General features: G+C 43.5%; 8 protein-coding genes and 1 non-coding gene across 10 annotated transcripts; 8 read left to right on the top strand and 1 right to left on the bottom strand.

Annotated features, from left to right (window-relative positions):
- Positions 1-6,054: 6,054 nt before the first annotated feature.
- LOC115777199 (nuclear factor 7, brain-like) lies at positions 6,055-8,206 on the top strand. The gene is made up of 2 exons (XM_030725032.1): positions 6,055-6,209; positions 6,303-8,206. The coding sequence occupies exon 2, from the start codon at positions 6,320-6,322 to the stop codon at positions 7,703-7,705; it is 1,386 nt and encodes a 461-aa protein (XP_030580892.1). The 5' UTR covers positions 6,055-6,209; positions 6,303-6,319; the 3' UTR covers positions 7,706-8,206.
- A 1,284-nt stretch (positions 8,207-9,490) lies between these two features.
- Positions 9,491-13,034, top strand: LOC115777200 (flocculation protein FLO11-like). The gene is made up of 5 exons (XM_030725034.1): positions 9,491-9,576; positions 10,823-11,003; positions 11,160-11,318; positions 11,555-11,679; positions 12,282-13,034. Exons 2-5 carry the CDS (start codon positions 10,847-10,849, stop codon positions 12,333-12,335), a joined length of 495 nt encoding a protein of 164 aa, XP_030580894.1. The 5' UTR covers positions 9,491-9,576; positions 10,823-10,846; the 3' UTR covers positions 12,336-13,034.
- Positions 13,035-13,858: 824 nt separating this feature from the next.
- plod3 (procollagen-lysine, 2-oxoglutarate 5-dioxygenase 3) lies at positions 13,859-28,378 on the bottom strand. The gene is made up of 19 exons (XM_030725031.1): positions 28,151-28,378; positions 25,117-25,208; positions 23,402-23,538; positions 21,160-21,323; positions 20,968-21,080; positions 20,486-20,549; positions 20,120-20,217; positions 19,805-19,900; positions 19,593-19,724; positions 19,177-19,298; positions 18,405-18,509; positions 17,907-18,032; positions 16,962-17,106; positions 16,762-16,875; positions 16,613-16,684; positions 16,392-16,496; positions 16,159-16,305; positions 15,065-15,190; positions 13,859-14,962 (listed from the first exon to the last, which is right to left on the bottom strand). The coding sequence occupies exons 1-19, from the start codon at positions 28,233-28,235 to the stop codon at positions 14,807-14,809; spliced, it is 2,199 nt and encodes a 732-aa protein (XP_030580891.1). The 5' UTR covers positions 28,236-28,378; the 3' UTR covers positions 13,859-14,806.
- Positions 28,379-29,671: 1,293 nt separating this feature from the next.
- Positions 29,672-32,576, top strand: cyb5d1 (cytochrome b5 domain containing 1). Its single transcript, XM_030725103.1, has 4 exons — positions 29,672-29,870; positions 31,154-31,230; positions 31,670-31,888; positions 31,996-32,576. The coding sequence occupies exons 1-4, from the start codon at positions 29,750-29,752 to the stop codon at positions 32,224-32,226; spliced, it is 648 nt and encodes a 215-aa protein (XP_030580963.1). The 5' UTR covers positions 29,672-29,749; the 3' UTR covers positions 32,227-32,576.
- Positions 32,577-33,766: 1,190 nt separating this feature from the next.
- Positions 33,767-39,722, top strand: LOC115777264 (C-type lectin domain family 10 member A-like). Its single transcript, XM_030725107.1, has 8 exons — positions 33,767-33,967; positions 34,203-34,304; positions 35,068-35,166; positions 36,656-36,721; positions 36,810-36,902; positions 36,979-37,133; positions 37,604-37,713; positions 38,991-39,722. The coding sequence occupies exons 1-8, from the start codon at positions 33,913-33,915 to the stop codon at positions 39,142-39,144; spliced, it is 834 nt and encodes a 277-aa protein (XP_030580967.1). The 5' UTR covers positions 33,767-33,912; the 3' UTR covers positions 39,145-39,722.
- Positions 39,723-41,061: 1,339 nt separating this feature from the next.
- On the top strand, positions 41,062-52,029 carry LOC115777256 (asialoglycoprotein receptor 1-like). Its single transcript, XM_030725098.1, has 9 exons — positions 41,062-41,160; positions 42,208-42,271; positions 42,380-42,484; positions 47,704-47,802; positions 49,363-49,428; positions 49,517-49,609; positions 49,686-49,840; positions 50,440-50,549; positions 50,785-52,029. The coding sequence occupies exons 2-9, from the start codon at positions 42,217-42,219 to the stop codon at positions 50,936-50,938; spliced, it is 837 nt and encodes a 278-aa protein (XP_030580958.1). The 5' UTR covers positions 41,062-41,160; positions 42,208-42,216; the 3' UTR covers positions 50,939-52,029.
- A 5,008-nt stretch (positions 52,030-57,037) lies between these two features.
- LOC115777259 (asialoglycoprotein receptor 1-like) lies at positions 57,038-77,088 on the top strand. Of its 2 annotated transcripts, none has more exons than XM_030725101.1 (12): positions 57,038-57,170; positions 57,467-57,546; positions 57,623-57,730; positions 58,320-58,415; positions 59,556-59,648; positions 65,946-66,038; positions 70,851-70,916; positions 71,865-71,927; positions 72,006-72,083; positions 72,172-72,326; positions 75,809-75,918; positions 76,113-77,088. In XM_030725101.1, the coding sequence occupies exons 1-12, from the start codon at positions 57,106-57,108 to the stop codon at positions 76,267-76,269; spliced, it is 1,164 nt and encodes a 387-aa protein (XP_030580961.1). In that variant the 5' UTR covers positions 57,038-57,105; the 3' UTR covers positions 76,270-77,088. The 2 variants fall into 2 exon arrangements, with proteins under 2 accessions (XP_030580961.1, XP_030580960.1); XM_030725100.1 differs by having other exon boundaries at positions 72,006-72,095.
- trnak-cuu (transfer RNA lysine (anticodon CUU)) lies at positions 65,063-65,135 on the top strand. Its single transcript has one exon. It is a non-coding gene; the product is annotated as a tRNA-Lys (tRNA).
- A 5,895-nt stretch (positions 77,089-82,983) lies between the features above and the next one.
- On the top strand, positions 82,984-110,114 carry LOC115777260 (asialoglycoprotein receptor 1-like). The gene is made up of 8 exons (XM_030725102.1): positions 82,984-83,106; positions 83,385-83,496; positions 83,573-83,680; positions 105,517-105,612; positions 105,906-106,046; positions 106,123-106,277; positions 108,864-108,973; positions 109,197-110,114. Exons 2-8 carry the CDS (start codon positions 83,433-83,435, stop codon positions 109,351-109,353), a joined length of 831 nt encoding a protein of 276 aa, XP_030580962.1. The 5' UTR covers positions 82,984-83,106; positions 83,385-83,432; the 3' UTR covers positions 109,354-110,114.
- Positions 110,115-112,841: the final 2,727 nt, after the last annotated feature.

Below are 112,841 nucleotides of genomic sequence, written 5' to 3'. Positions count from 1 at the left end.
TGATTGCATTTGTAGCAGCTGTGACTGCTGAGAAGCTGTGATTGGTTGTGTTCTTCTTAGATCTTTATGCAGATAAACATGCACATCATCTTCATTAGAAACAGTTTCATAAATGAACAGTTTAGGCTAGAAGCTAAATGTCTGCCCCCTACCCTGAACGTGGACCATCCTATTTCAAAATAAACAACCAGATCCCTTTACATAAAACTTATTATGTCCTATTGACCATGAAGCTGTATGAATGAGTAAAGACACTCAGTTCTAATAAAGATCAAACATATAAAAAGTGCTGGGAAATAATGGAGACATAAATGTGTGACCTAAGAAAACACCAAGAATCCCAAAGTGAAAACGAGGATCCAGTCTGAGCTCATCAGGATTCTATAATCTGTGCAGCATTAGGTAAATACAGTATTTAACAATCACATTTATTAACAGGGGACTGAGTGATGGAGCCAAAAGCTGTCATATATTCATGTATCCAGATCATATCCTGATCAAATGGGACATGTCCGTGGATGATAGTGAGATGCTTTTTACTGCAACAAATGAGGATGAAGTGTCTTTTTTATGCTGAGATGTGGACACACACACACACACACACACACACACACACACACACACACACACACACACACACACACACACACACACACACACACACACCTGTGTACTGAATATCAGATGAATCAGGTGATCTGGGACTAACTGGCCATCTTTAGTGTAAATTAATTGTGACTCAGGCTGGTAGTCTTGCTGTAATATTGGTAATCAGACCAAAAACAGTTCTCTGTGTGGGCTCCAGCAGGCGGGTCATCTGTACGTCCTCATCTTTAATATGAAGTGGTTAGAAAAGGATGCTGAGAGCCTGCAGCAGTGATGTTTGCACAGAGCTGACAGACGTTATTATGGTCAAAGAAAACAGCACATTTACTGTAACTGTGATCATTTCTGCTTCTAGCTGCTGCCATTGATTATCATCATTTACTCATCAATAAAAATCTGTTCAACATCATCTCAGAGTCAAGTTGATGTTGGACTGACAGGTGCAAAGCTGTGGGGGGATAATATGTATACTTATGTACATGTACATACATATCATGTGTGTATCCAGGTAAACAGGTTGTAGCTCAGCGCTCCAACATGAGCTTCAGGGAATAAAGAGGAAAAGCTCAAAGATGAAACTTAGACTGAACTTCCTGTTGGTCTGATGGAAACTTGCTGCTGTTACAGGAAGTGCTGCTTATTTATTTATTTTTTTTTATTTAAACATTTATTTTAAATTAGGACAATGCACATTAATCAACATGTCTGCAATAAGCATCAATGTAAATATGCCAGAGTTAGCACAAAAGCTAATTTTCATCCGTTGTCCTAAGGCAGGTAAGATCAAAAAACATCCAACGAGATAAAGAGCAGAAAATAATACAAACATCACCTATATAACACATAACACAAACAACATAAAATTACAGTAAAGATAGGACACCCTAACAAAATAATCTACATATGAATGCACCTCCAGTTAGTTTTAAGCCAATGTTTCAAAGAGTTCTTAAAACCAGAGTAGGTGCCGCAATTCCTGATATAAGCTGGCAGTGTGTTCCACAACTGTGTGCCTCTAATGGACACCACCATTTGGCCAAATTTTGTCCTGTGTCGCTGTACATTACAGTCGCCTCTGGTCAGTGCTCTTGTGTTTATTGTATTGCTTGTTTTTTTGCTCATAAAATACATTAAAGGAGGGGGAGCAAGTCCATTTAAAACTTTATAAATACAGCAAGCATCCATAAAAATCTGATAACTATCGAAATCCAGAATATTGTACTTGGTTATGATGTTACAACAATGATACTGTAAAGGCTTTTTATCAAGAATTTTTAGTGTTTTCTTAAAAAGAGACTTTAAGGGCTTCAAAATTGTCTCAGAAGTGTGCGACCATTTAGTATAACAGTACGCTATATGACTGAATATCATGGCATGCATATAAGCCTTTGCTGATTCTGTTGTCAGAGAAGGTCTTATATGTTTAAAGTTTGACAGATTAAGTTTAATTATGGCTGAAATTCTCTTTACGTGACGCTTAAAATTTAAATTGGAATCGAAAACTACTCCAAGGTATTTAAATTGATCAACCACTTCCAGTGTCTCTGCATTGACAAACACAGATGGCTGCTCGCTATCTGCTGGCAGCTGAGAAAAAAACATACAACCTGTTTTTCTAATGTTAAGATGTAAACCGGAGACCTTGAGCCAGTGAGATATTGGTGTCATGGTGTCGGAAAGTAGTGCAGCAGCTTCATTTTTTTGTTTTCGCATGAACATACATTACAGTATCATCTGCATATAATTGTATTTTTGCAGTTTTGCAGACATTTGGTAAATCATTCACATATAAGCTAAATAATATTGGTCCCAGTATTGAGCCCTGTGGGACTCCAGCTGAGCAGGTAAGAAAGGTAGATTGTGAATTTTCTATTTGTACTGCTTGTTTTGTGCCAGACAGATATGATTTCATCCAGCAGAGGGCACTATTAGAGAAATTAAAATGAGTCAATTTAACGGGGAAATTTGCGCATTACAGCAGCTCAGTACAGAGAAAAAAACAAATGAACTAAAAATAGAATAGAATAAAATAAAATAAAATAAAATAGAAAAACACTATACACATATACATAAGCACTATATACATAAAATATATAAATCAATGTCAATACACACATGTACATATACACACATATACACACACATCAAAACACTATATACAGATATCAAAATATTATATACATTTGTAGCCGGTAAGGTACACAGCATACACGGTATGCATTATATGGGTGAGTGTAATAAATAAAATGTATCTGACTGTATGGATAAAGTGATGGCAGAGGAGGTAAAGTGTCCAAGTGACTCAAGACATTATGATGTGTTATACAGTCTAACTGCTGTTGGGATGAATGACCTGCGAAAGCACTCCTTCCTGCAGCGAGGATGTTTCAGTCTCTGACTGAAGGAGCTGCTCAGCTCACCCACGGTCTCATGCAGAGGGTGATGGGGGGGTCCATGATGGATGTCAGCTTTGCTAACATCCTCCTCTCACCCATCACCATCACAGACTCTAGACGACATCCCAACACAGAGCTAGACCTCCGCACCAGTTTGTCGATCCTGCTCCTGTCCCTTTCGGTGCATCCACCCCCCAGCAGGCCACTGCGTAGAAAAGGGCAGATGCTACCACTGAGTCATAAAAGGTCTTTAACAGAGTCCTGCAGACACCAAAGGACCTCAGTCTCCTCAGCAGGTGGAGTCGACTCTGGCCCTTCTTATACAGGACGTCTGTGTTTGTAGTCCAGTCCAGCTTGTTATTGAGATGAACACCCAGGTACTTGTAAGAGACCACTGTCTCAATGTGCTTTCCCTGGATGTTCACCGGTGCTGTAGGGGGTGGCTTCCTCCTGAAGTCTATGACCATCTCCTTCGTCTTGCTGGCGTTGATTTGGAGTGCATTGTTCTCACACCAGCCGACAAAGTCACCGATGACCCCCCTGTATTCCTGGTCGTTCCCATCTGATACACATCCAATGATGGCCGTATCATCTGAGAACTTCTGTAGGTGGCAGTGGTCTGAGTTGTACCTGAAGTCTGAGGTGTACAGACTGAACAGAAAGGGTGAGAGGACCGTGCCCTGTGGCTCCCCCGTGCTGCAGACTACCACATCAGACATACAGTCATGGCACCTCACATACTGTGGTCTGTTGGTGAGGTAGTCGATGGTCCATGCCGTCAGCTGACTGTCTACTCCGGCTCCCTCCATCTTCCCTCTCAGTAGTGCAGGCTGGATGGTGTTGAAAGCACTGGAGAAGTCAAAGAACATGACCCTCACAGTGTTTCCTGCCTGCTCTAGGTGAGAGAGGGATCTGTGCAGCAGGTAGATGATGGCATCGTCCACCCCAATGCCGGGCTGGTAGGCGAACTGCAGGGGGTCCAGCGCTGAGCTCACCAGTGGGCGGAGGTGATGAAGGATGAGCCTCTCCATGGTCTTCATCAGGTGAGAAGTCAGGGCCACAGGTCTGTAGTGGTTGGACTCCCTGGGCTGTGCGATCTTTGGCACTGGAACTATGCAGGAAGTCTTCCACAGTTCAGGAACCCTCTCCAGATTCAGGCTCAGGTTGAATCTGGAGAGGGTTCCTGAACTGTGGTCTTCTTTCAGAGACGCTATCATTTTTATTACATCAGTGACAGAGATTTCTTGTATACTAAATACTGGTTTACTTACATCTAAAGAATTGTGAGAGATATCAGGATGTTTGACATGCATTGTTAATTTGTCAATTGAACTAATAAAAAATGTGTTAAACATATTAACAATTTTACTTAAATCATCTGTTATTATACCATTTACTTGAAGCCGTACATTTTTAAGATTATCTGCATTGTTGCATCCCAGTAGCTTATTTAAATTTTCCCATATCGTTTTCCCATTTCCATTTGCTCCTTTTATAATGTCAATGTAAAAGTTAGCTTTTGTTTTACGTATGTATTTTATCACTTTATTCCTTAGTGATGTAAAAATCTGGCGATCAATTGAAGTTCCTGTACTCAAAGATTTCTTAAAGGCTCGATCTCTTTCTTTAATCAGTTTTAAAATGTCACTGTTACGCCAGGGTAAATTATGCTTTTGTTTCCCAAACCTACATATTTTTGTAAACTGGCTTAAAATTTCATTTACATTTTTGATAAAGTTGATAGTACAAATCTCAGTATCATTATATTCCAATACACTAGACCAATTTATTTGTTCAAGTTCAGTCTTAAGATGCTGTTGCAAATGTTTAGGTATAAAAAGGTGGGATCTATTCTTAGTGATTATAGCTGGATGCTGCCCATTCATTTTTCTTGAGCAGAAAATAAAATTGTGATCAGAGAGACCTGATAGAAGGTTAAAAGTTTTCAAAATTCTATCAGGTTTATTAGTGAAAATCAAATCAATAGTTGTTTTGGACGTATTTGTTATTCTTGTTGGCCCATTTATAATCTTTGTTAAATTATATTTGTCAACAAGTTGTTTCAGTTTTTTCCTATCCGATTTATTGTCCCAGTTGATGTTAAAATCACCCATAAGAATAATTTCCCTTTGAAAGTTGCAGTGGTTTAAAAGTGTTCCAAGTTGTTCATAAAATATATCCTTGGTAGATGGAGGTCGGTATATACAAATAATAGTGAATGACATTGTATGAGATATAAATATAACATTTAAACCAATACTTTCAAGATTAACTTCCCCTGGCCAACTGATTAGTTCACATTTAATATGATTTTTAACATAGACCAATACACCTCCACCTTTCCCTATTCCTCTATCTCTTCTATATACATTATATTCTGGCATATTCACAGATGCTGTCGGAGATGTAGAAGTCAGCCAGCTTTCTGATATTCCAAGTATGTCAATATTTGAGTCACTTAACAGATGTTCTATTTGCTCCGTTTTATTAGCAATGCTACGAATGTTGATGTGACCCATTAAAATTCCTTTTGGTTTTGATCTTGGATCCCAAATTACCTTTGCATTGTTGAGAGTTTGGAAAAAGTGCATCTTATTTTGTTTTTTAATAGCAGGATTCAAGGAATTTAGTTTTGTAGATGATGGAAATTGTTTTGTTGCAGTTTTAGGATTAATTACCTTCCACTCAGCTACCTGTGGTTGTAAGCCAACGGTATGTGGGCTTCTTCACTGAGAGATACAAAAATACACACTTACAATCATTTCACTGGTGTGAGTCTGTAACAGAGTGAGTCACCTGATCAGGATGTGTTTGTGTTACTGCATTAACCTCTGACCTCTGGAGAACCTGCTGAACAGCTGCACCATGAAGGACCCTTTATTTACTCAGACTCAGAAACAGCTTCACACTGAGACGTGTTGGAGAGCTGATGGCAGGAAACGTCCAAGGTCTGTTATAAACACGCCCATATTTGGGTGAAGGAACTGCATTTAAAAGACAAAGTCCAATGAAGCTCCGCCCCTCAGCTGACTCACCTGATCCAAACCAGGAAACAGGCTGTGGTTGTTCTCGGTGCAGAGACACACAGACCATCAGACTGAGCTCAGACCAAAGCAGCAGCTTCCTCTGAGTGAGTCCAGCTACAGGAGAGAAAAGTGGAAACTCCAACACTGCTGCTTCAAGCTGCTGACGCTCCACACACTGAAGGTGAGTCTGAGCAACAACACGACTCACAGGAAGTTTCAGTGAAGGTAGCAGAGGAGGGAGGGGAGCAGGACTGACTGTACTTCCTGTTTGCAGCTTCACTCACAGACTCAATGGCTTCCAGATCAGAGGAGGATCTCTGCTGTCCGGTCTGTCAGGAGGTCTTCAGAGATCCTGTTCTTCTGTCATGTAGCCACAGCTTCTGTAAAGACTGTCTGAGGAGATGGTGGAGAGAGAGGACGACACACGAGTGTCCACTTTGTAAAGAAATATCAGTGTATGATCCACCTTTAAACCGGGCTTTGAAGAACCTGTGTGAGTCTTTCTTACAGCAGAGAGATCAGAGAGCTTCAGAGGATCTCTGCAGTCTGCACTCTGAGAAACTCAAACTCTTCTGTCTGGACCATCAGCAGCCAGTGTGTGTCGTCTGCAGAGACTCAGAAAAACACAGCGAGCACAGATTCAGACCCATCGATGAAGCTGCACGACAACACAAGAAGGAGCTTCAGGAAACTCTGGAGCCCTTAAAGAAGAAGTTAAAGGTTTGTGAAGAAGTTCAAGTGGAGTTTGATCAAACAGCAGAACACATTAAGGTCCAGGCCCGACACACAGAGAGGCAGATTAAGGAGCAGTTTAAGAAGCTTCACCAGTTTCTAGCAGAGGAAGAGGAGGCCAGGCTGGCTGCACTGAGGGAGGAAGAGGAGCAGAAGAGTGGGATGATGAAGGAGAAGATGGAGGCTCTGAGCAGAGAGATAGCAGCTCTTTCACACACAGTCAGAGCCACAGAGGAGGAGCTGAGAGCTGAAGACGTCTCATTCCTGCACAGCTACAAGGCTGCAGTGGAAAGAGTCCAGCGCTGCCCCCTGCTGGATGATCCACAGCTGCCCTCAGGAGCTCTGATAGACCAGGCCAAACACCTGGGCAACCTGACCTTCAACATCTGGAACACCATGAAGGACATGGTCTCCTACACTCCTCTGATCCTGGACCCAAACACTGCAAATCCACAACTCATCCTGTCTGAAGATCTGACCAGTGTGAGACGAGGAGGAGGAGAGAGGAAGAAGCTTCCTGATAATCCAGAGAGGTTTGATTATTCCTACTCTGTCCTGGGCTCTGAGCGCTTTAACTCGGGGACTCACAGCTGGGATGTTGAGGTTGGAGATAGTAGATGCTGGGCACTGGGTGTGTTAGCAAAGTCTGTGCAGAGGAAGGGAGTCATACTGTCTGGATTATGGAGAATATGCTTCTATAAAGGTAAATACTCAGCAGTCTCTCCATCATCTCCTCAAACTGATCTGTCAGTGCAGAAGAAGCTCCAGAGGATCCGAGTGAATCTGGACTGGAACAGAGGAAAGCTGTCGTTCTCTGATCCTGATACTAACACACACATACACACCTTCACACACACTTTCACTGACAGGATGTTTCCATTCATTAACACTGATGGTGAAGCTAAGGTGTTGCCATTGAAGGTGAGGGTGCAGCAGATGAGCTGAGGATGATGATGTTTCAGTGAATTGAAGCTGTTAAACTGCAGCTGTCCTCCTGCTGCCTCGTTCTTCCAAAGCTCTTTGTTTCTCTTTTAGTTTCACTCTTTCTTTCTTTTCCTGCTCTCCACCTTTTCACATGGAAATCATTTCACTGTTTCTCACTGAATGACTCCCCAAACTAGATCTGAGCTTCTACCAAGTTTACAATCATTCCAAGTGATTCCTGTTTGTGTTTGATGTGAATGGAGATGATTTAGTTTGCTGGGATCTGGACTGACAGCAGCAGTTTGTTGTTGTGCTTCTCAAACTAAAGTCAAACCAATCAAATAGAATCTAATATTTTTGATTGTGTTGGTGTGCAGAGAGAAAACCACAAACTAAATGTGTCATCATCCAGAAAGTTGTGGAGCTGTAACTGCTGATGTGGATGGATGTGATTGGTTATTGTAATGTTGTTTCCTGGTTACAGTGTGGTCTGTGATCTGTTGATGATGATGATGATGATGGTGTGACAGTGAAACAATAAAGTATGTGAAGTCTTGTTGGAGCTCTAACGTCTCTGAGCTCATCTGTCCTTCATGTTTGTTCAGAGCAAACATCAAAATACTTTGACAGGTAAAAAATGAGGCTGATGCACAAAGTTCTTCTGAATGATTCAAACCAAAGAGCAGAGTCACATTTGAAGCCTTCCTGCTTCCTGTTGTTCCAGCAGTGCTGATGCAGACACGGACAAACAGGAAGTTGCTGCTGCGACTCATCAACTTTAAGCTTGTGTGTTTGTGAGGCTGCAAAGACGGATCATCTTCTTTATTAGAAACAACACAAACAGCTGCAAGCAAGTCTGAAGATGCAGCTCATGATCCTCTGGAGGAGGGGCGGGGCTTCTACCTGTCTGCACCTGAGGCTCATTTTCAGAGTCGTACAGTAAAACCTTTGAGCTGTGTGTGTCTGTGTGTGTGTGTGTGTTACTGCTGCTGTAAGTACAACAAGCAAAGTGTCAGCATGGAAACTAAAGAGCGTCTAACAGTGAGAACACACCTGCATCACACTGTGTGCTCATGAGCAGCACTCACCTGGAGAGAGGACAGGTACACACACACCTCACTGCTGCTTTGAGTGATTAGATCTTAATGTAGCAGGAGCACACACACACACACACACACACACACACACACACACACACACACACACACACACACACACACACGTGTGTTTTTCTATCTTTGTGGGGAATTTCCATTGACTTCCATTCATTTCAACAGCCTAAACCTTACCTTTACCCTTTTCCTAACCCTAACCATCACATACCTAACCCTAACCCTAACCTAAACTCAATTCATACCTTAGCCCTAACTCTGACCCCTGACCCAAAAACAGGGTTTCCCCTTGTGGGGACAAGGCTCCTGTCCCCACAAGGAGCAATTGGTCCCCACAACGTAGTATATGTCAGGAAAATTGTCCCCACAAGGTATTATAAACATACGCACACACACACACACACACACACACACACACACACACACACACGATGTTACATTGAGTGTTTAATGTTCGGACTTTAATACTTAAATACCTGCAGTGGGTGTGTGTGTGTGTGTGTGTGTGTGTGTGTGTGTGTTGTAGAGAGGGGGGGTAAAGGTCTAGCTGACTCTTTTCCTACCTGGTATCCATGGTAACAGTCATAAAAGCATGTCAATAATTAATGTGGACTTTTGTGTGTGTGCTTTCAAAGTTTGCACTACACACACTGTGTGTGTGTGTGTGTGTGTGTGTGTGTGTGGTAGAGGGAGGGCAGCTGCTCAGACTTTGCCCCTCCTGCAGGAAACTGTCGCTCAGCCGCCGATGCTGCGACCAGCCGAGGAGCTTCACAGCAACCAGTGAGTACAAACTGGGAGAACTGGGAGGGAGGGTCACAGCTGGGGTGGGAGTGGGAGTGGGGGTGGGGGCACCACGTTTACAGCCTATTTGTCCTCACTGATCCCAGCTCTGTTCGCTCTGAGCTCTCGGTCCAGCTCCAAGCTCGGTCATGTGACCGAAGGCCTCGGCTGTGACATCATCAAAGGGCCAGTGTTTAAAGAGGAGCTGAAGAACGTCTGTTGGGACATTAAAGACTGATTTGTCTGTATGGGAGCATCACGCACACACAGATACCTGCTAATCAGTAACAGCCAATGAAAATCCTTGAATCACACTCACCAAAACTGGAGCTCCGCCTTCTTGGATGGACTGTTAACTGCACAGCACCTGTATTATTATTGATCAGGTGATCCATTAAAAAGGCTCCAACAGCAGGTGTTTGCTGAAGCCACTGTTAAAACTGATGGTGTCAGTCTCTACTTTCAGACCTGATCAAACACAATGTGGAGTTCATGTAGGAACTTATGGACCTGTTAGAGTCAGAAAGGAGAAAGAAGGGGAGGATTTACAGCCATACGAGCACGCAGCGGCTCTGGAAGCTGTGGGAAAAAGTTGTTAAGGCCGTCTCAATGTCTTTTTCTGTGGCCTCTCTGCCGGTGTCCATCATCTGGTTCATGGATTACCACCAGGACAGGCACCAACCATTTTGCAGCCACAGCTCTGAGCAGCAGCCTGAACAATGGAGGTGTGGAACACGGTCCATTCAGACTCAGTGTCCTCAGCCTCCCTCAGAATGCTGTCAAAGTTCTGCCAGAGGTGGGAGTTGGAGATTTCGTGGACTGGGGCCTCTGCCAGGCATTCCCAGCACACCCTCGCAATACGTCAGGTCTGCATCAGGTCTGTTCATTGTCCTCCCCCACCACCTGATCAACTCACCACCAGGCTCAGCTCCTCTCTTCACCCGAGTGTCCAGATCATGTTTTTCCAGATGATGTGGTCCTGTTGGCTTCATCAGGTGGTGACCTCCTTCAGAGCTTTTAACCTTTAAAGGGATCAAATATGTTTGGGGTAGTGGCTCCAAAACTGCTGAGTTTCCCTCATTCAGGGCTAACTTTAAACAAACAGTTGAACACATTCATATTCAGGCATTTGGGTGATTTGTGTGTCTGACCTTCATGTAACTGTGTTATTGTTTAGTTTACTTTTTCTTTTGATGTCAGCACTTTGAGACGTAAACAAAGTTTACTTACTAAAATCTTCCTGAAGCTCCTCTCACTGCAGGTGTTCATCATGAAATCTTCAGCACCACCTCCTCCATCAGCATCTTCAGCATCAGCATCTACCTCAGTCACAGCTGTGAAGCAGCTGGTCTCCTCTTCATCTCCTCCTCCTCCTCCTTCTAGTCTGTCTCTAAGAAGTCCAGAGCTGCAAGCAGAGTTTCTAAGAGGTGAAAGCCTGTCTCTCTCTCTCTCCCTCTCTCTCTCTCTCTCTCCCCCCCTCCCTCTCTCTCTCCCCCCCTCCCTCTCTCTCCCCCCCCCCCCCCCCCCCCCCCCTCTCCCCCCTCTCTCTGAGCATAAACATCTTCTCGTCTTTGTCTTTCCAGAGCGCCGGAACAAGTTTCAGTCTCCCAGCGACACCAGTGAATCCAGCGGGGTCTCCTCCACCACCTCCCCCCTATCCTCCCCCTTCAGCCTCACTCCTTCCTCGTCCCCCTCCAGCTCCTCATGCTCCTCACCGTCCCCTGGCTTTGACAACAGACAAGGTGAGCTTGAAGGAGATACTTCCATAACCCTTAGAAACCTGCGTGAAGCGAACAGCTCCCCCTGCTGGAGATGAAGGCATGTCCCTGGGGGAGGACTTGGCTGAGCTGCCACTGGTTTGTTGTGCTGACTGAAAGCTTTGGGAACAAACAGACTCACCTGAACGTGTCATGTTTTAGAGGGTTATTTTTCATGTAGCTGCAGGAAAATGAAAACTGGAATTGTTTTTGTTGTTCAGCTCGTCTGTCGCTGTCCAGCCCCGAGCTCCTCTCTGAGCTGAAGGAATCCAGGAACCGCTCCCTCCGACATGTCCCCGCCCACAAGGGGATGACCACTGTCTTCTCAGGGCGAGGACGAGGACAGGTGAGCACAGGTTCTCCATGTGGCTCCTCAGCTTTTTTCCCTCATGTAAAGACCACAAACCCCACTCCTAAAACTTCAGATCACAGTTTAAAATGTAAATAAAACCATGATGCAATGATTCAGATTCAAGTTAAAGCCTCCAAATATCTGCTCAGTTTGAAAATGATGGCTCATCCAGTGCTGTAGTTTGAAACCCAAGTCTTTCCTTTCTTGCCGGATGCCAGATTCCAGCTGCTCCTCTGTGGTAGGCCATTTTTGGTTTCCTGAAGCTCCAGGTGTTTTCAGGGGGGGGCAGGTCTGGACTGCAGACAGTTTAACAGCTGGACTCTTCCTGAAATACTTGGCATCAGGAGTAAGAAAGGTGGCATCTGGATGGCAGCAAATGTTGCTCCTAAACTTGCAGATATGGCTCAGCATTAATGGGGTCTTCACAGATGTTCCAGATGCTCATGTGGGGTCCACTAACCCCCCCTCAGATGGTTCTCTTGTTCTCTCTCCTCTTTATCCTGGAGGATGCAGCATCCCTGATTCGCAAACACAATCTCAGATGTTTTTACAAAGGTTTAAGGTTCTGAACTAAAATGCTTCTTTTGTCCTTTCAGACTTCTGGCTCCACCCCGCCCACCACCCCAGCCAATCAGAGAGTTTCTCGCTGACTTTACGAGTCAACCTGACCCAGACTGTGGACTCTAATTCTGCTTTAGTAATTATTTAATGCAGCGCCACAAGCTGAATGGTATCAATGCTGAAAGTGGACACACTCATCATCCTCGCCTGTCCTCAAACCAAGAACAGAGAGCCTGAGGAGATTTTTACATGCTCACAATTCAAATCAAAAGCATTTATTTAATGCGGCCTCTGCAGGCTGGACTGTAAATGTACGAGCTAGTTTCTGCTTATCTCACTGCTGAGGGTCCTGAAGACCAAAGCTTGAAGGTACAAGTTGGTGTTGACTGAGCTCGAGCTCAGATTGTCTAATGAGGCAGCTCCTGAACGGTTATTATTTTTCCATCCATGCAAACACTGATTCGCGTGTTTTCTTGCATATACACATGAAAAAAGTTGTTTTTTCATATTACAGTACACATTGTTGTCAGAGTTTCTAATTCTGAGGTAAATGGACTGTATGTAAACCTGTGAGCAATTAAAACTCCTGTTCCAATGATTTCTTCAGCCACTTTTGTGGTCCAGGATTCAGCCAATCAGAATTCTGTTTCAGAGCACCTTCCTACAGGACCGAGTGATGAAGCTTCAACCAAAACTCACTTCCTCTAATGTCCAAACACCAAAAGGAACTCCAACCCCATCAATGCCCGTGTCCAACATGTTTACAGCCTGATACAATAAAAATCAATACATTTAACCCTTCATAACAACTCACACAGGGGGAATATTTTTTTTATTTACCAGTTTAAATTGTTGTATAAGTACTTTTACTTTGGTAATCTTAATGTTTGACATGAATAAAATACTGGCGATGTTCTTCAGTTTCACACAGAGAAACAGAAGTTTAATAGCTGTAGTGTAACGAGTCAGTACCAGACCTTTAGATTGATAACACACTCAGGACAATAACAGAGTGCTGAACAAAGAGGGGTTTTTGTGTCAAACAACATGAATTCACATGGATGATAAAGGTCTGACCTGCACCACTTTAAACCCAAATTATTGAGCTCATTGTAACAAAAAACAGAATTTGGCATCAGTGTTTTCTTAGTTTATGTTCCACAGGGCTCTATTATTGATCCTCTACTTTTGATTCAGGTTTTAATCATATTCAGCTGTACAAGTGTTGATTTTTGAAAATAATTCACCAATTTAAATAAGGCTAAAATGGTTGTAATATTAGGGGCGTGGCCTCTTTGACTGATAGGTAGATGGTCACACAGGCTGGAGCCCCTGAACTGGACCTTTAGACCATGTTGGACCATTTTTAATGTAATTATATGGCCATAATACAGTATGTCTACTGGGCAGCTAATTGTACTAACTGCGCTTTTCTGTAATACCAATTTGTACCACAAGATGGTGCAGCAGGTCAATGCAGACTGTTCTCAGCGTCAGCACCAACTGCAGAAATAAAGCATCATGTTTTTAAAGAGAGATAAAAACAAAACAGTGGAGTAGTTTCTCACTGCTGAGACACTGAGGAGCCCCAACAACAGACCACTCAAACTGCTGTGACAGTTCTTTTTTTTATTAAAATCTCAAACTTTATTCAGTCAGTCATCAACAAATAATTTAATGCAGTTTGTACAAAGCCAGAGACTTTAGATAAACAGACATGTATAGAAAGCAAACCAGAGGCCGGGTGGAAACGCTGCTCCTCAGACTCGAAACATCACAGCATTTTTAAATAAGGACATAAATCCTGCAGGAGGAGGTGTTTCACACCACGACCACGACTACCCGATGAAAACGCTAACAGATGCAGATTTAAAAAAGGAAATTAAAAAACTAAACAACAAAGAATAAAACAGAGATACATAAAAGGCCTTTAGTGTTTCAAAGTAACAGTTTAAAGTGGAGCTTCACGTCCTTAAAACTCAGTTTTAACCAAACAGACTCAGTTTCTGTTAAATGTGGCACAGAGTATCTCTGTATCACATTCACTGATCATGGAGGAATTAAACTCTGGAATATCCATGTGACGTGTTTCTGAGATGGACTTGACCTCGTTGGTAATACTGGAACATCTACACGGTACCAGAGGGAATCTTTCTGGACTGTGATGTAACAGCTGATAGACGTGGAGTGTTTTGCTTGCATAGATTCAGGTAGCGTTTAAAGGTAAGGCAGCACGGTGATAACTGAGTTAACCTCTACACGAGGCTCTTATTTTGAAGTGTCTGGAGGAGTGTCTTCAAACTCTCCCGTTTTTATTTGTTTCTCTAAAATTATGAATGAAGATAAAGTAAAAATAGAAAACTCTGAAATGTCAACACCGATGTGTTCAGGGACAGTCAGATCTCTTATATACACCTGAAATAAGGACACAGTGAAATGATATCATGATGCATTCAAGGTCATCACATCTCCTCCTTTATGACTCTATGATGATGAGGTTGACTAATCTTCTCACACTCACACACACACAAACAGCCTTTTACGCACACGCTCGTCGTGTTTAGGGGTCGACGAAGGACACCATGATGTATCTGGTCCCTTTGGTGACACGCAGGCCTTCGTGGTAGTGCGTCAGGCGACCTGGGTGCATGAAGGACCAGCCCTTTCTGGGAGACTCCACCTTACAGTCGTACCGCAGGAATCTGCAGCCTCCACCCTGACACAGGTAAACACAGAAAGGCAGAACTTCACATACATTGTTCAGCAAAGGTTCCTTGACTTCCTGATTATTCATCTTCAGATTAGCAGGCTGTGCTACCTCGTAGTCGATGCCCTTCCTGTTCAGGGCGATGTTGATGGTGAAGGTGGAGGAATCGTGATGCGGCCGCAGAAATGGCTGCTCGTCAGGACGGTAACGCACCACAAAGTTCATGATGGCTTGGGCCTGCACATACACAATACCAGAGGACTTACAGCAGGATCAATGAAAGATGCACAAAAACACGAGGCAATGGTCCCAATATCGCACAAACATCTGACTCAGCAACTTTGTGAAGGAAAACATGAACCATGTACCACAAACTGCCTGCACTTCGTCACGAGTTTTTGTGGGCAGAACCATGGGGGCTTAATTTTCGGGTAAGTATAGAGTCTCGTCTGAATGTCTGAGATGTTTCAGGGCTGAACTTTGGGCAGGGTCTTGACAATACTTCTGAATATGGTAAGGAGATCTTTGGGGTAGAATCTGGACTGTACTCTGTGTTTAGGGTCTGGACTGAACCTTAGGTGAAGGTCTGATGGTACATTAAGAGTATAGTTTAGATCAGCCCCTGGGGTTAAGGTCTAAACTGAACCTTCCGGTAGAGTTTGGATCTTGGACTTTATTGTTATAGTCTACACACTACTTTTGGTTTGTGCTCTGGACAGAACCTCGAAGCACAGTCTGGACTCAACCTTCTGGTTAGGGTCTTTATAATACCTTGGTTAGTCTGAACTCAGCCCAGGGTTTGGTCTGCATATTGGGGTTGACTGTACTTTGCTGAAGACTACACTGAAAACTAGGATTTGGATCTAAACCATATTTTAGAGTAATGTCCGGACTGACCCTTGAGGCAGGAAGTGGACTAATCTTTGGGGTGGTTACAGGGCTGTATCATAGCTTTGTGTTTTGAACTGAAGGGTTTGGTTATAAACTGCCCTCTGGGGTAAGGTATGGACTCAGTGTTTTGGCAGGGTATAGACTGTAATATCTGGTAGGGTCTAGACCATACTGTGGGGTTAGGGTCTGATCGGTACATTGGCACAGAGTCATTAATTGAACCTTTGAGTGTAAACTGTACTTTGGTGTCTGGGCTGACACTTGGGGCAGGCTGTGGACTGAACTTGACCTGGGGGTTAGGTTTCAGACCGTACCCTGGGGTAATAGCCAGGATAGAGTTTCTCGGTGACAGGAGAAATGTAATCTTTGAGGAATTTGAGCCACTCCTTCTCAAAGCCGATCTGGTTCATGTGGATATCCACAGTCGGGACGTTTTCATAGCCGCCAGCCAGACGCTCATCCTGGAAACACAGAAAACACAAAACCGTCCAATCTTAGTACCTACGTAACTCTCTGCCTTTGTGTGACCGTCAGAATAAACGGTTACCGTATGCGATCCACCGGACCACTGGCCGTGGTCCTCCATGGTCTCTACCAGCTGGTCACACATCTTCTCTGAGAAAGCTGGAAACCAGTAAACATCTGGACAGGGCTGAAAGAAACCGATTATTAAACCACAGATGATTCTGCACCAATCATCAAAATAATGTGGTATTTGATGTTGTTGTGCCTCGGGCTGCTTCCCGAGCCCCTCTCTCATTTTGTTACCTGCTCCACATGGGCCTTCTCATCTTCAAAGATCTTGGAGTAGTTCTCGTGGACGTACTTCTCCCTCCAGTCCTGCAAACAGAGACATGCTCAGTTTTTTCTTCATCTTTACCAAATCACCTTCATTTGAGTGTTCACGTTTTTCTGACCACAGGGTTGTCGAAGATCTGCCACATGTCCGGGTGGAGCCTGGACGTGTTGTAGTTGGACGATGCCACCAAGCGGCCAAACTCGTCCCGGTTGGACACGTACATGAAGACTCCCTGTGGGCACATTAGGTTAAAGTTCAATGCTGACAATGAGCACAAACTGACTGCTGCCAGTAAAAAGATGAGGACGTTGGTGTTACCTGGTCTCGGATGCTCCTGCAGAACACCATGTCGGCGTCCATGCCCCCCTCGTCCATGTAGAGGCTCACCTGAGACAGTTTGGTCCGCAGCACGCTGCCTTTGATCATGTACGCCTGAGTGATGTACGGCACGTTCCACAGACCTCTGCACAAACACAGGCAGACGTCCCAGAGGTCGGTGCTGTTTGCCATCATCATGCTAGCCATGCTAAGCGTCAGCGCTGGTTCCTGCTCTGAGTTTTAGTTTCTGTGTTTAATTATTCTAGTCTCCCCATTGAGTCTTCATCTTTGTTTTATTAGGCCATTTCCTGTTTTACTTTGAAGGTTGGTTCTCGTTCTGGTTTTTACTTCCTTCTTTCCTTTTTGATCGTCTGCTCTGCCCTTGTTGTCGTCTCCTGTGTTAACTGTATGTACCGCCGTCCTTTGTGTTGTGTTTCTCCTTAACTATCGCAGCTCCTCGTCTTCTTTAGGATTCACGTTTAGTTGGACTTGTTGATGTTTTGGACTTTTTTTTAATCTGCCAAATGAAATGATGCATTCTGCTATTTTCTGCCTACGTTTGTTTTTTTTTCTACCCTACAAAGATGACACTGGAATAAAGAAAGTGAAACAGTGCAAAAAAAGGAAAATCTGAACAGCTAGAAGAATCAGATCTGTTCTCTTTAGGAAGCACATCAAGGGTCAAAGGTGAGTTCTGGTTCTGCCACATGTTGAACAGAAACTAGAAGCTGCTACCTTTAAAATGAGGTCATTCGTCATTATTCACTAAAATACAGGCACACACTGACGCACAATCTAAACTCAGTCAGGTTGTGAAAGTTTTGATGGCCTTTAACTTTAGAAGTGGATGAGCATCTCTAGACTTCATTTAAACCCCTGTCATTAGTTTTTGTGGTATCCTGGATCACGTCCGGCATTAACCAGTTTCTGTGTGTGTTCACTTACACCCTCTTGCCCTGGACGATCTCGATGTAATCTTCAGATCTGGAGTAGAATCCCTCAGGGCTCAGCGCGCCCCAGAAGTTACTCCACAGCTTCCCGTGTCTGGACAGCATGGGTGCTATGACGGACCTGCGAGGAGCAAAGAAATTCAGAGACCTTCATCACGCAGGAAAACAACCCAACGTCAAGCTGAGGAGTGTGAGATTGGTCCACCTGTGGGCAGGAGGACAACCAGCAGATGGTAATCTGAGGGCATTAAAACAGTTAGAGGGCTCGTTCAGTCTGACATCATTAACCAGTTCCTGAGGCACCACTGAGTTAACCTCTAGAGTTGGGTCAGGACTGTGGCTTTGGGTTAAATATAGCAGGAGGAAGACACCGGAAACGGACCAAACTTCACCCAGAAGAACATCTGGGATGATCCTGGATTAGTCACTATGAAAGAGTCCCGATCCTAAGCTGAAAGTCCACACACTGATGGTTAACGGAGCTTCTACGTACTTGTTTTCCTCTATCAGGATCCTCAGGGTGTCGGAGTTCGTCAGAGCCACGTCGGAGTCGATGCTGAAGTAGTAGTCACACTCTGGATCCTTCCTGCACGCCTCGCTGCACACAAACACACACAGAAAGGTTAAATATGTTCTTATTTCGGGGGTTTCCATGAAGGTGCCAGTCAGACTGGTTTAATCTCAGCACAGAGACCTTTGTAGATCAGATTGTTCTAACCACTCTGGAGTCATTGAGCAGGTTTAGAAACACACTTTGGAGAGCAGTATTTTGTTCTGCCTCATTTCCCTTTTTAAATGTCCCGCTTTGAGGTTCCTGCCAAATAATGCTCACTCATGCCTCAAAGCACAGAGAGCAAAGGGCAGAAAAGTGAGCGTTTCTCTGAACTCTATGAAGTTAATATGTCGTGTGTCGCCTGTGTGTGTCTTCCTCCTGAGTCTCTGGCTGTTTTCACCTGTAGGGTATAACTATCTGTCCCGTCCCCTTTGACCTCTCTGGTTCCCTGTTTGTTCCCAGGATTTATTCCCGGCCTTCCTCTCGTGCCTGTTTGGGATTTTGTTTAGTTTCGATTTTCCTGACTTCTGTATTAAATGATTTTAAACTCACTCTCGTGTCATTTCTGTGTTCTGTAACTCCTGCAGTTGGATGCACACACTGTTTGTGTAACATTACATTGTGTGTCTGCATCATAACTCAGTTCATCACTGCTGTCTGCACAGAAGCAGCATTTCTGTTTGTGTGAGGTCCTCAGAGGGGGTGCACTCACACAGCCATGGTTCTAGCTTCCTCCTCCTTCAGGTTCTCCTCAGGTCCGACCACCCGGGCGTCCGGGAACAGAGACCTGTGACGCTCCCAGAACTTCTGGATGTGGCGCTCGTGGTACACAACCTGCAGCAGGGGGACACGACAGCAGGTCAGAGGGCAGCGGGAGGGAAGGTTTCTGTGTTTGTGTGTCGGCCTTTAGAGGGTAACTGCTGCAGAAATGAACTTAGTGAGCAGACTGCACATTTCTACAGATGGCGGCTGCTGAGACATCTTCATGCTCCTGTTGGTCACTGTCAGGGGCGACAGGGCTGCAGGTCTGGGACCTCCATAGCTAATTCTGACCCTTTATTCCGATTCTTTTCCCTCCTCCCTGTCCCGTTCCAGGCTGATCAGCCTCTGTGTGAGTGTGCGTCGTACGTTGTTGTGGATGAAGAGGCGGATCCTCGTTGTCGGGTAGTTCAGGGTCGACAGGCGCTCCAGGAACTCCTCCATGAAGGGAGTGGCGTGCTCGATGAAAACAGCGACGTACACCAGCGGCATCTCCTCGTCCTAAACACAGAGAAACGAAAGAGTGACGCAGGGAAACGTTTTCTCCTCGTGGCGTTCTCGGATCAGAGCGGAGCGGGCACCTCGCTGAAGAAGATCAGGTCATCGTCACAGATGCTGCAGCCGCCCTCGTAGGTCCACGCCGTGGGGACGTAGTTACCGAGGTAGTTCAGCTGCAGCTGCAGAGACAAACGAGGAGATTCACACTCCTGATTGGCTGTCGCAGACATGTGACTGCTCAGTGATTTTCTCTGCCATATAACTAAATGAATTTGGACTACTGGATATCTGAAGGGGATCAAATATGTGTGATAACCAGCTCTGATGACAGATACAGTGTGAGGATTTAAGCAGTTTACTCCAATCACGAGTGCTCAGGTCTCACTGCCACCTCTTACCTTGGTGGGTCCGTTGCCATGGATGACAACAGGAAGCGTGTCGTAGGCGACATTCCTCGCTCTCACCTTTGCCCTCTCAAACTTCAGGACGACCTCATCTGTGAGAGGAGACAAGGTTCAGGTTTCTGCTCCCAGACTAACTGCAGTTCCTCTAACATCCACTCGAGGCTCCAGCAGTGACTCAGTCCCCATAGACGCCCATGTTAAAATGTGCAGCAGAAGTAAACATGTTTACAATCTGATTTAAAAAACTGTTTTAGTTTTAAGGCTTAAAGTTTGCATTATGAGGGGTGTGGCCTCTTTGACTGACAGGTGGATGGTGACACAGCGGCTGTAGCTGCGAGCTGTTTCACATCCATGTCTCACCTACAGCTCCGTTCAGGTTTTGGAAGATCCGGGATCGATGATCCAGGGTCATGTTGAACTTGGTCTGAGGAGACGAACCACACGATCATCAGTGCTTCAAGATTTAAAGGTTCATTTACAGAATATCTTATTCTCTTCAATCACAGTGGGGCTAATTTAGGCTAAAAACTCCTGTTTATTACCAGCAGATCAACTTATCCATTGACCTTTGACCTGAGCTCACCTCAGAGGAGCTAACCTCAGATAACCGCTGTTATTAATGATAACCACAGCTGCCAGGTGAACTGTTATTAGAGGGAAGGTCTACCTGTTGAACTTGCATTACAGAAATTGTCAATAAAAAGTCTTTAAATCAAAGGTTTGGCTAGCACAGGTTTAAAGAGTGTGTGACTCGTGTTGGTACTAAATGAGGGACTGCAGCTGTCAGCAGCTCTAACACTGTCTTTGTTTATGATTTAGCATGTTTGTGGAGCTGCTCTCACCCTCTGTGTCTTGTCCAGGTAGATCTTGGTGTAGAACAGCTGGTCGTCGTCACTGTCCTTGTACTTCCACTGCTGGACGATGGCGCTGAGCTCGGCAGCGTAGCCGATGAACCCTGAACAGAGTCGGCATGTCTTACCTGCTGTTTTATTGTTGCTGCTGCATTTGAAAGAAATGATGAGCGTGCTCCTCACCTCCTGAGTTCAGGTAGCGTTTCCCAGCGCGCACCTCGGGGTATTTGGAGGCCAGACGCTGGTCAGGCCAGCAGAAACCCTCAGCTGAGAAAACCACTTTGTGACCCAGACGGGAAAACTTGGAGAGCAGCTCCTCGGGGCCCGACGCAAAGATCACATCGTAACTGCACAGAGAGAGAGGGGGCGTGGCTTGTTACAGGTAACAAATACCACCTGTGTGCTACAGTCTGAGTATCTGGGTGTGCACAGCCACAGAGCCGTGTTTGTACAGAAATGGAGGAGGGGGACTGAACACTGAGCAGTGGGTGGAGTCAGAGCCTCACCAGGTTAGGATGGTGCACACAGCAGAGAGCATCCAGGCTGATGTTCATTTTAGCTTCAGGCCCAACAAGCAGCAGAGCTGCATGCACTGCAAACTGTGCAGAGAACAGATTCCTGCAACAACTGCTGGGTCTCCACGAGTGTGTGAGCTACCAGAGAGCTCTAAGGACACAGAAGCAAACAGACCAGCAAACGTTGTGCGCTCTCCTGTAAACTGTGGGAGCTTTGGATGGTCAGAGCAGAGAACAGCTGGGACAGCAGGCGCGTCTGAAACATAAATCCACTCTCACGATTCTCCAAAAGCCTCAGAGGTTTCTACATTAAAAATAAGAGACCCAACATGTGAGCAGGGGCATTATGGCTGCAAGCAGAAAGAGAAGCTCGCTGCTGCACAGAGGAGCATGATAACTGCTGGTGGTCAGTGTGAAAAACTTCATCTCTTTGAGGTCTGAAGGAGCAGAGTAATGACAGCCTGCAGCAGCCACAGAGGAGGGTAAGGTGTTCATTACAGCCTCAAACAGGAGGCTCCAGCTGTGGCCTCCTCTCCTCTCTGGGACCGTCCACAGCTGGGTCACAGTGGAGGAAAAGGGAGCCTCACACATTCATCATCATGGGCTTGAATGTCATTTAGAGCTTTTACTGGTTTCTTTGAACTGTTCTTCTTCCAGGGAATGACTGCCCAGCAAACATCTATAACGACCTTAACCCACACAGGGTCAGACATACACACTGCCCATAAACAGTATTAAAGGATCACTTAAAAAACACATCAGATCCCAGTGGGAAAATCCTGCTGGATATCCACACTGATACGGACTGGGTGACGTGTTAGGAATGAAAATGATCGACCTACAGAGGCTCAATACAAAGCTCTCAGTTCCTTCATCCTCCAGGAACTGCCTGCACACTCTCACCATGTGAGACCTCATGAAGGCTTCTGATTGGTCAGAGACATTCACACCAGTGGCTGCTGGAGGTCCTACAGTACCACTCTGTCTCCTGGAGTCTCCTCCATGCTCTGAGACTGTGCTAGGAGACACAGCAAACCTTCTGGCACGTATTGATGTGCCATCCTGGAGGAGTTGGACCACCTGTGTGACCTCTGTAGGGTCCAGGTATGACCTCATGCCCCCAGCAGTGACTCTGACCCTAGTTAAATGCAGAACTAGTGAAAAACAGTCAGAAAAGATGAGGGGAATGTCCCCCTCTGAAGCCTAACGAAACTGCAGCCTAACCAAACTTGTTTTCACCACTGTTACCTTCAGTTTTACTTAATAACAGAACAGAGTTCAAAGGTCAGAACACTGAGGCTCAGTGAAAGCACTGCAGCTTACAGGTGGAGTCTGATTTCAGAGATTCTCTGCTGATACGTTTATGAATATCCAGATTCATGTCCTCCAATTGTGTGAGCAAAGCTTTGTCCTCAGGTGTGTCTAAGTAGGACAGGTGAGCAAAGCCAAAGACAACAGCAGAGAAACCTGAGAGGGAGGAGAGCCGAGAAACCAGGACAGAGCTGATGGAGACGATGAGGACACACACACACACTCACACACACACACTCACACACACACACACACTCACACACACACACACACACACTCACACACACACACACACTCACACACACACACTCACGCACACGCACACACACACTCACACGCACACACTCACACACACACACACCACTCACACACACACTCACGCACACACGCACACACTCACACACACACACACTCACACACACACACTCACGCACACACAGCACACACTCACGCACACACACACCACACACTCACACGCACACACACACACACACACACACACACTCACACACACACACTCACACACGCACACACACACACTCTCTCTCTCTCTCTCTCTCACACACACTCACACACACACGCACACACACAGTGCTCACCTGTCCACAAACATGATGATGCGCTCTGTGTCCTCCGAGTGCTTCAGCAGCTCCTTCTTCAACCATCTCACCTTCTGACCTCCACCCACTGTCCGAGCCACGTCACCTCCCTTCCACTCCTCACCCAGACCCAGCACCTGCACACCACCATCATCATCATCATCAGTTTCACCTGTTCAGCAGGTTTATAAATAAATAATTAAAGTTATCAGCAGCCAGTGACCCCTGTGACCATCAAACAGCTTCTCAGTTACAGAAGAGAAGATGAAGAAGAAGACGAAGAAGAAGAAGAAGAGGAAGAGAAGAAGAAGAGAAGAAGAAGAAGAAGAAGAAGAAGAAGAAGAGAAGAAGAAGAGAAGAAGAGAAGCAGAAGAAGAGAAGAAGCAGAAGAAGAAGAAGAAGAAGAAGAGAACAAGAAGAAGAAGAGAAGAAGAAGAAGAAGAAGAGAAGAGAAGAGAAGAAGAGAAGAAAGAAGAAGCAGAAGAAGAGAAGAAGAAGAAGAAGCAGAAGAAGAAGAAAGAAGAAGCAGAAGAAAGAAGAAGAGAAAGAAGAAGAAGAGAAGAAGAAGCAGAAGAAGAGAAGAAGAAGAAGAGAAGAAGAAGAAGCAGAAGAAGAGAAGAAGAAGAGAAGAAGAAGCAGAAGAAGAGAAGAAGAAGCAGAAGAGAAGAAGAAGAAGAAGAAGCAGAAGAAGAAGAAGCAGAAGAAGAGAACAAGAAGAAGAAGAGAAGAAGAGAAGAGAAGAAGAAGAGAAGAAGAGAGAAGATAAGAAGCAGAAGAGAGAGAAGAAGAAAGAAGAAGAAAGAAGAAAAGAAGAACAGCGAGAGAATAAGCAGATACTCAGAAGATATACAGAAGAAATAGATATCCTAAGAAGATAAAAAAGCAAAAGATAAGATAAGCAGAAGAGAATACTAAAGAAGCAGAAAAGAAGCATAAGAAGAGAAAAGAAGATAGAAGAGAAGAAAAGAGAACGAAGAGGAAGAAAGAAGAAGAAGAAGCAGAAGAAGAGAAGAAGAGAAGAGAGAAATCAGAATAAAGAAGAAAGAAGAAGAAGAGAAGAGAGAGAAAAGAAGACAAGAAGAAGAAGAAAGAAGCAGCAGCAGCTTCAGTCTGACAGTCTGCTGCTGATTCCTTTCCTGACCCTTACTGTCGGGTTTCTCCGGCGTGGCTGCAAACAGAGCTGCACTGTGAGGCCCAGCAGCTCCTCCTCCTCTCAGTAACTGTGCTCAGGAACAATCAGCTCATTCATGAGGCTGCTCACTTCTTTAGGACTCAGTCAGGTCGCTGTGATCTGGCACGTTTTTGGGTATTTTTGCTTCTGCAGAGCGCAGCAGTGGGTTTTAAATCCAGCAGTCATGATGTGATGGACGTGCAGCATCGCAGCCACGGCTTCAGGAATTACAGACAGTTCATACGCAGTCCACACATTCAGGGTCTGTCCATGCATGAAAGGTTATTAATGGAAGCCTGCACAGGCTCCCGTCTGCTGCACCACTGCATTTAAAATACTGCACAGAGCCTCAGAGTCAGGTTACACCCAGAGCCTCACTGATGTTCCTCAGAGAGAAACCGGAGATGTCTGTGAACTCTGGAGCAGCCGACTGTGGATACTTTCAGGAAACTCTGAGACCCACACCTTTAATCCCAGAGCTGAGTCTGGTTACAGGTTACTGTTAGACACAGCAGCTGTGTGTGTGTGAGTGTGTGTGTGTTACCTTCACAGTGTAGTTGAACTCTCGCGCTGTCCTCGTGAAACGTTTGAAGCCGTCCGTATCCTCTGTTGCCACGGTGATGACCAGCAGATTGTCTGCAGACACAGAGCATCAGGTGATGACATCATCAGTATCCAATCACTTTTCTTTTTTCCATATTCACGTTTGCAGGTCTGAATATCTGCTGCAAACTGCTGAGCAGGTAACACTCAGACAGGAGCAGCTGCCGGCTTTCCCTGCAGGCTTCCCAGGAATCTGAGTAAAAATTCCTCTGAGAGGTCAGAGGAGCGGCGTGGGGGGAGGAGACTGGTGACACAAAGCCCCCCCTCATCCTCCTGCGGGGCTGCAGCCGGCGTGTTTTAACCTGTGTGAGTGATAACGCTGCACTGAAGAGGAGGCAGCCAGCTGCCACCACAGATCCCTGCTCTGCAAGCATGATCCCAGCAGCTTCAGGAGAGAGCAGCTGCTCCTCTTCCTCCTCCTGCTCCTCCTCCTCATCCTGCTCCTCCTCCTCCTCATCCTCCTCCTGCTCCTCCTCATCCTCCTCCTGCTCCTGCTCCTCCTACTCCTGCTCCTCCTCATCCTGCTCCTCCTCCTCCTCATCCTCCTCCTGCTCCTCCTCATCCTCCTCCTCATCCTGCTCCTCCTCCTCCTCATCCTCCTCCTGCTCCTCCTCATCCTCCTCCTGCTCCTCCTCCTGTGCTGGGTTTGTTTGTTTCACTGGTTTGAAAGTGTCCCAGCAGTTTACTGTGACATTTCCAGTCCAGTGTTAATGGTTTTTACAGCAGCAGTAAAAGACAGCAGGATTCCTCCAGCTGCACCGCATCAGCTGATCAGGGGGTCAAAGGGCACTGAAGATCCACAGGACAGCTGAGGGTCTCCAGGAGATTCCAGCTCACTGAGAAAGGGAACGTTTCCTCTGGAAGAGTCTCTGCAGATACTTCATCACATCTGTCCAGATGTCAGTGCCACTCAGGCCCGTCCAGCAGGGCACACCCGGACACGGGTGGGAATGCTGCTCAGGAATGTTGCAGCTCCGGGGTCAGACAGCACCCCCCCACAGCACACACACAGCTGGCCTCCTCTCACTGCTTTCCTAACGAGCAGCAAACACACAGTCACATCCTGACAAACACAAAGTGACCTCCACCAGGTGCTTCCTCTTCCCTGCACTGCATCGCTCCCACAGCCTCAGATCAGCTGGACTCATACTTGTTCTTACCTACAAAGATAACTAATATGATAAACACGGGGGAAATGTTTTTATTTGTGGCAGCAGGGGGGAGGTGAGGGCGTGAGGCGGAGCTCTGAGCAGCAGACCTGTGTGAGGACTACAGGTCCTCCTGGATCACCTCTCCAACGATCTGCTCATCATAAAACACTTCTGACTGATTCTCAGCTTTCCTCGGAGTGTCAGGGTGTGGAGGCCACTCTAACCAGGTGTGGGCATCAGAGTCCTGGGATATCTCAGCTGCTCCGTCACTGGTAACCTGGAAGCTCGTATCACCGTGTGGCACAGGTATCTGCTCGGAGCTGGGTCACACGAAAGCACCTGATTTGATACCAGGATCCTTGTAGCTCTGACTCTTTCTGATGCAGTCACGTGTAAAGGTGATAATGAGTGAATCTGCTGATGTTATGTGACCCCTATGAGAAAAATACCTGACCTTTCTGCCAGCTCAAACTTCCATGTTAGCATGAAGCCTCCCGGCCTGGTTAGCAGCACAGATCCCGGCTGATGGAGCTCAGAGCTCCACCTTCTTCCAAACATCCAGCAGCAGTGCTGACCTCTGTGCATCTTCCAGCATGAAGGAGCAGGAGGAGGCAGCGTGATAGCCAGGAGTGAATCGGACGAGGAGGACCGCAGAGCGCTGCAGCAGGGTCACCGCTGTAAACAGATCAGTTCAGCCAGCAGGAACTGCTCGAGCTCTGAGTCAGAGATGAGCCTGAGGAAAGCTCAGTGCAGCAGGAGGAACGCTCACACAAACATCTCTTCCTCCCAGAGGAAGAGGAAGGAGAGTCTGACTCGCCTGAGGAACTCTTTCTTCTGACGTCATCACTGAACTTCTGGGAGCGTCTGAGGGAGACCTGCTGCTGTGAGCTGTTTATGGGAAACACCCTCAGCTGAGCTCTGTGTGACAGTAAGACTGTGTGAGCCACAGCAGAGACCAGGCTGAGGCTGAAGCCCCACCTTATTATCTACACATGAATCTACACTTTAATGCATCCAGTGACCACAGAGCTCCTGACCTCCTGACCTCTGTTTGCTGAGGCAGCTCTGACTCACAGCCTGAAAGACCGTGAAACCATGGAAACGCCTTGGCTCTCCTCAGCCAATCAGAGGAGCTCTGTGATGTTTATGATAAAATCAGTAAAGCTCTGCTTCATTCCTGTGTTTACTCTCATGAGTAATAACGGGAATATAAGCATGATACAAACCACAGCAAAGCTTCACAGACAGGCCGTCTGTATCAGTCCTAACATCGCGTCTGTCCACGTACAGCACGGAGCTGCCTGCAGGAGGCCAGCCGTGGGCTCAGCAGTGAATCACCCACTCCTGATCAGAGAGGAGGACCCACAGGTTCACATGACGGGGAAGGTGCTGCAGGTCAATAACAAATATAAAGTTATTAGCATTAAACTGTCTCCTGTGGGAACCCCGGGTCCAAACCGCCTGTTAAAGAGTTCAGGAGATCCTGATGTGATGATCTGAGCTGATGAAGCAGATCCAGCCGGATCCCCTGACGGAGACCCCGGGCTGTAAAGTTTTCCGCCCTCACATGAACACCAGGCTCCGGTAAAGTTTTCCTGTCCTCCACAGTAACGCAGCGGGGCTTCAGGGCTGATTTTAACTGTTTTAATTATTAATGAAACCTCCATAAACGCTCCCGCCGGAGCTAAAAACGTGTAAAACTGTTAATACGCGGTAACAATAATGTAATGAGCGGCCTCTGGCTCAGAGAACCGGAGCCCCGCAGCTCCAGCGGGTCACGGTGGTCCGAACGGCCGGCCGGAGGACCCCGCAGAGCGGCCTTACCTGGAGACAGCTTCCGCTGTTCGGCTCCCACGGAGCTGTGGAAGAAGGCGAGCGCCAGCAGGCAGAGAAGGTAACGGGGGGACATGTTTGCTCGGCTCGGCCCGGTTTGTTCCTCTATCTGCTCTCACTCTATCTCTGGCTCTATCTCTGTCGCTCCTGTCTGCTCACGCTGACTCTCAGGAGGCCTTCAACTCTCGCGACACTCGATCCGGTTCCCGACTTTTGCCGAAGTCAACGGAAACCACGAAAAACTATCCAGCCAATGAGAAACGCGAGAGGAGGAGCCATCTTTGACTGGCAGATGTACTGACGAATCGGCGCGCAGGAGCGGCTCCACACCAGCCAATCAGAGGCAGACAAATGGGCCCTTTTTGTCCTCTCTGCTTTTTTAGGTGGGCTCGAACCGCAGAAAGTTCGTGAAAAGCGGACGGAGTGAATCTCTGCCACGTCAGAGGCTTTCAGGACAGGGAGGGGGAGAGTCCTCGGACCCGCAGGGGGAGAGGAAGAGAGGGACCTCAAAATAATAATCCTCGTAGTTTAAACAGCATTCATCTTTCTGCATTAAGCTCCTGCCACATCTATGGAGCTTTTTGATCATTACTTTAGACCCAGATTTACTCGAAATATCAATTTACATAATTATTAAACATTCCTGAGCCCTGAGAAGGCTGTGACCTCTGAATATAAATCTATAAAAGAAGGTGACTGTTTCTGCCTCTCACTCTGTGGAAGTGATTTACTCAGATAATGAGCTGGAGAGTCAGCCTGCAACAATAACTTATTTAGAACCAGAGATTTCATATGATGTTATGGCTGCATTTACCATTACACGTTCATCAGAGAGGTCAAAGGTTAAGTCCCTCTGACTCTGAGCTGTCCCTCTGTTGGCCTCATTTCTTGAACTCATCCTACCACACACCTCCCCGCTGTCTCTGTGCTCCTCCTTTATACACTGTGCTAAATATCACTTTCATATGTGTTTATATTGATGGGAAACAAACAGTCGTAGGTAAAATTAATTTATGCATTTTTGGATCAGACAAAGTCAGTCACATTAAAATGATAAAAATAATGAATGCAAATAAATGCATGAATGTGTGCAGACACTCCAAAATGTTTACAAACTTTTTAAATCAACAAAGATTAGATCATTTATCAACCCCAGAGAAATTATTACATTATTGGAGCCTAAATATCCAACATAACTCATAACAAACGAGCTTAAACGGAGAAAATAAAATACAATAAAAGCTGAAAAATGAAACAAACGGTCCATGATGGCAATGCAGAAAAATAAATGGAAAACAGGGGGAAAAAATCAGGAAATAAGAATAATATACATATTATTATTATATAATAAATCCATTACCTAATATACAATCTATAATAGAATGTCAAATGAAATAAAAACATCACTGCTTTGATTAATTGATTTATTAATTATATTTGTCATTTTTAGATCAGGTATTTTAATGAGCTGCGGCTGACGTCACAATCCCCCCGACCTTGTTGCCATGGCAGCGTGACAACAGGACTCCATGGAGACGGCGCAGCCTGAAGCGGGCCGGTTTTCTCCGTGTTTGGACGCAGCCGCAGGTGATGCTCCGGCCCAGGTACTTCACGCCCTCCGAGGTGGCGGCTCACAACACGGCGGAGGACCTGTGGGTGTCCTTCCTGGGCAAAGTGTGCGACCTGAGCCCCCTGATGAGCCGACACAAAGGTGAGCCGCTGCGTCACTGTGTGAGGTCAGGGCAGGTAAAGAGCACAGGCGGAGAAGTCCGAGGCAGTGAGTCTGTGTGAGAGCGCTTCCTCTTTCTAGTTACACAACAGGAGCAGAGCGTTTCCGGTTACTGCTGCCTCATCCACACAGAGAAAGTGTGTGTGCGTGTGTGTGTGTGTGTGTGTGTGTGTGTGTGTGTGTGTGTGTGTGTGTGTGTGTGAGAATCCTGAGCAGAGGTTTAGCTGCTCCTGTCCTAATCCACAGACTGTATACAAAAGATGGGTGAAGCATATTAGTATCACTATCATTATTTAGTACTGTATTTGAAATTAAGTGAAGGCTATAGATCAAAAGAGGAGGAGCAGAGTCGCCCCCTGGTGGCCGTTTTGCGGCCCTTGTGCCCTGCAGAAAGTCTGATAAACAAATATTGCTGCATTCAAAGACCTTAAAGCAGACTGAGTGCTGACCGTGGAACTACATTTATGGAGAAGCTGTGGTGGAGTTGTTGCAGCTGCTGAAACGTTGTACCTGAACAGGTGAGGTAAAGAGGCTGAGGGCAAGCAGGTGATTTAATAGTCTGATTGGGGGGAAATGAAATGGAAGCTTTTGTTTTGATAATCTTTAATGCACCTAGGAAAAATAACTTTGACTAACTGGAGGTTTTTATTTTGGAAAACTAACATCTGATCATTTCCTGTAACTTTTATTTTTAAAAAGAGGCAGGTCAAAGTATCCTGGTAAATTCCTCATTAAATGGGGGCTTTTGTTTTGAAAATATGATATTCTTCCATAACTGACTGACTGAGGAGGAGGAGGCTTTTAATTTGAAATATTGATACATTAAAGTATCCTGTTGAATTTAGATAACCAGCTGGGGCTTTTGTTTTGAAAATCTGCCACAGTTAAAGGCTCTTGATGACTTACAAAAAGAAACTGGTGGCTTTTATTTTTGGAAAAATGACACCTTAAAACATCTTAATGAATTCCTATAACTAATTGTGGGCTTTTATTTTGGAAATCAAAGCCTGTTGTCAAAGGATTCTGTTACCTTTTAATACCTAACTGGACACTTTTATTTTGAAAAAGTGACCATTTTAAGAACCTTAATGAATTCCTGTGACTGGGTGTTTATAAGAGTGAAGGTATCTGTGTTTGCTGTGGTGTTTCCTCCTCCACCCTCTGAAAACGTGGGTGTGTTAATGTCAGACACCACTGTGGGAGTCCTCAGGTGGAGAGCATTAATGAAGGTGGTGTTTATAAGGGTCACATGTCTCTGTCTGCAGGTGACATTCTGCTGCTGCCCATCATGGAGTTTGCAGGGAAGGACATCAGCAGCTGGTTCGACCCCAAGACTGAAGACGTGAGTGCCGATCATGCTCTGCTCTAACTCCGCTTTTACTACAAGCCACAGCTGTTAGATCTGACCTCTCACCTTTAAGACTAACTGCACATACGGATGCTTCGTGGGGGTTAGCATTTTACTGAAGGAGAATGCAGCATGTAGACTGGAGGAGCTGAACCATCCTCCTGAGCCCCAGTCAGCCCCCAGTCAGCTCCCAGGGGGTCCTGTGGGGCCCGTGGAGCTCTTCACTGCTCGGTGTGGAGAAACATGAACCTTTAAAGAAAGGTGAAGCAAACAGAGGTCACAGTCTCCATCCAGCGTTGCTGTGACTTCAGGAGGAGGTTTCAGTTCTGTGATCTGGACTCTGTTCCTCACACCTGAAACCACCTGTGGTTTTTCTTTACTCCTGCACTGTTACAGTAAACAGGTGTTACATTCATTTCCTGTCTGTGCTCAGATCCTGAAATACGTCGACCCTCTGACCAGCTGTGTGGCGTACTACACCCCCAGGGGGCGCTTCCTGCACATCCCCCCCACCGGCCCTCGCTCCGACTGGGACGGCGACATCGGACAGCCGTGGTGGAAGGACCGCCGTTACGAGGTGGGGCTGCTGTCTGCTAAAACCGGGTGGATACGAGTCGTCAACACGCTGACATCACAGGAGCAGCGGCTGGAGGTGAGCACATCACCCCAGGTGCACTGTGGGTAACTGCGCCCTCAGAATGTGGATACTGGTCCCAAAGGTGTTTAGTTATAAAGCGGTGTGCGTCCTGCTGCTCTCAGGTGTGCTCAGAGGAGAATCTGAATGAGATCCTCCAGCGTTACCTGCGCTACAACTCCCACGCCCGCAGCTACACCTGGAAATACAACGGCGCCGTCCTGGATATGAACAAGACGCTGAGCGAGAACAACGTCCCCGACGACGACCTCGAGCTCGAGCAGCTGCGCCTGGACCGAGACGCGTTCACCCCCGCCGTCCTCCTCCACTACAACGACGACCTCACTGAGGGCTGACCTCCGACCTCTGATCGCAGACTCCAGCGTGGCAGATATTTTATTAAAGCAAGTGCAGCTCACCGGAGTTTTAGAGCTTTGATCTGAGCTGCAGGTCAGTGTGGGCGGAGTCTCAGACACTGAGCCTGCCTCTTTCTTTGGCCTTTGTGCAGCTTTGACCTCCTAGTTGGGTTAACCTCCTGTCACCCAGAAGGTGACCAGTTGGGTCACCGTGACCTTTGTCATGGCCACGTTCTAATAAAGGAAACCCTGACTACAAGGTGTTACCACGACGATGGCTAATTTACTGCATGATTAGGTTTAATGTTGTGTTGTTGGTTGTGTTAGTAAAGTTCTTTTAACCCTTTCAACTCATTTTGTGTGTTGTTGCTTTTTCCAGTCTGTTTGTGGTTGTGTTTTAATTTTACACAGTCTTTATGGTCACTGAGCCCACGACCATATCAGAGTGACCCCTCACATCTGTCAACGAGCCTTTATCATAGTTAACATGTGACCCAGTCTGGTCAAATGAGCCGGGGGGGGGGCTAATTCTCAGGCTAAGTACTTAGGAATCACTCTGCTGTATTATGGTTCACAGGATGTTCTTAGCAACAAGTTGTGTTTAAATTAATAGCAGTCCAACATGGCTAACAGACCATCACTGATCATATTACTACATGACAGATAATTTATCAGAAAACCAACAGACCCAACGTCCATGATGAGCATGCTCCTGAGCCTGTGTAATGGAATAACTAATTACAGGGGTGTGTTCAGAATAATAGCAGTGTGGAGGCCAATCAGTGAGGTCATTCACTGTGAAAAAACAGCTGTCAATCAGGTGGTCCTTATTTAAGCATGAAGCTACACATGATGTATAAAACTGGGTCGATTCAGACACCGTTCAGAAGAGGAGCGTGCCTTGATTGGAAAGGGGAAAATGTATAACAAGCTGCTCGGCTAAAATCACCTCCACTGCTCAGAAAGCAAATCCAGCGAGACATGGGAGAAAACTAAGGACAGAGAGGAGCCAGAACGGCAAAGACTCGGCCAGTGATGAGCTGCAGGTGATCAGAGCCGGTCTGAAGTTACCTGTGAGTGCTGCGACCATTAGAACACACCTGTGTGCTGCTATCAGCAAGAAGCCTGTGTTCAGTTATTTTGTGTTACGGATTAAGCGTAGGTGTTTGTGTGGGTCTGTGTACGCTGTGGTTGATTTTAGGAAGTATCACCTGAGGAACGCTTCCCTCTGGGAGAAGATGTTTCTGAGTAAAGGGAAACTCTGCGGATTAATCCAGAGTCTCACACAACAAAACAGGAAGTGAGACAGCGAGCTAATCCTCATTATGGCCACTCGTTAAAATGATTGGTGAGTATTGTGATGCAGTTTGTTTCTGGGTGGGCGGATGGAGGAGGAGATGTAAACCTTTATATCTGACATTTCCCAGCTGAGTCTTCAGAGGCAGAGCAGAGGTGAGGAGCACTTCATCCAGTCATCACTGTGCATTAGATTTGATATTTGAGTCGGTTCACTTTAAAAGATGCAGTTTGTTTTTATCAGGAGGTTCTGATGTGACGCAGGTGTATTCGTGGACTGAATACAGGAGCTAAGTGTAGATTATCTATAAGTTTAAAGCAAATTTGAACCTGACAGCAGAGCTGGGAGGCATCACCTCTTTGCTTTAACCACACTAGAAGGTGAAAACAATGGAAGAGTCGTACTATGAGAACGACTGGGACAAGACCACCATCTGGACCAGAGGTACCTGCATTTAGTTTGAATTTCAGGGAACACATTAGTCCTAACATCTACCTGTGTTAACTCTGTGTGTGTGTGTGTGTCTGTGTGTGTGTGCGTGTGTGTGTGTGTGTGTGTGTGTGTGTGTGTGTGTGTGTGTGTGTGTGTGTGCGTGTGTGTGTGTGTGTCTGTGTGTGTGTGCGTGTGTGTGTGTGTGTGTGTGTGTGTGTGTGTGTGTGTGTGTGTGTTTGTCTGTCAGCCACTCCACCTCCCCCATCTGAATCCAGGTCCAGACGCTGGCTCCTTCCTGGACTGATGGTTGTGGTCGTGCTGATTCTGATCATAGTGCTGGGAGTTACCAGTGAGTACACACACACACGCACACACACGCACACACACACACACGCACACACACTTTAGTGTAGGTTAAATGTGGTGTCTGTACAAACAGAACTAAAAAAGCAGATGCAGTTTGTCACCCTGACTCCTGGTGAGAGTTCAGACTTTAACCCTTTAAGGGCAGTGTGATCGCCGATGGTGCACCTGTGACCTGCCCTCACCTGCCGTGAACAGCTGGTTAACAGCGAGCACGTCACCGCTGAAACGTCTGATCAAAGAACTTTGAGTTAGCGTGATTACACGACCGTTTGTCCTACCGGAAAAATTCAAACGGTTTCTGAGAAACTGAGTTTCACACCCAACATACAGTTATACAATAATTACTGCTTTAAGTGCGTGAAGTTAAATAAAGCCTTAAATCATTCTCGCATTATCATCTTCTTCCTCCGGCTGCTCTCTTCAGAAGTCGCCACAGCAGCTCATCTGCCTCCACCTCACCTGATCCAAAGAAAGATTAAAATCCTTCACCTTGCTGTGATTGTTGAATTTGACTGTATTTTGTTTTATTTATGGAGCTATATTAAGTACTTTATTTATATTATTTTAATGTTTTTTGTCAGATTTTACTGCACTGAACTATTTTGTTTTCTCTTATTTGATTGAGCCGATCTGCTCAGGTACCTTATTATTTTTATTTATTATAGGTTGTTTATTTGTCTGCGATATCATTTTCAGCATAATTAAAATAAATGTTGTCGTAAGTTGCTGTCCTTCTGTTTCTTCAGACAGGAAGATGTCCAATCGTCTGAGGACTGTGGAGCGGAGCGTTTCCAACCTCAGTGAGATCATCCAGGCCCTGAACGCCTCGCTGCATCACGCTCACGGTAACACACCTGTTAGCACATCGCTGTGCGCACCCCAACAAACTGCATGCCTTTATAAAGAGTCTCAAACTGTCTCGACCCACAGCAGAGCCCTAACAGGTGGACAGGGTAACCTCAGATTACATCATATATCTGCTATAATGGTGTTTATGAAGATGTATAAGAAAGTGCTGAACAGTGTTTCAGCGTGGAGGCAGCGTTTCCCACCCTTCTGTACCAATGAACTGAAAGTCACATGTAGTGAAACAAGGTGCCAGCAGCACAGTGTAGCAGCAGTAACACAACAGTGTTGTCCCAGCATAGGTTAAATAACAGTAGAACATCACTGCTGAACCCTTGTGTTATATTTTCTACGTTGTTGTTGTTGCACTGTGTAACCACATCACTAATTTGTATCCAGTTGCTCTTCCTGCCGAACACGTTCAGGTGAGACATTTGTTGAGTTTTGGGTCTCCTGTGTGCCTGCATGGCTGGTTGTACTCGACTGTGTGTTTGCTCTGAGTGTGTTGTTTCCACTCAGTGGGATGGGTTTCATGCATACAGTGCTGAGCATTGTGCTTTGTTGGAGGTCTGACCATTTCTGTGCCTTTTTAGGCACTAAACTATCACTGGTGGATCATGTCGTTGTTGTACCAGGGAACATAAATGCACTGATATTGTGAGATACTTTTTAATCACATAAATGTTATATTGGTGTTATTCTGAGCAGTATGATATGGCACAGACCTCTTCTATACTTCAGAATTGGATGGATTCCTGTCCCAAAATAAGTGTGTGATGCTGAGGGTTAGCATGTCCCATGAGCCATGTTGTTTCTGCCGAGCCAAACCTCATGAATCCAGCTCTGGCCACCAGGCCACAAGCTCCCATCCTCTGACTCCAGGAGGGAGATCTTTGACACTGAAACATTATCTATTTATGGATATGAAAGAAAACCGATACAAGCAGTGTGAAGTCTTTTTATGTGATAAATTAGGATATTTAGAGACTTTCTTGCTGCCTTTATTTCCTCAACAACACCTGATTTAAAGGGTTTGTGAGACCTTCTAAATGAATCAGTGAACTAAGGCAGGAGATTCTGCCAGCCAGACTATATAATACAGTTTGACTTTTATTTATTCTCTGTCGAGCCTCATATATTAAAATCTCGATCTCATAAGAGCTAGCTAGCTTCTAGCTAACTTCCATCTGCATTTCCAAACTGGAGTAATTAAGAGAACTAATTCCCTGAAGGATTAGGCGAACTGAAGAAGCCTTTCGGATGATAGGCGAGAAGTCTTCAAGAAACTTAAAGAAGTCCAGCTGCTTTTTTTTCAAGCTCCAGAGAGAACTATGACCTGGATGACCTACACAGACATACTAATTAAATGTTTTTATGAAATAAAAGATTAAATCAGAGCTATTTTATCAAACTGTCTGAACCATTTTAAGTGTCCTCCCAGCAGCCATGCTGCTAACGTGCTAACATGCTAAATCCTCTGGTTTCCAGAAACAGCCAAAGAAGTGAAGCAGCTGCAGTTTGCTGTTGAGAACAACAAGGACCAGCTGATCTCAGGTCAGCCTTCCTCCCTGTAGCTTCTCCTGCTGGTGCTAACTTCATACCTCATCATACCAACTGGTGTCTGTGCTGTTTGTGTGTTCAGTGTCGGAGGCGCTGAAGCAGCTGTCGGTCATCGACTCACTCCGCAAGAACGTCGATGCCATCAAATGTTCCCTCGATTGCATCATCAACAACAGTACGGTCACTCAGATTCGATCATATCATAGCTGCAGACTGATGCTCACACCTGTGTACCTGCTTCTGTCTGCCAGGTTCAGCTACAGGTGCTTGTTGTCCTCTGGGTTGGACTGTGTTTGAATCCAGCTGTTACTACTTCAGCAGGGAGTCTCTGTCCTGGAACCAGTCCAGAGACTGGTGTGAAAAACAGGAAGCTCACCTGGTCATCCTGCTCACCAACAAGGAGTGGGTAAGACCGTCCGTCCAGGTGTCACATGATCTGAGGTCACGCTTCACAGCGAACGTATGAGACCAACTAAAGAGCCTCGGGTCTCAGTGGACATTGTCAAGGTCATTCTGAAGGATAATATAAGACTTTAAAAAAGGCACTTTGTGCCATTTTCTGGGTTTAAGAAAAGTTTAAAAACCTTCCAAATTAACTAAAGATTTATAAACTTTATGGGTCAAATTCATCTTTATTTAAGCGTCTAAGTTATTGTTTAAAATGAAGAACTGTGAACAGGCAAAGTGTTTTGACCAAACTGGACTAAAAATATCAATATTCAAAGAGCAGCATTACACTTTAAAAAAACAACCCTTACAAATCCACTGGTGCTGCCCCCTGGAGGCGAGGCTGATTACAGAACGTGTTCATGAATGTGCTGCATGTTTATTTATTTACTCTTCACCATCAGACCAGTCATGTCTGTCTCTGTCCAGGACTTTGTGACCAGTAGGACCGTGCCCCAGTATTACTGGGTGGGCCTGTCTGACTGGAGGACTGGGAGCTGGGAGTGGGTGAACCGGACGCCGTACACAATGGAGCCCAGGTCTGTTTCACTAACAATAATCGATTTCTGCTTTGCTGTCAGGTTGCATTAATGATGTCACTCCAAATAACTGAAATTTTCCTGCCTTTATAATAACACAGTCACTAAACCATAGGACCTGTCCCCCTTTAAGACACGACCTCATAGGCAGGCACGACCTCATAGGCAGGCACGACCACTGGCTACATTTGACATGTAGCGACCTCTAGTGGTTGTACACAAAAGGGCGTGTCAGTAACATGTTTGGTTTTCCATGCATGAATATGGATTTTCTGTGGGGACCAAACGTCACTCGATGCCACAGGAAGCACTTAAACATTAAATAAATAAACTGATTCTTTTCTGCTGTCTATGAGCACTCGAAGCACTTCATACTTCCTCATTCACACCTGTTCAGACAAACACATCAGGATCTTGCCCAAGGACGCTTTGGCAGCAGCAGGGATTGAACCACCGACCTTCTGATTAGCAGGTGCCCTGCTCGACCTCGAGAGCCACACCCACATTACACACAAAGCTGCATGTAGGAGCGCTCATTATGGAACAAAGGACCGATGTGGTTCAGATTGGAGGACATGTTGTAGCTGCAGGTTTATTTCCTGTTTCCTGTTTATAATACCTTAAATTAAACTACAGCTGTTTTATAAAATCTAAATAAGTAATTATGTAATTTTAAAATCTAAAAATGTGAGATTTAAAAGCCTAATTAAAAGTTTTGAATTATATTTTACATACGATCGTGCAGCCCACCTCCACCGCATTCACAGCCCACCAGGGGGCGAGTGTTCCTCTGGGAGTCGCTGATCTTAACGATGAACTTTGGTTAATGTGGTCATTTTGTGTTGGTGGCTAAATGCAGTGTTTTTCCTGTGCAAACAAAAGCTTGGTGCTCCCCAAAGTTTTCATCATACTCAAAGAAAAAGCACAAACATTATTCTCAAATAAGCTGAGGATTCATTTACTGAGGAAACATCAAGCTTTATCAGAGGCCCACAGACTGCTCCTAAAGACTCAGAGTCAGAGGGAATTTTGTATCAGGTGTCCACTTTGAACAGAAGTGTACACCTGATACACCTTCAGACACTGTATTAGCAACATTAGCATGTTAGCAGAAGCAGCAGGGAATGTGACTGTGCAGAAATGAGCCGTGCCAGCTTTGACAAAAACTGCTTAAATTCACACCATGGGGATGAGATGCTCGGTGATGCATGAATTCAGTCACAGATATAATCATTAATCACGTGTGTGTGTGTGTGTGTGTGTGTGTGTGTTTCCAGGCGGTGGAAACCCGGGCAGCCTGACAGCTGGACTGGACACGGCCTTCAAGGGGACGAAGACTGCGCTAACCTTCACGATGATGGACGCCTGAACGACCAGCACTGCTCCACTAAGATGCTCTTCATCTGTCAGAAACACAGCCTGAATGCATGAACATACCTGCTGTCCCGGCCCCGCCCACAAACTGCTGTAAACTAAGAATTTGTAATGTAACGATGGCTTCCCACCCTCTGGATCTCCTGTTCCACAGCTGGTTCATGAATGGGGCTCTATGGAGCTGCAGAACACAAATGTAGATTTCATGAGGTCTTTACCTTACAGCTTGAGGTGGCTGTTGATGAGATTTGGAGCCATATGAATAAAATCGAATTGAGCTTAATAGGAATTGATTAGAATATGGACAGCTGACTCTCATGCCTGAAGCTACACCTGGAAATACGCCGCCACTGTTCTGGACATGGAGAAGATGCTGAGTGAGAGTAACATCTCCAACAGGAACCTCGAGCTAACGGTGCTGCACAGAGACGTGTTCACCCTGCAGTGTCGGGGGGCTGACCTCTGCTGTAGCTGTGCTACCTGTAGGCTGTGTTCACAGGAACTTTAGAACTTTTTCCCTGACAACTGTTCTCATGAGACCAAAAATGTCTCTCGAGTGTTACCTTCCTGTCTGTAAGGCTGCACTTGGGGTCAGTCTCTGCTTCATGCTAGGACACTTCATGGATTGTAAGAAAATGCGCCTGTGTGTGCTCTTTGGTCCTGTGATTGTTACGTCTGAAGAAGGGCAGTTGTGCCCTTCTTCAGACGTTTTTTTCTCGAGGTTTTTGGACCAAATCAAACAACAGCAAAACAACACAAGAGGCATCGCAATGCTGCACAATCTCATGTTGAGACTGAGCTGCTATGTAACATGATTCTGGTAAAATGTATTTCAGCAGTTTTCTACACCAAATAATTCACACCATTGAATAATAGCAGTAGTATTTTCATTGTGACCTTTAAGCATGTTTTGATTGATGTGTGGTGCTGTTCTGACTTTATCAAAGTCAGTATGAACCTCTGAAAACAAAACTTGAAACCTGCAGTTTCTCCAATGTCCACTTGAAGCTCCAGCAGTGAGTCAGTCCTCACAGACTCCTGTGTTAAAATGTCCAACTTTACAGCAGAAATAAACATGTTTACAGCCTGAGAAAAAAATAATTTTGTCTCTGTAGCTATGTCCCTTTTCACAACAACTGCTTGGGTGCAGTACACAACAGAGACATTGTAACATAAACCAGAATTACAATGTTTTCTTACAGGTCGCGGAGTTCCACAGGGCTCTATTACTGAGCCTCTACTTTTTATTCAGATTTAAATGATATTCTTGTGTGTAAAAGCACACATTGTTTGCCTCTTTGGGACAACTGAACAGGAGGTTAATTGTGTTGCAGCTCACCTGCTTAAATTGTACTAAGGCTTAGAGTTTGCATTATAAGGGGCGTGGCCTCTTTGGCTGACAGGTAGCAGCTGTAGCTGCTAGCTGTAGCTGCTACCTGTCTGCTAGGCTTCACCTCAGTTAACTGGAGTTCCTGAACTGGACCTCTGAACCACGTTTGTGCTGTTGGAGCCTTTCTGAACATCTTTAATAGAACTGTCTGATAAATAATGTGGTTACTGTGCAGTTAATTGTACTAACAGACTATCTGGGAAGTGTGAGCTCCAGTTTTTGTGGCTGAAATTTTTTGTTCACTCACTTACAGCAGCATCAAAATGCTAACATTCAAGCCCATTTTTAGGTTGAGCGCTATGCTTAAAGTTATTTTGTGTTAAAAGTTAAGCAATATGTTTGTGTCTGTGATCCTGTATTCACACAGAGTCTGAGTTTGTGTGCACTGTGGCTGATTTTAGGGAAGTGTTGACGGAAGAACGGCTCCCGCACTGGGAGAAGATGTTTCTGAATAAAAGGGAAGTTCTGAAAGCAACTTCTGTTAAACTGACGATGATTCATCAGAAACATAACGGATAGGATGTTCAACAGGGAGCAGTCCTCTAAAAAATATTGTGACACACTTGTAAAAATGATGAGCTGACATTTTTGCACAGCTCGTTGCGTGATGCACGGGAAAGAGGAGGAGATCTAAATCTTTCTGTCTTACACTTCCCAGCTGATGCTTCTGAGGCAGAGCAGAGGTGAGGGCACTTCGTTCTTTTTCATCTATTTGCTGTAAATGTTAATTAGGTTTGAGATTTGAGTCAGTTTGCAGTTAAAATGTGTGGCTTGATTTTTATTAAGAGATTCTGAATCATTCAAGCACAAAAAGGTACCGTACTCAAAGGATGAACCAGTGTTGTGTCTACACATGACAACTAATCAAAGGACCAATTTTAGTTTGGCAGCATACAATAATACTTCTGCACCAACACGGTGATTCCCAAAGAGCTATAAGCTGAACACTTGGCCTCTCCCAGCATGGTGTGCAGTATATCCTCGAAAAAAATGAGGAAACTGGACAACATGGAGGACGGAGGACCATGTGTCAGGACTAAAAAGCTCTGTATTAGATCATATCTGAAAGTCATGGATTTGAAGAAATGGGAAACAATCCAGATCTCTCAGGACCTGACACAGGACCTGAGAGATCATCTGGACCTTCAGTTGATCCATCTACTGTTCATGGAGCCTCATCAGAAATGGTCTGAGTGGGAGGGCAACGGTCAATAAGGCATTCATCAGGGCGGGAAGCAGGGAGGAAAGACTGAGGTCTGACACAGTACACTAGATCTGGACAGGAAATCAGTGTCAGCAGGTCTGATGGTTCCAAAGGAGGTCAGGAAAGCTACAGCAGCAAGTGTCTACAAGCCTCTGGAAAACATGGTGGAGGCGCTGTCATGGTTTGGGCTGCATTTCGGTCAGTGGTGTTGGAGGGCATGTCAGAATTGATGGAATTATGAATGCAGAGAAGCACCATCAGATTTTGATCCACCATGCAGTCCCATGTGGAACACATTTGAATGGGAGCAGCATGACAATGAAGCCAAACACTGCCAAACTCGACCACATGGGCAGACGGTGTACATCACAAAACCCCCAAAATAAAAGTGTAATCAGACCAGAGTGGAAGCAAGAAAAGGGCTGATACGGCAATGATGGCTAGAGTTTAAGAATGTTTTTGTGCACATTTATGAAGATATTTTAATTTTTAAAATGTTATTAATATCATTATTTAACCACACTAGGTGACTGCGATGGCTGACATCCATTATGACAATGAATGGGACACGACTGCCCTCTGGACCAAAGGTAGCTGCTTGAATGGGGATTTTGTTTCTACTTTAAAATCTGCCTGTGATGTACTAACTGTCTGTCTGTCTGCCTGTCTGTCTGTCTGCCTGTCTGTCTGTCTCTCAGATCGTCCACCGTTCTCCTCACCCATCATCAGGTTCAGACGCTGGTTATTTCCTGGTCTGACAGCTGTGATCCTGCTGATTCTGATCATAGTGCTGGGAGCTACCAGTGAGTACACACACACACACACACACACACACACACACACACACACACACACACACACACACACACACACACACACACACACACACACACACACTTTCTCTGTGTGATTTTGTTCCTGCTTGGTCATGTTGTAGGGTCTTTACCCACAATACAAAGCGCCTTGAGGCGACAGTTTGTTATGATTTGGTGCTATATAAATAAAATTGAATTGAATTGAATTGAATTGAATGTTTCCTCTACACAGTAAAAAAAAATTCCGTTAAAAAACAGGACAATGTCCTGGTAATTTTCTGCCAGGACACTGTCCTGTTTTTCTACGGTCATTTCCGTTAAATGAAATACAAATAATTCCGTAAATTTACAGTACCTTTTCTGTGACATTCACGGATATTTCTGTTAATTTAATACAGATAATTCTGTAAATTTACAGTACCTTTTCTGTATCATTCACGGATATTTCTGTTAATTCAATACGGATAATTCTGTAAATTTACAGTACATTTTCTGTACCATTTTATGGACACTTCTGTTAATTCCACCACAAATCATTCAGTAAATTTACATATATTCGCTAACCTTAACTGGCAATTTGCTAAGTGTTCTGAAAATGTCTTTACCACTGAAAATTCTGTTAACTAAACCTGCACCATTATGCTAAAATACAGATAGGCGTGATGATTTTAAAAAGTGCCAATAAAGCAACATAAACAAAAGACTAACAACCATTATGTAAACATAAATTGAACAAATTTATTTTTCCTTTTGTAACAACAATGTATTCATAAATGCCTTTAATTGGTATTCTTTCCTTTAACAAAGGTAACTGGATAAAACACTGTAAGCAAGAGTTTTGTTTAAAAGAACATTATACAAAGATGCATATCCATTAAACAACAGAGCTGTCAGAGCTGTATAATACTTCAGAAACAGAATTTGTTATACAAATTCTATACTACTAAAACTATACTACTTCAAAACCAGTCTAGCATTGTTATTTCTTTCTTCCCCAGTAACATGTATGAATAAATAACTGAAATGGGAAATTATTTCTGTAAACTGCATAAAACCTACTGTGATCAATGCCCTGCTACTGATAAAAGTCCAATCAGTGAGTTTAAACAGATTAACATAAACATTTGAAATGTTAATTCATTTGCAACAATGAACAAATCAACATTAAAGTGCTACTTTCTAAAACGTTAACCACCACACATACAAAATAGAAAATGGAAACAACCCTTTAAACTTCAAGCAAAAACTTTCAAAAAAAGGTGTTTTCTGGCAGCACTAAACCACAGCTGCAATACAAATGCTACAGTGTTTTTCATCATGAACATTTCTTGTTAAGGATAAAGATCTTGTTGTTTGACCTAAATGCAAACTGTGGCATTTTACAATATCAATTGGCATGCTTCTGCAAAATTACTGGATTCCATTTTGTACTCTATGTCAAAAAGTCCAAATAGTCATGATAAAACTGGAGTTTTAAAGGAAAAGCGCAGGGAAGCTGTCCATGTGTATGCAAGTGAACCTTTGTCCATTTGAAGAAGCTATTAAAAGCAGCCCAAAGAGTTCCATTTTGATTTCCAGTTTCATTTCAAATTTTCCTGGGATTTTCAACGTTGTAGATTTCAGTCAGGAACTTGAGCAGTCTTGGTGGAATGTGTGGCTGCTTTTTTCCTTTCATCTCAGCCTTTGACCCTCGTTCAGGATTTATTCCCAGGAACACTCTGTGGAATATATAATATTTTTGTTAAACAAGTCATTAAAAAAATGAATGACAACTACAGAGTAATGCGTAGAATGAGATGAGACTGAAGGAAAAAAAGTATATCAAAAGTATTCTAGAGACTTGGAGTATATTTGGGAATTATTTATCAAGATAAAAGGGAAACTCCCACCAAAGTGCTCCACATTGACATACATGCAATTGAAAGGTCTTCCACATTTGGTGCACTGTTATTTATTATTTATTTTTTAATTTAACCTTTATTTATACAGGTAGTCCTACTGAGACTCAGTGTCTCATTTGGAAGAGAGACCTATGTGTGTGTATGCATGGTTCTGTTTTTTAACTGCAATACTGGTAAATTGATATATTGTTAAAAATACAATAAAAAAAAAAAAGCTAAGCCAAATTGGAAATGCTAGAACTGAACTCATGCATCTCCTGCCCAATTTCAGGAAACAAGTTCAACAAACTGAGTTAAAAAATAACCTGAGTTTATTAACTGAATTTGCTATAAAGGCTGATGAGAGAAAGTTCAATCAACTCAGACTATATTCACCTTGAGATAAAGGCATATCAGTAGATAAAGAAAGCCACCAGCGATAGAGCTCCAATGCCATGTATTACCATGATGAATGAATAAGAGGCAGAGCCTCTATGTTAACCCAGAATACTGAAGAATTTAAAATAAAAAAAAAAGCAGTCAGCGTGTTCAATAATATTTATCTCACAAAACAGGAGGAAAGTAAAGAGAAATTCTAATCACCTTGATCCACTCTGTTATCACACAGCATAAAAGTTCAAGTTGTACGGTACCAGTCAAAAGTTTGAACACACATTCTCATTCAGTGTTTTTTTCTACATTGTGAATTAATATTGAACTCATCCAGACTATGAAGGAACACATAAGGAATCATGCAGTAAACTTTAAAGTGTTAAACAAACCAAAATATTTTTTACAGTTTCAGATTCTTTTAAGTGGGCACCTCTTGCTTTGATTACAGCTTTGCACACTCGTGGCATCCAATAATCTTGAAGAAGTTCCCAGAGGTGCTGAGCACTTATTGGCTGCTTTGCCTTCACTCTGCGGTCCAACTCATCCCAATCCATCACAGGTGGGTTTAGATCAGGTGATTGTGGAGGCAAATCAGATGGCATGTCGCTGTAAAATGCTATGGTAGCCAAGAAATTAACTCTTGAGGTGTGAGCTGTTAACTGAAAGCCATTCCAGGTGACTACCTCATAATGCTGACTGAGAAAAATGCAAAGATGTGCAAAGCTGTCATCTTAGCAAGAGGTGCCTACTTCAAAGAATCTGAAACTGTAAAACATATTCTGCTTTGCTTAACACTTTGTTTACAAAATAAGTCTATATTTATTAATAGCTTGGATGAATTTAGTATTAATTTACATTTAATTTTTTCCTTTCCCTACGTTGTAAATGTAGGGGAAAAAAAAATCTGCCACGATGTCTAGAGACTCTTTAATGTCTGTCAAATGGGCTCAGTGTGAGCCTGCTCTCATTAGTTAAGAGAACAAAGAGTCAGTAGTGGACCTGCCAGCCTTGCAGTGTCATATATGGTGCCACCAGTGAAATGTCTCAAAGGTATGAAAAAATTAATACATCACAATCCTACATTTGACATCAACATTTTAAGTGCCTACCTTTGGATGAATTCCAGAGTGAGTGACATTTCCTTCGGGTATTTTATGTTCAAGACATAAAATAAAGCAAAAGCGTAGGCCAGGGCCACGATGGAGGAACTGATGTGGTCATTTACAATTTCTTGGTCAACAGCTATCTTGAATCGTTGGTCTCCTTAAATCATAAAAACACCAGTATCACAAAAGATAATTGTCATGTCCAAATGCAGTATGCTGTTTATTTATTTAATAATTGTTAAGATTTTGACAAACACCCAGTGCCATTCAGGGCTGTGCTAAATGTTATGCAGCCATCTGCCACCAGATGGAGGTGCAACCCTGAGTTTGCTCTAAAAAAAAAAAAAGAAAAAAAAAATATATATAGACAAACCAAGTTAAACAGCATACATACTAAAGAAACTGTTTTATTAACAAAAGTAGTAAGTCAGTTAGGTCTGCAACAATTTGATTTGATTCATTTGATTAGTTTCAAAATAAAAGCGTAAAATGTGCAAACGCCATCTCCCAGCGGTCCTGTTTACACTAGATTTTGCGGAGCAAAATAGCGACCAGCTTTACTTTCAGAGGATCATAACCACAGACATATATAGTCTATGATCGTAACACAGACTAGAGGAAGCCACAATACGGCATCAAGTCACATGGTCCAATCAGATTCAGGTGCCTTCAATGACCCGTAGGACCAACCATTATCATAGAATATTACATACATATTATCTAACTGTTCAGCGTCCCTGAATTAGCAAACTGGCACTAATTAGCCCCCACTTCCCAACACACACATGTGGGCTGAAAGTTTTTTCTGACAGTACCCTAAAACAGTGACACGAAGAATGCGCATTTTCGTACATGTTTAAAACAAACCATTCCACACCAGGCAGGCAGTCCTTCACAGAATGACGGGCCAACAAAGCTAACGTTAGCATTTGTAATCCCTTAAATAAAATAAATAAGAATCACAAATGCAGTGGTCAGCTCTGTACTACAACATTAGCTAAAGTCAGTTATAAAACACAAAATATAGATATTATATTGGCATTACAAGATTTTACCGAGCTCTGTCAAACAACCGTGTATGCCTGATGATAAAAGTGGGATTAGCAATAAAGAGTCGAATCTAAATGCAATTGTTGAACGTAACTAGCAGACAGAAAAACTTAGTCTAAGTCACAGTCACAGGCTCCTTCTGGCTCTTCTGTGAATTCGTCATGAACTGGAATCCGCTACGGGCCAAATATCTTGATAATACTCATTAGTTCATTAGCTGGTGGACACGTATTTAGCAAAGGCGTAGACTATTAGATATGGGGAAACAGACATCTGCCGTTAGCATTTCTTTATACCAGTCCTTGTCAAAAAAAAAATAAAAGCTGACATTATTTGTACTTCATTTTTTAAAGTATGTTAGGTGTGGCTGTGTAATAGTTAGACTTAAGTCACCACATTACTCTGCAAATTATAACTGGCCATTCTTACAACAAAATAATGTTTTCAACATAGCACATTTGTAATTAAACATTTTAAGATAGTCATTTTTTAATTAAAAAGATATTTACCTGAAAAAGCGTGCAAAATCACATCCAACTCTGAATGTCGAAGAAGATGGCTGCTTTGTGTCTTAAAAATTCCCGTTTCTTGTCGATTGTCCCAGAATGCAATGCGTGATTTAAAAACTACAGAAAAGGGCCTGTGAAAAATTAAAACGGACAATTCCGTCATTTAAAAACAGTAAATTGTACTGTATTTTTACGGATTTTTTTTTACAGTGTAGTGTAGGTTGTGTTAAGTTAAATTTGCATCTGAAGTTGTATTTTTGTTTTTCCAGACACGAAGATGTCGAAACATCTGTGGTCAGCGGAGCAGAGAATTTCCAACCTGAGCAATATCGTCCAATCACTGAACACTTCACTGCATCACGCTCAAGGTAGCAAAACTGTTAGTTAGCATCTTTAGCACACATTTCTTTCTTTTTTTTTTTAAGAAAACTAGATGTGGTTAGCTAATGTATGAAGATAAAGTCAGCCTTAACAGATGTTTATAGACTCACAATAAAACTCTCAGTAACGCTCAGGATTTTATCGTTGTTCAGTTCTGGTATTGTTTAATCAAAAGTGTTCTTCATGGGTTTGATGTTCACTTCGAATCAGACTTGACTTCGATCTGCGGTCTGTAGCGGCGGTCTTTGGCAGCCTTTAAGTCCTCATGCACAGCAGTTTTATTGGTGGTATAATGTCTCAACTTGCATCAAACTGTTGGGTAATTCTAAATAAATATGACTCATTCAGCCAAACAACAAAGATGACTTTCTTCATGGCTGTGCTCACAAGTGGGTCCTTATTTTGCCACCACATGAGGCACAGCATGTGCCAGACACCCCGGAGGTCCTGAACATGGCTTATTCTGACTCTTTGTTTCCAACCGTTACGGCCAAGCCATACCTGAAACAGAAGTCCAATAAGAAAATACCAAACTGGTTCATATCAGGCAGGCCATTTATAGCAATCACCACTCTCCAGGTGTCACCATTGTGAGCTTTGAAGTTTCCTAGGAAGTCCCCACACACCCAGGCCCCCATCCATAATGCACCTGACCCCAGCACCTCTCCCTGTGGGTGGTGGGCTCACAGCACAGTGGATCCATGTCATTTCTTTGGGCTTTTCCCAGCAAAACCCCATGAATCCAGGCCTGGCCACCCAACTGTACAAGCCCCCCTCCTGGGTCTGTCTTCAGGAGGGGGCCCCTGTTTCTAACTTCCAGGTGAGGTTATCTAGTTCTGAGTTTTCTGGTCCACTGGAGCTTTTAGATATCAGATATTCTAACATTACAGGATTATATGTGACAGAGAACAACTATAACTTCCTTTATATGTCAAATAAGGACATTTGGGGGATTTTCTTGTTACCCTTGTTTTCCTTAGCAGCACCTGATTTAAAGGGTTTGTGAGATATTCTAATTTAAAAATATATTTAGTCTGTATTTGTCAAGCACCGTGCAGTAAAATATTGATATCATAAGAGAAAAGATGCCTTGTAAAGATCTAGCTATTAGCTAATTTACATCTACAGGTACAGAGTATATGTAATAAACTTTTTATGAAATTAACAAATACATATCTTTGAGTACCCCCCCCCCCCCCCCCCGTTTTTTGTTGTTGTTGTTTTGTTTGCTTTTTTCCCCCTCTTCTCTATCCCTTTCCTTATTGCCTGTCAGGCCTGGCATAAATAACTAAATAAAAAATAAAAATACAAACATTAACAAGAATAGCCTATAGAAAACTTACAGAGCTGTTCTTGTAAAAGCAAATATGTTTGGTACATCATTGCATTCGGATCATCGTTCCGATTGCAAAACAACAACAAACAAAACAAACAAAAAAACCCAAACATTTTGTTCTAATTAAGATCTACTTTAACAAACCATCTGATTCACATTTTATCATTTTAAGTAGCCATGCTGCTAACGTGCTAAATCCTCTGGTTTCCAGAAACAGCCAAAGAAGTGAAGCAGCTGCAGTTTGCTGTTGAGAACAACAAGGACCAGCTGATCTCAGGTCAGCCTTCCTCCCTGTAGCTTGTCCTGCTGGTGCTAACTTCATACCTCATCATACCAACTGGTGTCTGTGCTGTTTGTGTGTTCAGTGTCGGAGGCGCTGAAGCAGCTGTCGGTCATCGACTCACTCCGCAAGAACTTCGATGCCATCAAATGTTCCCTCGATCGCATCATCAACAACAGTACGGTCACTCAGATTCGATCATATCATAGCTGCAGACTGATGCTCACACCTGTGTACCTGCTTCTGTCTGCCAGGTTCAGCTACAGGTGCTTGTTGTCCTCTGGGTTGGACTGTGTTTGAATCCAGCTGTTACTACTTCAGCAGGGAGTCTCTGTCCTGGAACCAGTCCAGAGACTGGTGTGAAAAACAGGAAGCTCACCTGGTCATCCTGCTCACCAACAAGGAGTGGGTAAGACCGTTCGTCCAGGTGTCACATGATGTGAGGTCACGCTGCACAGAAAACTGTTAGTGAACGTTGAGCTTCATTTGAATGGAGATGAAAATGCACCTTGTGAAAGGTTAACGGCGCCTCTCAGATGCTGCTGGTAATTCTTGAAGACTTTTTAAAGCCCACATTAGCTTCAGTGTGTGTTTGTAACACACCTCTGATATCTTTAAAAGACAATATAAGACTATTAAAGGAACTTTGGAAATTTCAAAATATTGGTGTATTCATCGAGTTTAACCAGGGTATTCATCATGTAATGATGTTTTGTCTCACAAGATGATATAATGAGTCAGAGTAATATTCATGTAATCAGGTAAGTTATGAAACACGTCTGTTTACAACGGTGGAGCAGGAACAGGCAAACCCTCCTGATGAAATTACATCTAAAAAGCAGGGGTCAAACAGTGCCCCCTGGTGGTGAAGGTTTAAGTTTTTTTCAAAAGGAAAATGTCTAAATTATGAATGTTACTTTGTAGCTCACACAGCTTTTTGATGATTTGAGATATGTAGCATGATTTGGCCCCGTTCGATGCAATGAATGAGTGTCTGTCTCTGTCCAGGACTTTGTGACCAGTACGAGCAGGCCTCAGCATTACTGGATCGGTCTGTCTGACTGGAGGACTGGAAGGTGGGAGTGGGTGAACCGGACTCCCTACAGGATTGAGCGCAGGTCTGTTTCAGTAGAAAAAAATGAATTTCAATTCTGTGTTTTCTATCATGCTGCATGAATAATGCAACCATCTAACATCAAGTACCTCAAGCTCACAGGACAAATATCACTGTTTCTTGCATTAATGACAGATTCTCTAAACTTATCATTCAAAACTTAAGGCCCAGTTTGAAATCAGTAAGCCTTCTGTGGTTTCCTCCATCTCACCTGTTTTCCCGTTAATGCATTTTTCCAGGCGGTGGCGCCCAGGGCAGCCCGACAGCTGGACTGGACACGGTCTTCAGGGGGACGAAGACTGCGCTCACCTTCATGATGATGGACGCCTGAATGACCAGCACTGCTCCATTAAGCTGCGCTTCATCTGTCAGAAACACAGCATGAATATTTGAACACACCTGCTGTCCTGGCTCCGCCCACTAGCTGCTCTCTGAAACTTCCCCATTAAAGTAAAAGATCAGTAAAGGAATCACTGAGAAGTTCTAATATAACGTAGAGCTCTCCTTCTGTGGACTTCTTGTTCCATTGGGGGGCGCTGTTGAGCTTCTCCAGAAGGAATAAATAAAGTTAGATTAGATTAAACTTAATAAAGTTTAATCTAATGTAATGAATGGGACTGTATGGATTCTGTGGGTTCACAGCTTCTATTGTCCTGGAGTGAAACACCTTTGTGAGCATTAGGGAGTCCACAGCAGCAGCTTCAGTTTGTTCTTAAACTAACCCTGTGTGTGATTCAGAACATCACCATCTCCAGGTGACTAACAGAAGTCACTTCAATGATGTTCTTGGAGGATTCACCAGTCAGCTCCATGTTTTGGTTCTTTTTATAAAATGAAGTACAACCAAAGTGTGAAAGGAGGTGGAGGAGAGTCTGTACTCATAACTGTATCCATAAACCTTTTTAATGTGTCTGATCTCTAAATGTTAAAATATGACTTCCCTGTGGCTAAAATGTATCCACTCTGTTCATCTGGTGTGAAAGTTATCCAACCTCTCAGGTTAAGGCTATATATGCACTCAGTAGGAATCCACCAATCAGAGCACAGAGACAGACACTGACCAAACAATCAGCCAACAGATAATGAGACTCTGCCATGTTGGGTGTTTGGAGTGCTGAGTTATGAGTTACTGTTAGTGAGCTCAGTTAGATCCAAAGAGTGTACGGGTGCATCACACAGGCATGAATACCTGCTAATTAGTAACATCCAAATAAAATACTAGGATTCCACTGACCACTAGTGGAGCTTGTTTGTGTAATTAACTGCAATGTAAGCAGTATTCCACTCTCACCCCCACCACCCACCCGGTACACATCAGTATTGTAGTTTACTAATGTTTGCTAAGATCAGTCCATGTTCACATGTATAGTTTGAGAATCCTCATTCAAGCTGCTTTTAAACATGTTTGTACTTCATTTTTCTTCAGTCTCTTATAATCAAGAAGCAGAAAACGGTTTCTCAGCCTTTAAGAATAAATGAGTCATTCTGAAGACCCCAAGGTGGTGCTGACCCATTCTTTCTCATAATGTGAGTGGGTCATTGTGGTCACCTTCTACTGTGTTTAAATTAGAATCAGTAAAACTACAATTCCTTCATAACCCCTTCAGTCACGATGAAGAAGAATTAGTCTTCTGCCTACGTAATATTTAAAGGTAGAAGATGTCAGAAAATGAACACAGTAAAATATTTAACTATAGAAAGAGATATACACAATTGTGTATGTGGTGACCAAAGGGAATAAATGGGGACAAAGAGAATTAGCCAGTGATGGCCCCCTTCACTGTTAAACTTTGTTTTAAGCTTACAAAGTACAAATCCCACCAGTGCAGTTCAAATGTATAACTTCATGCAGATATTATTTATCAGTGAAGCTGTGTTCATCTCACCTCAGAACCTCCCGATAAAAACAAACTGCATCTTTTAAAGTGACTACACTGACTCACATGTGAAATCTAATTCACACTGATGACAAATGAAGTTCTGCCTCTGAAGATCCAGCTGGCAAAGTGTCAGATATAAAGATTTACATTTCCTCCTCCTTCCCACACATCCAGTAACAAGCTGCATGAAAACACCCACCAGTCATTTTAACAAGCTCCCTGTCTCACATCCTGTTTTTGTATTTTCAGTGAAATCAACCTGAGATTCTAAGTAAATCAGCAGAGGTCACTCTCAGAACTTCCCTTTTATTCAGAAACATTTTCTCCAAGCAGAGGAAGCGTTCCTCAGGCAACACATTCCTAAAACCAAACACAGCACACACAGACTCAAACCCTTTGTGAATACAAGGTCACAAACACAAGCACATACACTTATCCTTTGACACAAAATAACTATGAACACAGATCCTGACATAAAACTGACCTCCATGAGCAGTGGCGCAAAAAGGGGGTATGCACCATACGCAATGCATAGGGGCGCCGCACAAGAGGGGGGCACCAAAACGATGTGGGAAAATATTTCTGTAGTTGCATTTTCTGTATTTAACAGCTGTGCTTATGACACGATCAATAACAGAGGCCCAGCGCTGATTAGGCGCCCCTGCTCCCTCACCTCCCCTCCTCCTGTCCCGTTTAAGTGATGTCATAGAAGTCTTGTATTTTATGAGTCCATGAATAAGTGATCTGCACACATGAACACAGTAATGAGAGGCTGCGGATGGTGCGTTTTTTTTTGTGTGTGTGTGTGTGTGTGTGTGTGTAGTGTTCTAGCTAGCGGTTGATCACAAGGCGCCGCGCCGGTCTGAGACGCCCTCGTGTCGGGCTGAGGATTTCACCGCTTCACTTTCGGAGCTCTGCTGTCTCTGCATTTAGCAAACAGGAGCCCCGCGGACTCCTCACCGACTAGATCGCTGCTTTTATCGCTGCTTGCTCCTGTATTATTTCATTACAATTTACAATCTACCACAGCGCAGGGAAAGTTCACAATGTGCACGTTTGGTGTCCCTAAGGTCATGCGCGCACTTGATTTCGCAGCTACAGAAATCGAAATGACAACCAGCATGAATGAGGAGAAGTAAGAAGAAAAATGAAGACCAAATGAAAATTTCAGGCATGATTTAACACGAGTGGATCACCGCTGACACGTTTTTTCCACGTCTCCACTGTCTGTGCAGAGAATGTCAGCTGTTATTTTTTCCTTACATCAGCTGAAGCCACCAGAACAATCTGGTGATAATCACACTATTGTGGTTTGGTTTGTGCGATTGTTTGGTGCCGTTTCCTTCACTTTCTATGAACTGACAGATTTCCTCAGGCAGCTCATCGCAGCTGTGTAATAAGGCACGTCACCAGATTCAGAAACTATTTACTCCAGAAAAGACTGAAACTGCCTCTTATAAAGTTTCCTGTCTGTGTTTCGGTGTTTATGATGTGTTCTGTCTTCAGGACTTCACTGCAGCGTTTCCTGCTGTGTGACGCAGTGATGCACTGTCAGCTCACCTGTGCAGGTCTCCTCTTCATCTTCTCCGTATCTGTCCCACCAATCCGCTCTTTCCCCCACAGCGCAAGTGAGGAAAAGAGACAGATGGTTTACCTCTGATGTCAGCGTTCAGGTCCTCTGCCTCCCACCTGTTTGGAAAATCCCTGTTTTCCACTTTTCCTTTGGTCCTTTTTGGGGAGTCAGGCAGCTTAAATGTCACTGTAAAAAGTGCTGACCGATGTTTTATCCGCTGATCACTGATCAATCAGCAGCACGGAAAACGGGTTAGCGCACAGTTGTTGGCCTGCCGGCAGCTGCTGCAGTGCATTGTGGGATTTTTAGTATAAGTGGTGGGAGCACATTTACCCGTGGGCTATTAATAATAACTATATGAAATCATCTCGCTGGCCACATAAAATTAGATCGTGGGCTGGAAGTGGCCCGCAGGCCTTGAGTCTGACACACGTGATAGAGAAAAAGGGAAGCATGTATAATGTAAATAGAATTGGTCCTAGCACAGAACCCTGTGGAACTCCATAATTAACCTTAGTGTGTGAAGAAGACTCCCCATTTACATGAACATGGCGCGTCCCTCTGGAGTTGTGGGGAGGTCTCCTCCCTCGTGGGCCGGCTTTTGGAGCAGCAATCTCCACACCTGTTGCCGATCAGCTCATCCTCCTGCGATACTGGCAGTAAGCTGTCATTTGTTTCTGGATCGTTGACTGTGAAACAGTTAGTTTCGGCTCCTTGATGTGCACAGCTCCTTGCGTTAAACCCCGTAACTTACCTGTGTTTTTCTTGTATTCAGATTTTGCCCGTCGAGCAGAGCTCTCCTCGGAAGCTCACCACCGGATCCCTCTCCTCTGTGTCCACCTCTCTGCTTGTCCGCCACACCGCACCCGAAGCTCCTTTCTCCACCTTTGCCTCCGGAGTCCCGTTCTCCCCCCTGTGCCTGGCCTGCCTGCTCTGTGCTTTTGATTCACTGTAAATAAACCTTGCACTAAACCCGCCACCCTGCGTCTGCTTCAGTCCTCAGTACCAAACCGTGACATAAATATATCCAGCTGTATACAAAGTCATTAAAATGTGCTCTTGTTTTTTTACACCCAGGGGAGCAGTTTGATGAAAATATTTTGGGTGTCATCTTAAAGCTACTTAAAGGAGAAAGAAAACTCACTGCTGCTGTGTGAGCTCAAAGATATTTAGTTGGTTTATATGATGAAGAAATTATGTTCCCAGACTTTTATATTTCACTTAACATCTAAACAACAAAAATTACATCTAGTCCTGTACAGTCTCTTTAAAGTGTGACCTCTGACCTCTTCTCCTGAACTCTAACTAATGCTCTGTGCATGCCAACCTGTCAAATATTTAATTAAATCTCTTAAGATCACAGAACTTTGAGACCTTCTCTAAAAATGAAAAATTTGACTGAATTTTAACTGAAAAATGAGCCTCAGCGTTTACTCTGAGTTCACCCCTGCTGAGTAAGCTGAATGTTTCCTGCTAACATGGGTGGATTATCTACAGTCAGCACTTCCTGTTATGTTTTTGTGCCCTGTTTTGTACAGACCTCCGAGAGGAAAGTTTTGTCATTCTGAATGAGCTGAAAGCAGCTTTTACATGTGTTAGAGATGCTGATATGCTCTTTTATGATACACCATTTCATAGTATATGCTGTCACCTTCATTATGAACTTTTATGAAGGTTTTGTTGCTCCAAATATTTATTTAGGCAAAATTTTCTCAATTGTGTGTATGTACAGGAGCAGTTTATAATCAGAGTTCAACATCAGTCAGTAAACCTCTGTGATCCTGATGTGGTCAGCAACTATTGGGGGGTTGGGGGGGGGGGGTGTTCATCAGTTTCAGCTGCTTTGGTGTTCATCAAATTACCAACAGGTGCACTAGAGGGGCAACAATGAGACACCCCCAAACAGGAAGGGTTTACAGGTGGAGGACACTCACATTTTCCCCTCCTCATCTTTTCTGACTGGTTTTCACTAGTTGTGCATTTGGCTACGGTCAGAGTCACTGCTGGGAGCATGAGACCATACTTGGACCCTACAGAGGCTGCACAGGTAGTCCAGCTTCTCCAGGATGGCACATCAATATGTGCCATTGGCAGAAGACAGTGATGGCAGTGTGTCAGTGAATCTTTGTTTCGTGCTTCGAAGCCTGGGGTTACAAATCCTCAGAACCACTGCTTCAAAGCTCACTTTGGGGTCATGTGACATGATGTCCAAACCAGCAGCTGCTTCATTCCCAGAATGAGTCACCTGACTGGTTTATAACTGACACTTTGAGTAATGAACACAAATCATTTGGCTGGTTGAGTGCTTCACAAAAGCATCATTTACCCATCACTACCAGAAGGTTTGCTGTGTCTCCCAGCACAGACTCAGCAGCATGCTGTCATGATTGGCACTGGTCTGCTTGTGTCTTTGGACTCTGCTGTTTTCCACTCTCAGTTCTAGGTTAGGTGGGTCAGACAGGGCTCCACCTTTGAGTAGAGCCATCATTGTTTTCTGATCCTGATCTTCCTGCTCGTATTTAATTCAATTCAATTCAATTCAATTCAATTCAATTTTATTTACATAGCTCCAAATCACAACAAACAGTCGCCTCAAGGCGCCTCAAGGCGCTCACCCATCTCCACTAGTACCTACTCAGTTTAACTTGACTCGACTCGGCTCGGTTTGTAGGGTTTTCCATTAGGTGCTAGTACGTGGTACCAGGTGATTTCTTAGTACCCACTCAGCTGGGGTTCCAAGCGATCCAAAACAAAAAGCTTTGATTTGTCTTTGTCTGTACTGTATGTGAATGATCTGTTTATTGTTTCACTTATAAATGTCTGTTTTTGTTGTTTTAAGGAAAGTAAATTTAATTTGAAAAAGTAGCCAACCCCTGATTAGGACACAGAGCTCAGCCTTAGGTTGAGCTCTGTGTTTGAGGTGAGTAATGATGCTTATTTTGAGTTGAAGTTTGGGCTTTGGGTGATTTAGGGAAGTACCAGTTGAGCAAAAATATGTTTCTCACGTGAATTCACAGGAATCAGAATAAAAAGCATGCGCAGCAGAGAGCTGATAATCAGGGTGGGGTGGAGCTGACTGAACACTGGGACAGACAACATAAATATTAATGTTCAGACATAAAACAGAGGGCAGTTTCTTCTTCTTGGCTCATTCTCCAGACACAGAGAAGAGGTGAGGACCATTCAATGTAGACTTAATTTAACATATTTGTTTACTTTAACATATTTGTTTTTGTACAGCAGCTAACTTTATAAAATATTAAAGTCAAACCTTCATAGTATGAATATTAGTATGAGTATAGTATGAATTGTTACAGACCCTCAAAGAGTGGGGCCAAATGTGGTTTATTTTTCCAACATAATTTATTTGTTGATTATTTTATTTTTTCAGACCATATTTTGCTTTTATGATGATTATTAAGACCAAACATGTTGTTCATTCAGCATTACTCTGGTTTTATTGTCCAGTAAACAGAACCAGCAGATGATGATGGCCGACTACTGTTATGTGAAGGACGAGGAGGGTGAAAGTGCCCTCTGCATCAAAGGTATCTGTTTGTGACTGAGTTGGTGAGATCTTTGTTTTAGGAAAACCTTTCTGATTTATTAAATTCTATTTGTCAGAGACTCCACCCACACCCCGCTCACCTGCCTCTAGGTTCAGACGCTGGTTATTTCCTGCTCTGACAGCTGTGATCCTGCTGATTCTGATCATACTGCTGGGAGCAACCTGTAAGTATGCACATGCATTCTTGTTTATGTACAATGTGGGGACTACTGCTTTGGGGCCACCAGACCTGTTTTTCCGGACCTAATATTCCATATTGATGTTTGCATTTTTGTTTATAGAAAACAGGAAAAATAAAAAACAGACTGCACATAAAGCTAAATAAAGTGGAGTCAATAAAAATAAGTTAAAGCCAACTTACACTCAGCTTGTAGGGGTACCTGAAGATAGTTTTTGATGATGTATTAAATCTTATCATAGTGGATACAATGTTAACATTGGTATTGTTTGTGGCTATTATTATTATTATTATTCGTCTATTCAATATTCTAGCAAGAAAGAGTCAGGGTGCAGTTGGTGTTGTAATTATTAGTTTGTCATTTGGCATGTGATGTGCTTGTTTTCCACAACATTATTATGTTACTTTTATTCTGCTTTATTTTATGGTATTATATTAAGCTTCCTTATATTGAGTATATACCAAGTTTTTAAAATATAATAAGATTACTTAAGATATATCATTTAGGGTATATTACGTATAAGGTACTACACATTATTATATTTATCTGAGGGTGCTGCTGTCTCTTTTTTCAGGTATAAAAATGTCAAATCACCTGCAGTCTTTGGAGCAGAGATTATCCAACCAGAGTGACATCCAGTCACTGCAAACCTCAGTGCAGAAGGCTCAAGGTAATACACCTGTGGGAGAGAAAATCAAAAGCCTTGAGAGCTGTGCTTCTCCTGAGGATGATCACAGTGCTAACAAGGCTTAAATATTTTACACTGGTTTATGATTGTTTGTTTAACCATGAACATAATGGAAAATAAGCCAGTAGCTAAATCACTGTAACAGAGTAGCTATAAATTCATAATGAAGGTTTAAAGAATGACTGGTAATTAGGGTTAGCAGCATTATAGTTACAGCAAGATTTAGCTAAGGCTAATTTATACACTTTTCCTTGAAAATTAAAATTACTACTTGTGATGCTACTGGATGCTAATCCTAATGGAGAAAATAAAGTCCTACTACAAGATATTCAGTTTAGACAACAAAGGTTATGTTACTTTATTTGTAATTTGAGTAAATAGAGTAAAAAGTCCCAGTGTTAAGTTTTGATGCACGAACAATCATCCAGATAAGGAAATCACAGAAAGTTGATTTTGTCACTTAAATGAGTGAGACAATGTTTTTTTTCCACTGAAAATGCACATGAACTTTCTGGAATCACAAAATTAAGATTTCACAACTAACAGTCTTTGTTTATGTGTATGGATAAAACACACACACATTCTTTTTTATGGTAAATATGGGGACTACTGTTTCCAGGCAGTTGTGAGGCCCAACGTTTGGTGGCTTCACAGACAACAGTAATTACAAAAGACAGAATTTGATCAAACTTTAAGCTGTCTGTTTATTAAAACAGACAGCTTAAAGCTGACCCCACCATAACCCTGAGTGGGGTAATGGATGGATGAACAAAATTTTATCATTTCAAGTGTCATCACAGTAGCCAAAATGCTACTGCTAAAATACTAACATGCTAAATCCTTTTGTTTCCAGAAACAGCCAAAGAAGTGAAGCAGCTGCAGTTTGCTGTTGAGAGCAAAAGAAAAAGGACACTCACTGTAGGCTTCTGTAGCACGCAATGTAGACGTTCTTGCTCTTACACTTCCGTAGCAACCTATCACAATGATAGCGGAGATCTCTAGCTGTGTGAAATGTGTGAATGTTAGTGGACAAGCCTCCATGTCTGCTGCCCATCAGTGACTGCGGTGCTCCGTCACATTTGAACTGTCTGCTTATTAAAAGTTCAATTTCTATTTGTTTAGACATGTCAAATCAGCTGTTATCTGTGGAGCAGAAAATTTCTATCCTGAGTGACATCATCAAATCGATAGATACCTCACCGCAGCATGCCCAAGGTAACGCACCTATTAGTTAACATCAAAATGAATGAAGCCTGGACAGGTTTTGGTAGATAACTGCAAGCACACTAAAAATGGTTGTACAAATTTTAGTCAAACAGGGCAGTTGTTTAGAGTTAAAAGTAGAGGCAAAGGTTTATACTGTTTCTGTTCTGATAACATTTAATAAAAATTTTTTATTTTTTTTATTTTTTGGGGGGAATCTGTATCCCAACAGCATGGAACCTAGACGTTCTTACTCTTACACTTCCCTAGCAACCTACCACAATGATAACAGCGATCTCTAGCTGCCGGCATAAATGAACTCAACTCAACTCAACTTTATTTATAAAGCACTTGTGGGGCTCGGGGTCCCGTGGTGGCGGTGCTGGCCCCGTCCGGGTGGCCGGCTTCCTCTGTGGGGGCCGGGGTGCGGGGGTCGGGGCCCTGGTGCCCGGGGTTGCCCGTTTCCTGGCTGGGCCCCTCCCTGCGCTGGAGGGGTCTGTGCCCCCTTGGGCGCGCTGCCGTGTGGGGTGGGTTGGCTGTGTCGGGGTGTCTGGCTGGCATTCCGGGATTCTGGGTGCCCTCCCCCATGGGGTGGTGGGGCGCTCAGGTGAGGGAGCAGCAGTTGCCCCACACGGGGCCGGTTGGTTCTGACTCAGGACCACTGTGTGCGTGTGTGTGTATGTGTGAGTATGTATGTGGGGGTGTGTGTCTGTGTGTGTGTGCGCGTGTGTGCGTGCGTGTGTATGTGTGCGTACGTGCGTGTGTGTGTGTGTGCGATATTTGTTGTCCTTTGTATGCATGTGGGGTGTGTGTTGTGTCCTGTTTGCAGTGGGGGCAGTGGGTGCCGGCCTGGAGTACGGTGGCGTCCTGGGGGTGCGGTCACTTCAGGCCCTGGACCTGCCTTCCCTGGGCTGCGGGGGGGTGTAGGGAACTGGGGTGCCTAGTGAGCCAGTAGCTAGCTGGCTCTCTTCCTCCGGGGGGGTAGTCCTCAAGATCAAGATCAAGAATGCCTTTATTAGTCCCACAAATGGGGAAATTGCAGTTAACAGAACATCCATCCAAAACAAAAACATAACACAGACAGGGGGGGACAGATGTCTGAGGTCATGCAACCGTTTCTCAACGGCGCTACCTTTAGCAGAGAGACAGAAAGAGATACATTGGGATAGTTAGGTTCAAAAAAATCATCTCATACTGTGTTCATAAAGAACACCTTACGAGGTTACAAAAAACACCTCAGCAAAAAGCATATTGCACATATAAAGCCGGGATAGCAGTATGGTGGGTAGGGTCAGGGTCAGGAGGGGATGCAGACGGAGACGAGAGGGTGGGGGCATTGTGGAGCCCAGATGCCAGCTCCCAGGCAAACAGTTTGCTGATAGTGATGGAAGTTCATCAGCAGCCTTGGTACACCAGATCCAGCTTCACAAATCACAGAGAGGGCTGAGGGGGATAGCGGCCTTCACACATAGTTCTGGAGAGATATGATTGCCAGCCAAGGCCGGCTAGGGAGCCGAATTCTGATAATGCAGGTGTTGTTTTGGAACAGGCTGCTTGTTTTTTCAACAGCCTTCAGTCTCACTGGGAAACCATTCAATAAATCCAATAATCCAAATTCATTAGTTACCGTCCTCACTGAGCAGAACCGTACCTTATCTCCAGATCGAACCCCTCTCACCTGCTACTCCCCAAGTCTACGGCTCAGGTTCATCAGGCTTTGAGTCTGAGTCTGTACCATTCTGGTCAGCCCATCCACCTGGGTCGGCAGCCTCTGCAGATGTCGAACTGCCGTCCAGGTTTTCTTGATTTCACGGTAAATCAGGTATCCTCCAAGCCCAAACAGAAAAGATACCGCTACCAGATAGCCAAATATGTAAGCGTCTTCCACGTCTTCCACCTCGAGGGCCGAGAAGCACACAGGTCTCCACGAGCTCCAAGAGTCGATGACGTATCCAACCGGGTCTGTTCCACTCGGACACGCAGGCTCCCCTTTCCCAGATCTCATAGTGGAAAAAATTCGATCCATGGTCTTGAAGGCCCAGTTTGCCAAATCCATATTGCTCTCAATCTTATTCTTATTCGAACAGTGTGCAAGAGACGCTCTCACAGCAAGCAGCAAGCAGGAAAGATAGGGAGGGCAGGGAGAGAGATAGAATGCGACCGTCCCCGTCAGAGGCTGGAGCAAGACCTCTGCCTCCCGGTCATATTTATCCTGGCCCCTCCCCTCCTCCCACTCAGTTTAACATCACATCCTTCCCTATCTGCCTCTGGATCGCGGGGGGCATGGTTGCAGTTTTTCGCCCTCATTATCGAATACATTGCATGACAAAGGCGCATACACACACATTACCACAAACAATAAACTTGTGTGTGTGTGTGTGTGTGTGTGTGTATATGTAGGTGCATATGGGTGTGTGTATGGATGTGTGTGTGTGTGTGTGTGTGTGTGAGTATATCAACCCCTTTTATTTTTTTATTTTTTTTATTTTTTTTCTATCTCCTTTCTTCCTTTTCTCCCCCCCCTTTTCTCCCCCCCACCTCTTGTTCTTGCCCCTTCCTTGTTGCCTGTCAGACTTGGCATGAATAACTAAACAAAAAGATAAATAAATAAAAATAAAATTGCAAACATTAACAAGAAGAGCCTATAGAAAACATATAGAGCTGTTCTTGTCAAAGCAAATATGTTTGGTACATCAGTGCATTCGGATCATCATTCCGATTGTGAAAGATGCCAGACATGACAGGCTAAAAAAAAAAAAAAAAAAAAAAAAAAAAAAAAAATTTATAAAGCACTTTAAAATCAATGCCATTGGCCAAAGTGCTGTACACAAGTAAGAGCAAACAGATTTAAAATACATATATAAAAAAGTAAAACCACAATTAAAACAATAAACAATAAGGACCAACATCTCTGGCTGAGTTAAAAGCCAAAGAGAAGAAATGTGTTTTAATAGAGCATTCAAAAGCAGAGAGTGAGTCAGCCTGCCTGATGTGCAGAGGGAGATCATTCCACAGTTTTGGGGCAGCGACTGAAAAAGCACGGTCACCTCTTATCTTCCTCTTTGTCTTTGGGATTACCAACAGGGACAGATCAGCTCACCTGAGTGAGTGTGAAGGGGTGTATGTCAGACAGATATGGTGGGGCAAGGCCATGAAGACATTTAAAAACAAATAAAAGAATTTCAAAATCGGTCCTAAAATGAACTGGGAGCCAGTGAAGTGAGGCTAAAATCGGTGTAATGTGTTCACATTTTTTAACACCAACTAAAAGTCAAGCAGCAGCATTTTGCACCATCTGTAGTCAGGTGAGTAGTGTCTGGTTCAGCCGAACATAAAGTGCATTGCAATAGTGTAAGCAAGTAGTGATAAAAGCTTGGATTCAAATCTCAAATTGGTGTCGTGAAAGAAATCGCTTCACCTTGGCCAGTTGTCTTAATTGATAAAAGCTGGATTTGACTACTGACTTAATTTGAGCATCAAGTTTAAGGTCACTGTCCAGTTTTACACCCAGGTTTGTTGCGGTCACTGTCAGATGTTGACTCATAGGACCCAGATCAACATTAATTTTGGAGGTGTCACTAGGCCCAAACAACATGACCTCAGTCTTTTTTTCATTCAGGTGCAGAAAATTTGTGGACAGCCATGCCTTAATATCTCCAATGCACTCTAAAAGGTGGTTTGCAGAATATGCATTTTGCTGCTTCAGTGACATATAAATTTGACAATCATCAGCATAAAAAGTGGAATGCAATGTCATGTCTCCTAAAAATTAATCCCATTGGAAGTAGCTAAAGAGAGAAAAGAAGAGGGTCAAGTACAGAGCCTTGAGGCACCCCACATGTAAGGGACGCTGCACAGGATTCAGCAGCTCCAATATGGACACAAAAGCTTCTCTCTGAAAGGCAGGACCTGAACCAATCTAAAACAGCACTCTTAATGCCCACCCAGTTTTCCAGATGAGACAGGAGGAACTGATGGTCCACTGTGTCAAAGGCCGCTGTTAGATCCAACAGGACCAAAGCAACACAGTGACCAGAATCAGTGGATAAAAGAATGTCAGTAAAAACCAACAACAGTGCTGACTCAGTACTGTGACGGGATTTAAAACCAGACTGGAACACCTCCAGGGTGTCATGATTATTTAAAAATGAGCTCAGCTGGCAGTAGACAACTTTCTCTTAAATTTTATAAAGAAAAGGAAGTTTGGATATCAGCCTAAACTTGAAAAGTTTAGAGGAGTCTAAACCAGGTTTTTTAAGCAGTGGGGACACTACTGTCTTCTTAAAGTTGGCAGGCACTGTACCATTAGCTAAGCTCACATTAATAATATTAAGTACATATGGTGCTAAGGTGGGAAGGACCTCTTTAAAAAGACGAGGTGGAATGGGGTCATTTGGAGAACCAGCAGTCCTTATATGACCAATGATATCTCTCAGAGACGACAGAGTGACAGGCTCAAACTGGTCAAAAACAGCCGGGCATGTCACAGAGATAAAGGGGTCATAAGAAGGAGAACTAACTAAACTAACCTGTCCTCCTTCCACTTTCACTCAGCTCTCCTGCAATTGTGCCTGGCAGTGTGCGTAACATCATTCATCCAAGGCTCAGATCGAGGTTTGGAAAATCTAGTTTTCAGCGGAGCCACGGTATCTAAGACAGTCTGGCAGGTCGAGTTGAATCGAGAGGTAAATGCCTCAACATCTGAATTAAAGCCGAGAGACTCAGAAGGGCTGATCACAGCTTTAAAGGCTGCGGAGAACTGAGCGGCAGTGGAGGAAATAAAAACACAACAGCACTGTGTAGCAGTGCGAGATTTCACCATATGACAAAATAAAGGCATGTCAAAAACAACGGGCATATTGTCAGAAAAGGCAGCATCACAAACCTCTAAGTTAGAGACAGTAAAACCATATGTTAAAACAAGGTCGAGAGTGTGCCCACCTTATTCTGTTGTACCTGACACAGACTGTACAAAATTAAAAGAGTCAATAAGATGTAGGAAATCATTGGCCAATGGCTTCAAGGGACAGCATACATGAATATTAAAATCACCAACTATTAAAATCCGATCATAGTTTGGCATTATTTCTGCCAAGAAGTCAGCAAAGTCACCAATGAAATCTTTGTTACACTTGGGTAGTCTGTATACAACAGCGCACAACACTGGGGAGGCAGAGCAAAGTTCATTTCGAGGCTGGAATAAGATGTCGTCAGATTGACCTGTTTACACTTATATCATTCTTTGTAAACAGTCGCTGTGCCTCCACCGCATCCTGACGTCCTCGGAGAATTAAAATAAGTGCCGTCAGGTAGCAAAAGTTCACAGAAAGCACTGGACTCACCAACAGTCATCCATGTCTCAGTAACACAGAGAAAGTCCAGTCTGTGGGAAGTAAAGAAATCTCTCAAGATAAAGGTTAGCCCACGCCCGGCTAGCTCAGGCGGCAGAGCATGAGACTCTTAATCTCAGGGTCGTGGGTTCGAGCCCCACGTTGGGCGATAGAGCTTTAATACATTTCACTGTGCATTGTACTGTGTATAACTGTGCATGTGACAAATAAACACTATCTTATCTTGTTGGCTAGCAATCTAGCATTTACCAGCGCCATCGTGACAGGAGCCGGAGCATTAGCCGACTGTCGGGCCTGAGCGAGAGGCCGCAGATTGTGTAGGTTCACCCCATGGCCTCAGAGGTAGGGAAAGGAGAGACCTGTCGGTTGCTCCTCATCTGAGCCGACCACAGGAACCAGAGAGGAGGCAATCAGATCCAGGAAGCACCATGAAATAAAACGAAGAGAAGCGGACCCAGTATCTCCAGAGAAAGTGACAGGAGAGCACGCCAAACTGGTTTTAAGTTTGATCAACCTGCCGCTGCATTTCCCACGATGTCTGTGCCTTCTGTGTGCAGACAGAACCGGAAAATGGCAGAGGTAAGCCGGTATACCCAAAGGAGGTGGAAGGTAGAAGGTCCTCTGCCCATCTTGACTGAAATGTTCCCAACATACGCATGACTGATATATATTTAGGAGTGTTTGGCAATTATAAACCAGTAGAGCGCTGACGTTCAGTGTAATAAGCAACCAAAACAGCAGGAAAACGACCACAGTTCGTAGAGACAGAAGGCATTCCACAGACACTGGCGTCATCTTGAAAACCTGACTTGACACAAGTCTTCATCAGACAAAAGTTTTCTGTGAAATGTGTGAATGCTAGTGGACACCTCTCCATGTCTGCTGCTCATCAGTGACCGTGGCGCTCCATCACATTTGAACTCTCGTTTATTAAAAGTTTTAATTTCTGTTTGTTCAGACATGTCAAATCATCTGTTATCTGTGGAGCAGAGCGTTTCCAACCTGAGTGACATCATCAGATCACTAGATCCCTCACTGCAGCACACCCAAGGTAACACACCTATTAGTTACCATCAAAAAGTGAATGAAACAAGGACAGGTTTTGGTAGATAACTGCAAGCACACTAAAAAAAGTTTGTACAAATTTTAGTCAAACACAGCAGCTGTTTAGAGCTAAAAGTAGAGACAGGTTTATATTGTTTCTGTTCTGGTAACATTTAATCAAAGGGGAGGAGTTCTGTATCTATTTTATTGCTTTTAATTTTCAAAGATGAATAGAATAGAATAGAATAGAATAGAATGGAATAGAATAGAATGCCTAATTTGTCATTATACAGAATGTACAATGGGATTAGAAGGGATAGGAGATGCCAATCTTTCCGGATGCTTTGCTGGTTTTACAGGTATTATAAGTTTTTATCTATCAACAAATTATTGTATAACTGTTCGTAATACTGGGCAGCACGGTGGTGCAGTGGTTAGCACTGCTGCCTCACAGTTAAAATACCATCTGGAAGGCCTGGGTTCGATTCAACCTTGGCCCAGGCCTCTCCCTCTCTCTGTGTGGAGTTTGCATGTTCTCCCTGTGCTTGCGTGGGTTTCCTCTGGGTACTCCGGTTTCCTCCCACATTCCAAAGACATGCACTTACTGGGGTTAGGTTAATTGGCTAATCTAAATTGCCCATAGGTGTGACTGAGTGCGTGAATGTTAGTGTGAAAGGTTGTCTGTCACTCCGTGTTGGCCCTGCAACAGGCTGGCGACCTGTTCAGGGTGTACCCTGCCTGTCGCCCTATGACAGCTGGGATAGTCAAATGTCTTCCAGGGGCCAGAGCAGGCAACATTCATGGAAATTTGAAACTGCTGGCTAAGGCTAATCGTAGATTTGGTAAGATCGTTATTCACGTTGGCAGTAATGACACCCGGTTACGCCAATCGGAGGTCACTAAAATTAATATTGACTCGGTGTGTAACTTTGCAAAAACGATGTCGGACTCTGTAGTTTTCTCTGGGCCCCTCCCCAATCAGACCAGGAGCGACATGTTTAGCCGCATGTTCTCCTTGAATCGCTGGCTGTCTGAGTGGTGTCCAAAAAACGACGTGGGCTTCATAGATAATTGGCAAAGTTTCTGGGGAAAACCTGGTCTTGTTAGGAGAGACGGCATCCATCCCACTTTGGATGGAGCAGCTCTCATTTCTAGAAATCTGGCCAAATTTATTAACCCTCCTAAAAACTGACTACCCAGGGTTGAGACCAGGAAGCAGAGTTGCAGTCTTACACGCCTCTCTGCCGCTTCTCCCCTCCTGCCATGCCCCCAAAACCCCATCCCCATAGAGTCGGTGCCTGCTCCCAGACCACCAAAAACCAAAGCTAAAATCAGCAAAAAACTATTAAGCATAAAAATTCAAAAACAATAAATAATACAGCTTCATCAACTGCACCAAAGAATAAAACAATTAAATGTGGATTGTTAAACATTAGGTCTCTCTCTTCCAAGTCCCTATTAGTAAATGATTTAATAATTGATCAATGTATTGATTTATTCTGCCTTACAGAAACCTGGTTACAGCAGGATGAATATGTTAGTTTAAATGAATCAACACCCCCGAGTCACAGTAACTGTCAGAATGCTCGAAGCACAGGTCGAGGAGGAGGATTAGCTGCAATCTTCAAATCCAGCTTATTAATTAATCAAAGACCCAGACAAAGTTTTCATTCTTTTGAAAGCCTGACTCTTAGTCTTGTCCATCCTAATTGGGAAAATCAAAAACCTGTTTTATTTGTTATTATCTATCGTCCACCTGGTCCTTACTCAGAGTTTCTGTCTGATTTCTCAGACTTTTTATCTGATTTAGTGCTCAGTTCAGATAAAATAATTATAGTGGGTGATTTTAACATCCATGTAGATGCTGAGAATGACAGCCTCAACACTGCATTTAATCTATTGTTAGATTCAATTGGCTTCTCTGAAAATGTAAAGGAGCCCACCCACCACTTTAATCATACTCTGGATCTTGTCCTAACATATGGCATAGAAACTGAAGACTTAACAGTATTCCCTGAAAGCCCCCTCCTGTCTGATCATTTCTTAGTAACATTTACATTTACTTTAATGGATTACACAGCAGTGGGGAATAAGTTTTATTACAGTAGAAGTCTTTCTGAAAGTGCTGTAACTAAGTTTAAGGATCTAATTCCTTCATTGTTATGCTCTTCAGTGCCAACACAGTGCAGTGCAGCTACCTAAACTCTGCTCCCAGTGAGGTCGATTATCTCGTCAATAGTTTTACATCCTCACTGCGTATAACTTTGGATACTGTGGCTCCTCTGAAAAGGAAAGCTTCAAATCAGAAGTGCCTGACTCCGTGGTATAATTCACAAACGCACAGCTTAAAGCAGATAACCCGAAAGCTGGAGAGGGAATGGCGTCTCACTAAATTAGAAGATGCTCATTTAGCCTGGAAAAAGAGTTTGTTGCTCTATAAAAAAGCCCTACGTAAAGCTAGGAGATCTTACTATTCATCATTAATTGAAGAAAATAAGAACAACCCCAGGTTTCTTTTCAGCACTGTAGCCAGGCTGACAAAGAGTCAGAGCTCTGTAGAGCCGAGTATTCCTTTCACGTTAACTAGTAGTGACTTCATGGATTTCTTTACAAATAAAATTTTAGACATTAGAGAAAAAATTATTCATAACCATCTCAAAGATTATTCTTCATGTTCGGCTGCTTTCAGCACTGCTGGTATTTGTTTAGACTCTTTTGCTCCCGTTGATCTTTCAGAGTTAACTTCAATAGTTACTTCCTCCAAACCAGCAACATGTTTGTTAGATCCCATTCCTACTAGACTGTTCAAAGAAGTCTTTCCAATTATTGATGCTTCAATCTTAAAAATGATCAATCAGTCTTTATTAGTTGGCTATGTACCACAGACCTTCAAGGTGGCTGTAATTAAACCTCTACTTAAAAAGCCATCACTTGACCCAGCTGTCTTAGCTAATTATAGGCCAATCTCCAACCTTCCTTTTCTCTCAAAGATTCTTGAAAGAGTAGTTGTAAAACAGCTAACTGATCATCTGCAGAGGAACGGTTTATTTGAAGAGTTTCAGTCAGGTTTCAGAATTCATCACAGTACAGAAACAGCATTAGTGAAGGTTACCAATGATCTTTTTAGAGCCTCTGACAGTGGACTCATCTCTGTTCTTGTCCTGTTGGACCTCAGTGCAGCTTTTGATACTGTTGACCATAACATTTTATTACAGAGATTAGAGCTTGCTATAGGTATTAAAGGTACTGCACTGCAGTGGTTTGAATCATATTTATCTCATAGACTCCAATTTATTCATGTAAATGGGGAGTCTTCTTCACACACTAAGGTTAATTATGGAGTTCCACAGGGTTCTGTGCTAGGACCAATTTTATTTACATTATACATGCTTCCCTTAGGCAGTATTATTAGAAAGCACTGCATCAATTTTCATTGTTATGCAGATGATACTCAGCTTTACCTATCAATGAAGCCAGATGACACACATCAATTAGTTAAACTGCAGGAATGTCTTAAAGACATTAAGGCCTGGATGACCTCTAATTTCCTGCTTCTAAATTCAGATAAAACTGAAATTCTTGTTCTCGGCCCCACAAATCTTAGAAACATGGTGTCTAACCAGATACTTACTCTGGATGGCATTACTTTGGCCTCCAGTAACACTGTGAGAAATCTTGGAGTCATTTTTGACCAGGATATGTCCTTCAATGCACATATTAAACAAATATGTAGGACCGCTTTTTTGCATTTGCGCAATATTTCTAAAATTAGAAACATCCTTTCTCAGAGTGATGCTGAAAAGCTCATTCATGCATTTATTACTTCTAGGCTGGATTATTGTAATTCATTATTATCAGGCTGTCCTAAAAGCTCCCTGAAAAGCCTTCAGCTGATCCAAAATGCTGCAGCTAGAGTACTGACAGGGACTAGAAAGAGAGAGCATATTTCTCCCATATTGGCTTCTCTTCATTGGCTCCCTGTTAAATCTAGAATAGAATTTAAAATTCTTCTCCTCACATACAAGGTCTTGAATAATCAGGCACCATCTTATCTCAAAGACCTCATAGTACCATATCACCCCAATAGAGCACTTCTCTCTCAGACTGCTGGCTTACTTGTGGTTCCTAGGATACTTAAGAGTAGAATGGGAGGCAGAGCCTTCAGCTTTCAGGCGCCTCTTCTGTGGAACCAGCTTCCAGCTTGGATTCGGGAGACAGACACCCTCTCTATTTTTAAGATTAGGCTTAAAACTTTCCTTTATGATCAAGCTTATAGTTAGGGCTGGATCAGGTGACCCTGAACCATCCCTTAGTTATGCTGTTATAGGCCTAGTCTGCTGGGGGGGTTCACATAATGCACTGTTTCTCATTCACCTTATTTACTTTGTTTATACTCCACTCTGCATTTAATCATTAATTGATATTAATCTCTGGCTCTCTTCCACAGCATGTCTTTCTCTCCCCTCAGCCCAACCGGTCGCGGCAGATGACTGCCCCTCCCTGAGCCTGGTTCTGATGGAGGTTTCTTCCTGTTAAAGGGAGTTTTTCCTTCCCACTGTCGCCAAGTGCTTGCTCATAGGGGGTCGTTTTGACTGTTGGGTTTTCTCTGTATTATTGTAGGGTCTTTACCCACAATACAAAGCGCCTTGAGGCGACAGTTTGTTGTGATTTGGCGCTATATAAATAAAATTGAATTGAATTGAATTGAATTGAATAGGCTCCAGCCCCCCCGCGACCCTTAACAGGATGTGCGGAAGCGAATGGATGGATGTTCATAATACTGCTAAAATACTAACATGCTAAATCCTTTGGTTTCCAGAAACAGCCAAAGAAGTGAAGCAACTGCTGTTTGCTGTTGAGAGCAACAAGAACCAGCTGACCTCAGGTCTGTCTGCCTCCCTGTAGTTTCCAATGCTGGTGATAATTCATACCTCATCATAGGGCTGGGCGATATCGACCAAGAGTAATATCTCCATATTTTTTAGCTGAATGGCAATGTACGATATATATCTCGATATATTTTCTTCCCAAAGGTATAAACAGAAAGGCCCTTCAGAGTCAAAGCTACATGTCCTAAATGTCACACAGACATTTTTATTGACATTCAGCTGTAGATGTACATGGAAATTACTCAAAAATAAACTACTGGCATATTTAAATAATAATGCTCCTCAAATAAATTATTGCTGTGCTATTAAAATGTAAATAGAAAAGATCCAGAATAAAAATAGCCAAAGGTTGACTTATTCTTTACAAAGCTGTACATCTAGTTAGAGGCTCGAAAAAGACCCACTTCCTCTATTAAGGTCACGTGACTTACAGTACAGACCAACTTCTATTGCGTATGGTGGCACTCTCTTACCTGCAGACAGGGACTCTTGGGGGTCCGGGCGATGCCAAAGCGTACGACCGGATGCAGTACGAAGGCTGTATGTACACAAAACATGGTGACAGCGGAGGATTTCAGGTTTCCAGAACTCTCCGACCTCACTGGGAAAACTTGCTAAATTTATCACTAATCGCTTTGGGGGGAAAAAGTTGCCAGCGGGGTTTGAAAAACCACTAAATCTAGCAACAAAGTCACTAAGTTGGCAACACTGCCATGCAGTCACTTCCTGCATGATTAACGGGTGAAGCTGTGCAGAGGCAAACTGGGAGAAGAGAAAGGTGAACTGGTGGAGCTACAAGTATGATTTTAATGTGACCTACACTATATCAATATAAATGATATTGTCTCATTTGATACCATGTATGAAAATATATCAATATTTTTAAAAAATTGATATATTGCCCAGCCCTACCTCATCATACCAACTGGTGTTTGTGTGTTCAGTGTCGGAGGTGCTGAAGCAGCTGAAGTCTGCTGTTGAGAGCAACAAGAACCAGCTGACCTCAGGTCTGTCTGCCTCCCTGTAGTTTCCAATGCTGGTGATAATTCATACCTCATCATACCAACTGGTGTTTGTGTGTTCAGTGTCGGAGGTGCTGAAGCAGCTGGAGGTCATAGACTCTCTCAGCAGGAGTATCACTGCCATCAAATGTTCCCTCAAAAGTATCAACAACAGTATGTTCATTCACATTTTACCATACAGGGAACATACACATCTACAGGTCCACATTCACACCTCTGTATCCATCAGGTTCATCTACAGAAGGCTGCTGTCCTCCAGATTGGACTGCTTTTGAATCCAGCTGTTACTACTTCAGCCGTGGGTCTCTCTCCTGGAACGACTCCAGAGACCGGTGTGAAACACGGCAAGCTCACCTGGTCATTCTGCGTGCTGACAAGGAGTGGGTAAGACAGGTCTTACCTTATCTTAGGCTGAGGTTCCTGGGTTGAAGGTCACTGGACTTCTTTTTAGGTTGTTGAAGATGTTTCACCTCTCATCAGAAGTTTCTTCAGCTGGAAAAAGATGAGTTGACCACCTCACTAGAGGCTAGAGGGACTCCCCATCATTGTTTAGAGGTGAAGAGGTCAAACATCTTCAACAGCCTAAAGAGACGTCCAGGTGATCCACTCTGAGATGAAAGGCTGAACAGAAACTGTCACTGAATGAGATTTCATTTATTTTGTGATACTTCTGTAAGATGATGGCACCAACACAGTAACAGGTAACTTGAACCCAGCAGAGCTGCACAGTCATGATCACATTATAAGTTTTAACAAAATGCATCATGAAGCAAAAGAGATTAAATTGCTTGTTTCTCAGAGAATGTCAAAAAAGAGCAGCTGCACAATCGACAGATACATTTTAACCATTACAGCTGCTATTAAATTCAATTCAATTCAATTTTATTTATATAGCACCAAATCACAACAAACTGTCGCCTCAAGGCGCTTTGTATTGTGGGTAAAGACCCTACAATAATACAGAGAAAACCCAACAGTCAAAACGACCCCCTATGAGCAGCACTTGTTGACAGTGGGAAGGAAAAACTCCCTTTAACAGGAAGAAACCTCCAGCAGAACCAGGCTCAGGGAGGGGGGGGTCATCTGCCGTGACCGGTTGGGCTGAGGGGAGAGAAAGACATGCTGTGGAAGAGAGCCAGAGATTAATATCAATTAATGATTAAATGCAGAGTGGAGTATAAACAAAGTAAATAAGGTGAATGAGAAGAAACAGTGCATTATGTGAACCCCCCAGCAGACTAGGCCTATAGCAGCATAACTAAGGGATGGTTCAGGGTCACCTGATCCAGCCCTAACTATAAGCTTTATCATAAAGGAAAGTTTTAAGCCTAATCTTAAAAATAGAGAGGGTGTCTGTCTCCCGAATCCAAGCTGGGAGCTGGTTCCACAGAAGAGGCGCCTGAAAGCTGAAGGCTCTGCCTCCCATTCTACTCTTAAGTATCCTAGGAACCACAAGTAAGCCAGCAGTCTGAGAGTGAAGTGCTCTATTGGGGTGATATGGTACTATGAGGTCTTTGAGATAAGATGGTGCCTGATTATTCAAGACCTTGTATGTGAGGAGAAGGATTTTAAATTCTATTCTAGATTTAACAGGGAGCCAATGAAGAGAAGCCAATATGGGAGAAATCTGCTCTCTCTTTCTAGTCCCTGTCAGTACTGTAGCTGCAGCATTTTGGATCAGCTGAAGGCTTTTCAGGGAGCTTTGAGGACAGCCTGATAATAATGAATTACAATAGTCCAGCCTAGAAGTAATAAATGCATGAATTAGCATTTATAGCATCACTCTGAGACAGGATGTTTCTAATTTTAGAAATATTGCGCAAATGCAAAAAAGCGGTCCTGCATATTTGTTTAATATGTTCATTGAAGGACATATCCTGGTCAAAAATGACTCCAAGATTTCTCACAGTGTTACTGGAGGCCAAAGTAATGCCATCCAGAGTAAGTATCTGGTTAGACACCATGTTTCTAAGATTTGTGGGGCCGAGAACAAGAATTTCAGTTTTATATGAATTTAGAAGCAGGAAATTAGAGGTCATCCAGGCCTTAATATCTTTAAGACATTCCTGCAGTTTAACTAATTGATGTGTGTCATCTGGCTTCATTGATAGGTAAAGCTGAGTATCATCTGCATAACAATGTAAATTGTTGCAATGCTTTCTAATAATACTGCCTAAGGGAAGCATGTATAATGTAAATAAAATTGGTCCTAGCACAGAACCCTGTGGAACTCCATAATTAACCTTAGTGTGTGAAGAAGACTCCCCATTTACATGAATAAATTGGAGTCTATGAGATAAATATGATTCAAACCACTGCAGTGCAGTACCTTTAATACCTATAGCAAGCTCTAATCTCTGTAATAAAATGTTATGGTCAACAGTATCAAAAGCTGCACTGAGGTCCAACAGGACAAGAACAGAGATGAGTCCACTGTCAGAGGCTCTAAGAAGATCATTTGTAACCTTCACTAATGCTGTTTCTGTACTGTGATGAATTCTGAAACCTGACTGAAACTCTTCAAATAAACCGTTCCTCTGCAGATGATCAGTTAGCTGTTTTACAACTACTCTTTCAAGAATCTTTGAGAGAAAAGGAAGGTTGGAGATTGGCCTATAATTAGCTAAGACAGCTGGGTCAGTGATGGCTTTTTAAGTAGAGGTTTAATTACAGCCACCTTGAAGGTCTGTGGTACATAGCCAACTAATAAAGACTGATTGATCATTTTTAAGATTGAAGCATCAATAATTGGAAAGACTTCTTTGAACAGTCTAGTAGGAATGGGATCTAACAAACATGTTGCTGGTTTGGAGGAAGTAACTATTGAAGTTAACTCTGAAAGATCAATGGGAGCAAAAGAGTCTAAACAAATACCAGCAGTGCTGAAAGCAGCCGAACATGAAGAATAATCTTTGAGATGGTTATGAATAATTTTTTCTCTAATGTCTAAAATTTTATTTGTAAAGAAATCCATGAAGTCACTACTAGTTAAAGTGAAAGGAATACTCGGCTCTACAGAGCTCTGACTCTTTGTCAGCCTGGCTACAGTGCTGAAAACAAACCTGGGGTTGTTCTTATTTTCTTCAATTAATGATGAATAGTAAGATGTCCTAGGTTTACGGAGGGCTTTTTTATAGAGCAACAAACTCTTTTTCCAGGCTAAATGAGCATCTTCTAATTTAGTGAGACGCCATTCCCTCTCCAGCTTTCGGGTTATCTGCTTTAAGCTGTGCGTTTGTGAATTATACCACGGAGTCAGGCACTTCTGATTTGAAGCTTTCCTTTTCAGAGGAGCCACAGTATCCAAAGTTATACGCAGTGAGGATGTAAAACTATTGACGAGATAATCGACCTCACTGGGAGCAGAGTTTAGGTAGCTGCTCTGTACTGTGTTGGCACTGAAGAGCATAACAATGAAGGAATTAGATCCTTAAACTTAGTTACAGCACTTTCAGAAAGACTATAAACATAAGATAAACTATTTGAACTGAGAACCTACATATAAGAATACTTTATCATTAGAGACATTTATAACAAACCAAACTGCTTGAAAATATGGTTGGAGCTGAGAGGACAAATGACACCCTGTAGAAGAGCCTGAGATTAATAATAACTAATGATTAAATACAGAGTGGAGTAAAAAGAGGTGAATAAAAAGAAACAGTGCATTATGGGAACCCCCCCAGCAGTCTAGGCCTATGGCAGCATAACTAAGGGAGGGTTCAGGGTCACCAGTACACCCTTTACTTTACATACTTTCATGCTGCCCGCAGATGAAACCCTCTGACCAAGCTATCAAATATCCTAAGTGCTTCTCATCACCATCATCAAGCATCAGTGATGCATGTGTGACTCTGTCTGCCCAGGACTTTGTGACCAATCGAACCATCCCTGAGTATTTTTGGATCGGTTTGTCTGACTGGAGAACTGGAAGCTGGGAGTGGGTGGACCAGACACCATACACTGTGGAGTCCAGGTCAGTTCCTGTCCACTCTGTATCTCATATTACTGAAACCTATCCAAGCTGGTTTTATACTCAAAGCCTTAGTGTGTCCAGAAAAGATGAGAAGAATGAAGTCAGGAAACATCTTTGTGTGTGTGTGTGTGTGTGTGTGTGTGTGTGTGTGTGTGTGTGTGTGTGTGTGTGTGTGTGTGTGTGTGTGTTTCCAGGCGGTGGCGCCCAGGGCAGCCTGATAACTGGGCTGGTCATGGTCTAGGCCCTGGCACTGAAGACTGCGCTCACCTTCATGATGATGGAAGCCTGAATGACCAGCACTGCTCCATTAAGCTGCACTTCATCTGTCAGAAACACAGCATGAATATTTGAACACACCTGCTCTCCTGGCTCCGCCCACTAGCTGCTCTCTAAAACATCCCAATTAAAGTAAAAGATCAGTAAAAGAAAAGAAATCACTGAGAAGTTCTAATATAATGTAGAGCTCTCCTTCTGTGGACTTCTTGTTCCATTGGGGGGCGCTGTTGAGCTTCTCCAGAAGGAATAAATAAAGTTAGATTAGTATGGATTCTGTGGGTTCACAGCTTCTATTGTCCTGGAGTGAAACACCTTTGTGAGCATTATGGAGTCCACAGCAGCAGCTTCAGTTTGTTCTTAAACTAACCCTGTGTGTGATTTAGAACATCACCATGTTTTGGTTCTTTTTATGAATGAATTACAGTCAAAGTGTGAAAGGAGGTGGAGGAGAGTCTGTACTCATAACTGTATCCATAAACCTTTTGTTTATGTGTCTGGTGTGGAAATATGATTTCCCTGTGGCTAAAATGTATCCACTGTGCTCATCTGGTGTGAAAGTCATCCAGCCTTTCAGGTTAAGGCTATATATGCACTCAGTAGGAATCCACCAATCAGAGCACATAGACAGACACTGACCAAACAATCAGCCAACAGAGAATGAGACTCTGTTTTTGATTTGTTTCCCTCTTTTATGCCCCGCCCTCACTGTCTTCACCTTTGTAGGCTTTTACCTGTGCCCGTCTCTTTGCTACATAGACCTTATATATGGTCCTGCCTTCTTAGTAACTTGTAGTTTGCCAACCTGTTTTTTCCTGTTTGGATTCTTGAGTGTAGTTTTTATGTAGCATTATCTTTGCTTTTTGTTTACGTTTCCTTGTTAGTAATAAAGTTGCTTTTGCATCCAGAGTTTTCAGTGTATTTGGGTCATCTCTCCTGCAACATCCTGACAAGTTCATAAATCCTTTCATGAAAAACTAAACTAGCCTGCTGCTAGATTCTCTAAATTAGAGGTTATTACAGTAAGCTCATTTCTCACTGTTGCAACCACCTAGCAATGGGCTACAATGAGCCAGTTTGGCATTTATGCAAGACCTTAGAAAAACTTCCCATCATCTGAATTTCAGAGCCAACAACACAAAGGTTTGCACCTCACCACATCTGTCATGGCAGAAGATTAATTTCCTCCCTGTTCTTGTACCTGTAACTCCAAAAGGAGGGGAGTGGAGACATGCATGATAAAGACAGATGCAGCCAAATTATCAGTGTTGTATATTAGTCATCAATCCATAATAACCTACAAAAACAAGAAGATAATATACATCTACTAAAAAATCATGCATGGTATTATAAATAAATATATACAGCTGTATACAAAGTCATTAAAATGTGCTTTTTTAGCCCCTGGGGAGCAGTTTGATGAAAATATTTTGGGTGCCATCTTAAAGCTACTGAAAGGAGAAAGAAAGCTCACTGCTGCTGTGTGACTTTATGATGCACAAAGATATTTAGTTGCTTTATATGAGGAGGAAATAATGTTCGCAGATGTTTAAATATCACTTAAAATTGAAACAACAGGGTGGCTGTGTCTCAGGAGGGAGAGCAGGTCACCTGATAATAATCGGAAGGTTAATGGTTCAATTACAGGCTGCGTGCCAAAGTATCCTTGAGCAAGAAACTGAACCCCAAGTTGCTCTTTGACACAAGTGTGGAAATTACATCTCTGTCCTGTATGGGCTCTTTAAAGAGTGACCTCTGACCTCTGCTCATGAGCTCTAACAATGCTCTTAAGTTCACAGAACTTTGGGAGCTGCTCTGAAAAATGATTTTTAATCAAAAAGTGAGTCTCAGCATTTACTTTGAATTCATGCTGTTGAGTAATCTGAATGTTTCCTGCTCACATGAGTGGATTATCTACAGTCAACATTTCCTGATAGTTTTGTTTTTATGCCCTTTCTTGCATCAACCTCCTGTAAGGAAGATTTGTTACTTGGTACAGAATCATCTGATCAGTTATTTTGATCTAAATGATCCCGAACTTTGATTTCAGTGGTCACATGGACATAAGAACTGCATGTTTAAAAGAACTAGCCAAATTCAATTCAATTCAATTTTATTTATTGATTTTTATATCGTCAAATTTAAACAAGCAGCTGCCTCAAGGTGCCTTTGCATTGTGGGTAAAGACCCTACAATACTACAGAGAAAACCAAACAGTCAAAATGACCCCCTATGAGCAGCACTTGGTGACAGTGGGAAGGAAAAACTCGGAGCGGGTGCTGAGGGAGCAGAGAGAGCAGAGGCTGGGGGCAAAGCTGAAGACTCTGAGGCTGGTTCATTAACAGTCTCAGAAACAGTCCTGGTAGCAATATCCACATGACTATGCACTGGTGCCTCCAACTGAATAATCTCCATTACAAAGTCCTTAACTCAGGCAAATAGTCTGAAATCCATGGAAAATAAGACATAAGGTCATGTAGGCTGCGGAAAATGGCTTTTTCCTGTCACCGGGCAGTATGTGAAATGTCTTTTTCTTTGGCCAGCGTAGAAAAGATAAAGTCTAAATTCTCAGAAAACTCCTTGCCGATTTATTAGGCACGGTCACTGAAAACTCAGGCTCAGACTTAGCAGGAAAAACGGTGGAGTTACTCACTAACTGCCCGGTGCCGGCATACACAGGCGAGAAGGCTGAGTTGACTGGCTCTGCTTTACAGAGCTCACCGTTGCGGCAAGCGAAAGCTGCCGATTCCCCCGACGTGAGCCCTGCTTTCTTCTTCTGGAAGTTGGTGAAGGGAACGGTGAGGCTGACGGCACAATCCGCGGTGGGGGCGAAGAGACGAAGAGACACGATCAGGGGTGAGCCAAGGTTTCCACCTCACTTCTTCATCTAGGTAATAATCCATCACCTTTTGACACTCTCGTGATTGGATGGATGGATGGATGGACTTCTACCTGCATTTCTATATTGACTCCACCCACATTGAGGTGGTACACCCAACTCAAAGGACGGTGGTAACAATACCTTTAGGACTCACTGTCATTTTGTATGTGACTTATCTGTTTATTGTTTGACTTATAAATGTCTGGTGTTTTAAGGAAAGTAAACTTAACTTTTAAAAATTAGCCAGTCCCTGATTAGGACGCACACTTTGTCCTCAAGGATGGTCCTGAAGGTCAGCATTAGGTTGAGCTCTGTGTTTGAGGTGAGTAATGATGCTTACTTTCAGCTTATTTCCAGCTTATTAATTAATCACAGACCCAGACAAAGTTTTCATTCTTTTGAAAGCCTGACTCTTAGTCTTGTCCATCCTAATTGGGAAAATCAAAAACCTGTTTTATTTGTTATTATCTATCGTCCACCTGGTCCTTACTCAGAGTTTCTGTCTGATTTCTCAGACTTTTTATCTGATTTAGTGCTCAGTTCAGATAAAATAATTATAGTGGGTGATTTTAACATCCATGTAGATGCTGAGAATGACAGCCTCAACACTGCATTTAATCTATTGTTAGATTCAATTGGCTTCTCTCAAAATGTAAAGGAGCCCACCCACCACTTTAATCATACTCTGGATCTTGTCCTGACATATGGCATAGAAACTGAAGACTTAACAGTATTTCCTGAAAGCCCCCTCCTGTCTGATCATTTCTTAGTAACATTTACATTTACTTTAATGGATTACACAGCAGTGGGGAATAAGTTTTATTACAGTAGAAGTCTTTCTGAAAGTGCTGTAACTAAGTTTAAGGATCTAATTCCTTCATTGTTATGCTCTTCAGTGCCAACACAGTGCAGAGCAGCTACCTAAACTCTGCTCCCAGTGAGGTTGATTATCTCGTCAATAGTTTTACATCCTCACTGCGTATAACTTTGGATACTGTGGCTCCTCTGAAAAGGAAAGCTTCAAATCAGAAGTGCCTGACTCCGTGGTATAATTCACAAACGCACAGCTTAAAGCAGTTAACCCGAAAGCTGGAGAGGGAATGGCGTCTCACTAAATTAGAAGATGCTCATTTAGCCTGGAAAAAGAGTTTGTTGCTCTATAAAAAAGCCCTCCGTAAAGCTAGGACATCTTACTACTCATCATTAATTGAAGAAAATAAGAACAACCCCAGGTTTCTTTTCAGCACTGTAGCCAGGCTGACAAAGAGTCAGAGCTCTGTAGAGCCGAGTATTCCTTTCACTTTAACTAGTAGTGACTTCATGGATTTCTTTACAAATAAAATTTTAGACATTAGAGAAAAAATTATTCATAACCATCTCAAAGATTATTCTTCATGTTCGGCTGCTTTCAGCACTGCTGGTATTTGTTTAGACTGTTTGGCTCCAGTTGATCTTTCAGAGTTAACTTCAATAGTTACTTCCTCCAAACCAACAACATGTTTGTTAGATCCCATTCCTACTAGACTGTTCAAAGAAGTCTTTCCAATTATTGATGCTTCAATCTTAAAAATGATCAATCTGTCTTTATTAGTTGGCTATGTACCACAGGCCTTCAAGGTGGCTGTAATTTAACCTCTACTTAAAAAGCCATCACTTGACCCAGCTGTCTTAGCTAATTATAGGCCAATCTCCAACCTTCCTTTTCTCTCAAAGATTCTTGAAAGAGTAGTTGTAAAACAGCTAACTGATCATCTGCAGAGGAACGGTTTATTTGAAGAGTTTCAGTCAGGTTTCAGAATTCATCACAGTACAGAAACAGCATTAGTGAAGGTTACCAATGATCTTCTTAGAGCCTCTGACAGTGGACTCATCTCTGTTCTTGTCCTGTTGGACCTCAGTGCAGCTTTGATACTGTTGACCATAACATTTTATTACAGAGATTAGAGCATACTATAGGTATTAAAGGTACTGCACTGCAGTGGTTTGAATCATATTTATCTAATAGACTCCAATTTGTTCATGTAAATGGGGAGTCTTCTTCACACACTAAGGTTAATTATGGAGTTCCACAGGGTTCTGTGCTAGGACCAATTTTATTTACATTATACATGCTTCCCTTAGGCAGTATTATTAGAAAGCATTGCATCAATTTTCATTGTTATGCAGATGATGCTCAGCTTTACCTGTCAATGAACTGCAGGAATTACATTAAGGCCTGGATGACCTCTAATTTCCTGCATCTAAATTCAGATAAAACTGAAATTCTTGTTCTCGGCCCCACAAATCTTAGAAACATGGTGTCAAACCAGATACTTACTATGAATGGCATTACTTTGGCCTCCAGTAACACTGTGAGAAATCTTGGAGTCATTTTTGACCAGGATATGTCCTTCAAAGCACATATTAAAAAAATATGTAGGACCGCTTTTTTGCATTTGCGCAATATTTCTAAAATTAGAAACATCCTTTCTCAGAGTGATGCTGAAAAGGTAATCCATGCATTTATTACTTCTAGGCTGGACTATTGTAATTCATTATTATCAGGCTGTCCTCAAAGCTCCCTAAAAAGCCTTCAGCTGATCCAAAATGCTGCAGCTAGAGTACTGACAGGGACTAGAAAGAGAGAGCAGATTTCTCCCATATTGGCTTCTCTTCATTGGCTCCCTGTTAAATCTAGAATAGAATTTAAAATCCTTCTCCTCACCTACAAGGTCTTGAATAATCAGGCACCATCTTATCTCAAAGACCTCATAGTACCATATCACCCCAACAGAGCACTTCACTCTCAGACTGCTGGCTTACTTGTGGTTCCTCGGATACTTAAGAGTAGAATGGGAGGCAGAGCCTTCAGCTTTCAGGCCCCTCTTCTGTGGAACCAGCTTCCAGCTTGGATTCAGGAGACAGACACCCTCTCTATTTTTAAGATTAGGCTTAAAACTTTCCTTTTTGATAAAGCTTATAGTTAGGGCTGGATCAGATGACCCTGAACCCTCCCTTAGTTATGCTGCTATAGGCCTAGTCTGCTGGGGGGTTCCCATGATGCACTGTTTCTTCTCATTCACCTTATTTACTTTGTTTATACTCCACTCTGCATTTAATCATTAATTGATATTAATCTCTGGCTCTCTTCCACAGCATGTCTTTTCTCTCCCTTCAGCCCAACCGGTTGCGGCAGATGACCCCCCTCTCTGAGCCTTGTTCTGTTGGAGGTTTCTTCCTGTTAAAAGGGAGTTTTTCCTTCCCACTGTCACCAAGTGCTGCTCATAGGGGGTCGTTTTGACTGTTGGGTTTTCTCTGTATTATTGTAGGGTCTTTACCCACAATACAAAGCGCCTTGAGGCGACTGTTTGTTGTGATTTGGCGCTATATAAATAAAATTGAATTGAATTGAATTGAAGTGAAATTGAATTTTGAGTTAATGGATTATGTGGGCTCTGTGGCAGGAAGGGATGGACCCAATACTGTAACAAAAAACAGAGAAATACTGAGGGCTAGGTAATCAGGGCAAGAGGAAACAATGGGGAAACCAATTAAACTAATAACACAGAGGAAGCAAAAGTAAACACAAAACACAGGGAAACCATGGGAAGGAAGACTAAACATAAAAAGTGGTCAAGACACAGGGAAGACAACAATGAAAAGCAATAACTAAACCTGAAGCTGGAAAAAAAAAAAAACTACAACAAACTGAGAATCTAAACAGTGAGAAAATCTAAGAAACAAAACCTAAAAAATACTACAGAACTATACAAAGAGGAACTAACACACTGAGCCAACGCCCAAAGATCAAAACAGAGTTTCAGCTTCGGGTGATCTAGGGAAGTACCAGCTGAGCATCAGTTCCCTCTCTGGAAAAATGTTTCTCAAGTGGATTCACAGGAATCAGAATAAAGATCATTCTCAGCAGAGAGCTGATAATCAGGGTGGGGTGGAGCTGACTGAACCCTGGGATGGACAACGTAAATATTAATGTTCAGACATGAAACAGAAGATAGTTTCTTCTTCTCGGCTCATTCTCCAGACACAGAGAAGAGGTGAGGACCATTCAATGTAGACTTAATTTAACATATTTGTTTACTTTAACATATTTTTTTTTGTACAGCAGCTAACTTTATAAAATATTAAAGTCATGCAGACTTTTACCTTCATAGTATGAATATTAGTATGAGTATAGTATGAATTGTTACAGACCCTCAAAGAGTGGGGCCAAATGTGGTTTATTTTTCCAACATATTTTATTTGTTGATTATTTTACTTTTTCAGACCATATTTTGGTTTTATGATGATTATTAAGACCAAACATGTTGTTCAGTTGTTCAGCATTACTCTGGTTTTACTGTCCGGTAAGCTGAACCAGCAGATGATGGTGGCCAACTGCCGTTATGTGATGGACGAGGAGGGTGAAAGTGCCCTCTGCATCACAGGTATCTATTTGTGACTGAGTTGGTGAGATCTTTGTTTTAGGAAAACCTTTCTGATTTATTAAATTCTATTTGTCAGAGACTCCACCCACACCCCACTCACCTACCTCTAGGTTCAGACGCTGGTTATTTCCTGCTCTGACAGCTGTGATCCTGCTGATTCTGATCATACTGCTGGGAGCAACCTGTAAGTATGCACATGCATTCTTGTTTATGTACAATGTGGGGACTAGTGCTTTGGGGCCACCAGTGAGGTCCTGCCTTTGGCAGCTTCACAGACAAACGACAAGAACAAAATAATCATCATGTGTCGACCTGATCCCTAAAGTTACATTTTATACTGGATTCTTGCAGCACACGGGAGCATGCTAGTATAAATAGATGCAGTATCAGATTCACAATCAAAGCTGGATTTTTTTTTCCAACCGAATCTTCCATATTGATGTTTACATTTTTCAGTTTATAGAAAACAGGTAAAATAAATAGACTGCACATAAAGTGGAGTCAATAAAAATTAAAGCTGCAAGCAGCGATAATAGGCCCTCGCCGGCCGCCGCCCAAGCGCTGGTGCCGATTTGAACTGTGCTTTTCCGGCCGTGCCAGTTTTAGCATTTTTTTTGCATGCTACATGTGAAATTTTGAAATGGATGAATTGGCTAACTCAAGGAAAAAGATGCCATATTCTGGGCATCGCCTTACACATTACAGTATTTTCACCTGTAGGTTTTATGTTCAGGGAGATGTGGAGAATGCGTGTACCAAATTTCAGGCATTTGTATGTATTTTTGAGAAAGCAAGGGGCATTTTTCAATCGCAGAAATTTCACATTTTTTCCCATAGGGATAAAATGGGGCAGTTTTGGCATCGTCATGGGAACAGCGTCCAAAATGTGACATAGGTGTGATTGACTTTTTTGATCAGCCTGACATACAGAATGTGTGTACCAAATTTCATGTATTTTGGGCAAAGTAAGCTGAAATTTTAGTATTGGAGAAATTTCACATTTTCCCATAGGGATAAAATGGGGCATTTCTGCCTTCGCCATGGCAACGTGGTAGAAAATAGAGTATGGGTGTTATTGGCTTTTTTGATCAGGATGATGTCATGAATGTTGACACCAATGTTCATGCGTTTCAGACAAACTAAAATTCTGGACCTCCATACAAATATTTGTTTGCTTCTGTAGGGGGCGCTATTGCACCTAGAAACTTGATTCCCTAATTGTGGGTTCAGGCCGGTTCAGTAAACAAGTTATTAAATTTTGAGGCTGATCGGCCAAAGATTGTGCGAATGAATGCACAAAGAAAATTGCGGCGAGAGACAAAAACGAAGGCCAAATTTATGGGGTTGCCATGGCAACACCGTTGAATATTCTATAAAACCCCGAATAACTTTTGATGCCCCACTTTCGTAGATGATCCTGAGCGATTTTCGTGGCAGTCGGTTTAACGCTCTAGGACAAGTTAATTAAAGTACGAGGTGTACAAAAATGTGGAATCGGCAAAGGTCAAAGTTCAATCCAAAATGGCCGACTTCCTGTTTGTCAGGCAGCAACTTCATAATGTAATTTTTTGTTGGTCTTCATGTGGTCTGTGTCTGACTCGAATTTTGTGATTCTATGAGAAAGTAAATTTTACCCCCGCCCATAGGAATATAAATTTTGAATTTTCCAGGGGGCAGGGCTTCACCAGTTTTTTGAGTTTTTTTATGGCGCCATTAAAAAACAAATTTTTTCACCAGACCTGGCTTGTATGCAAAAATTGGTGAGTTTTCGTATATGTTCAGGGGGTCAAATTAGCGATCGTTTACTCAGAAAGAATAATAATAATAAAGAATAATAATAATAATTAAAGCCGCAAGCGGCGATAATAGGCCCTCGCCGGCCGCCGCCCAAGCGCTGGTGCCGATTTGAACCGTGCTTTTCCGGCCGTGCCAGTTTTAGCCGTTTTTTTGGCTGCTACATGTGAAATTTTGAAATGGATGAATTGGCTAACTCAACGAAAAAGATGCCATTTTCCGGACTTTGCCATGGCAACGTCTTACATATTACATCTTTTTCACCTGTAGGTTTTATGTTCAGGGAGATGTGGAGAATGCGTGTACCAAATTTCAGGCATTTGTATGCATTTTTGAGAAAGCAAGGGTCATTTTTCCATCGCAGAAATTTCACATTTTTTCCCATAGGGATAAAATGGGACAGTTTTGGCATCGTCATGGGAACAGCGTCCAAAATATGACATAGGTGTGATTGACTTTTTTGATCAGGCTGACATCAGCAATCTGTGTACCAAATTTCATGTATTTCGGACAAACTAAGCAGAAACCTTAGTATGGGGGATTTTTCGCTTTTTCCTATAGGGATAAAATGGGGCATTTCGGGCGCCGCCATGACAACACGGTAGAAAGTAGAGTATGGGTGTGATTGGCTTTTTTGATCGGGATGATGTCAGGAATGTTGTGACAAATTTTGATGCATTTCAGACAAACTGAAATTCTGGACCTCCATACAAATTTTTGTTTGCTTCTGTAGGTGGCGCTATTGCAACTAGAAACTTGATTCCCTAATTGTGGGTTCAGGCTGGTTCAGTAAACAAGTTATTAAATTTTGAGGCTGATCGGCCAAAGATTGTGCGAACGAATGCACAAAGAAAATTGCGGCGAGACACAAAAACGAAGGGCAAATTTATGCGGTTGCCATGGCAACACCGTTAAATATTCTATAAAACCCCGAATAACTTTTGATGCCCCACTTGTGTAGATGATCCTGAGCGATTTTCGTTACAGTCGGTTAAACGCCTTAGGACAAGTTGATTCAAATACGAGGTGTGCAAAAATGGTGACTCGGCAAAGGTCAAAGTTCAATCCACAATGGCCGACTTCCTGTTTGTCAGGCGGCAACTTCATAATGTAATTTTTTGTCAGTCTTCATATGGTCTTTTTGTGACGCGAATTTGGTGGTTCTGTGGACAACTTTTTTTTCGTCCCTCCCATAGAAATGCAAAATTTCAATTTTCTAGGGGGCGCTGTTTCGCCACTTTTTTGAGTTTTTTAATGGCGCCAAAAAAAAACAAAATGTTTCACCAGACCTGGCTTGCATGGAAAAATTGGTGAGTTTTCGTATATGTTCAGGGGGTCAAATTAGCGATCGTTTACTCAGAAAGAATAAGAATAATAATAATTAAAGCCGCAAGCGGCGTTTTACGGCCCTCGCTGCGTGCGCGACCACCAAACCCAGCGCGAGCCGCAAGTGAGCCCCCGCGAACCCCCAGCGAGCCACCTACGAGCTCCGCAAATCTCCAGCCAGCCACCTGCGAGCCCCGCAAACCCCACTGCATGCCGCCTGAGAGCCGCTGCTCCTGCAACCTGCGACCTGCCTTCCCTGCGAACAACGTGCCCTGCAAACAGCCTGCAACCCACCTGCGAGCCACCTGAGATCCCCCTTCAAGCTGTCAGAGAGCCAACTGTTCTGCCAAATGTAATCCCCACTGGCAAAAGATGAAAATCTTGGCAAGGATGGACATGATAACACCGTTGAATCTATCTATTTGACTGTTGCGAAGTTTTCTACCTTTTTTCATGCATTTCAGAAAACCTAAATGTGATTCCCACTATCTAATGCTTTTGTTCCATCTGTAGGGGGCACTAGTGCACTTGTTGCTCTGAATCCACAAATCTAAATGAAGTCTTGTACAGTACATAAGGGAAAGGAAAATGCAAGCAAAGTGCAGAAAGAGTGCGTGAGTGATTGCGCAATACGTGTGAGAAGGTTGTGGTTTCTCCATAATGATGTCATCTTGACATTGGGGTGGTGGTCACGGCTGCAGCGTGCAAAATAGGGCATAGGTCTGATTGACTTTTCTGATCAGGAGTATCTGACGAACATGTAAAAAAATTTTCATGCATTTCAAAGAAACCAATGCGGTGGACCTCCATACAAAATTTCAGTTTCTTCTGCAGGGGGCGCTATTGCAGCAATCGCCATTGTTTCTCCACGTATGGATTCAGTGTAGGTGTGTTCATAAATTATTCTATTTTGGGGCAGATCAGGCAAAGCACGTGCGATTGATGGCAGGAAAGAGGACGGGAATGTTTGGTCAAACGAACGCCAAATTCAGGGGCCTCATGTGACAAGCCCGTTGAATTGAATACGAAGCCTTCGATAACTTTGGATGCCCTATGTCTCTAGATGATGCAGAGGCATTTTGGTGTTAGCGCGTCAAATGCCCTAGGAGAAGTTCGCGCAAATACGAGGTGTCCAACAGTGCAAAATGGGCAAAAACAGAATTTCAAGCCAAGCTAGCGGATTTCCTGTGGGAATGTGGGCATGGGTGTCATTGACTTTTTTGATCGTGCTGGGGTAAAGAATGTTTATCTCGAATTGCATGCATGTCTGAGAAAGTAAATTGTTGGCTCCCCATATAAACGCAACGCACATTTGCGGTGTGGTGGCGCGTGTGGCGTGCAAAATTGGGCATAGGTCTGATTGCCTTTTCTGACCAGGAGGATCTGAGGATTGTGTACAAAAATTTTCATGCATACCAGAGAAACTAATTTTGTGGACCCCCATACAAATTTTCATTTTGTTCTGTAGGGGGCGCTATGGCATCAATCGACGTGGTTTCTGCACTTATGGATTCAGTGTAGGTGTGTTCATAAATGATTCCATTTTGGGGCAGATCGGGCAAAGCATGTGCGATTGATGGCAGGAAAGAGGACCGGAATTATTGGTCAAACGAAGGCCAACTTCAGGGGCCTAGTGTGACAAGACAATTGAAATGAATACAAAGCCTTCGATAACTTTAGATGCCCTATGTCTCTAAATGATGCTGAGCCATTTTGGTGTTTGTGGGTCAAATGCTGTAGGAGAAGTTCGCGCAAATACAAGGTGAGCGAAATTGCTGACTCGGCAAAAGCCAAATTTCAAGTGAACCTGGTGGATTTCCTGTGGGTCATGCAGGGGTGCCTCAAGAGGATTTTTTGTTTGTCCTGACATGATCTATGTGTGACGAGAATTTCATGAATCTAGGGCAAACTTGAATTTGGCCTCTCCCATAGGGGCCCGAAAAATGAAATTTCCAGGGGGCGCAGTGTAGCCGTGTTTTGGAGTTAGTTTGTGGCGACATTAAAATACGTAATTTTTCGCCAGACCTGACCACCATGCAAAAAATGGTGACTTTTCGCGCATGTTCAGGGGGTCAAAATTGGGTTCAAAGAGAGAGAAAGTATAATAATAATTAAAGCCGCAAGCGGCGTTTTACGGCCCTCGCTGCCTGCGCGACCGCCAAACCCAGCGAGAGCCACCAGTGAGCCCCCACGAACCCCCAGCGAGCCACCTGCGAGCCCCGCAAACCCCACTCCATGCCGCCTGAGAGCCGCTGCTCCTGCAACCGGCGACCTGCCTTCCCTGCGAACAACCTGCCCTGCAAACAGTCTGCAACCCACCTGCGAGCCACCTGAGATCCCCCTTCAAGCTGTCAGAGAGCCACCTGTTCTGCCAAATGTAATCCCCACTGGCAAAAGATGAAAATCTTGGCAAGGACGGACATGATAACACTGTTGAATCTATCTATTTGACTGTTGCGAAGTTTTCTACCTTTTTTCATGCATTTCAGAAAACCTAAATGTGATTCCCACCATCTAATGATTTTGTTCCATCTGTAGGGGGCACTAGTGCACTTGTTGGTCTGAATCCACAAATCTAAATTAAGTCTTGTCCAGTACATAAGGGAAAGGAAATTGCAAGCAAAGTGCAGAAAGAGTGCGTGAGTGATTGCGCAATACGTGTGACAAGGTTGTGGTTTCTCCATAGTGACGTCATCTTGACATTGGGGTGGTGGTCACGGCTGCAGCGTGCAAAATAGGGCATAGGTCTGATTGAAATGCATGAAAATTTTTTTACATGTTCTTCAGATACTCCTGATCAGAAAAGTCAAAGAAAGTAATGCGGTGGACCTCCATACAAAATTGCAGTGTCTTCTGTAGGGGGCGCTATTGCAGCAATCGCCATTGTTTCTCCACTTATGGATTCAGTGTAGGTGTGTTCATAAATGATTCCATGTTGGGGCAGATCGGGCAAAGCACGTGCGATTGATGGCAGGAAAGAGGACCGGAATTTTTGGTCAAACGAACGCCAAATTCAGGGGCCTCATGTGACAAGCCCGTTGAATTGAATACGAAGCCTTCGATAACTTTGGATGCCCTATGTCTCTAGATGATGCAGAGCCATTTTGGTGTTAGCGCGTCAAATGCCCTAGGAGAAGTTTGAGCAAATATGAGGTGTCCAACAGTGCAAAATTGGCAAAAACAGAATTTCAAGCCAAGCTAGCGGATTTCCTGTGGGAATGTGGGCATGGGTCTCATTGACTTTTTTGATCGTGCTGGGGTACAGAATGTTTGTCTCGAATTGCATGCATTTCTGAGAAAGTAAATTGTTGGCTCCCCATATAAACGCAACGCACATTTGCGGTGTGGTGGCGCGTGTGGCGTGCAAAATTGGGCATAGGTCTGATTGCCTTTTCTGACCAGGAGGATCTGAAGATGGTGTAAAAAAATTTTCATGCATACCAGAGAAACTAATTTTGTGGACCCCCATACAAATTTTCATGTTGTTCTGTAGGGGGCGCTATTGCATCAATCGACATGGTTTCTGCACTTATGGATTCAGTGTAGGTGTGTTCATAAATGATTCCATTTTGGGGCAGATCGGGCAAAACATGTGCGATTGATGGCAGGAAAGAGGACCGGAATTTTTGGTCAAACGAAGGCCAAATTCAGGGGCCTAGTGTGACAAGACAATTGAATTGAATACGAAGCCTTCGATAACTTTAGATGCCCTATGTCTCTAAATGATGCTGAGCCATTTTGGTGTTTGTGGGTCAAATGCTCTAGGAGAAGTTCGCGCAAATACAAGGTGAGCGAAATTGCTGACTCGGCGAAAGCCAAATTTCAAGTCAACCTGGTGGATTTCCTGTGGGTCATGGAGGGGTGCCTCAAGAGGATTTATTGTTTGTCCAGACATGCTCTATGTGTGACGAGAATTTCATGACTCTAGGGCAAACTTGAATTTGGCCTCTCCCATAAGGGCCCCGAAAAATGAAATTTCCAGGGGGCGCTGTGGAGCCGTGTTTTGGAGTTAGTTTGTGGCGACATTAAAATACGTAATTTTTCGCCAGACCTGACCACCATGCAAAAAATGGTGACTTTTCGCGCATGTTCAGGGGGTCAAAATTGGGTTCAAAGAGAGAGAAAGTATAATAATAATAAAGAAAAATAATAATAATAATTAAAGCCGCAAGCGGCGTTTTACGGCCCTCGCTGCCTGCGCGACCGCCAAACCCAGCGCGAGCCGCAAGTGAGCCCCCGCGAACCCCCAGCGAGCCACCTACGAGCTCCGCAAATCTCCAGCCAGCCACCTGCGAGCCCCGCAAACCCCACTGCATGCCGCCTGAGAGCCGCTGCTCCTGCAACCTGCGACCTGCCTTCCCTGCGAACAACCTGCCCTGCAAACAGCCTGCAACCCAACTGCAAGCCACCAGAGATCCCCCTTCAAGCTGTCAGAGAGCCACCTGTTCTGCCAAATGGAATCCCCACTGGCAAAAGATGAAAATCTTGGCAAGGATGGACATGATAACACTGTTGAATCTATCTATTTGACTGTCGCGAAGTTGTCTACCTTTTTTCATGCATTTCAGAAAACCTAAATGTGATTCCCACCATCTAATGCTTTTGTTCCATCTGTAGGGGGCACTAGTGCACTTGTTGCTCTGAATCCACAAATCTAAATTAAGTCTTGTCCAGTACAGAAGGGAAAGGAAATTGCAAGGAAAGTGCAGAAAGAGTGCGTGAGTGATTGCGCAATACGTGTGACAAGGTTGTGGTTTGTCCATAGTGACGTCATGTTGACATTGGGGTGGTGGTCACGGCTGCAGCGTGCAAAAAAGGGCATAGGTCTGATTGACTTTTCTGATCAGGAGTATCTGAAGAACATGTAAAAAAATTTTCATGCATTTCAAAGAAAGTAATGCGGTGGACCTCCATACAAAATTGCATTTTGTTCTGTAGGGGGCGGTATTGCAGCAATCGCCATTGTTTCTCCACTTATGGATTCAGTGTAGGTGTGTTCATAAATGATTCCATTTTGGGGCAGATCGGGCAAAGCACGTGCGATTGATGGCAGGAAAGAGGACAGAAATTTTTGGTCAAACGAACGCCAAATTCAGGGGCCTCGTGTGACAAGCCCGTTGAATTGAATACGAAGCCTTCGATAACTTTGGATGCCCCATGTCTCTAGATAATGCTGAGCCATTTTGGGTTTAGTGGGTCAAATGCCCTAGGAGAAGTTCGCGCAAATACGAGGTGTCCAACAGTGCAAAATTGGCAAAAACAGAATTTCAAGCCAAGCTAGCGGATTTCCTGTGGGAATGTGGACATGGGTGTCATTGACTTTTTTGATCGTGCTGGGGTAAAGAATGTTTGTCTCGAATTGCATGCATGTCTGAGAAAGTAAATTGTTGGCTCCCCATATAAACGCAACGCACATTTGCGGTGTGGTGGCGCGTGTGGCGTGCAAAATTGGGCATAGGTCTGATTGCCTTTTCTGACCAGGAGGATCTGAGGATTGTGTACAAAAATTTTCATGCATACCAGAGAAACTAATTTTGTGGACCCCCATACAAATTTTCATTTTGTTCTGTAGGGGGCGCTATGGCATCAATCGACGTGGTTTCTGCACTTATGGATTCAGTGTAGGTGTGTTCATAAATGATTCCATTTTGGGGCAGATCGGGCAAAGCATGTGCGATTGATGGCAGGAAAGAGGACCGGAATTATTGGTCAAACGAAGGCCAACTTCAGGGGCCTAGTGTGACAAGACAATTGATATGAATACGAAGCCTTCGATAACTTTAGATGCCCTATGTCTCTAAATGATGCTGAGCCATTTTGGTGTTTGTGGGTCAAATGCTGTAGGAGAAGTTCGCGCAAATACAAGGTGAGCGAAATTGCTGACTCGGCAAAAGCCAAATTTCAAGTGAACCTGGTGGATTTCCTGTGGGTCATGCAGGGGTGCCTCAAGAGGATTTTTTGTTTGTCCTGACATGATCTATGTGTGACGAGAATTTCATGAATCTAGGGCAAACTTGAATTTGGCATCTCCCATAGGGGCCCGAAAAATGAAATTTCCAGGGGGCGCAGTGTAGCCGTGTTTTTGAGTTAGTTTGTGGCGACATTAAAATACGTAATTTTTCGCCAGACCTGACCACCATGCAAAAAATGGTGACTTTTCGCGCATGTTCAGGGGGTCAAAATTGGGTTCAAAGAGAGAGAAAGTATAATAATAATAATAAAGAAAAATAATAATAATTAAAGCCGCAAGCGGCGTTTTACGGCCCTCGCTGCCTGCGCGACCGCCAAACCCAGCGCGAGCCGCAAGTGAGCCCCCGCGAACCCCCAGCGAGCCACCTACGAGCTCCGCAAATCTCCAGCCAGCCACCTGCGAGCCCCGCAAACCCCACTGCATGCCGCCTGAGAGCCGCTGCTCCTGCAACCTGCGACCTGCCTTCCCTGCGAACAACGTGCCCTGCAAACAGCCTGCAACCCACCTGCGAGCCACCTGAGATCCCCCTTCAAGCTGTCAGAGAGCCAACTGTTCTGCCAAATGTAATCCCCACTGGCAAAAGATGAAAATCTTGGCAAGGATGGACATGATAACACCGTTGAATCTATCTATTTGACTGTGGCGAAGTTTTCTACCTTTTTTCATGCATTTCAGAAAACCTAAATGTGATTCCCACTATCTAATGCTTTTGTTCCATCTGTAGGGGGCACTAGTGCACTTGTTGCTCTGAATCCACAAGTCTAAATGAAGTCTTGTACAGTACATAAGGGAAAGGAAAATGCAAGGAAAGTGCAGAAAGAGTGCGTGAGTGATTGCGCAATACGTGTGAGAAGGTTGTGGTTTCTCCATAATGATGTCATCTTGACATTGGGGTGGTGGTCACGGCTGCAGCGTGCAAAATAGGGCATAGGTCTGATTGACTTTTCTGATCAGGAGTATCTGACGAACATGTAAAAAAATTTTCATGCATTTCAAAGAAACCAATGCGGTGGACCTCCATACAAAATTTCATGTTTCTTCTGCAGGGGGCGCTATTGCAGCAATCGCCATTGTTTCTCCACGTATGGATTCAGTGTAGGTGTGTTCATAAATTATTCTATTTTGGGGCAGATCGGGCAAAGCACGTGCGATTGATGGCAGGAAAGAGGACGGGAATGTTTGGTCAAACGAACGCCAAAGTCAGGGGCCTCATGTGACAAGCCCGTTGAATTGAATACGAAGCCTTCGATAACTTTGGATGCCCTATGTCTCTAGATGATGCAGAGCCATTTTGGTGTTAGCGCGTCAAATGCCCTAGGAGAAGTTCGAGCAAATATGAGGTGTCCAACAGTGCAAAATTGGCAAAAACAGAATTTCAAGCCAAGCTAGCGGATTTCCTGTGGGAATGTGGGCATGGGGCTCATTGACTTTTTTGATCGTGCTGGGGTACAGAATGTTTGTCTCGAATTGCATGCATGTCTGAGAAAGTAAATTGTTGGCTCCCCATATAAACGCAACGCACATTTGCGGTGTGGTGGCGCCTGTGGCGTGCAAAATTGGGCATAGGTCTGATTGCCTTTTCTGACCAGGAGGATCAGAAGATTGTGTAAAAAAATTTTCATGCATACCAGAGAAACTAATTTTGTGGACCCCCATACAAATTTTCATTTTGTTCTGTAGGGGGCGCTATGGCATCAATCGACGTGGTTTCTGCACTTATGGATTCAGTGTAGGTGTGTTCATAAATGATTCCATTTTGGGGCAGATCGGGCAAAGCATGTGCGATTGATGGCAGGAAAGAAGACCGGAATTTTTGGTCAAACGAAGGCCAACTTCAGGGGCCTAGTGTGACAAGACCATTGAATTGAATACGAAGCCTTCGATAACTTTAGATGCCCTATGTCTCTAAATGATGCTGAGCCGTTTTGGTGTTTGTGGGTCAAATGCTCTAGGAGAAGTTCGCGCAAATACAAGGTGAGCGAAATTGCTGACTCGGCGAAAGCCAAATTTCAAGTCAACCTGGTGGATTTCCTGTGGGTCATGGAGGGGTGCCTCAAGAGGATTTATTGTTTGCCCAGACATGCTCTATGTGTGACGAGAATTTCATGACTCTAGGGCAAACTTGAATTTGGCCTCTCCCATAAGGGCACCGAAAAATGAAATTTCCAGGGGGCGCTGTGGAGCCGTGTTTTGGAGTTAGTTTGTGGCGACATTAAAATACGTAATTTTTCGCCAGACCTGACCACCATGCAAAAAATGGTGACTTTTCGTGCACATTCAGGGGGTCAAATTTGGGTTCAAAGAGAGAGAAAGTATAATAATAATAAAGAAAAATAATAATAATAAAGAATAATGGAGAATTCGAGCAAAAACAATTAGGCGTTTTCCCAGTCACCCCGACGCATACCTTTTCGGAAACGTCTCGACCTGACCCACGTCCCTATGAGGTCAGGGGTCACTGGCGACTGCGTCCCATGCGACCGTGGGGATTTTAACGCATTTTGGGGTATGTGGCATAGTGAATCCAATAGGCTCCTCGCCGAGACTTCGTCGGCTCGGGCCTAATTAAAGCCGCAAGCGGCGTTTTACGGCCCTCGCTGCGTGCGCGACCGCCAAACCCAGCGAGAGCAACCAGTGAGCCCCCGCGAACCCCCAGCGAGCCACCTACGAGCTCCGCAAATCTCCAGCCAGCCACCTGCGAGCCCCGCAAACCCCACTGCATGCCGCCTGAGAGCCGCTGCTCCTGCAACCTGCGACCTGCCTTCCCTGCGAACAACGTGCCCTGCAAACAGCCTGCAACCCACCTGCGAGCCACCTGAGATCCCCCTTCAAGCTGTCAGAGAGCCAACTGTTCTGCCAAATGTAATCCCCACTGGCAAAAGATGAAAATCTTGGCAAGGATGGACATGATAACACCGTTGAATCTATCTATTTGACTGTGGCGAAGTTTTCTACCTTTTTTCATGCATTTCAGAAAACCTAAATGTGATTCCCACTATCTAATGCTTTTGTTCCATCTGTAGGGGGCACTAGTGCACTTGTTGCTCTGAATCCACAAATCTAAATTAAGTCTTGTACAGTACATAAGGGAAAGGAAAATGCAAGCAAAGTGCAGAAAGAGTGCGTGAGTGATTGCGCAATACGTGTGAGAAGGTTGTGGTTTCTCCATAATGATGTCATCTTGACATTGGGGTGGTGGTCACGGCTGCAGCGTGCAAAATAGGGCATAGGTCTGATTGACTTTTCTGATCAGGAGTATCTGACGAACATGTAAAAAAATTTTCATGCATTTCAAAGAAACCAATGCGGTGGACCTCCATACAAAATTTCAGTTTCGTCTGCAGGGGGCGCTATTGCAGCAATCGCCATTGTTTCTCCACGTATGGATTCAGTGTAGGTGTGTTCATAAATTATTCTATTTTGGGGCAGATCGGGCAAAGCACGTGCGATTGATGGCAGGAAAGAGGACGGGAATGTTTGGTCAAACGAACGCCAAATTCAGGGGCCTCATGTGACAAGCCCGTTGAATTGAATACGAAGCCTTCGATAACTTTGGATGCCCTATGTCTCTAGATGATGCAGAGGCATTTTGGTGTTAGCGCGTCAAATGCCCTAGGAGAAGTTCGAGCAAATATGAGGTGTCCAACAGTGCAAAATTGGCAAAAACAGAATTTCAAGCCAAGCTAGCGGATTTCCTGTGGGAATGTGGGCATGGGTCTCATTGACTTTTTTGATCGTGCTGGGGTACAGAATGTTTGTCTCGAATTGCATGCATGTCTGAGAAAGTAAATTGTTGGCTCCCCATATAAACGCAACGCACATTTGCGGTGTGGTGGCGCCTGTGGCGTGCAAAATTGGGCATAGGTCTGATTGCCTTTTCTGACCAGGAGGATCAGAAGATTGTGTAAAAAATTTTCATGCATACCAGAGAAACTAATTTTGTGGACCCCCATACAAATTTTCATTTTGTTCTGTAGGGGGCGCTATGGCATCAATCGACGTGGTTTCTGCACTTATGGATTCAGTGTAGGTGTGTTCATAAATGATTCCATTTTGGGGCAGATCGGGCAAAGCATGTGCGATTGATGGCAGGAAAGAAGACCGGAATTTTTGGTCAAACGAAGGGCAACTTCAGGGGCGTAGTGTGACAAGACCATTGAATTGAATACGAAGCCTTCGATAACTTTAGATGCCCTATGTCTCTAAATGATGCTGAGCCGTTTTGGTGTTTGTGGGTCAAATGCTGTAGGAGAAGTTCGCGCAAATACAAGGTGAGCGAAATTGCTGACTCGGCGAAAGCCAAATTTCAAGTCAACCTGGTGGATTTCCTGTGGGTCATGGAGGGGTGCCTCAAGAGGATTTATTGTTTGCCCAGACATGCTCTATGTGTGACGAGAATTTCATGACTCTAGGGCAAACTTGAATTTGGCCTCTCCCATAAGGGCACCGAAAAATGAAATTTCCAGGGGGCGCTGTGGAGCCGTGTTTTGGAGTTTGTTTGTGGCGACATTAAAATACGTAATTTTTCGCCAGACCTGACCACCATGCAAAAAATGGTGACTTTTCGTGCACATTCAGGGGGTCAAATTTGGGTTCAAAGAGAGAGAAAGTATAATAATAATAAAGAAAAATAATAATAAAGAATAATGGAGAATTCGAGCAAAAACAATTAGGCGTTTTCCCAGTCACCCCGACGCATACCTTTTCGGAAACGTCTCGACCTGACCCACGTCCCTATGAGGTCAGGGGTCACTGGCGACCGCGTCCCATGCGACCGTGGGGATTTTAACGCATTTTGGGGTATGTGGCATAGTGAATCCAATAGGCTCCTCGCCGAGACTTCGTCGGCTCGGGCCTAATTAAAGCCGCAAGCGGCGTTTTACGGCCCTCGCTGCGTGCGCGACCGCCAAACCCAGCGCGAGCCGCAAGTGAGCCCCCGCGAACCCCCAGCGAGCCACCTACGAGCTCCGCAAATCTCCAGCCAGCCACCTGCGAGCCCCGCAAACCCCACTGCATGCCGCCTGAGAGCCGCTGCTCCTGCAACCGGCGACCTGCCTTCCCTGCGAACAACGTGCCCTGCAAACAGCCTGCAACCCACCTGCGAGCCACCTGAGATCCCCCTTCAAGCTGTCAGAGAGCCAACTGTTCTGCCAAATGTAATCCCCACTGGCAAAAGATGAAAATCTTGGCAAGGATGGACATGATAACACCGTTGAATCTATCTATTTGACTGTGGCGAAGTTTTCTACCTTTTTTCATGCATTTCAGAAAACCTAAATGTGATTCCCACTATCTAATGCTTTTGTTCCATCTGTAGGGGGCACTAGTGCACTTGTTGCTCTGAATCCACAAATCTAAATGAAGTCTTGTACAGTACATAAGGGAAAGGAAAATGCAAGCAAAGTGCAGAAAGAGTGCGTGAGTGATTGCGCAATACGTGTGAGAAGGTTGTGGTTTCTCCATAATGATGTCATCTTGACATTGGGGTGGTGGTCACGGCTGCAGCGTGCAAAATAGGGCATAGGTCTGATTGAGTTTTCTGATCAGGAGTATCTGACGAACATGTAAAAAAATTTTCATGCATTTCAAAGAAACCAATGCGGTGGACCTCCATACAAAATTTCAGTTTCTTCTGCAGGGGGCGCTATTGCAGCAATCGCCATTGTTTCTCCACGTATGGATCCAGTGTAGGTGTGTTCATAAATTATTCTATTTTGGGGCAGATCGGGCAAAGCACGTGCGATTGATGGCAGGAAAGAGGACGGGAATGTTTGGTCAAACGAACGCCAAATTCAGGGGCCTCATGTGACAAGCCCGTTGAATTGAATACGAAGCCTTCGATAACTTTGGATGCCCTATGTCTCTAGATGATGCAGAGGCATTTTGGTGTTAGCGCGTCAAATGCCCTAGGAGAAGTTCGAGCAAATATGAGGTGTCCAACAGTGCAAAATTGGCAAAAACAGAATTTCAAGCCAAGCTAGCGGATTTCCTGTGGGAATGTGGGCATGGGTCTCATTGACTTTTTTGATCGTGCTGGGGTACAGAATGTTTGTCTCGAATTGCATGCATGTCTGAGAAAGTAAATTGTTGGCTCCCCATATAAACGCAATGCACATTTGCGGTGTGGTGGCGCCTGTGGCGTGCAAAATTGGGCATAGGTCTGATTGCCTTTTCTGACCAGGAGGATCAGAAGATTGTGTAAAAAAATTTTCATGCATACCAGAGAAACTAATTTTGTGGACCCCCATACAAATTTTCATTTTGTTCTGTAGGGGGCGCTATGGCATCAATCGACGTGGTTTCTGCACTTATGGATTCAGTGTAGGTGTGTTCATAAATGATTCCATTTTGGGGCAGATCGGGCAAAGCATGTGCGATTGATGGCAGGAAAGAAGACCGGAATTTTTGGTCAAACGAAGGCCAACTTCAGGGGCCTAGTGTGACAAGACCATTGAATTGAATACGAAGCCTTCGATAACTTTAGATGCCCTATGTCTCTAAATGATGCTGAGCCGTTTTGGTGTTTGTGGGTCAAATGCTGTAGGAGAAGTTCGCGCAAATACAAGGTGAGCGAAATTGCTGACTCGGCGAAAGCCAAATTTCAAGTCAACCTGGTGGATTTCCTGTGGGTCATGGAGGGGTGCCTCAAGAGGATTTATTGTTTGTCCAGACATGCTCTATGTGTGACGAGAATTTCATGACTCTAGGGCAAACTTGAATTTGGCCTCTCCCATAAGGGCACCGAAAAATGAAATTTCCAGGGGGCGCTGTGGAGCCGTGGTTTGGAGTTAGTTTGTGGCGACATTAAAATACGTAATTTTTCGCCAGACCTGACCACCATGCAAAAAATGGTGACTTTTCGTGCACATTCAGGGGGTCAAATTTGGGTTCAAAGAGAGAGAAAGTATAATAATAATAAAGAAAAATAATAATAATAAAGAATAATGGAGAATTCGAGCAAAAACAATTAGGCGTTTTCCCAGTCACCCCGACGCATACCTTTTCGGAAACGTCTCGACCTGACCCACGTCCCTATGAGGTCAGGGGTCACTGGCGACCGCGTCCCATGCGACCGTGGGGATTTTAACGCATTTTGGGGTATGTGGCATAGTGAATCCAATAGGCTCCTCGCCGAGACTTCGTCGGCTCGGGCCTAATAATAATAATAATAAAGAATAATGGAGAATTCGAGCAAAAACAATTAGGCGTTTTCCCAGTCACCCCGACGCATACCTTTTCGGAAACGTCTCGACCTGACCCACGTCCCTATGAGGTCAGGGGTCACTGGCGACCGCGTCCCATGCGACCGTGGGGATTTTAACGCATTTTGGGGTATGTTGCATAGTGAATCCAATAGGCTCCTCGCCGAGACTTCGTCGGCTCGGGCCTAATAATAATAATAAAGAATAATGGAGAATTCGAGCAAAAACAATTAGGCGTTTTCCCAGTCACCCCGACGCATACCTTTTCGGAAACGTCTCGTCCTGACCCACGTCCCTATGAGGTCAGGGGTCACTGGCGACCGCGTCCCATGCGACCGTGGGGATTTTAACGCATTTTGGGGTATGTGGCATAGTGAATCCAATAGGCTCCTCGCCGAGACTTCGTCGGCTCGGGCCTAATAATAAAGAAAAATAATAATAATAAAGAATAATGGAGAATTCGAGCAAAAACAATTAGGCGTTTTCCCAGTCACCCCAACGCATACCTTTTCGGAAACGTCTCGACCTGACCCACGTCCCTATGAGGTCAGGGCTCACTGGCGACCGCGTCCCATGCGACCGTGGGGATTTTAACGCATTTTGGGGTATGTGGCATAGTGAATCCAATAGGCTCCTCGCCGAGACTTCGTCGGCTCGGGCCTAATTAAAACCGCAAGCGGTGATATCGGGCCCTCGCACTCCCTGCGCGTCGCCCCGTGGCGCTCGTCGACCCGTGCCGCACTCGGAGGTCTTGTGATCGTGATGGTGTACAGAAGGTCTGTAGAAAGTTGAATTCTTTTATAGGAAAAGATATCTTTTGCTCTCGGCATAGACGCAATGGAATATTTGGGGGTGGGGTCACGGCTCCAGCATGCAAAATAGGGCATGGGTCTGATAGACTGTTTTGATCAGGATGATGTCAAGAATGTTGAAACACATTTTCATACATTTCCGAGAAACTAAGTTTGTGGATGCTATACAAAATTTCATTTGCTTCTGTAGGGGGCGCTCTTGCAGCTACGTATAGCCTTGAATCCATAGTTATGGGTTCAGAGTGGCTGTGTACATGAGTGATTACATTTTCAGGCAGATCGGGCAAAGCATGTACGAACACGTGCCCAAACAATTTTGGTCGCCATTGAGAAAAATGAAAGCCAACTTCAATGGCCTGGTGTGACAACACCATTTAATATTTTGTCAAGATTTCCACAATATTTGATGGGCTGTTTGTCTAGATGATCTGGAGCCAATTTGGTCTCACTGGCTCAAATGCCCTAGGAGGAGTTCATTCAAATAGCAGGCCTGAAAATGGCAAAAATTGACAAAAATTGACACTTTCAATTGAAGATGCTGGACTTCCTGTAGGGTTTCCAGTATGGCTCCAAGAGACTTTTTTGTACGTCTTAGGATGTTACATGAGTGTGCAGAATTTCAGAGCTGTAGATATAATGTAGCTCTGGGGCTAGCTAAAAAACATGCTATTTTATGATATTTCAAGCTGCCAGTAGGTGGCGCTGTAACATTTATGGACTTTATGCATATCAATGTGTTCAGGGCAGGAGGCTTATCAAATTGATGAGGATTTCGTAAGGAATGGTGAAAGATAGTTTCATGCATTTCAGAGCAAAACTAATTATGTGGATGTCATACAAATTTTCATTTGCTTCTGTAGGGGGCGCTATTGCGCCTACAGTCTTGAATCTGTAGTTATGGATTCAGCCTGGGTGTGTACATGAGTGATTAAATTTTCAGCCTGATCAGACAAAGCATGTGCGAACAAGTGCACAAACAATTTTGGTGGTGAGGGAGAAAAACGAAGGCCAACTTCAATGGCCTGGTGTGATAAGGCCATTTAATATTTTGTAAAGATTTCCACAATATTTGATGGGCTACTTGTGTAGATGATGTGGAGCAAATTTGGTCTCACTGGGTCAAATGCCCTAGGACAAGTTCGTTCAAATAGCAGGCGTGGAAATGGCAAAAATTGACACCTTCAATTGAAGATGGCCGACTTCCTGTAGGGTTTGGGGTATGGGTCCAAGAGACTTTTTTGTACGTCTTAGTATGTTACATGAGCCTGTACATTTTCATACATGTAGATAAAACGTAGCTCCGGGGCTACTCAAAAAACTTGCTATTTTAAGATATTCCGAGCTGCCACTAGGCGGCGCTCTAACGTTTATGGACTTTATGCATATGAATGTGTTCAGGGCAGCATGCTTATCACACCACTGAAGTTTGAGCCAGATTGGGCAAGTTGGCTTTGAGTTACAGCCATTTTTGTGTTCATGGCGAATCATCGAACTTTGCCGTCCCATAAGGGTCACGCCCTTTTGTCAAAAAGTCACAGTTTTGAAAACACAGTAAGTCCAACTTCTTAAGGCTTTCCAGGTGAAATTTGAGATGGTTCTGCTAAACCACCTTGGAGCTGGACCTCCAAGTGTAAAATATGACATTTCCTGTTCCCACTAGGTGGCGCTGCGACTGATATTAAATATTGTCATATGTATGTGTTCAGGGGGGCACCCTCATCCTACTGGAGAAGTTTGATGCACATTGGATCATGTAGGTATGAATGAGAGGCAATCAAAATTTCATGGCGAATGATCAAAGTTCAAAGGGGCATAAGGACCCCTCCCCCTTGGCGAAAACTCACCATTTTCGAGATTTAGATTCCTCTGGGGGTGTAGGTTAGACAAACCAAATATGAAGATGATAACGTCTAAAACCTCTGAGTTATTAGAAAAAGTGTGAGGGCTGCAAATCGCCAAATTTGCATAATTAATTCAAAATGGCGGACTTCCTGTTGGGTTTAGGGCATGGCTCCAAGAGGATTTTTTGTGCGCCTGGACATGATATACATGTGTATGAAGTTTCATTCATGTACGTGAAACACAGCGGTGGGGCTCCAGTTTAGGGGGCGCTAGCGAGCCATTTGGGCGCGCCCTTGCCCGAGCCCATTAAAATACTTAAATTTTCACCAGGTGTGACGCATGTGCAAAGTTTCATGAGTTTTTGAATATGATAAAGCCCCCAAAAAGCCAATTCATTTGCCTGAATAATAAAAATAATAATAATAATAATAAAAAAAAAAAAAATAATAAACGAAGCAATTACAATAGGGCCTTCGCACAGTTCGTGCTCGGGCCCTAATTAAAGCCGCAAGCGGCGATAATAGGCCCTCGCCGGCCGCCGGCCAGGTGCTGGTGCCGATTTGAACCCAGCTTTTCCAGCCGTGCCTATTTTAGCTGGGGTTTTTTTTGCTGCCACATATGAAAAACTGCAATGGATGTATTGACTTTCTCAAAGAAAAAGATGCCATATTCTGGGCATCGCCATGGCAACACCTTACACATTACAGTATTTTCACCTGTAGGTTTTATGTTCAGGGAGATGTGGACAATGCGTGTACCAAATTTCAGGCATGTGTATGCATTTTTGAGAAAGCAAGGGTCATTTTTCCATCGCAGAAATTTCACATTTTTTCCCATAGGGATAAAATGGGGCAGTTTTGGCATCGTCATGGGAACAGCGTCCAAAATATGACATAGGTGTAATTGACTTTTTTGATCAGGCTGACATCAGCAATCTGTTTACCAAATTTCATGTATTTCGGGCAAAGTAAGCAGAAACTTTAATATGGGGGATTTTTGGCTTTTTCCCATTAGAATAAAATGGGGCATTTCGGGCTCCGCCATGGCAACGTGTTACAAAATAGAGCATGGGTGTGATTGGCTTTTTTGATGAGGATGACGTCAAGAATGTTGACACAAATTTTCATGCATTTCAGTGAAACTAAAATTGTGGACCTCCATACAAACTTTTGTTTGCTTCTGTAGGGGGCGCTATTGCACCTAGAAACTTGATTCCCTAATTGTGGGTTCAGGCCGGTTCAGTAAACAAGTTATTAAATTTTGAGGCTGATCGGCCAAAGATTGTGCGAACGAATGCACAAACAAAATTGCGGCGAGAGACAAAAACGAAGACCAAATTCACGCGGTTGCCATGCCAACACCGTTGAATATTCTATAAAACCTCGCACATCTTTTGATGCCCAACTTGTGAAGATGTTCCTGAGCGATTTTGGTGCCAGTCGGTTTAATGCCCTAGGACAAGTTAATTCAAGTACGAGGTGTGCAAAAATGCTGACTCTGCGCTTCACAAACTTCAATTCAAGATGGCCGACTTCCTGTTTGTTGTCCGGAGTTGGTGTAATATATTTTTTTGTTGGGTTTCACAAGATCTCCGTTTGATCCGAATTTCATGACTCTTGGGCTAACTTTACATGGCAAGGCCTCCCATAGGCGCAATGTATTTTGATTTTGACAGGGGGCGCAGTTGGACTGGTTTTTTGAGTTTTTTAATGGCGATATTAAAAAACAAAATTTTTCACCGGTCCTGAATTTTGTGCAAAAATTGGTGCGTTTTCGTAAATGTTCAGGGGGTCAAATTTGCGATCATTTGCGGAAAAGAAAAATAATAATAATAATAATAATGGAGAACGCCAACGATTCCAATAATGCGCCATTCCAGTCACCTTCATATATACGTTTTCGGAAACGTCTCGACACGACCCACGTTGTCGTGAGGTCCATGGTCAATGACGAGCGCGTTGCGCTCGTCATTGACCCAATTTCATCGCGCAAGCTAGCTCATGACGCTAACGATTTCAATTATGGGCTGCTCCATTCACCCCCATATATACGTTTTCGAGAAGCGTTCGACCTGACTTACCTTGTTTGAGGGTCCGTTGTCAATGTCGAGCGCTTCGCGCTCGACTTTGACCTTTTTTCGTTTTTCGCGCGAGCGAATACAATAGGCTCCTCGCCGATCACTTCGTGAGGCTCGGGCCTAATGAACAATTCTAACGATTCCAATAATGCGCCAATCCAGTCACCTTCATATATACGTTTTCGGAAATGTCTCGACCCGACGCACGTTGTCATGAGGTCCATTGTCAATGACGAGCGCGTTGCGCTCGTCATTGACCCACTTTCGTCGCGCAAGCTAGCTCATGACGCTAACGATTTCAATTATGGGCTGCTCCATTCACCCCCATATATACGTTTTCGAGAAGCGTTCGACCTGACCTACCTTGTTTGAGGGTCCGTTGTCAAAGTCGACTTTGACCTTTTTTCGTTTTTTGCGCGAGCGAATACAATAGGCTCCTCGCCGATCACTTCGTGAGGCTCGGGCCTAATAATAATAATGGAGAACGCCAACGATTCCAATAATGCGCCATTCCAGTCACCTTCATATATACGTTTTTGGAAACGTCTCGACACGACCCACGTTGTCGTGAGGTCCATGGTCAATGACGAGCGCGTTGCGCTCGTCATTGACCCAATTTCATCGCGCAAGCTAGCTCATGACGCTAACGATTTCAATTATGGGCTGCTCCATTCACCCCCATATATACGTTTTCGAGAAGCGTTCGACCTGACCTACCTTGTTTGAGGGTCCGTTGTCAAAGTCGAGCGCGTTAGTTTGTCATTAGGCATGTGATGTGCTTGTTTTCTACAACATTATTATGTTATTTTTATTCTGCTTTTTTTATTGTATTATATCTTGCTTCTTTATATTAAGTACAAGTATTCAAAATAAATTAGGACAAAAATAAGATATTTTAATATCTTATATACTTAATATCATTTCAGCTATATTAAGTATAAGGTACTACACACTTTGTTATATTTATCTGAGGGTGCTGCTGTCTCTTTTTTTCAGATATGAAAATGTCAAATCACCTGCAGTCTTTGGAGCAGAGATTATCCAACCAGAGTGACATCCAGTCACTACAAACCTCAGTGCAGCAGGCTCAAGGTAATACACCTGTGGGAGAGAAAATCAAAAGCCTTGAGAGCTGTGCTTCTCCTGAGGCTGATCACAGTGCTAACAAGGATTAAATGTCTTACACTGGTTCATGATTGCACTAGCAAGACTTATAGAATTGAACATAATAGAATAGAATGCCTAATTTGTCATTATACAGAATGTACAATGAGATTTGAGGGGACAGGAGCTGTTTAAATTATGTGTTTATCTATCAACGAATTATTGTGTGACTGTCCTTAATACTGCTAAAATGCTAACATGCTAAATCCTTCGGTTTTGAGAAACAGTCAAAGAAGTGAAGCAGCTGCAGTTTGCTGTTGAGAGCAACAAGAACCAGGCGCTGAAGCAGCTGGAGGTCATCGACTCTCTCAGCAGGAATGTCACCACCATCAAATGTTCCCTCAAACGTATCATCAACAACAGTATGTTTATTCACATTTTACCATACAGGGAAGATACACATCTACAGGTCCACATTCACACCTCTGTATCCATCAGGTTCATCTACAGAAGGCTGCTGTCCTCCAGAGTGGACTGCTTTTGAATCCAGCTGTTACTACTTCAGCAATGTGTCTCTCTCCTGGAACGACTCCAGAGACCGGTGTGAAACACAGCAAGCTCACCTGGTCATTCTGCGTGCTGACAAGGAGTGGGTAAGACAGGTCTTACCTTATCTTAGGCTGAGGTTCCTTGGTTGAAGGTCACTGGACATCTTTTTAAGTTGTTGAAGATGTTTCACCTCTCATCAGAAGTTTCTTCAGCTGGAAAAAGATGAGTTGACCACCCCACTAGAGGTTAGAGGGACTCCCCATCATTGTTTAGAGGTGAAGAGGTCAAACATCTTCAACAGCCTAAAGAGACGTCCAGCTGATCCACTCTGAGATGAAAGGCTGAATAGAAACTGTCACTGAATGAGATTTAATTAATTTTGTGATACTTCTGTAAGATGATCTAAGATTCAGAGGGCCATAATTTAGATAATGCTTCAAAATAAGAGCTTCAAAATCATTTGCCAGCCCCAGCTCTAAATTAGTCTTTGCCCAATGGCACCGACACAGTAACAGGTAACTTGAACCCAGCAGAGCTGCACAGTCATGATCACATTACGGCGCGTGCTCCTGGCAGTGAACCCCAGGAAGGCTGCCGGACCAGACGGAGTACCTGGCAAGGTGATCAGAGCGTGTGCCCACCAGCTCACCCTGATTCTCACCAGGATTTTCAACCTCTCCCTGGCCCAAGCAGTCATCCCCCCCTGCCTAAAAACAGCCACAATCATCCCCGTGCCCAAAAGGTCATCTGTCACCAGCCTAAATGATTACCGCCCTGTGGCCCTCACACTGGTAATCATGAAGTGCTTTGAGAGGCTGGTTCTCCAGCACATCAAAGACCATCTGCCCCCCACTTTCGACACCCATCAGTTTGCATATCGTGCAAACAGATCCACAGAGGACGCCATCGCTGTAGCTCTCCACTCTGTGTTGAGCCACTTGGAGCAGCAGCAGAGCTACGCTCGCATGCTCTTTGTGGATTACAGCTCAGCGTTCAACACAATCATCCCGGACATTCTCACCACCAAACTGCACACCCTGGGCCTCCCCCCTCTCACATATTCCTGGATCAAGGACTTCTTAGCCAACCGGCCCCAGACTGTGAGACTTGGCCCCCATCTCTCCTCCACCCGCACACTGAGCACTGGCTCCCCACAGGGCTGTGTGCTGAGCCCCCGCCTGTACTGCCTTTACACCCATGACTGCAGTCCGGCCCACAATAACAACCTCATCGTCAAATTTGCTGACGACACCACAGTGGTCGGATTCATCTCAAAGGGAGACAAGTCAGCTTACAGAGAGGAGGTCCTGAAGTTGACAGCCTGGTGTTCAGAGAACAACGTGGTACTGAACACCATGAAAACCAAAGAGATCATCATCGACTTCAGGAAGCACAGGACTGACCCAGCTCCCCTCTACATCAACGGCGAGCGTGTGGAGAGGGTCCACACCTTCAGGTTTCTCGGTGTCCTCATCTCTGCTGATCTCTCTTGGTCAGATAACATCACAGCTGTTATCAAGAAGGCTCAGCAGCGACTTCACTTCCTGAGGGTCCTCAGGAAGAACAACTTGAACTCAAACCTGCTGCTGACCTTCTACCGCTCATCCATTGAGAGCCTGCTGACGTACTGTATCACAGTATGGTACGGCAGCTGCACTGAGGCAGACAGGGTCAGGCTTCAGAGGGTAGTCAAGACAGCACAAAGAATCGTTGGCTGCCCTCTCCCCTCCCTGATGGACATCTACACCTCCCGCTGCGTCAGCAGAGCCAGGAACATCATCAAGGACAGCTCACACCCTGGCTTTGACCTGTTTGACCTGCTGCCCTCTGGCAGGCGCTACAGGTGCATCAAAGCCAGAACAAACAGACTCAGGAACAGTTTCTTCGCCAGAGCAATCACCACCCTGAACTCACACACTCACCCACTGTAACTGTGCAATATTATATTATTCATACTGAACAATATCTGACATTCCTATATTGTGTAATATCCAGTATTCATTCACTAGTGCAATATTCATTCACCAAGTGCAATATTCATCATCTTCATTATTATATGTATACACGCATTTACTTTCTTACAATGTACAGATGCACCAATGTATGTATATATTTTTATACATTCTATTTTTTTGTATATTTTACACATTGTTTATTTTCTGTATATCTCTTGATCATATTGATTATACTAGATTATAATACTTTTGTAATATTTTTATTTCCATTTAGAGAGTTTGATTTTCTGTTACATGGCACTGAACAGGAGTGGCCCTCCAATCTCATTGTACATCCTGTATAATGACAATAAAGGCATTCTATTCTATTCTATTCTATTCTATTCTACATTATAGAGAACAGAATAGAATAGAATGCCTTTATTGTCGTTATACAGGATGTACAATGAGATTGGAGTTTTAACAAAATGCATCATGAAGCAAAAGAGATTAAATTGCTTGTCTCTCAGAGAACGTCAAAAAAGAGCAGCTGCACAATTGACAGATACATTTTAACCATTATAGCTACTATAAACATAAGATAAATATTTTGAACTGAGAACCTACATATAAGAATACTTTATCATTAGAGACATTTATAACAAACCAAACTGCTTGAAAATCTGGTTGGAGCTGAGAGGACAAATGACACCCTGTGGAAGAGCCTGAGATTAATAATAATAACTAATCGCCCAGGACTTTGTGACCAATCGAACCATCCCTCTGCATTTCTGGATCGGTTTGTCTGACTGGAGAACTGGAAGCTGGGAGTGGGTGGACCAGACACCATACACTGTGGAGTCCAGGTCAGTTCCTGTCCACTCTGTATCTCATATTACTGAAACCTATCCAAGCTGGTTTTATACTCAAAGCCTTAGTGTGTCCAGAAAAGATGAGAAGAATTAAGTCAGGAAACATCTTTGTGTGTGTGTGTGTGTGTGTGGTGTGTGTGTGTGTGTGTGTGTGTGTGTGTGTGTGTGTGTGTGTGTGTGTGTGTGTGTGTGTGTGTGTGTGTGTGTGTGTTTCCAGGTGGTGGCGCCCAGGGCAGCCTGATAACTATGCTGGTCATGGTGTTGGCCCTGGCACTGAAGACTGCGCTCTCTTTTACTATGATGGACGCCTGAATGACCAGCACTGCTCCATCAAGAGGCGCTTCATCTGTCAGAAACACAGCCTGGATTTTTGAACACACCTGCTCTCCTGGCTCCGCCCACTAGCTGCTCTCTAAAACATCCCAATTAAAGTAAAAGATCAGTAAAAGAAAAGAAATCACTGAGAAGTTCTAATATAATGTAGAGCTCTCCTTCTGTGGACTTCTTGTTCCATTGGGGGGCACTGTTGAGCTTCTCCAGAAGGAATAAATAAAGTTAGATTAGATTAAACGTAATAAAGTTTAATCTAATGTAATGAATGGGACTGTATGGATTCTGTGGGTTCACAGCTTCTATTGTCCTGGAGTGAAACACCTTTGTGAGCATTATGGAGTCCACAGCAGCAGCTTCAGTTTGTTCTTAAACTAACCCTGTGTGTGATTTAGAACATCACCATGTTTTGGTTCTTTTTATGAATGAATTACAGTCAAAGTGTGAAAGGAGGTGGAGGAGAGTCTGTACTCATAACTGTATCCATAAACCTTTTGTTTATGTGTCTGGTGTGGAAATATGGTTTCCCTGTGGCTAAAATGTATCCACTGTGCTCATCTGGTGTGAAAGTCATCCAGCCTTTCAGGTTAAGGCTATATATGCACTCAGTAGGAATCCACCAATCAGAGCACAGAGACAGACACTGACCAAACAATCAGCCAACAGAGAATGAGACTCTGTTTTTGATTTGTTTCCCTCTTTTATGCCCCGCCCTCACTGTCTTCACCTTTGTAGGCTTTTACCTGTGCCCGTCTCATTGCTACATAGACCTTATATATGGTCCTGCCTTCTTAGTAACTTGTAGTTTGCCAACCTGTTTTTTTCCTGTTTGGATTCTTGAGTGTAGTTTTTATGTAGCATTATCTGTGCTTTTTGTTTACGTTTCCTTGTTAGTAATAAAGTTGCTTTTGCATCCAGAGTTTTCAGTGTATTTGGGTCATCTCTCCTGCAACATCCTGACAAGTTCATAAATCCTTTCATGAAAAACTAAACTAGCCTGCTGCTAGATTCTCTAAATTAGAGGTTATTACAGTAAGCTCATTTCTCACTGTTGCAACCACCTAGCAATGGGCTACAATGAGCCAGTTTGGCATTTATGCAACACCTTAGAAAAACTTCCCATCATCTGAATTTCAGAGCCAACAACACAAAGGTTTGCACCTCACCACATCTGTCATGGCAGAAGATTAATTTCCTCCCTGTTCTTGTACCTGTAACTCCAAAAGGAGGGGAGTGGAGACATGCATGATAAAGACAGATGCAGCCAAATTATCAGTGTTGTATATTAGTCATCAATCCATAATAACCTACAAAAACAAGAAGATAATATACATCTACTAAAAAAAAACATGCATGGTATTATAAATAAATATATACAGCTGTATAAAAAGTCATTAAAATGTGCTTTTTTAGCCCCTGGGGAGCAGTTTGATGAAAATATTTTGGGTGCCATCTTAAAGCTACTGAAAGGAGAAAGAAAGCTCACTGCTGCTGTGTGACTTTATGATGCACAAAGATATTTAGTTGCTTTATATGAGGAGGAAATGATGTTCGCAGATGTTTAAATATCACTTAAAATTGAAACAACAGGGTGGCTGTGTCTCAGGAGGGAGAGCAGGTCACCTGATAATAATCGGAAGGTTAATGGTTCAATTACAGGCTGCGTGCCAAAGTATCCTTGAGCAAGAAACTGAACCCCAAGTTGCTCTTTGACACAAGTGTGGAAATTACATCTCTGTCCTGTATGGGCTCTTTAAAGAGTGACCTCTGACCTCTGCTCATGAACTCTAACAATGCTCTTAAGTTCACAGAACTTTGGGAGCTGCTCTGAAAAATGATTTTTAATCAAAAAGTGAGTCTCAGCATTTACTTTGAATTCATGCTGTTGAGTAATCTGAATGTTTCCTGCTCACATGAGTGGATTATCTACAGTCAACATTTCCTGATAGTTTTGTTTTTATGCCCTTTCTTGCATCAACCTCCTGTAAGGAAGATTTGTCACTTGGTACAGAATCATCTGATCAGTTATTTTGATCTAAATGATCCCGAACTTTGATTTCAGTGGTCACATGGACATAAGAACTGCATGTTTAAAAGAACTAGCCAAATTCAATTCAATTCAATTTTATTTATTGATTTTTTATATCGTCAAATTTAAACAAGCAGCTGCCTCAAGGTGCCTTTGTATTGTAGGTAAAGACCCTACAATAATACAGAGAAAACCCAACAGTCAAAACGACCCCCTATGAGCAGCACTTGGTGACAGTGGAAAGGAAAAACTCCCTTTTATTTTATTTATTTATTTTTTTAATTTATTTTTTTAAGCCTGTCATGTCTGGCAGGTCTTGCAAGCAGATCTGTGATCTGAATGCGTTGTTGTGCCCAACATATTTGCTATTTCAAAATGAGCTCTATAGGTTCTCAATAGGCTCTACTTGTTGATGTTTGATCCTTTATTTTATTTATTTGAGTTTTTTTTCTCTATAATATTTTCATTGATTACTTAATTTTCCACATAATAAAGAAAAAACAAACAAAAAAACAACCACTGTAGGATACATTTTAGGGGTCTCCATGTTCCTTTTTGACTGCAAATTAAAACCCAATTAAAACCATAGTTACCAACAAATCACAGGGTTGAGCAGGTTCTGATGCAGGCTGTTTATTAGACATCTTAATAGCACACAAATAGTTATAAAGACACAGACAGTAGCATATGAAGACTGAGTTACACATACAGAGAAACAGAAAGGAAGAAAGATCCTGTTGATCATGGTCCGGCTTCCTCATCACTCCCTCCGACCGAGGAGAGCCCGTGCTGAGATTAAGTATGAGTCCAAATAAAATCAAACTGTCCAAATGATCCATGGCGATGAGCAAGCTCTGTTGCAAAAAGTTACTAGTACTTAGAAATATACAAACACAAAAAACAGAGGAAAAAAGTAAAAAGTAAAACAAGAAGCCCTCCTGGGAGGTTGTGCCTTAGTAGTTGCTGGAAAAATGGACAACACGGACAAAGACAGTCGCTACATCTTCTCTTCTCTCCTCTTCTAACCGTGGTATTTATACTCTTTCCCTTTCTTTGTCTAAGATTTGTGCTGAGTCTGCACTTTGTAAGCATACATTAGAAACTGTCATTAATTCTACTGACATTATCTGAAAAGGTACAAACATCCTGGAGCATCTTCAATACATCAACAAGACAGTAAGAAAAATTCATCACAATAATTGTCATAAACAACCTCCTTGTGGCCATCCTATTGTACTCTTGGAGAAGGATTTACAACTGCCCATACTTACACAGACCAGATATGAGGGAGAAAGTGGGGCCAAGTTTGCCCCTAGACTTGTTTCTTAGACAGATTTACACTTTCTTGATTTGCATTTCCAAAATCTTTGGTTGTGCTACATAAGCAAGGTAACCTATGGCTAGGTCCACTGGACAGATTTATCCCTATTACCAGTATAAATTGAATAATGGGCAAACAGGATCACTGGTGTCCTATACATGAACCCAAAAAGGGCAGTTTTA

Source organism: Archocentrus centrarchus, unplaced genomic scaffold (assembly GCF_007364275.1).
Source record: "Archocentrus centrarchus isolate MPI-CPG fArcCen1 unplaced genomic scaffold, fArcCen1 scaffold_45_ctg1, whole genome shotgun sequence".
NCBI classification, from domain to species: domain Eukaryota; kingdom Metazoa; phylum Chordata; class Actinopteri; order Cichliformes; family Cichlidae; genus Archocentrus; species Archocentrus centrarchus.
This window is presented reverse-complemented; position numbering and strand designations above follow the sequence as displayed.

Coding starts and splice junctions, on each gene's coding strand:
- cyb5d1 (XM_030725103.1), top strand. CDS start 29,750: ATGCTCCGGCCCAGGTACTTCACGCCCTCCGAGGTGGCGGCTCACAAC. Junction 29,871..31,153: donor CCTGATGAGCCGACACAAAG/GTGAGCCGCTGC, acceptor CTCTGTCTGCAG/GTGACATTCTGCTGCTGCCC. Junction 31,889..31,995: donor CACAGGAGCAGCGGCTGGAG/GTGAGCACATCA, acceptor TGCTGCTCTCAG/GTGTGCTCAGAGGAGAATCT.
- LOC115777199 (XM_030725032.1), top strand. CDS start 6,320: ATGGCTTCCAGATCAGAGGAGGATCTCTGCTGTCCGGTCTGTCAGGAG.
- plod3 (XM_030725031.1), bottom strand. CDS start 28,235: ATGTCCCCCCGTTACCTTCTCTGCCTGCTGGCGCTCGCCTTCTTCCAC. Junction 21,324..23,401: donor ATCATCATGTTTGTGGACAG/GTGAGCACTGTG, acceptor CTCTCTGTGCAG/TTACGATGTGATCTTTGCGT. Junction 20,550..20,967: donor ACCTGGACAAGACACAGAGG/GTGAGAGCAGCT, acceptor TCGTCTCCTCAG/ACCAAGTTCAACATGACCCT.
- LOC115777256 (XM_030725098.1), top strand. CDS start 42,217: ATGGCTGACATCCATTATGACAATGAATGGGACACGACTGCCCTCTGG. Junction 42,272..42,379: donor GACTGCCCTCTGGACCAAAG/GTAGCTGCTTGA, acceptor TCTGTCTCTCAG/ATCGTCCACCGTTCTCCTCA. Junction 49,429..49,516: donor CAAGGACCAGCTGATCTCAG/GTCAGCCTTCCT, acceptor TTGTGTGTTCAG/TGTCGGAGGCGCTGAAGCAG.
- LOC115777200 (XM_030725034.1), top strand. CDS start 10,847: ATGAAATCTTCAGCACCACCTCCTCCATCAGCATCTTCAGCATCAGCA. Junction 11,004..11,159: donor GCAAGCAGAGTTTCTAAGAG/GTGAAAGCCTGT, acceptor TTGTCTTTCCAG/AGCGCCGGAACAAGTTTCAG. Junction 11,680..12,281: donor CAGGGCGAGGACGAGGACAG/GTGAGCACAGGT, acceptor TTGTCCTTTCAG/ACTTCTGGCTCCACCCCGCC.
- LOC115777260 (XM_030725102.1), top strand. CDS start 83,433: ATGATGGTGGCCAACTGCCGTTATGTGATGGACGAGGAGGGTGAAAGT. Junction 83,497..83,572: donor AAGTGCCCTCTGCATCACAG/GTATCTATTTGT, acceptor TCTATTTGTCAG/AGACTCCACCCACACCCCAC. Junction 105,613..105,905: donor CTCAGTGCAGCAGGCTCAAG/GTAATACACCTG, acceptor TTCGGTTTTGAG/AAACAGTCAAAGAAGTGAAG.
- LOC115777264 (XM_030725107.1), top strand. CDS start 33,913: ATGGAAGAGTCGTACTATGAGAACGACTGGGACAAGACCACCATCTGG. Junction 34,305..35,067: donor CATAGTGCTGGGAGTTACCA/GTGAGTACACAC, acceptor CTGTTTCTTCAG/ACAGGAAGATGTCCAATCGT. Junction 35,167..36,655: donor CTCGCTGCATCACGCTCACG/GTAACACACCTG, acceptor TCTGGTTTCCAG/AAACAGCCAAAGAAGTGAAG.
- LOC115777259 (XM_030725100.1), top strand. CDS start 57,106: ATGTTCAGACATAAAACAGAGGGCAGTTTCTTCTTCTTGGCTCATTCT. Junction 57,547..57,622: donor AAGTGCCCTCTGCATCAAAG/GTATCTGTTTGT, acceptor TCTATTTGTCAG/AGACTCCACCCACACCCCGC. Junction 57,731..58,319: donor CATACTGCTGGGAGCAACCT/GTAAGTATGCAC, acceptor CTCTTTTTTCAG/GTATAAAAATGTCAAATCAC.